Genomic DNA, 144,179 nt, shown 5'->3' on the forward strand with positions numbered 1-144,179 from the left:
GATGACACTAAACTGGGAGGAGTGGTAGATACACTGGAGGGTAATGATAGGATACAGAGGGACCTAGACAAATTAGAGGATTGGGCCAAAAGAAATCTGATGAGGTTCAACAAGGACAAGTACAGAGTCCTGCACTTAGGACGGGAGAATCCCATGCACTGCTACAGACTAGGGACTGAATGGCTAGACAGCAGATCTGCAGAAAAGGATCTAGGGGTTACAGTGGACAAGAAGCTGGATATGAGTCGACAGTGTGCCCTTGTTGCCAAGAAGGCTAACGGCATTTTGGGCTGTATAAGTAGGGGCATTGCCAGCAGATTGAGGGACGTGATCATTCCCCTCTATTCGACATTGGTGAGGCCTCATCTGGAGTACTGCGTCCAGTTTTGGGCCCCACACTACAAGAAGGATGTGGAAAAATTGGAAAGAGTCCAGCAGAAAGCAACAAAAATTATTAGGGGGCTGGAGCACATAACTTCTGAGGAGAGGCTGAGGGAACTGGGATTATTTAGTCTGCAGAAGAGAAGAATGAGGGGGGATTTGATAGCTGCTTTCAGCTACCTGAAAGGGGGTTCCAAAGAGGATGGATCTAGACTGTTCTCAGTGGTAGCAGATGACAGAACAAGGAGTAATGGTCTCAAGCTGCCGTGGTGGAGGTTTAGGTTGGATATTAGGAAAAACTTTTTCACTAGGAGGGTGGTGAAGCACTGGAATGGGTTACCTAGGGAGGTGGTGGAATCTCCTTCCTTAGAGGTTTTTAAGGCCTGGCTTGATAAAGCCCTGGCTGGGATGATTTAGTTGGGGATTAGTCCTGCTTTGAGCAGGGGGTTGGACTAGATGACCTCCTGAGGTCCCTTCCAACCCTGATATTCTATGATCCATCTCCTACTTCAATCAACTCTCCCTCAATTGTTGTCTCTCTCACACACACAATTCAATATCCCGTCTCAATTTATTTTACTCAAATGCTGATGAATTTCATCAAGCTGCTTCTTGAATGGTAAATCCACCCGGGATCTGACCAGAGATTGCATTTAAAAAGAAAAATAATTGAGAAAAAAGAAGGTTTAATGAATTAGCTAATGAAATTTGGGGACTTACTGAAAAGCTATGGAGAAATAGGGACAAGTCAAAAAATTACAATGGAGATTGCAATCTTAAAAAAAAAGGATCTGGACTGTTATTGTCTACCCTCCTGTTAAGGCTAATTTCTGTACCTAGTAAATTAATGGAACAAATATAAAAAGAAACAAATCTTTAAGTACGGAGAGAAGAACTGAACCTTGAGCAATAGGCAACATGAGTTTGAAAACAAAGGGAATGCAGGAGCTGCAATATAGCTAGATATTGTTAGAGGTTTCTGTACAGTGATACACAAAATCTTCTTGAATTAATTAGGATTGGCTTGGATATGATCATTGCCATATGGATTGAAAACTGCCTATGAACAAAGGGTAACAATAAGTACTGAATTCTAAGATGGTCTCTAATAAAATGCGGCAGGCCTCAATACTAGGCACAGGTTCATTTAACATATTTAATTATTAGTGATCTGGAAGTTTATATATATTCAGAGTTGGTACTAAATTGGGAGGTGCAGTAATGTACTACTAAAGTATTAAGAAGATGAACCCTCAACAATTTTCCATCTCTGCTGGCAATATATGCAACATTCCCAGGGTGAAATTTGAAATTCTGTCCTCCCAACGAAAAATATCCATCATTCCCATTCTCCACCCCATTTCTTCACTCAAAAAACAACCCAGCAGTTCCATAGTGTGGCCCTCCCAAATCCATCACTCCTTCTACTTGCACCCTCTTGTCCATTACCTCTATACTCCAATGCTTTCCCCTACTATATTCTCACTGAGGCTTTTCTAAATAGCTCTCTCTCTGTGGCAGCAGTTCCTCACAGCAGCAGTGGTAGCAGGTGGGTGGCTTATGGCCTATGCTGGTGGCAGTGGTAGCAAATAAGTAATTTGGGCTGCTTATTTGGGGCATGAGTCCCTTTTGATTCCTGAAGTGGAATCAACAGCTGGCATGGGGGAGTGGGTCTCTGTTAGCTGGCATGGGTGCAGCAGAATGGGAGCCAGCCTCTACTGTCTAATGAGTGACACAATAGGGCTCCAGGCTCACTCCCCTCTTGGGTCTTCAGACTCCAGGTGCAGAGGTGGGCAGCAGTGGCTACTGGATTTTCATTCAGGGCATCAGCAGATTTGGCCCTATCTCCGCTCTTCATTTTTCTCAAGCACTGCTGGAGCAGCTGTGGATTGAGAGAGGAGGATACACAAGGACTGTGTGAACCTGGAGGCACTGGTGGGGACATATGAGAACTGTTTGCAGCAACTGTTGTGGTTATAGCAATAGTTGGTGCACTTAAAGAGGGCTGAAAATTTTAACAAACCAAATCTCACCCTAGAATTTTTGGGCAGCTTGCAAAACCAAAATGTAACCACAATCTACCCACAGTTATCACACTGTTACAGGAAGGATTCAAGTACCATGATGACGGGTGCCACATGGAACCTAGACAGAAGGCTAGACATATATTTTGGGGTTCTTAATTATTTCCTTTTCTCTTATAGTCACTATGGTAAACCCATTAAAATCCCTGTGCAGAGGGGTGCGTGATTGCGTATACAGTCTCAGCCTGTAGTTACGGTAACAATATAATGCCCTTTCTGAGTCAGGAGTGGTAAAAACATGATGCAGCAGAGCCAGAGAGAGCGAGTGAGAGCACATGTGCTAATACTGAGCATAGTCCTCAAAAGCGCAATATCCACTTTACCATCTGGGTGCAATTTTAGAGAAGATTAATACCTTATTAATGCTTAATTGTTAATGATTATTTATTAAATATGTTTGTACATTACCCAGCACCATGACTGGGTAGGGAAACCTTGGTCCACCCACTACACCAGTTTCCAGCCCAGGGACCTTATCATCATCAGCCAAGGTCTGCTCAGTCTCAGCCTTTGTGGTTGTCTCTCTGAGCTTCTTTCCAGTTTTCGTTCCCCAGGCTGTCTTCCCCACCACTCCTCTGGATAAACCCCTTCTTTCAGGGACAAGATCCTGGACTTTTGCTCCCCCCCCCAGGTGTCCTCCTATCCACCTGTCTATGCCCAGAACACAACTGTAGTCTCTCTTCCTTCAGTCCCTCTCTGGTGGCAACTTCCTGGCTTTATACAAGCCTAGCCTGCTCCTGCCCAGCTGGGCTTCATCTTCAATTAGTGCTTCTCAATCAAGCCTGACTCTTCCCCCAGGTGTGGCCTATAAGGTTAATTGGTCCCTTCTGAGCCACCTTATCTCCTTCAGGGCTGGTGCAGGGTGAACAACCCATCACATGACTTGCATCTGAAGAAGTGAGGTTCTTACCCACGAAAGTTTATGCTCCCAATACTTCTGTTAGTCTTAAAGGTACCACAGGACCCTCTGTTGCTTTTTACAGATTCAGACTAACACGGCTACCCCTCTGATACTTAACCCATCACAGTAAGGCTTTTGATACTCTCACATGACCTTCTCTTAAGCAAATTAGGGAAATATAGCTTAGATGAACTTACAATAAGATGGGTGCACAACTATTTTTAAAACTGTACCCATACAGTAATCAGTGGTTCATAGTCAAGCTGGAAGAGCATATCAAGTGGGGTCCCACAGAGATCTGTCCTGGGTCCCATTCCATTCAATATCTTCATAAATGATTTGAACAGCATAGAGATTACACTTATAAAATTTGTGGACGATACCAAGCTGGGAGGGGTTGAAAGCACTTTGAAGGATAGGATTAGAATTCAAAATGATCTTGACAAATGGCAGACAGGGTCTGAAATAAATAGGATGAAATTCAATAAGGACAAATGCAAAGTACAACACTTAGGAAAGAATAATCATTTGCACAAACACAAAATGGGAAATGACTACCACAAAGAAATACTGTGGAAAAGGATCTGGGGACTACAGTGGATCACAACCTAAATATGAGTCAACAACATAATATTGTTACAAAAAAGCACATATCATTCTTGGCTGTATTAGGAGGAGTATTGCAAGCAAGACATGAGAGGTAATTTTTCTACTCTATTCTGCATTGATTAGGCCTCAGCTGGAATACGGTGTCCAGTTCTGGGCACCACACTTTGGGAAAGATGTCAACAAATTGGAGAAAATCCAGAGGAGAGCAACAAAAATGATTAAAGGGCTAGAAAACATGACCTATGAGGGAAGGTTGAAAAAATTGGGTTTGTTTAGTCCGCAGAACAGAAGACTGAGGGGGGACATCATAATCTACAAGTACATACAAAGCTGTTATAAAGAGAAGGGTGATAAATTATTCTCCTTATCCACTAAGGACAGAACAAGAACTAATGGGCTTAAACCATTGGGGGGGGAGGGATAGCTCAGTGGTTTGAGCATTGGCCTGCTAAACCCAGGGTTGTGAGTTCAATCCTTGCAGGGGCCACTTGGGGATCAGGGGCAAAATCAGTAGTTGGTCCTGCTCATGAAGGCAGGGGGCTGGACTCAATGACCTTTCAAGGTCCCTTCCAGTTCTAGGAGATGGGATATCTCCATTAATTTATTATTTATTTATTTATTTAAACTGCAACAAGGGAGATTTAGGTTAGACATTAGGAAAAACTTCTTAACTCTAAGGGTAGTTAATCACTGGAACAAATTACCTAGGGAGATTGTGTAATCACTGGATGCTTTTAAAAACAAATTAGACAAACACCTGTCATGGAAAATCAAGATAATACTTGGTCCCGCCTCAGTGCAGGGGACTGGACAAAATGACCTATGAGGTCCCTTCCAGTCCTACATTTCTATGATTTCTATGATTCTATAAGGCCAACTATAAGATCATCTCACTGAAGCTAATGTTCCAGACCTTGCACAATCTGGATTCAGGCCAGGACATCAGAACTGAAAACTGTTTTATTGGCACATAGGAATGGTCTCCTCCTATCAATGGATAGCTAACAGATATCCATTCTCATCCTCCTGGACATCTTTGCAGTGTTAAATATTCTTCACAATGAGATACCTCTGTCTCGCCTGAGAGAATTGGCAGGAGTCCAAAGTAATGGTTGGAGTCCTTCCTGGAGAGAGGCACCCAATGAGCAATGACAGGAAACTGAACCTCTACCACTGGATCCCTCACATGTGGGGTTCCACAAGGATCAATTCTCTCTCCAGTCCTTTTCAGCATCTACATGCAACCACTGGATGAACCGATCAGACAACATGGACTCAAGTGCCAGCAATACACAGATGACACACAGCTCTACCTAGCCTTCACCACATACAACCACACCACTACTGCCATGATGGCCCAGTGCTAGGATCAGCTCAGCTCATGGATGAAAAGTGGCTAGTTGAAGTTGAAACCAGGTCAAGCAGAGGTAATGCAAGTGGACAGAACAAAATATTTGGAGGAGTTTGTACCCATTGTACAGTCTCCTTTGATTGAAGGTTGAAGTTCAGTCCATAGTCTAAGAGTCTTGGATTCCCTGCTGACATGGAGCTCTCACATTGCAACAGCTTCAAGGAATACTTTCTACAGCTCTGATTGGCTAGAAGATTCCTTCCAACTCCATCTCATCCTGGTGAACAAAGACCTGGCCTCAGTTACTGATGCCTTTGTCACCTTGTATCTGTATACATGAATGCAATATACATGGGCATGAAACCTTCAGCACTTAGGAAATTCCAACTAATACAAAATGCTGCAATGCATCACCTCACAACACAGGCTATGTGAGCACATCACACCTGTTCCTCCACTTTCTACACTGGCTTCCCACAGAATTTCTAATCAAGTTCAAGATCTCGGTCCTTAACTTCAAAGCATTCCATGACCTGGGGCCAGGATATCAAAAAGATCATCTAAAGCTCCAGGACAAAGACCATGGTTGAAAACTTCACTTCTCTGGCACAATGGAACTCCTTCACCACCTTTCACTCCAAGTGCAAGGCACATTTCTGTTACCTTGTTTTCTCCAATATAAATGCAGGTAGATTTAGTAAAAAAATAAAACCCTACCAAAACAGGCCACTCCACTCCATATGCTTATCCCTCTGGGGACAAGGATGAGAGAACTAACAACACATAACAGATGTGTTGTCATGTTGCTTAATGCACTACTGGAGGGTGCTCATACACTGTAGTGATGAGCATAGTATAAAAACCTGTATACAGCAGAAGCCCTAGCACTGGAGAAAAAGCCATCCTACTATATTTCAATGAATGACAGTTGTTTTTAGACCATTTTCTGAGAATTCCATTGTGAGCCCTTGAGGCTGTTTTTTGCTAAAAATAAAACTTTTAGGCATAGAGAATAGAGAAAGCAGCTTTTGTTCTCCTTCCCACTAAACTAGGGAGCAGAAACATTTTCTTCCCCTTGCAGTATGTTGCTGATCAGCTTTAATCACATTTGAAGGTGCTGCTGTGATTAGACATATATACCCAGAGACTATAATTTGGAGTGCCATAAAACACAGCTAGCTTGCCATCTCACCATAAGGATCACATTGCTTCAGTACAAGTGCTGACCATGCTAGTCTGTAACATCTTCATTGCTGTTACACTAGGAAAATTCAAATGTGTAGTGGACCTTTACGTTGTTATACACACACTGTAGAAAATGAAGGGAGGCAAAGCAAGACATAGCTTCTGATTCTCTCCTGGAATCAGGTATAGTTGAATTGGTGCATGCCAAGGGAGTCATGAAAAAATAGGGTTCCACCCTAGTCAGAATTTGGCTGCAGTGAAAAGAATCTTGTGGCTGAGAGAACAAAGATTAGTTATGCTGTGCGTACTTTCCACATAAGCTATACTAGCACTACCCTCACATGTTCACACACAGTCTGGAGAATATCATCTGTTCATGAGGTGAAATATTTTATATGCTTCTCAGATAGGCAGTAGTTTAAAACAAGCAAAAGAAAGTATTTTTTTCACACAACACACAGTCAACCTGTGGAACTCCTTGCTAGAGGATGTTGTGAAGGCCAAGACTATAACAGGGTTCAAAAAAGAACTAGATAAGTTCATGGAGGATAGGTCCATCAATGGCTATTCGCCAAGATAGGTAGGGATGGTGTCCCTAGCCTCTATTTGCCAGAAGCTGGGAATGGGCAACAGGGGATGGATCACTAGATGGTTACCTGTTTTGTTCATTCCTACCTGTTCTGTTCATACACCTGGCATTGGCCACTGTCGGAAGACAGGATACTGGGCTAGATGGACCTTTATGTCCCAGTATGGTCATTGTTATGTGGCATTTAATGTATTTGCCTCTTTGAATGATGAAGATATATGATGTTAAATGTGGGTTTCGAAATTCAACTTTTCTTTTGAACTAATATAATAGCTTTTTCTTCAGAATTTATAATTACCTCACTAAGGCCCAGTCCTGCAAGGTGCAGAGTGCCCTCAACTCTCATTGGGCCCCTCACATTCCTTTCCTAACCCCAGACTAAACGGTGTGTAATAAAGCAGGTGTAGTGTATTTAGTCTTAAATCATTTTTGCAGGGTAAACTTGACAAACATAGCTCTCTTTCACGCTCCCTCCTTTGTCCCCCCTCCATCCCTTCAGGAAGTGGTGTTTTTAACATTCGTTGCTTTGAATGGATGATAAGAACAGGTCCAAACCACTATCATATGGCTCGACACACATGTATTGCTTAGGGGAAAACTGACGCCAGTGGTCTGGTCTTGAGGAGGTAAATTGGATTACTCTTTTCTTTCTAAAAAGAAAAGTGCCATGGTTGTGATCAGTACACATGACTATCATATGCATATGAAGCCTACGCAATGGCTGTAATAATTCATAACATGATTAAAGGAAGATTTGTTTTAAAAGCAATTTAGGACAACATCACAGGGCTTTTGTGAAAATATGTGGCCTATATCATCAGTGTATTTGCCCAGCAGAAACATGCTTACTGAAATTGCAATACAGGAAAAAAAACCTCAGAGCCCAGACTTCCCTGTGGCTAGAGCAAGGCACTGGGCAGTTTAGTTATCAACAATATCTTTCCTGCTTGCAGGGCTATTATATTATTTAAACTCAATAGAAAAATAAAAATATAAGACACACCTCAGAATCATAGGCTTGTGAAACAGCCTTACAGAGCAGCAATTAAAAACTGTGGGGTACCAAGAGCCACCTGTCAAGCAAACCTATTTGTTTAACTCCCGCTCTCCTAGCTAAGTCCACACAGAAGATACAGGGTTAGTGGCTTTTCTTTTTACTGACCAGTTTGGTGTGGGGTGCTGTTTGCAAAAAATAACTCACCCCTGAGCTGTGACTGGCCAGTACACCCACCACAGATAAATTCAGGCCTGTATGTACAATTGTTAGAACACTATTCCATCTGCAGCTAAGCTGGCTGCATATCCATACAGTGTGCAGCAGAGCCTTCCTTCGCTTCACACTTTGAGCGTTGAGAAAAGCCTGTGCAACATGTACTGCCCACGTGCACCATATTGGGCTAGATTCTCTGCAGAACCAGATAATACTAGATATTAGATATTATGGTCTATGTAATACTTAGTCCTGCCATGAATGCAGGGGACTGGACTAGATGACCTCTCAAGGTCCTTTCCAGTCCCATGATTCTATGATTCAACACTAGGCCCAGGGGAAAAACGGGTAGGGGGTTGTCAGGGAACCAGTTATCACTGCCTGGTTATTGCTGCTGGCACTAGCACAGCAGTTCTCAAACTGTGGGTCAGGACCCCAAAGTGGGTCGCAACCCGTTTTAATGGGGTTGCCAGGACTGGCTTAGACTTGCTGGGGCCTGGGACCAAAGCCAAAGCCTGAGCCCCACCACCCAGGGCCGGAGACAAAGCCTGAAGGCTTCAGGTCTGGGCAGTGGGGTTCAGGTTGCAGGCCCCCTGTCTGGGGCTGAAGCCCTTGGGCTTCAACTTTGGCCTCCCCGAATGGGGTGGTGGGGCTCGAGCTTTGGCTTTGGCCCCTCCAACCTGGGGTGGTTGAGCTCAGGCAGGCTCAGGCTTTGGTCCCCGCTCCTGCGGTCATGTAGTAATTTTTGTTGTCAGAAGGGGGTCGGAGTGCAATGAAGTTTGAGAACCCCTACTCTAGCTCAGTGTGACAGAGAAGCTGCTCTAAATTGTACCACTAACACAGGGGCCTTTATATAGGGTTGCCATGTATCCGGTTTTTGACCGGAATGCTGGTCGAAAAGGGATCCTGGCAGCTCCAGTTGGCACTGCTGCTGGGCCGTTAAAAGTCTGGTTGGCGGTGCAGCAAGGGCACCGGGCTAAGGCAGACTCCCTGCCTGCCCTAGCTCCGCGCGGCTCCCAGAAGCAGCCACCAGGTCTCTGCAGCCCCTAGATGCACGGGCGGCCAGGGAGGCGCTACATGCTGCCCCGGCCCCAAGGGCTGGCTCTGCAGCTCCAATTGGCTGGGAACTGCGACCAATGGGAGCTGCAGGGTCGGTGCCTGTGGTGCGAGGGCAGCGTGCGGAGCCTCCTTGGCTGTCCATGCATCTAGGGGCTGTAGGGACCTACTGGCCATTTCCTGTGAGCTGCAGCAATCGCTGCCAGGATCCTGCACTCTGAACTCCCTCCCGCACACAAACTCCCTCCCTGAGCTTGCACTCCCCCACCCCCCGCCCCAGCCTCCTCCTGCACCCCAACCCCTCATCCCTGACCACAACCCAAAGCCCACACCCCCAGCCAGAGCCCTCACCCCCCCACACATACCCCAACCCCCTGCCTGGAGCCCCCTCCTGCACTCCAAGCCTCTCATCCAGGCCCTACCACAGTGCCCACACCCCCTCCCGCACTCTGAACCACTTAGCTCAGCCTGGAGCCCCCTCCTCCACCCTGAACCCCTGATTTTGGCCCCACCCAGAGCCCATACCCCCAGACCAGAACCCATACCCCTCCACACCCCAGAGCCCACCCCCCCATCCGGAGCTCTCCCGCCCCTCCCGCACCCCAACCCAGTGAAAGTGAGTGAGGGTGGGGGAGAGCGTGCAATGGAGGGAGGGGGGATGGAGTGAGCAGGGGCGGGGCCTCAGAGATGGGGCAGAGGCAGGGGCAGGGCAGGGTTGTTCGGTTTTGTGGGATTAGAAACCCTACCTTGATAGCCTCAGGGCCAAGGAAGGACTGGTGTAGCACAGCTCTGCTCCACCTTGCCCCTTCACACCACTTTCCTCCTCAACATGTCTTCAGCTCAATATTTTCATTTCAGAATGAAAGACGTTGAAATTTTGAATCAGTTCAAGATGTTGACAGTTTAACCCTGAATTGGAAGCATAAGAGTGACCATTTGCAGTTTATTTTTCAGTACCTCCGTGGGCGGGAAGGGTGTGCTGTCCCTAGGCTCCCGACACCCAGGGCTGGCTCCAGGCACAAGTGAAGGAAGCAGGTGCCTGGGGCGGCCCATAGAAAGGGGCGGCCCTCCCTCCGTTATTGGGGCGGCACATCCGGGTCTTTGGCAGCAATTCGGCGGCGGGTCCTTCACTCCCTCTCTTTCTCTTTGGCGGCACTTTGGCAGCAGCTCAATCATTGTTGTTGTTTTTCCTTCGCCGCTTGGGGCAGCAAAAAAGCTGGAGCCGGCCCTGCTGACACCCATACACCCCAAAAATCCACCAAACACCAGCACCCACATAACCAGCATGGAGAGTGGAAGGCTGAGAGGAGAATGTGGCCGCACTCCCTCAGCAGGGCAGCAAATCAAGAGCTAGAACCCTGTGTTCTGTAATATGGGAATATTTCAGACTCCTGGAGAGCTTGGCAGCTATACAGGGAGCCCCACTAGCAGATGGTCAGCAGACCGCCACAGAACATGTAAGATCTGCCCAGAAGCCCTGTGTAATGAAAAGCCCAGCTAAGGAGTTACAAACCGCAATGGTCAATGAGACAAACACCAGCTCGAAATCCAGTACCTCTTCCCAATGACTGATGTGGCAGAGGAACAGTTCAACATCCACAGCCCCATGACACAACTCCTAGTTGAAGCATAAGTGGTGTGCAAAGCCTTTTACAGGTCTTCCACACTGCGGTGAATTTCCCCTAAAACCCACAAGAAGACAGTCAGACATGCAGTGTAACCTACCATAGCCCAAAGTCCCAAGCACGATCATAAACACAGCAGTAGTTTACTCTCTGTGACACACCAGTCAAGTACACCAATCACACACACTATTCCGTATTTATGGGTACACTCATCCAATCATAGAACACCACATGGCAACATGTGATAAAACTCAGCTGCCAATCTACAGTTAGAATGGCAATGTGGGTTGGGGTTTTTTGGGGTTTTTTTGCAACATTTTAAAAAAATCAAAATAAAAACATGAAAAATTATATTGAAATTTTAATTTTAATTTTTGATGAAAAATTGGGAAATTTAGAAATTTAAATATTTACATGATGCATTTCACTTTCTTCACAATTTTTACAATATTTGTCATTCAAAACATTTTGACTAGCTGTAATGTATGTTATAATACATTAATTAGACAACTGGTGAATAATATGCAACACCATAAATCAGAGTGTTGAAGGAGAAGGGAAGAGATAATTTCCATGTAGCACCTTCTACATCCTGATTTGCTGGTCCACTTATTTACCTTAATTACTTCTAAGGTACTGTTAGAATGTTTTTAATGCATAAACATATATAAGTTCCTAATTGCATAGTCACTAGAGCAGCCTGGAGGATGACAATTCTGTTTTGCAGCAACTTTCAGGGTTTCAAAATTTGTTTTAATTTCACCTCAGAACAAAGACAAACCCTTTTGCATGTTTTCATGAAAATGGAATTGTGCTGAAATGTCTATTTTTGTATTTGAAGGTGCATTGGTGGGGTTATTCCATAGCCTGGTGGTTGGGGCTCTACCCTGCAACTTAGATGATCCCACTTCAAGTCTCAGTCAGCAAAGTTTTTCATCTGGGATCATTCTGAGTAAAGATTTGAACACAACACTTCTACCTTCTAAGCCAGTACCTAAACTGTCAGGCTATAGAGTCTGAGCTCCTCTTGTATTCCTTTCCCTCGCCCCCCCAAAATGAAAACTTAGTTGAAACTGATCTGTCACCACAAAATATGTTGGTTTTGATAGTCACACAATAAAACACATTTATCTGAGCTGAGAGAATAATTCACAGTGAATAATTTATTTGAGTAAATTACAGTATACTCCCATTTATCGGAAACCCTATTTTGTGAACCTCTGCATTATCCAAACTCCCGATTATCCAGCTCAAATCCGTACCCTTGGGAGTATACTGTAGTCTCTTTTTTCTGCTTTTGGATTCTCTGCAACTAGATCATGTATCTCCACAGACGTATTTGTTATTCATATTTGTTCCATGAGCATCTTTGCAAGGGTATGTCTACAATGCAAAAATATCCTGTGGCAGCTAGTCTCAGAGCCTGGGTCAACTGATTCAGGCTTGCGGAACTCACGAGAAGGGGCTAAAAATAGCTCACACTGAGGGGGTAGGTTTTAAAGCCTGGGGTCCCCCTGAGCCCAAATGTCTACCCTGTTATTTTGAGCTCCATAGTATGAATCCTGCAAGCCCGAGTCAGTTGACTTGGGCTCTGAGACTCACTGCTAGTTTTCCCCCCTCCCATATAGAAGTACTCTAACTGTTTTACTGAATGGCTTGATTTTGAATATTCAAAATATGAGCTGTGTTAGATCGCATGATGTTTCTATTCCATAACTGGCAGAGCCTGCAAGCATCTCCAGCATGAAAATCTACATGTGCAAACTTAAAATGTGAATTCTGCCAACACTAATGCATAGAAGTCTGAAATTTGCTTTCCATAAACACTCATTCCAGTAGCATTTGTTCACATGCACACGTCAGCTAAGAGAACACAAAAAAAGGGGCACGAGCAAAGGAAAAGTACATTCATTTAAAAATATGACTGAATATTCAAAGAAATTGTTTGCTCAGCTCTATTATTTATGAATGGCCCATCAGGTAATTAATGCAGTTTAATTGTCATCTAAACTTTCATGTACTTGAATAACAAAAGGAACTAAGTTGAAGAAGCAGCTATTAATTCATGCTAGTTGGCAAGTCCCAGGGTTCTTCTAGTTACTATGAATAGTGCCATCTGGGGAATTTCCGGCCCCCGGGCTCTGCAGAGGCAGCAATGACAAGAACCGGAGCCTCCACGATCTGTTGCTGTAGGCAGCCCACTGCTCTGAAAGCTTTCTTATGCACTGGAGACACAGTAGGCCTGGATATCATCCCCACAACTGGAGGCGGGAGAAGTTGGTTGGCTCCACAAAAGGTCAGCAGAATGGGTGTACAAGAACATGAGGCCCTAGTCCCTCCTGCTATTTGTTGGAAGGGGGGAAAAGGAGTTCAGGAGCGTCCCAGACTGACAATAGGATTGAATGATAGTTGCATTCACAGTAAGAGCTGAGTAGTTGGAGTCCAGCTATCATCTGAATATTAGGACCTCTGAATATGAATAGTACTTAAACCTGGCTATCTGCTCAGAAGTCTACCTCGGTCTATACATAGATTCTGTTGCTGATATGGGCCCTTCAGCAGTTCTTCTTAGCGTATGCACTACGTGCCTCAGGTGCCACATGGCCAGGATTCATCACCAAATTTGAGCCACTCGTTGGATCATTTGCTTCCCTGGGTGGGGTCAGGTACTGAGGGGGAGTGTGACATGATTGCTGATCCATACCCCCGCCCCCTGTCCTTTCAGCAGTTACTTTGTGTGCAACTTATTTTATGTTAGAAAAAGCTTTATAGTTCACATTGAAAAAAACTATTGTGCTTTGCTTTATTCAAGCCAGGAAATTGAGCACTCTGGCTAAAGCCTTGCCTACACTCCCTCCCTGGCAAAATGGGTGGGATGCCATCCCACTGAAGTAATCACATGCCCAAAGAATTATATTGTCAAAAAAAGAGTATCTATAGAACACTTTTAGTGGAGAGCAGCTGGGCCCCTGCATTCACTTGGCAGCCCAGCAACTTCGCTGAGGGTGCGTGTAGGAGCATGGGTCAGGCACTGAGTCTCCATTGTTACATGTGCTGTGGGGTATTTGTCCCCTTCCATGACTGTTGCTTTAACAACATCGTGAATTTCAAAGCGCACATCGATTTGAATGTAAAATGGAAACTTTACAGAGTTGTTTCATAGTTAGGCAACTCAGAATCCACTGGTTGATGACTGTTTCTGCATTCCTGAGCAAAGCTCTATCCCCACAATATTTGCAGGAAGCGAACACAACAGGGATACAAGCGCACAAAGTAGAGTTGATTAAAAAAACCTAAAATTGGGGACAAATTTTAGCTCTGCTCTGAATTTGATTTATTAATAGTACTTTTATGGGAAGAAAACCAACTAAACCCCCAAACAGTTATATTTACATCTGGTAATTCATGTTTTCGGTAGGTCTAACTTTGCCTTTAGATGTCCCAAGGGGCTGCCCACCAGCTGGGAATGGACAGAGCTCAGCTCACTTTGATCACCACTTCCACAACAACCCTTCTTGCCCCAACAAACTTCTGTGTCGGGTGCAGGATGTAATATAGGAGGTGCCTATGCAGACTCCCCAAAGCCAGAGGAATCCTCCGCTGGGGAGATGCATCTGGCTTCCAGTCCCCGTGTACACTTGGGCAGCACAAATGGAATGAACAAGCTAGAAAAAGGGTTCGTCTCCTACTGTTAATTTAATGTGAAATTCTCTTTGAACACAATAGGAGAGCCCTGCTGCAGATCAATAGGAGAGTCCTGCTGCAGAGCGAGGGTATATAGCTCTTAAATCTTTTTGAGTTGTGTATTATTACAGGGGTGTCCCCTTCAGATAAGTTCGATATGCTTTCAAGATGGTCTGACACCTAACAAGTGAAAGTATCTGGCCTTAGCTAGTGTCACTGCCATGAAGTTCTGGAATAACCAATTCAAATAAGTGAAGGCTGATAATCTGTTTGTCAGTGGTATTCCAAGTGGCTAAAGATAGGTATTTTAATAGAGTTAAACCTGTACAAAAGAACAAACTTACTAGGCAACCTCCCTTCATAGGAGGCCATCCCAAAATATCACCATACGCCCCAATTACAATCCTTCTTCTTCTTCAATAGGTGGCCACCTCTGATAAACAACCCTAGACAGGTCATCTGAGACAGCTTGTTGTGCAGCTCACAAAACCATACATGTGCAGCCATTCCTTGCTGCTGCCAAGTCTCAAATAGATACATCACTAGGAACATTTGGGTTTTTATTTGTTTGTTTGTTTCCTTTCTGCATCTGGGTTAAATGTTGTTGTAGTCTACATGCTACGAAGACTTTTACTATATATATACTATACACAGAGAGAGAGAGAGAGAGAGGGAGGAAATTACATGCTGTATCTGCATCTTAGCAATGTGAGAGTAAGGTGAATTTAATCAATTAACAGAGCCCCATACACTATTGCAGCTATTGTTAATATTCAAATAATTGCACATTCAAGCAACCAGGTCTGTTTGGCTCACCCTGCTGTCTCTACAGACCATGAGAGCCCTCGATCAAGATCAGGACAGAGACAGAAAATTCAGTCACTGGATGATAGTCTCTGCTAACTGATTAAATCAGCTCTAACGTTTGGCTGGCAGATAATAGTTACCATTAAAATAGTGCTCTATTGATGAAAAAGTTTAAGAAATTTGGAAGATATCTGCACTAAATATTTCTGATAACTTAGCTTTTGGTTACAAGCTTTATACAATTGTGGACTTACATCTAAAGAATGATAGGAAACTGAGGGCCAACTGCAACCATTGATATACTGAAAGATTTTCTCGAAACCACAGTAGAGCTGCAGAGTAGATTTTCACAGCAGTGCTACTATTTCCAGATTTTAAAGTTAGGTGATTTGAAATCTATTAAATTTCTTAATTTCTTTCTTGAGACAACTGTGGATGCTTTTGCTCATTTAACAACTATATCATTGTCCAAGGAGGGGGAAATTTGCTACACTCTCAATGGAAGAGGAGCAAAATTTTGCTCTAGCCTAGTTTCATCATATCAAATAGCAAAACTACAATGTCTGGGGGCGGGGGGAAACTGCTCCATATAACTTCACTATTACCATTTGTTTGATCTTGTGGCAAGGTTATATTCTGTAGCGCGATTAAGAACATTCATTCCTGATTAGTACTGTATGACCTGGTGTCTTGGTCAGGAGCATTCCATGACCATTAGCTGCAAAGGTCTAAATTTACTAAGGGCCCATATTTTATAGTGGGGAGAAAAATGAAGCCATAACTTGAAAACTTGAGAGAATGTAGGAATCATCAGTGCTGAGACAGTTTTTCCCTCCCAGTTGTTTAGCCTGCCCTTAGCTACTAGTCCTCAGCTTTCATGCCTTCTGTCTCCATTACAGGCCCTATTCCCCTTCACCAGTGTCTTTTTAAGGCCAGCATAATTTATTGATTTCTTTTCTTGCCCTAAAATCTACACTTGGCTGATAGATCTTGCAAGCAGATTGGTCTTGTTTTGTCTGATTAATATAAAATAGTACTCTGTTAATGGTGCTAGTTGGTTGCATCAGTGGTTTCTTAGGGATACTAGTGCTGGCTGATTTTTAGTATTCAGGACACCTGGACTAACTGAACTGCCTTTATCCCTGAATTTTGGATATTTCCCCTCCTACCAAGAGCTCCCTATAAAACTCAGAGGTCATTTCCAGCTACGCTTGGTCATCGGTACTCGTTCTTCATCAGTCCCCACCCTTTCACTAGAGAGTGCTCACGGCCTTTACTATCACCCTGGTCAATACTAAATTGTCTCTCCCTTCTGTGATTGGGTTGGAGGTCATATGGCTGGTGGTATGGATGCACATGTAGAATATTGCTCAGTGCCTCCATACACACTGCAACACTTTCAAGGTCTTTCATTCTTGTTACCTTCCATGCAAGCTATAGTCATTTTGTTCTCTCTTTAATTGGCAGGGGAGAAGGCTGAAGGATCAGTCCTAGTGTTCAATAGCAGACTGGTATTTTCCATGTTTCCAGCCAAATTAATGTTACAAGTGAGATTCCCAAAGTTTGGTCACATGGTGGTGACTCTTCCTCCTTATTTCCAGTTGCATTAAATGATAGATAAAAACCGCATTAAACACTTTCCTAATATCACTTTCCACGTAAGCAATTGCTATAGCTGACACAGGAAAGTTATTCAATCACCAGTGGGAAGGGAATTCGTTCATGTGATCGTGGATAGTAGGGGAGGTGGTAAATGCTGAAGTCTCCAGAATATGAACATAATCTGGCTGATTTTCTACATTGGACAAAGAGCCTTGACACAATAGTCTAGGCTCTTTTTCAAAAATACAAATTAATGATACATTAAGCCCAGAAATACGTGAATTACCTCTGCAACATAATTAGAGCTGCACTGTAATTTATAAATATTGTACATTGATCTGATTATTGGGATGTTTACTGCATAAATTGGTTGGTTTACTTTAGTAGTAGGGTTGGTAGGAAAAACAACCCAGAAGGGAAGCAATGGCTCAGGATCAGACACCCCTTGGTAATCACTTAAGTGTTAAGAGGCAATGCCTGAACTATTAGCTTTACAAATTCTACATCTTGAATCCAACAATATTCTATCTCCTGGCTGGATTCAAGATCACTCCCAGAGAAGTAAAGGTATGAGGCCTGGCACCTGTGGGGATGCACTCAAGAGACCAGATGGGTCACAGAGTTGCAGCTGGTTCTATAACCATGACTAAGGTTAAGATTTCATCGTGGGTATTTTTAGTAAAAAAGTCAGGGACAGGTCACAGGCAATAAACAAAATTTCACAGAAGCCCATGACTTGTCCCTGACTTTTACTAAAAATACCCAGGTGGGAAGGGACTAACAGTCCGAACCCTGGTGCCAAGGGCTACCTCTGGCAGCTGCTCCAGTCCCAGCCGCTGCTCCAGCGGCCTTGAGGACTAACTCACCCCCAGCCACTGCTCCAGCTGTGGGGGCTGCTTCAGCTCCGGCCACTGTTCCAGCTGACAAGGTCCTGCTCTAGTCCTGGCTGCTGACCCAGCCCTGGTGGTTGACCCAGCCCCAGCTACTGCTCTGGCCACTGGGGACTGACCCAGCTCTGGCCGCTGCTCCAGGTCCAGCCGCTGCTCATCATCAGGGCTGCTCTGGCCCCAGATACTGCTCCAACCGTTGGGGATTGACCCAGCCCTGGGGACTGACCAAGCTCTGGCCGCAGCTCCAGCTACCAGGGCTGCTACAGTTCCAATTATTCCCCATGAACGAGAACTTCTTAGAGGGACAAGTGGCGTTCAGCCACCCGAGATTGAGCAATAACAGGTCTGTGATGCCCTTAGATGTCTGGGGCTGCACGCGCGCTACACTGACTGGCTCAGCGTGTGTCTACCCTACGCCGACAGGTGCGGGTAACCCGTTGAACCCCATTCGTGATGGGGATCGGGGATTGCAATTATTCCCCATGAACGAGAACTTCTTAGAGGGACAAGTGGCGTTCAGCCACCCGAGATTGAGCAATAACAGGTCTGTGATGCCCTTAGATGTCCGGGGCTGCACGCGCGCTACACTGACTGGCTCAGCGTGTGTCTACAGTTCCAGAGACTGACCCAGCCCCCAGGATTGACCCAGCCCCAGCTGTTGGGGTCTGACCCAACTCTGGGGACTGACCCAGACCCAGCCCTAGCCGCTGTTCTAGCCCAGGCTCCTATGGCCAGGGCTGAAGCCGAAGAAGTCACTGAGATCGTTAAAGTTACGGAATCTGTGATTTCAGTGAAAAAAAATCATATTCTGAACCATGACAGCCTGCACTAACCCGTGTTGAACATGCATCACAGTTACAAGTTACAACTTGTTTTCCATCCCAGACCCCACAAAACATATTTTCTCCACTTCCTGGCTCATTATAACAGACAGCCCATTATGCATAATTCTGTAACATTAATAATACCACTGATCAGTGAGGTAACAAAATGATGAATCATAATGATTTCACTAAAATATGAAATGGAAGTAAATTAAAACTTATTTCTATATCACATGTCCCCCAACACTTTGGTTTAAGGGATCATTCAGCTCATAAATACCTTGCTAAATTGGGGCCTAAGCATGTGCTTAAATGGTACTACTCACAGCAGCATACTTCTAAACTTATTGCAACATTTTGACATTTTATCTCAACTTTAAATTACTCAGACCAATAAAATATGTATTGTGGACCAATTCTTTAGCAGCAAAATACTTCCACTCATGGATACCAAAACAACCCTGCGTGCACAGATTCTTAAAGTTTTTCACATGCTGATCTAATCTATTTATACGTATAGAGGTCTCCAGAGAAGCATCAATAGATTGTTAGTGTCATAGTACACATTTTCAAAAATATTTCAGAATTCCAAACTTTGCCTCTGCAGATTCAGATACTATGGTTTTGCATCCACCCAAGACTTTATTAAGATTTATAACTAAAAGAAATATTACATTTTAAGATATTACACATCAGTAGCATAGGAATGTGTATTTACATTTTTATTTGAACTCTTTAGAACTGCAATTCTACAACTGGACAACATATCCAAAAGTGTTTCATAAACTTTCAAACACATACATTATTTATACATATGGTTTTTGCATTTCTCTCTCTCTATATATATAAAAATATTTTTGTGACTCAAGGACTGAGACTAGTCAAAATGACATTATTGCTACATTTCCATATTTACAACAAAAATGCGTAAAACCATTTAAAACATCAAGTCACTGCAAAATAAGTTTCAAAAAACCCAAATTACAAAAATATAAATTTAAAGAATATTTGAGACCAAAAATTCTTTCAGCTAAGTGCCCGCAAAGTACCGAGACACCTACAATTATACCAACTAGACTGTCTACAATAGCTCTGAAAGCCAGCACACTACAAAAGAATTTTCATAGCATTGAATCAATAATGCTCAACAACAAGTATGATATGCATAAGTGTGCCCCCAAACAACTGGCTAACTTTAGAAAGGTGCAACAGCATAGATAGGTCCAGTGCAAATGGCTATTTTAAGATTGGTTAACAAATTTCTAAAACTATATACCAAATACATGGTTGTATAAAATAAAGTATGAAAACGTGTGGTATTAAAATTATAATACCAGTGTGTGCATTTACAGCTATCTTGTTTTGGGCAGTTAGTTACACATAAAAAGTAAATGTAAACTCAAAACAACGAGACTGACTGGTATGTTGAGTATAAATAACAGAGTGCTTAAGTGCAGGCGCATTGTAAATAAATAGGTACTTAAGTAGTACTGCCTCCTACATGCTTCTTTCAATGTTTTTGCTGATTTATACTTGACAGGAATATAGGAAGAGACGAACTAGCAGTATTCGTGCTGGAAAAAATGGTTGTTTCGGACACTTAAGCAGAGTCTTGGGCTCAGAGCTAGTATTTTTAAAAAACATATTGTAACCCAACATCTACATATCTGTAAAATAAGGCTGAAGCTATATTTTGTGTTCTGCTACATTAAGATCCAATGTTTCCCAATTAATAATCTTTTCCTCTTATTAATTTTACCATCATATAATATTCAGCTGGAAAGAGAAAGGGACTGAGAACAAAGCCTTTCCAAGTTACGGTACGTGGGCCCATCTGTGGGAAATTTACACTTGTGTATGAACACAAGGGGCCCTCTGGAAAAAAGAATTCTTTGACTGTGCTCTTTTTTTAAAATAAGGTGAAAAATTAACTGCCTGTCCTTAAGGTATGTGGATCCTACTATAAACATCTCCTCTGTACCCAGATCAAACTACTACAGCTATGGAAAGAGATTATTCTCTTACACATTTTTTGTCCATTTTTAAGATACAAATATTAGCCAAGCATGTACTTCTTCCCTTCCACCCTGCAACACCACCCTCTTTGCTTGGAATGAAAACTGTGTGAAACATGGGCTGGAACATGAGTAAAGCTAAGATTATGTCACGGCGGTCACAGAAGTAATGGATTCTGTGTCTTCCAGAGACCTTCGTGACATTTCCCTTCAGCCCTGGGGTGAGCAGGGCTGGAGATGTCAGCCAGCTGGGCCCCTGGAACTCTAAACCACAGCTCTCAGTTTCTGTGGGTGGTGAGGGCCCCTGCAACTCTCAGCAGCTGCTGGTGTCAGGAATTCCCAGAGCTCCAAGCCTCTGACCCTGGAGCGCCGAGTCACTGTGGGAGGCAGAAGGACCCTGGAGCTCTGAGCCACTGTGGGCGCCAAGGGGCCCCAGAGCTGTCAGCTGAAGCAGTGGGTGCTGGACCCCGCTTTCCCCAACCTGAAGCAGGGCTTGGGCTCTCATCCCCCTGTCACCCCATTTTGTCAGAGTTATTCTGAATAAAAGTCAGGGACAGGTCATGGGCTTCTGTGAATTTGCACATGACCTGTTCCTGACTTTTACCAAAAATACCCATGACAGAATCTTAAACTTAGACATGATGGAAGGGGAGAGAAGTTCCACAATGCTCTCCTTCCCCAGGTGTCTGGAAAGCCCTCCCTAATTGCAGAGTCCTTCAGTGGTCTAGGGGATGCACAGGCTGAGGTGTTTGGGGGGTTGGGGGAGGAGATGTTATTCTGCTCACTCCCACCCCTCTCCATGTCCACATGGTACCCTCTTCTCATGGCATCCAATTTAGAACACCTGCTTGTGACATTGGTAGGGTTTTAGACTTGGCCACTTGCAAGCAGCTATTTGTATGTGTGTATGTATTTATTTATTTCAGAAATGTAGCAAAAAATCCCCAACAACCAAGCAATCAGAAAATGACTATTAGCTTTCCAGGCACAGATCTAGAGATGGACTGTTTAATAGTTGGTTTGGTTTGTATTCATCTAGCTCCAGATCCAGGTTTAAGATTTAGATTTTTGTTTATATGACTCCCTACTGCAAAAACATACAATATAGCAAAGTATATACAGCTTCAGTCAACACTGCAACAATGGCTGTGGTGGATGGACTAAGTTTACGTGTAATGGTGCGTGGTAAAGGACAGTATTATAGCAATGTTCAGACTACCTTGGTAGTGAGTAAAGTAAGACAAATCATTAATGTCTACTCTCTCTCGTCCCCTGCAGAATAAGAGTGCCTAATCCATCTGGGCTGCCTATTTTCCAGATGTCCCTCTCCTCTTTCAAGCATCTTCGCGTACCAGAAGGGGCTGAGTAGATGATGCGCTGCTGCCCACAGAATTAATCCTCACTGAGTGATCTGCAGCATTTCCTTGATGGGGTGAAAAGTTTGAGTAAGCCTGGAGAAGACAGACACTATTGTCAATATTTCACTGAATGCCTCCTTCATACAAGCAGAATACACCGTTGCTATTAGCTGCTCTGTTTTACAATGTGCCCTGATAACAGCTATCCAGGTAATTGGTTTCCTTGGGAAATTAAAGTACATCCTGATATAGAATTTAAGAGTGCCTGGATTTAATTGTTCTCTAAAATGGATCAGAACTTGAAACTCAGTTATTAAAAAAAGAGACAGAAGATTTTGTAAGATAATTTTAAACAGAAATCTTTGAAATCTTTTAATCTGAATCTTTGAAAATCCCTCCAATAATTTCATACTTTTCCTCACATTTTTGCTTTTGTTTCAGTAACCCTTGTAGTTTGCCAAAAACATGTTAAAGGAAGCAACTGAACCCCAGCAGTTTTCAGTTTCCTCATTTCTCAACATATCAGGGAGCCACTCATGTTTGTGTCAAAGCACGGCACCTAGAATTTCCAAAGAACCTTTATTTTTAACCCAGAAGCAAGTTCGAACCCATATATGGCCAGATGATCCTTAGGTGCAGATCTGTAAATCATTCCCCACAGGGCAGAATCCGTGTCTCTGAAATGGCATAATTCCTTCTTTAAGCCCTTTTGTCCACCTATCCATCCACAAAGTTCTTAGTAAGAGAACTGAGGACAGCAAGATGCTAGTTTGTCAACACTTACATTCCAGGTGACAGGCACCAGGGCCCAGATTTTTAAAGCTCTGTAGGTGTTGCTTCACTCAGCACTGCAACACCTAATTGATTTAGGAGCCTAAATCTCATTTTCAAAAGTGACGTAGGCACTTAGGAGCCTACATCTCACTGATAAAATAAAAGAGCAGACAGATCAAAAAGTAAAGAAAGGCCAAATCCAGAAAGTGTATCACTTAGCTGTTCAAACAAAAGAAAAGGTACATTCCTGACTGATACATCCACAATTATGAGATTCCATATAAATAGATTAGTCTGTGTTTTAAGATATGAAGAAATCAAGAGCTATGATCATAGTTTATTATAACATCTACAGTGCCACAGCACGTACATTTTCAAAAACATGCAAAACATCAAAAACATACTCTAACTTGTGTTCATTTCATTTTATGCAGACACACAGTTTTCAAAAGTTAGTATGAGCATACCATTTGTGAGGGAATGGCACAGTGAAGAGCTAGGGGTAAGTCTGAAAATCATCCTAACAGGCAAAATTTATAGTGCAAAAGTACATAAATAAAAAGGCCACTAAACTTTTTGCTCTCTTTTTAGAGTCTGATTTAAATCACACAGATTTTTGAGAAATTTAATATTAAAGATTGAAGATCCATATGGAAGCTCATACTTACATGGTTTGCATTATCTGAAAGCTGCTGCTCAATTAGCTGTACAATTTGCTTAAATGTTGGTCTCTGTAAAGGATCAGCGTCCCAGCAACTCTTCATTATCTCATACCTGCAAATATAGTAAATTAAATATTATTGACTGGAAATTTCAGCAAGAAATAATTTCTGTATTATAACTCCATTATTATTTGTATGGGCTAAAATAGATTGAAGTTATACAGTGTAACAATAGCAACTTATCCCCAAATTTCAAAACACAGCGAAGTAAAACTGTTTAAACAAATTTTATAAGAGTAGAAATAGTAGCACTAGCCCAACTGACTATGGGTACTAAGGAACCAATACTGCTGAGATTCTGTGGGCAGAACTCCCTTTGACAGTAATGGAAGTTCTGCGTAAGGAGTTGCTACAGCATGATAGCTATCTATTTAAAGATAATGGGTCTGATATTGACAATTTGAAAAAAATACTAAACTGGGAATGGCTAGTAAAAAAGATGGTTGGACCATCTTATTCCAATCAGGAAGTAGAACACAAGTACAGGAATTGCACAAGTTGGTGCAATTTAACCAGTTTACATCAACTGAAACTGTTTAGTATGCTCTGTGTATTATCTTTATTTGTGTAACTTAGAATATCTTTCATGACAGAGCCATTAGACCATAAAAGGATCACAGTATGCAGGTGTTATACAATTAAAGCTAGTTCAACTGTGGAAAATTTGAAGGAAAAAAAAGGCAATGTTATAAGGTACATTTAGCCCATATCTGGAAGTTTTACTTTCTTTGTTTAAAAAATTATTGGCTGATTAGTAGTGATAGCTTGCCTCTTACATTTCAACTGGTGCGCATTCTGGACTAAACATTCTGTATCCTTCCTTAATCATTTTATAAAACTTAGAGTCCACAGGCATTCCAGGGTAGGGGCTGCTTCCTGTGGATACAACATTTAATTGATCAATGCCATTTTAAAATCAGAAATAAACTCTGGGTGAAATACAAAGTACACATTCAATCAGTAAATATCTTACCTAAAGAAAACAGTTCCCAAAGCAATATTCCATAAGACCAGACATCACTCTCGAAAGTATAAACACAGTTGAAAATACTTTCAGGTGCCATCCACTTTACAGGAAGCCGAGCCTTTGCAGGGGTTGGGGATGAAGGTGAAAACAAAAATTAGACAAGCAGGTTAGAAAATTTAATAATATCAAATGTACATTTATATAATGGTTACCTATCTTTTTATATATTATTACTGAAGTGGAATTCTCTCTGCAAGTCAGAGTGCAGTGATGCCATACAGTTACTGATCCATCACTGTACAGGCTTTCTACATTTATACCGTTCCTTGCACTCTGATTAGTTTAAGTGTCTGATTTGCATAACTGTTATATAGTTGTTTTTCTAAACAGTGTGTGACTCCCTGTATCTGATTTAAAATGGATGATAGCCAATCAGAATACAAGGATTTGTATGAACATGGCATGGTTGTTTAAAATAATCAGACTCTGAATATGCATATCTCTTTATTTGGATTGGCTATTATGCTTACACTGCTCTGATGCACTCCAGTTTTTCAAGCAGACAACCAAGGTAGCTGCTTTAGCTTCTAATACACACACACGCACCCTCAAAAATGCAAACTGCTAAAAAGGAAATGGTTAAAAAAGTGTTTAAAACCTCTTGATTCATTTCCTTTCTTCCTTCTCATTCCTTCGACCTTTCCGCTGTCCCCAGAATGTTTGTATTGCAATGGGAGAATCCCAGCCCTTTCCTTCTAACTCAATGTTGAAACAATGTATACCAAAATATATTATAGCTACTCTGTCTAGAAGAGCCTTGATGTCCTGTAGGGAAGGGAAGCAGGAAGTAGGGAAAGGACTTAAGAGGAAGAGAGGAAAATGAGAAGGGAAAGGAAAGGTTAATATCTTTCCATCAACTGCCTAGAGCTATGGGTGATGATAAGAACATGTGGTTGGAGTAGATGAGCAATTTGAGTTACTGATGGTTTATTAAATGAAATATATAGCTGCAATAGTTAGATATTGGAATAATTTTTGGCTGAGTTAGAACAACCAGATACTCATGCAGCTACTTGCAGCAGAAGTGGCTGCCACTATTGTTCAGAGCATTAATGCTCCTAGCCTTAGCTGGGTTTCAGATCAGGCCAGACACAATTAGAGGAGCCCCTCCCACAGCAGCCCCAGTTTCTCTTCTTCCCTAGCAGCTGCTGCCTATCCTTCTCTAACCTTCTCAGACTAAGAAAAATCCTATTGTCAAGCAGCTCAGGGCAACCTAAAGCACAGTCTAGACAAGTGAAATGTAATTAGTTACTGCCCACCTCACAAGCTGCTGGCCTGCACTTAAAAATCCTTGATGCACAAGTGATCAAGCAGATCCTGACTCGAGGTTGAAAATTAAATCTTGCCTCTCACTTCAGTTTCTTTGTAAATGTCACTGAGCAGCACTCAGTAGATATTTTACCAACCCAGCCTGGCTGCTTTGCTGAATTCCTCCTCTGACTTCAATTGTACCCTATACTGAATTTTGGGAACAGCACACATGGCTGGGGCAGATCTCCAAAACCATCTGACAAATGCAGTCTTCTTCACTTAAGCCTTAAATGGTCACATTCTGGTTACCTCAGAGACTGCCTCTCCCTGTGGGACATCACAGCAGTTGAGAGTATCGAAGGCACCTAAGCGGTCACCCATTGGGTTTCTTTGGGAGGAACAGGCAATTACAGTGAGAGGGACTGTGGAATTCTCTACCCTTGTCAGCTTGCCAGAGCTTGAATTTTTGTATCTTCAGCTTATGCTACCAGGCCCACTTGTTCTCCTGGGCTTTTCTTGTGAGGAGCAATGAATTTATAGCTAGTGAATGGTGGTAGATTTCTGGTTGTGGAGCAGTCAGGAAGAATTTGAAGGGTTCATTTTGTTGAACACAGGTCCTAATTTTTTTTAATAAACTGAACAAATATAAATGGTTGCTTTTGGAGATCACTGGGAAAGTCACATGTATTTGAAGTGACATAAATAGATATATATTGGTATGACTATAAAACATAATGGAAAAGCCATGGACACAACATTTGATATCCAGACTTTCTTTGGACAAATCATGTTAAAGAAAGTTCTTAGCACGCTTCTGTAGTTTATTCCCATATGTGTCAGATTTTCACCAAGGACCCATTAACAGCTCTGGCAGTTAAGAATGGACTTAAAGTGGGCATAAATGCAATTTGCATTCACTTTAAGATTTGGCGAAAAAGGATCTTAGTGTAATTGGGAACAGTCTGGATTGGAGTATTCAGACTTTTCTTTTTTGGTCCAAAATGTCACATCTCACACCAGTCCATATTTATCTGGGATAGAGAAATTGGATCTACAACTGCAAGTGTCAGATTATGTCTGTTACATATACAAATTAAAGTCAGTTTCATTGCTAACCTCAGAATATGGAACCAGTGAAAACCAATCCTATTTCTGCTTCCCACTTTGTCCTACTTAATAAATATCTCACATTTAGACTATAATTTCTGTTATCTGCATATTTATAACAAAGCAAACACCATAAAACCTGATTTTTAGAACATTTTTGTTCAAATACTTATTTTAATAATTAGCCAAACAAAAACAGCACCACTAATTTTAAGGATTTAAAAATAACTAAATTTTAGAAAAAGATTTCTTTGGCAATTAAAACAATTTAGGATGCTTCCTAGTCAAGTACTTACATTTCCTTTGACCACATAATTTGAGTCATTCTTTATATCTCTAGCAAGGCCAAAGTCACAAATTTTTGTTATTCGACCATGAGTGAGAAGAATGTTTCTTGCCGCCAGATCCCTATGAATGCACTAAAGTAATAAAACAAACACAGGGAAATATTTTTTGTTAGTATCTTCAGTATTTTTCACTGCTGATGCAGAATTGCTGACTGTGTATGTTTTTTCTTGAATATACATGTATTTAACTAAACATAATATATAGTGCAAACTGAAAGTCCAAGTGTTTGAGTTTAAAAAGCTTACTTGGCTATCAAGCTTTATAGCACGATAATGTTACTGAAACATACAGGAGGCAGTGCATATACTGCTGCCTATAGTTAAGGTGGCCTAAGCATTTCCATTAGGAAGGATCATTTTCTGTTCCTTATAACTTTCTCAGAGTTTTACACTTTCAGCTGAAGTTCAGTGTGCTTGCTCTGAGCCAGAAAGAATTTTTTTCTGAAAGTTTCATCAAAAATGATTGGGCTATTTTCTAACACAGTCAGAGTGGGAAAAATGCAATTTGTTTCTAGGGAAAAAAATGATAGTTTTTTTAAAAAACAATTTTCATGACCCAGGGGAAGGTCATGGAAACTAGAAATTAGGCAAAAATATAGGGTCAAAAATTCAAAAGCACTTATATTACTTAGGAACCTAATTCTCATTTTCAAAAGAGACAGGCTTTCACTAAGACTTAGGCTCCTAAGTGTCTATGTCAATTTTGAAAATTGGTCTTAGGCACTTTTGAAAATGTGATATATACTATGTCATAGATATGCCCTTCATTGGTCCTGTGAAAATCAGACAGGATTTGGGCAAATTAAAATATTGTTTATAATGTACTCTGTGCATGGGCACTGCCTTATGTTAAATAACAAAACAAATTATCTTCCAGTGACAAGCATATCTGTGCATAAGTAATGGAGATATAGGAGGGTGCAACTGGAAGGGTTTGGCAGGAGTCATGCCTCTTTCCATATGTACCTCCACCAGTCGTGTGGAAGAAGGCAGGACGCCTCCTCTATGCTATGCGCAGGTGTGTGCAGAAGGATTTAAGAGCTGGAAGAAGCAGAGTCCTGCTTCCTTAAAAGTTCTGTCTTCTTCCATACAATACAGAAAGGAATGCATGGAATGCATTAAAGGTTCCAGTCTCATTGACTGTATGTACTGAGCAGTACACAGCTGTCTAGCAAATAGATGAACAGAGTGAAATTTCTTTATTTTTCTCTTTTAAAAAAATGTAGGAAATTTCATACTAAAAGCTACTTAAAAATAACATTAAGATTGCAAAATGAAGCAATCAAAAGTCAGGAACTGACAATTTACGGTTGCATGAGCAACCTTACCTTGCCCTCTTGGATGCACGCATTATGAAACTATCTTCAATTACATGCTGCTGTACTATTTTTTCCCATGGAACTCCTGCCTTATTCACACCCCAGTGCAGCAAAGTGTTTAAGCATGTGTGTAACTTCAAGCATGTGAGTAGCCCCATTAATGCAGTAAAGTGATGTAATGGTCTGGGGTTCAAAGCATCCCTCCCTCATTCCTACAGAATTGGTATGGTCCACTGGCCAAGAAAGAATGGTCTTGTGGTTAAAGCACTGTGCTCTGATTGGAGAAAGCAGAATTTTATCCTTGCCTCTCCACAGGCTCATTCTCATGCCTAAAGCTCTGCACTGTAAAACTGGTATATTACTACTTCCCAATTATTACTCAGTGATAAGTGTAGCAGAAAAGCCTATAAAGAAAGAAAACATATTCCTCATTCATTGCAAGGTTCGGGATGGTGCACAATGAATGGTTCAGGGAGCCACTCTATGAGGAGGATAAAAAAAATAATGAACAGCTACTTTTTTTACTCAGCATTGTCCATCCTGCGTACTGAATGAGGCAGGGGTCCAATGGAAAAGTATTAAAAGTTACATCCTAACGTGTTCATACAAAGGGGTGGAGTTAAGGCTGATTCAGATTGCAAAGTGAAGCAATGTGCTTTTAGGGTGGGATGTTCAAAAATACTACTCAACATTCTACACTTCTACTGAAGTTTTATCACTGACTTCAACAGGAGCTGAATTAGACCAACATTTATACTTTTGAATATCCCACACTTAATGTAGTGTTGTTTGTGGGGTAGGGGGTTTAAAATTACATATATTTGTTTTTACAGTGGATTCAAAGTATACTATACAACATAATGTCCCTAGATTTTGTTACTTTTTTCATATTAATTGCCAAATTGTAGGGACATTATTAATAGTTCTAAATTTCTGATATTCCATAATTTTTCCTATGAAACCTTTAGAAAGCACAGAGCAAACTGAGTGTGTCCAAATGAAAACAATTTGTGGGTCTCTATGTTGATTTTAACGTTCTTAAAAAAATTACAAAGATGCTTCAGTAGGAAACAAAAAGTATCCCATATGTTAAACCAAAACCATGAAAATACCCATCCTGTAATGATGCACTTGTTTAAGAAGGTGTTCCATGGTTCAAAAGTATCAGATTGACCAGGGTTTAATTCTGAACATAAATACATTTTGTGCATAAACCTCTGTTCAGCTATCTTCTAATGCTCTTCAGTTTGTAAACTGTTCACGGATGTCACAGAGAATAAGCCATATAAAACATTCACGATTTGACTCTCTTTTTGGAGGGATCTCCTTCTTTGAAGATCAGATTCATTCACAAATTCTATCTAGTTTCCACACTATAAAAGTCCCTGAAAAATTAAGTCTTCAGGTCTCGTGCGGGATCAGATGGCACCAAAAACCAGATGGAACTTTTATTAGACTGGCTGCGTCCTCCAGGAGACAAAGGCTATAGACCAGGGGTGGCCAAACTTACTGTCCCTCTGAGCCGAACTACGACAATCTTCAGAAGTTCGAGAGCCAGGCAGGCCAGTTGGAGCGGGGCTTCTTCCCTGCAGTGGGGTGGTGGGGCTAGGGGCTTCTGCCCTGCGGGGAGGGGGGTCTCAGGGAGTCAGCCCCAGGGGGCATGCCTGCTGGGGCTCAGGGCTTCAGCCCCACAGGACATGCCTCCTGGGGATTCAGCCCCACTCCTGCTGAAGCCCTGATCTCCAGCAGGTACACTCTGCAGGGCTGAAGCCCCAACCCCCCGCTCCCTGCTGAGCGGAAGCCCCTAGTCCCATCACCCCATTGCAGGGCAGAAGCCCTGAACTCCCCCCCAGTCTGGTAGGTGGAGAATAGGGGGGCTCCATGAGCCACACTTTAATTGTAAAAGAGCTGCAGTTTGGCAACCCCTGCTATAGACTAAAATCCTCAACCCCAACTGTAGGACATGGGAAGTAGCAACAGAAAAGGACCTGCTGCTCCTGCTTTCTCCATACACACATAGTCAGTGGAGTTTGTGGATATGGTGCATACACCCTTACAGCTCCTCAGGCCTATTCCTCCCTTCACACTTCCAGGCACAGAGCCATAGCATTGCTCTGTTCCATGCACTGAAGGAGCTCTCCAATTCCCAGTGCCCTCAGCAGTGGAAATGTAACAATTCTGCTGCCTTTTGAGCATTGTACTCCCAGAGGTAGCCTAGAGGTTTTTCTTTATGCGAGTAAAGTCCAGGGAAAATTCATTCTGAGCAGACTAGCACTTTTCAGTGCAAAATTCTAGGCTGGTAAAATCCAGGACTAGAGTTACACAAAGGAATAGACTAGTCAAGTCTTCACGGTACAGCAGAACCCTGTTAATTTGCAGTGTTTGTTTAAAAGATTACTGAGCAGGTGAAATAGTCATATTTTAAAATGTCAATATGTGAAGAAAACCTGTCACTCAAATTCACAACTTACATTTTTGGAGGCAAGGAAGCTCATGCCCTTTGCCACCTGATAAGAAAAACTCAGTAGAACTTCAACATCCAGAGCCAATTCGTCATCTTCTAATATGGCAATGGTAACATCTCGATCCATATATGATCCTAAGCAACACAAATGCAAACACTTTATAAATGGACTAAGTATGATTGCCTGGAAACGTATTTGGCTTATATTTATCAGAATGTGGTGCTGAATAAATAAGGAAACTCAATCCATACTGTGACGGATTAGACCGTGAGGTATAAAAGAGTATATCAGCCTTAGGATGAGTATGTCTCTGTTCCCTGGGTAGCCAAACAAAGGCTCCTCCAGGACAATCAAGTCACCTGATGCCAATTAAACCAGTTAAGGTCATTAGGCTAACGCAGGCACCTGACACCAATTAACCGGCAAAGGGTCAGTTAAGGCTGTTAGGCTAATGGAGACAGCTGGAACTAATCAAGGTCCTACTCATACTGCTTAAAAGCTCTCCTTCCAGTTCCCTCAAGGAAGCCCAGGTGAAAGGAACTGGAGGAGAGGAAGTGTTGCTGAATCCTGAAGTAAGGGTGAAGCTAGGAAAAGCGGATAATGGGGGAAGTGGCCCAGGAATTCAAAGCAGCTCTGGTGGTGAAAGGGAAGCTGTCAACAGCTGCTACCATTAAAGCTCCTGGGCTGGAACCCAGAGTAAAGGGGGGGGCCAGGTTCCCCCTTCCCCCCATGCTCTACAGAGATCCCCTTGAGAGGGGAAGCAGACCTTGGTCCAGGCAGGAGGCCGAACTGCACCTACTGAGCTCTAAGAAGCAACAGAGACTGTGGGTATTCCACCTTCCCACCTTCCATACTGGCCTGTGATGAAAGTAGCTCAATAAGCTGTGACCTTTGCCACTACACTGAGAAAGGGAGGTCACACTGAGGGCCTTAGTGAGCTTCTGAGGCCACTGAATCCACCTGGAAGCACGGGACCCACCAATACAGGCTTGGAGCTTTGCCAAAATACATAGAATCATAGGACTGGAAGGGACCTCAAGAGGTCTGATAGTCCAGAGCCCTGCCTTGAGTGCAGGGGACTGGACTATCAAAGTATTATCTGACCATCCCTGACAGGTGTTTGTCAAACCTGCTCTTAAAAATCTCCAATGAGGGAGAGTCCATAATCTCCCTAGGCAATTTATTCCAGTGCTTAACTATCCTGACAGCTTGGAAGTTTTTCCTAATGTCCAACCTAAACCACCCATTGCTCCTTGTCCTATCCTCAGAGGTTAAAGAGAACAATTTGTCTTCCTCCTCTTTGTAATGACCTTTTATGTACTTGAAAATTGTTATGTCCCCCCTCAGTCTTCTCTTCTCCTGACTAAACAAATCTAATTTTTTCAATTATCCCTCACAGGTCATGTTTTCTAGACCTTTAATCATGTTTGTTTGCTCTTCTCTGGACTTTCTCCAATTTGTCCGCATCTTTCCTGAAATGTGGTGCCCAGAACTGGACACAACTGGACTCCAGTTGAGGTCTAATCAGCATGCAGTAAAATGGAAGAATTACTTCTCATGTCTTACTTACAACACTCCTGTTAATACACCCCAGAATGATGTTTTGTTTGTTTGTTTTTTTTGCAACAGTGTTATACTGTTGATTCATATTTAGCTTGTGATCCACTATGATAGCCAAAACCCTTTCTGCAGTACTTCTTCCTAGGCAGTCATTTCCCATTTGTATGTGTCAACTGATTGTTCCTTCCCAAGTGGAGTACTTTGCATTTGTCCTTATTGAATTTCATCCTATTTACGTCAGACCATTTCTCCAGTTTTTCCAGATCATTTTGAATTTTAAGCCTATCCTCCAAAGCACTTACGACCCCTCCCAGCTTGGTGTCATCCACAAACTTTATAAGTGTACTCTCTATGCCATTATCTAAATCATTGATGAAAATATTGAACAGAATCAGACCCAGAACTGATCCCTGTGGGAAACCCACTTGGTTTGCCCTTCCAGCTTGACTATGAACCACTGATGACTACTCTCTGGGAATGGTTTTCCAACCAGTTATTCACACATCCTTATAGTAGCTCCATCTAGGTTGCATTTCCCTAGTTTGTTTGTAAGAAGGTCATGCGAGACAGCATCAAAAGCCTTACTAAAGTCAAGATATACCACATCTACTGCTTCTGCCCATCCCCAAGGCTTGTTATCCTGTCAAAGAACACTATTAGGTTGGTTTGACATGGTTAGTCCTTGACAAATCCATGCTGTTACTTATCACCTTATTCTTCTTCTAGGCATTTGCAAGTTGATTGCTTAATTATTTGCTCCATTATCTTTCCAGGTACTGAGGTTATGCTGACTGGTCTGTAGCTCCCCAGGTTGTCCTTATTCCCCTTTTTATAAATTGGCACTACATTTGCCCTTTTCCAGTCCTCTGGAATCTCTCTAGTCTTCCATGACTTTTCAAAGATAATCGCTAATGACTTAGATATCTCCTTTGTCAGCTCCTTGAGTGTTCTAGGACATATTCCATCAGGCCCTGGTGACTTGAAGACATCTAACTTGTTTAAGTAATTTTTAAGTTGTTGTTTCCCTATTTTAGCTGCTGATCCTACCTCATTTTCATTGACATTTACTGTGTTAGATGTCCAATTGCTACTAAACTTTTTTGATGAAAACTGAAACGAAGTCATTTAGCACTTCTGCCATTTCCACATTTTCTGTTATTTCCCCCTCCCCGCATTGAGTAAAAGGCCTACCATGTCCTTGATTTTCCTCTTGCTTTTAATAATAACATCCATTACCAAAATGGTAGAATAATCATCTCAATGTTTTCACAATATACAGACACATGAAGCCTTTTTAACTGAGTTTATTCTTTTTTTTAATCCTTGTCACATTGAATTAGGGTTTTAATTGGACACATCTATCAGCAAAGATCATTTTAAAATTGAAAAGAAATCAGAAGCCCTCTTTGTACTATAGGATGTGGGTTAGATTTCTGGATAAGTACTTACCTGTCCTCCCTGATCTTCTTTTATCTGCTTTTGGTGGAACAACATAAGAGACTCCTGGTTTCATGTCCATGTATTCATTGATGACATCACTGTGTGGATAATTTAGCATAAAAACATTAAGAACAAATTTGAATCTAAAATTTTATAAACGATTAACACTGGAAAAAAATAAGGTTTGTGAGTGTTAATTATTTTTAAAAAGAAAACAAAAATACTATACAGAGTGATGAGATTTGACAAAATAGGCTATAAGGATGTGCATTATAGAATAAATAATGGTCTGATCTCAAAGTTTGGAGTTTAGCTCAGATAAGCACCCAAAAAATTGGTGTTTATAATTCTTAATAGTTAAGGTTTAGTCTGGAAAAGAAATGGCTAGATATTTCTGATGTCATTCTAATGTTTCCTTCTATTCAGGACAGCTTCTATCAATATATTTGGTAATTCAAGTTTCAGTTGAAATTCAGAAGATAAAACTGGGGAGAAAAGTTAACTGAACATCAGAATTTCCAAAAAGGTTCATGTTTGCTTGCAGAAATCAGGATAAGTTAGAGGGAATTTGATTTAAAAAAATATACAGGTTTTCCCATCCCTATGCATATTCAAATGTATGGACTCTAATTACATAGTTTATAAATATATACCTAGGGATTTACAATGCTGAATATTTTTCCATTTAGTATCTTTTTGAACTGTATGGACACAAATTCACTTTACCTTGCTCATATACAGCACCTTTTATCCAAGAATATCTAATCACTTTGCAAACATTACGCTTGGTCTCACAACAAACCAAACATTTTACCCCTCCACTGACGCGCAGAGCCCTCTGGGATGTTATGCAGCTGCAGTTCAACAACACACAACAATACTCAAATTGGTAAAGACTCTACAGTCTACAGTCCCCATCCAACCTTTTACAAAAAAGTTCTATGTGAAACTCAAATAATGAGATTCTCAGCTTTATATCATATTTGAAAGATGGCACCTCCGGCAGGAGTCATAACCTCATGGTGGGATTCAAATGGAAACACCAGAATCACTTCCTTAAACACACAGGTGGTATCTTCAGTGTTGTCTGTCCATGTACTGATCTAACATGACCATTCTTCTCTTGAAGGTGTTACAGCACAATGGTGATGTGGCAGATACATCCTTAACACCAAAGGGACATAACTTCCTACTGTAGCAAAGTGCTTTAGCTCCTACTAAGAGCTCTATTGGATTCTTTTTAATTTCAGTTTGCTAAAGTAGAGTAATGGGCTCAATGCTGCAAAGTACAGACTGAAATATAGAGAGGGTCCTTTATTGCTATACAAGTGAAGGTTTGGTAAATGACATCTTCAGTACTTTAAAGAAAAGAGAGAATTAGAAAAACCTTTGCACAGATGGGCTGTATCTTAAATTGAATTAATAATATACAAGCGGATGAACACTAGGGGAAAAAAGAGTGCAAGAACAATGGTTGGGGAAATCCTAACTCCAAAATGGTGGCACAGGGTCTTTTGTGACAAGATCTTGTGTAATTTAATGCAATACTGAAAGGCATTATTTTTGTTGTAAAAAGCTATTTGCGAATGCAGGAACTCATGGTAACAGAGTGCTATAACACAACAACATTGGCCGTATCGTCATTTACGTTGCAAACTGATTGCTGCCAATCATTAGCAGTAATGATAACTAAAAATAAAGATGGACATTTTTGATCCAAGGAATGGCACTGGACTCAATCATAGAAAAGCCATTGAATCAGTAAAAGTAGAAGTGCATGACATAATTTGAACTATAATCTTAAACAAGCCACAAACAACTTACTTGTAAAAATCAAATCATCTTTTTAAATTGATTTTTTTTAAATAAATTTATGCAATCTTTAGAAAACACTACACAAAAGTCCTCTTGTGATTTCTTTTCACTAGATCAGCTTTGATTTACCCTCCCTCTGAACTTTTTGGCTATGCCTTTATGTGTTGACAGATTATTCTTACCATGCAGGCTCTTTTTGATGCAGAAGGTTCTCGTAAACTGCTGTTTCTGCATATTCGTCATGCTTTGGGCAAATAAATGAATCGCGTTTCCTTCTCAGAAAATTCAAAAGATCACCATAGCAGCAATATTCCGTGATGACCAGAGTGGGGCCTACAGATGCAGAGGGAGTTTAAAAGGCCGGTATAAGCTTTGCTTTCAGAGTCAAAAATCTTATACAAAAATATTATTCAACTAAACACACAAAATGTCCTATTTGAAGTCACACTACACAGCATTGTCTAGACATGAAAAGTCATAGTGAAGTTACAGCAGCAGTTTCCTCATTCATGGACTAGTTACTATTGTGCAATTAAAGCTATGTCATTCCCAATTAATTTTTCCCCATCAATAGTATCACATTGTATAAAAATTAAACAAATAAGTCTTTTTTTCCCCTCTTCATGTGATAATGTTTCTGGCCAGACACATCTGTATGATTTTGCTCACTTCCTGAAGGAAGTTATTTGTTCCAAACATTAAAGTAAGGCTTCAAACATTAATCCTTTTGATTCACTTCTGTTGACAGTAGAGCTTCAAGCTCTTTCTTTCAGCTCTGTTTTTAAATAATGTAGGGTGTTATACTCTGCAGTATAATGGGAAAAATCATTCACATAGAACAGTCTGCTGAGACAGAAAACTAAGTTACACTAGATCTTAGAATATTAAAATGAAATTTAAAAGGGGAATTAAGTCACCTACAGTACAGATGTTTATAGATCATATGTATGTTTTCTAAATGAATGACTGCAACGACAGCACTTGAATATGTAATAATGCTGCCCATTATTTCATTTGTAGGATCATTCTGTACCAATACCTCCTCAGAGCTTTTCTTTAGTTTAATAATTATGGCTTTCATAAGAGCAAATACTATAGTTAAGATTACATCAGGATTATTACAAACCCTATATTTTCATAAGTTTATATTTTATAAAATTCTCTTTTCTGTCTGAAATAGTCCATGCATTGATTCAGGCCCTAGAATTTGCTTTGTGGCTCATTTGAACCAAATCCCTTCAGTCATTTTTCTGTATTATGCAAAGGTGAAAGGGTGGAATGTTTTGCATAAAGCTAAAACTCTGAATTTTTCCAAGATTTTTTTCCTTTGAAAAGTAAAATGGAGAAATTAAAAAGTGCAAATGTTTATGTTAGCATAACATGCAGGTTACAAATTTAAATGCCCTAAAGTTAAGAAATCACTCTATATAAGCTTCAATTATTTGTTGGATTTTGTTGTGTGTGCATGTTAACGTTATTGTTTATGTTCTTAAATAGATAAAACCAAAACGTCCAGGATGTGCAATGTAAACAAAGTTACTTCCTTTGAGAACTTTACATTTTTCATTTTTTGACTGATAAGTATTTAGAATTAATAACCCTAATATTCCAATAATGTTTGTTGCAGTTTAAATGGATTATCTGAGGACTGTACAAGATAATAAACATACCAGTTCTACAGTAGATAGTAATGAATAACTCAGTTCAGACACTAATAACCCATAAAACCATAGAATCATAGAAATGTAGGGCTGAAAAGGACCTCAGGAAGTCATCAAGTCCAGCCCCCTGCTCTGTGGCTGGACCAAGAAAACCTAGACCATCCTTGACAGGTGGTTTGTCCAACTTGTTCTTAAAAGCCTCCAATGATGGGGACTCCACAATCTCCCTTGGAAGCCGATTTTAGAACTTAACTACCCTTATAGTCAAAAAAAGTTCTTGCTCATATCTAACCTGAATCTCCCTCGGCGCACATTAAGCCCGTTATTTTTTATTTTACCTTCAGTGGACATAGAGAACAATTGATTCCCCAGTCTCTTTATAGCAGACCTTAACATATTTAAAGGCTGTATCAGGTTCCCACTCCCTCCCCCCAGTTTTTTTCCCCTCAAAAATAATCATGCCCTTTTAACATCTGTTCTCATTTTTGGAAGCTGATGTTGCGGATGACAAACATAGACAGTCCATTTTGTGAACTCTTAAGAGGAAGCGGTTTTATGTGCCAATCCGATGGAGTCCAGAAATGGACTATGCTTGGTCATGTCCGCAAAAAACTAATCTTCATTTCTAGCCAGAATTACCCTGTTTGGGGGGGGGGGGGGGGGGAGGGGGAGTTGTGTGTGGATTTTTTAATATGGTCTCAAGTCTAGAAGAAAGGCCTTACATGAAAAGGTTAAACATTTCATCATGACTAAGCAATTCAAGATTTGTAGGGAATAGGTTTCTACTTCTACAATAAGGCAATTACAAAAATCCAATAATCTCATAACTTTACCTCCAATAGTGCAGGCTCCAAGTAGATTCACGATATTAATGTGGTTACCAAGGTAACTCAAAACTTTGAGTTCAGACATTAAGGCTTCTCTCTCTGTTAAATGGGCACTAGCTGGAATGAAAAACATGTCGTTCAGCAAATTCAGTATACAATAGAAAGTTAGGAAAAAAGAATATTGTACATAGTAGAAACTTACGTTTGAGCATTTTTACTGCTACTGTCATTGCAGCATCAGATTTAAACAGACCATATGCAGTAGCCTCCACAACTTTCCCAAAAGCTCCAGCACCAAGAGTTTTACCTAAAAATTGCCAGACAACTTTTAATGGGTGTAACAAAATTTTACCTATCAGTGGTTCTTTTTGCTTTATATTAAAAAAAATCAGTAGTAGATTATTGGATCAATTTAAGCCTATTTATTCGTCTCAAAGAAAATGGAAGAAGTTTAAGACAGGAAACTTCTTCCTCAAACTGCATGCAAAAGTAGCAGTTGTCATTATTATATACTTTACTATGCAATATACTATTGATAGCAAATGCTATGTTTTCATGACAAGGTCTCATATTACAGGGATTGGAAATTTCACATTGGAGATGAAGTTAAATAAACCTAAACTAACCAAAACTCAATCGGTTTCTAGGAAACTCCCATTTCTGATCATAAGGAAGTTGTGTTGGGTCTATATAAACATAGTTGTTTCCATTTATTTCTTCAACGACTTTCCACTGAACTTCATATTTAGGTTTCTAGGGGGAAAAAAAGAAAAAAAGGCCATTTTACTGCTAAAACTTCAACAAGAAGAACTAAGATGAATGTGTGCATCTGATTTTACCTGTAGATATTTGTACACAAGAATCATTACTACGATGCACATCAGTCCTGCTGCTACTCCAAACCCTATCAGTAAAGGAGTGAAGAGGGTGTGGGTACTCATATGTTCTAGAAAGAGACAGAAAGTTCTGTTTAAATTTGAACAAGAAACCCAACATGTAAAGGATCATTAAATGTCAAATCTTTATCCCCCTAATTGTTTTTCTTCCTCAGGGAATATTCTCTTTGTTTCTGCTGGAGCCCAGATGATTTTCCCTTTTTCCCCTCCCCTCACCCCAAGGCTGAATGGACAGAACTGTAAGAAGATGTTGCCTGATGGCACCTTGAGACATGTACCCTGGAAACTGTGCAGTTTAGTTCATTTCTTCAGCACTCCCAGTCCCATCAAACTAGGAAGCATAAAACTAAGACCAATTAAACTCAGGGTTTCTGCATGGTAGCACACAGTTCTATCACTAGCCCATTAAGACAGCTCTCGCCAATTATTTTTAGCTTTAAAAACAGGATTCATGTCAAATTAGTTAAAGAAAAAGTTTGTTAACTGAACTTTTCTCAAAGTCCCAATTTTTTAGCTTATCCAATGATTAATATGCTCTTTACAACATAGTCTTGGAAGCAGAGAATTGGACAGTAGCATGATCTTGTAAAGATCAATATGCCTCAAATCTGATCCATTTTTGTTTGTATATTATATATGGCATATAGTATAGAAAAAGAACTCCACAGAAACCTTAGTTTTTGCAAAAAAGAAACAACAAAGAACAACATACAGGTTGCAACTGATAAGTATTTTGGCATTTCAACTTTTACATTTCTGCAATTTCTTTTATGCTGCTATGGAGGCCAAAACTCACTAGCACCCTCTAACCAGTGTGTTTGCAGTCTGTTGTTGTTGTTGTTGTTAATTATTTTTATTATTGTGGCACCTAGAGGCTCCAACCAAGCTCAGGGCCCCATTGTATTACAGTTTAAATAAACAGGACAGACAAAGGTGTGAGAGGGAACTTTATTGAGCAGGTCAGTGGCAGAAACAGTTTTCCTGACTCCCAGGCTGGTGCTCTGGCCACTAGACCATACTACATATATAATGGAAGAAAATGGAAGCTAACACATTTCAGTTTTAAACATCTACTAGGTTATAACAGTCAAACATTTAAGAAGTATGATAGGAAATGCAGCTTAATATATTACTGTACCACTGTACCAAAGAAGCTACAAATACACAGGCAATGTATTTAAAATATGGGTCTTATTGTAATTATTTGTGATGCACAGAGCTAAAACATCCCATCATCTTAATTACATTTTATACATTTCTATATGTCATTTTGGCCACTACCTTTAACAGCAAAGTTGAAAAAAGCAGTACTTCTGGCAACATCATTGGAAGCCTCACATGATATAGTGCCATTGTTTTTGAACGTGCTGGCATCAATGGTACTTTCAACCACTATCCTTCCAAATGATGGAAAGGATGAATTTCTAGAATAGATCTTCACATCCACAGGAGATATAGCTGGTGAATTGAAACACCTGGGAGAAACATTGTTGACAATTATCCCTTTATGGATAAATACTTGGAGTAAATTCTTCATTATTTCAACTTTCTTCTAAGATAAAGTTCGATATTTACAGCCTCAGCTGGTGCGAATTGACACAACTCCATTGAAGGATTGAGCTGAAGAACTTGCTTTTTATACTCTACTTATCAGATCTGAAGTATATTTTTCCCTCTGTGTGCAGAATTATACATGTAAATCCTCCATGACACTTAACCGATACCTACACAATGTGGCTCTCTGTTCTACTCTACTGGCTACTCCACAGATAGAGGTTTATGAATCTGCTGCAGCCTTTGAGCTATGGAACCTGGCTCTTTAGCTCAGGCTATTAGATCCATAGGTCCTGGTTTCAACTCCCACTGTTAACTTATTCAGAGACATTGTGTTTATAATGAGATAAAAATATATCCGTGGCCAGCCTAGTACAGCACCATATGTATCAAAGAACAAAATACCCAGCACTGCCTCACAAGCTGTTCTTTCTAAGAGCTACCCTATGAATTGGTCAAAGAAGTATGTTTACTCTTTTTTGACCAGTCAATTGTATAGTTAAAATTTGACATCTTTACTATATAAAAGCAAGCATGCTAATTTTAGCAATATTACCAGTAACAAGTTATAAAACAATACAGATTTTCCTTAAGAAGACTAAAAAACCAGACTATTTTAGGCATAAGAAAAATGATTCCAATGAGATATATGTGACTTGTTAGTACTATGTCTCTGATAGAAGAAGTGAGGAGCATTTTACAATGTGTTTCACAAATATTCTACCTCAATCTTCTTAGAGACCTGATAATTTAGCAATTTATTTTCATAATAACTCCAGACACATTTAACATGTGATCTACTGTGTATACATGGAAAATCATTATACTGTGTCCTGGAAAATTGTGTTATTACATGATAACTCCAAAAGATAATAGCCATATATAGAAACTCTTCTGTAATTGTCATTCTGTGAAGGTACACAAATAGGGCCAAATTCACTCCCGGGTAAAAAGGTGTGAAGCCTTTGTAGTCAGTTGGCTTACCGCAGAACTCAATTTGGCCTTTAATGTCTACTCAGTAAAATACACTGAGTATCCTCCCTTCAAGGAACAAAACGAAACAAAAAAACACCAAACAAACAGCACAAACCTAAAACAATCAAGACTATGCTTACAGAAATAATGCAACATTTGAACAGGTATTTGACTATCTTCTTTCAACATCTTATTGCTTGAATTTTAAATCAGGTGTGTCAGGTCACTTTTAAGGTACATTCTGGAAATTACTCACCTCTGCTCAGTTCCTGGACAAAAACGCCAATCTATTGTAGGGGCAGGGAAGCCAGCTGCCACACACTGGAGCATGCCATTGCTAAGTCTGTCTGAGGTGAGAATCTCTGGTTTTGCTGCAATAAAATAAGTGAATACTCATGCTTTCGGTGAATAAATAATTTGCATTCTGATTTATTACTAATTCTGGTCCTAATCGTGTCAGCATTTATGGATTTGACTTCCATTGGACTACTCACTTCCATAAAGTTGTGTGTGTGCATGAGCGTTTGCAGGACCAGGGCCTATATGACCACATCTTTCCTACAGTATCATTTTTAACATTGCCTACCTATGAAAATATATTCAATTTAATATTATTATTCTGACAGTCTTGACTAGATTTTCCAAAGACGGTAAAAGTAAACCAATGCAAAATACTTGATCTGTGCAAGAATTTAAAATGACACAATCACAGCTGACAAGAGTTTAATCTACCAGAAAAAAAAGAAGTCCATATTTTGGAACAATTTATAAAGTTCCAATTTCTCTGCTGGCTGATCCCCCTAACATGCATTAACACATTTTTTTTCATGATTGTGAATGTACTGTATCTATCACACCACACTTCTGTTACATCTGCCTTTTATGTAAAACAACACCATTACACATCCAGGAAAGATACTACAATGAAATGACTAGAGAGTTGGGATTTGCTGTGTTTTTAAAACACCCTGCAAATTCTCTAGATCATAGTTGATAGAGAGCAAGATTGTTGTAAGAAGCTACCCAGCAAATTAAATATCAAAGGCACTGTCCAAATGAGTTTGAGCAGTGCACAATAAAATATAGATGTACACCTCTACCCCGATATAACGTGACCCGATATAACACGAATTCGGATATAATGCAGTAAAGCAGTGCTCCGGGGGGGCGGGGCTGCGCACTCCGGTGGATCAAAGCAAGTTCAATATAACATGGTTTCACCTATAACGCAGTAAGATTTTTTGGCTCCCGAAGACAGTGTTATATCGAGGTAAAGGTGTATATTTACAAATACATTGTCATTGGTAGTTCAGGCTTGGATTTTTACAGGAGCAAAAATTGTTTTTAAGAGATTGCACATGTAGGAAATAAAACTAATATTTGGATGAATGCATTAGATTCCTAAAAAGTAAGTCACAGTTGATTCATTACTTTACAAAACATTGTATTGAGCTGCTGCCTTTCCTCAAGACACTATATTTTGTTTTAGTATATCAAGAAATAACAACATTGCTGTATTTATTTAAAAAATTGTTATCTGAGCACAAGAAGAGAACTAATAAAGCAGAATTTCCACATAGTGATCCAGTTTCTGAGAACTTTTGGAAGAACAGGCAATAACAGAGTATAACAATAACAGAGTTTTGACAACTTTTCTAAAACACTCTGTGAGGATTCATTTAATAGAGGATTTGGATAGTTCTAATAAACGCAGAAGTCACATTTACCACCATATGTATCTTAGCTTCCTTTCAACTAACTGTAAACGACACTAATGGAAGATTCAATCTGCTGTAATCTCCAAGGACGTTGAGTGATTCATAGATGCCATTAAAAGATCTTTTTAATGCATTATTTTTCATAGACACATAAGACCAAATTCTCATGTGCTGTAAATTGATGAAGCTGTATTGACTTTAGTGAAGCTAGTATGTACATTTACACCAGCTGAGATCCATATACTGTAATTTGTTTGTGGATATGAATTTCATTGTCCATTTTACTTCCTAATTAAACTTGATGCAATAAAATGCATTCAAATCCTCAATCGTATCCTCATCTACTAGTGAGCCATGTTTCAGGAACTGAAAGCTCCTTCACCTCTAAATTTGCATGTAATGTTTGATTCAAAGCATCAAACAATTAACCTTGTTGCAATATGCTGGGTTCTATTTGCAACATTTAGTGTAGGACATAGTGATCATGCACATCTTGGACAATGGGGGATTTCATGGATGATATCTAACTTTTTTTTAAGGCCCAATTCCAAGACAGTCACATTCAGAATTTTTTTAACTTAACTAAATCTGATATTCACTGACTGATGACTGCTTTCAAACTCAAACATGACCCTTTAGAAATATATACTGTACACACTGGGCAATATACCATCCAGCACAGATTATTGCTAGAAAAAGCTGGAAAAATTAATGGTCAAACTGAACTTAAGAGGAAATTGAACATTAGATATTTCAATAATATCATGTTGGGTGAAGCCTGAATCTAAACCTTTCTGGCTTTGGGTGAAGGAAACAAAAATAAAAAATATGCAGGTCCACTGTTCAGTAAAAGCCAAGTACAACGACATGCAAGCCAGTACCTAAAAGTTATACACTATGAGATGCTGGGCCTGAATCTGATTTTGGTTACAGGAGCATAAAAAGACGGTTACCCTTTTGTAACTACTGTTCTTTGAGATGTGTTGTTCATGTCCATTCCATTGTAGGTGTGTGTGCTTGCCAGTGATATCTGTAGGGGACAAGCTCTGGCACCCTCTGGATTGGCGTGAGTATGCACCGGTATGAGGGGCGCAACCAGCTCCCACCTCCCTGAGTTCCTTCTTGCCAGAACTCCGACAGAGGGGAAAGAGGGTGGGTCATGGAATGGACATGAGCAATACATCTTGAAGAACAACAGTTACGAAAAGGTAACCATCTTTTCTTCTTTGAGTGCTTGCTCATGTCCATTCCATTGTAGGTGTAGTCAGGGCCGGCTTTAGGCCGATTCAACCAATTTCCCTGAATTGGGCCCCGTGCCCAAGCTCCGGTATGGCGTACTGGCAAGAGCCTGCGAGAGTAGGTCCGGGCAACTGGGAAGTGGCCACAGGACTGGCACAGCCAGTCCATGAGCATGCCAAACCAATGCTGGCAAGGCCATGGTAGGGCAATCATAATGACTCATGCCTTATCCCTCTTGATTTTTGAGAGGGTTTTGCTGATGAGGGGAATTGGCGGGAAGGCATACATCAGGTCCCCTGACCATGACAGGAGAAAGGCATTGGAAAGCGAGCCTTGGCCAAGGCCTTAGAGAGAGCAGAACTGATCACACTTTCTGTTCTCTCTGGTGGCAAACAGGTCCACTCGGGGAACTCCCCACTTCTGGAAGAGCACTCTGACGACCTCAGGGTGGAGGGACCACTCATGATGAGAGAATATGGACCTGCTGAGGCGATCTGCCAGCGTGCTCTGGACGCCAGGGAGGTGCGAGGTTTCCAGGTGGATTGCATGCTGAATGTAGAAGTCCCAAAGACGGAGGGTCTCCTGGCAAAGAGCCGATGAATGTGCTCCCTCTTGCCTGTTGACATAGAACATGGGAGGCCATGTTATCCGTCAATATCTGCACCACCCGACAGGACAGTTGGGAAAGGAAGACACCGCAGGCCAGAGAGATGACCCTGAGTTCCCTGATGTTTATATGTAACGCAAGCTCCTCTCGAGACCATAACCCTCAGTGTACTGAGATGTGCTCCCCATCCGAGATCGGATGCATCCGAAATCAAGGAGACCATGGGTCGCGGGCTCTCGAACAGCACACCTTCCAACATCAACATTGGGTCGGACCACCTCTGCAGAGAGATAAGTACCCTCAGAGGGATTGTGATGACTTTATCTAAGTGATGTCTGGCTGGGGAGTAGACCAATGTCACCCACAGTGGGAGGGGACACAGCCTGAGTCTCGCATGGCAGACAACATACGTGCATGCTGTCATGTGACCCAATAGTCTGAGACAGACCCGGGCTGTGGTGTGTGGATGTGAGGTGATGCTGGTAATCAGATCTGACATTGCCTTGAACCTGGCCTCTGGCAGAAATGTTCTGGCTTGGGTAGAGTTGAGAACCGCTCCGATAAACTCTATCTGTTGGACCAGGATTAACATTGATTTTTGTTCATTTAGCAGCAGGCCGAGAGCTTGACAAAGTGGCTCACAACGTCTCAACGCTGCGCTGGACCATGATCCTAGAGCGGCCCTGGATGAGACAGTTGTCGAGGTACAGGTAAATCTGGATACTCCGATGTCTGAGGTAGGCCGCCACCACCAACATGCATTTCATAAACACCCTTGGAGTCGTTGCTAGGCCAAAAAGGAGCACTGTGAATTGGTAGTGGGCGGTCCCAACTACGAAACGTAGGAACCATCTGTGACTGTGGAATGTCGATATGTGAAAGTAAGCGTCCTTCAGATCAAGGGTGGCGTTCCAGTCTCCCAGATCCAGGGAAGGAATGATGGAGGCCAAGGAGAACATGCAGAACTTCAACTTCTTGAGGTACTTGTTGAGGATCCGTAGGTCGAGGACGGGGCATAGACCCCCGTTGGCTTTTGGGATTTAAAAATAGTGGGAGTAAAACCCTTTCTCTCTCAAATGCAGCGGGACTTCCTCCACAACTCCCACCCGCAGAAGGCCCTGCACCTCCTGAGTGAGCGGATGCTCATGAGAAGGGTCCCTGAAGAGAGACATGGAGGATGGTGGGAGGAGGGGATAGAAATAAATTGGAGGGTATATCCCCCTGCTACTGTGCTGAGGACCCACCGGTCTGATGTTATAGAGGCCCAGGCAGGGATGAAGGGGGACAGGTGGTTGGAAAATAACAGGGGAGCAGGATCCAGGACACAGGCTGGAAGGTCGTTCCCAAGCGCACACTCAAAATGCCTGATTGTTACCCGGTTGGTTACGAGTGGAGCTTGAGTGAGCAGAGAATGCCAGCTGATGGCCTTGCCGGCGCTTATAGCTCTTGCCCTCATTGTGGAAGGGCTCCGACAGAGGTTGGCTCCTGAACCTGTGGGGCTGTTGCGGCTTAAACCGCTTCCTTGCTGGCCCCAGCATGTACAGCCCAGGGAGCGCAAGGTAGCCCTCAAGTCTTTCAGGCCATGCAATTTACTGTCCATTTGCTCAGAAAACAGTGCCAGGCCATCGAATGGTAGGTCCTGGATGGATTGTTGAACCTCCGTCAATAGGCCCAACAACTGCAACCAGGATGCCTGCCTCATTGAAATGGCCAAAGCCGTGGTCTGGGCCACAGAGTCTGCTGCATCTGAGGCCGCTTGGAGGGCTGCCCTGGCCACTGCCCTGGTCTCATCGAGGATAGCCAGGAATTCTTTCCTGGGTTCCTCTGGCAGTGAATCTGAGAACTTGGCCATGAACTGCCAAATATTAAAACCATAACGGCCAAGCAAGGCCTGATGGTTGGCCACTATCAGCTGGAGGCTGGACGTAGAATAAATTTTTCTACCAAAGAGATTGAGCCTCTTTGCCTCCTTGTTCTTAGGCGTTGATCCCGGCTAGCCATCTGTCACGCTCATTGGCTGCCGACACAACCAATGAGCTTGGGGCAGGGTGGGTATAAAGCAACAGAGGGTCCTGTGGCACCTTTGAGACTAACAGAAGTACTGGGAGCATAAGCTTTCGTGGGTAAGAACCTCACTTCTTCAGATGCAAGACTTGCATCTGAAGAAGTGAGGTTCTTACCCACGAAAGCTTATGCTCCCAGTACTTCTGTTAGTCTCAAAGGTGCCACAGGACCCTCTGTTGCTTTTTACAGATTCAGACTAACACGGCTACCCCTCTGATACTTGACACCATGCAAGGTGGGTATAAAGATACTCATACTCCTTAGCAGAGACGTAGTATTTTCTTTTTGCCTGCTTGGAGATGGGGGGCAGTGAGGAGAGTGACTGCCACAGGGCCTTAGTAATTTTCACCACTCCCTCGTGCACTGGCAATGCCACCCTGGGAGGGGGCTGCTGCACTCAGCACATCAACCAGAGAGTCCGAGGGCTCCGCCAGTTCCTCGGCTTCCAGCCCTAGATTTGAGGCAACCCTCTTCAAGAGCTCCTGGTGGGCCCTGGCATTGTCCTTGGGAACCAAGTGAGAGGGTCCTACTATCGCCTCACAGGGCAAAGATGATGAGGGGGCAGGTACAGGCGGGTCTGCCAATTCTGCCACTTCTGCTATGGGAGCCTCGGCCGAGGCTGGCTGGCTCTGAGGAGCCTGCTCTGATTCCACGTCTGAGTCAGGGGGTGGGAGGGAGACTGTTGCCGATCGTCTGTCAGATGCCTCCGAGTCTGACATATGCCCCTGCAATGAATGGGAAAATCCCCAGTGGTTCCAGAGTTGCCAGGGGGCAGACCACTGGCTTTGGGGCCGTGCTGCCACTGGTGGCCCAGCGAGGAATGTCGATGCCCCTGATGGGTAGCTCTGGCCTGCGGGCAGGGTCTAATCCTCGCTGTCCGAGCCCGAGGAAGAAGAGACTTGTCTGCGGGACTAGGACAGTACCGAGGCTGCCTGCCTACCCTGATTCTGTCGGCTCTGGCTGCAGACCTCCATTGAGGACCTGAATGGAAGCAATGGCTCTTGGTGTCGTCAGCGACCAGTGGCAGCGTTTGGTGGATCGGCAATGGTACCCTGGCGATCGATGCCTTATACTTAGCGAGCGATGCCGCCTCATAGATCAGGAGCGGGAATAGGAGTGAGAAGACTGACGTGTTGGAGACTGTTGACGCGCCCAAGGTGAACTGTATTGGTGATCCAGCAACTGGTGACGGGTCTCCGGGGACCGGCGTCTCAACCTTCCGGAACGGTGCCGTGAGCTGGGAGAGCAGCTCAGGTGCTCCCAGCACCGGGGATCTGGGGACTGGTGTTGTGCCTCTGTGGGTCTGCACCAGCTCGCTGGCAATCTACACCTAGAGCCCAAAGAATGCTGCCTAGAGTCCGGGGACCGACGCTGGGAACTCTGGCAGGCAAGCCAACCCACATCCAGGGGGCTGGTGGCGCTGTTCAGGCGCACGCTGATGGGGCACCTCCTGCAGCAAGGAGTGGTGCTGCACTGATGGGGATCGTTGGAAGGGTCCCAAGACAGGTTTACCCCTCGAATGGGGCACTTCTGTGGGTGGCACTGGCAGGGACAGTATGTCCTTAGTGGCCTGAAAAGCCTCTGGCGTGAATGACACCGCCAGGTGCCGAATGCCTCTACCACTTCCTGGGGTGGTGGGCAGGTCTGAAAGCGGGCTCAACAGCTCAATGGGAAATGGAGCCTGGTCAACATCTGGTAGGGAAGAGCTGCCTCGCGTGGGTCTTAGCTCTCCTCCAGCTCTCTCCTTCCCTTTACGGGACGTAGGAGAACTTTCTTTGCTTTTTAGCCAGTACTGGGGATGGAGATCAGTGCTGGTGTGAGGCCAGTGCCAGCGGTGTGCTCCTTTTTGGTCCGTGGTCTGAAGCTCTTGCCAATGCGACACTTGTTGCTAACGTGGGTTCCCCCTAAACACTTCAGACAGCTTCTATGGGGATTACTGACTGGCATGGGTTTCTTGCAACAGTCACAAGGTTTGAAGCCCGGAGACCGGGGCATGCCCCATCCCTAGGTTAAGTCCTGTTCGGGACTAGCAAACTATTACTAACTCTACACTAAGGGAACTAGACAGCTATCAAAGTTTTTAACAACTATATGCAAAAAGTTCACAACTAGGCACAGTTGAGAGAAATAAGCTTGTTGAGGCAAGGAGACGTTCCAGCACCATCACTGGCGGTAAGAAGGAACTGAAGGAGGGGGGAGCCGCCGGCGCCCCTTATACTGGTGCGTACGTGCGCCACTCCAGAGGGCGCCAGAGCTGGCCCGTACGGATACCACTGAGGAAAAAACTTCTGGCACTGGTGCATGTGGCAAGCACACACACCTACAATGGAATGGATATGAGCAAGCACTTCAAAGAAGACTCTAGAGTAACTCCATTTAACATAATGGAATAACAAGTGAGATCAGAACCAGGATCCCTGTATAATAATAAATAATAAAAATAATAATAATATCTAGCTACATGCTTATAACACACTGGTGTTAGTTGGGTCTCCCCTCCAGAGAATCCTCATGAGAAGAGATGACTGGACCTAAAAACCAGATATCAGTCCCAGACTCTATAAGCAGTTTGTTTTTTTCTGGGCTAGTCTCTTCCACTGCTATTCAGTTCCCTCTAGCTTCCTCTTATTTAATGCAGTAAGGAGCCTCATCAGTTGTCAAATGAATGTAGAGTAAATAGACTCAAATGTGGACTAGCTTTGGCAAGTGTGGACACAGAGTTTCTCATTAAGTTATCCTATTCTGAGAAATATTTTATTATGGTTAGTTTTATGACTTCCAATATCTAATTATCCTTAATTTAAAATCAGATAGGATTTTAATGATTATATGTTGCTTACTGCTTTGGCTATAACATGTTAATTATTTAACGTTTCATTAAATTGTTCTGCATACTTGCATATTCCCTTCAATAATCAGTCATTAAATGCTTTAAATCTCTAATTTCATTAAGTTTATTAACTGTTTTTCAGCTCTTATTGATGTTGATTCCAAACATAGTAAAGAGGAACTAAAGATGCCACTACTATTTATAACTCGACAGTCTAGCCATTAACACTGTTCATTTAATTACTTTTATTACCAATTTCTTTTTCCTTCATCATTAACAGAGAAAAATAAATATCTAAAAGTAACACTTCTATTGCCATTGTCTATCACTGTAGTCACTGGAAGAGGATTTTCTTCCTACAGCTCCAGTTTCTGGATTTGAATTAGTCTCTTTAAAATATCATGGTGACTTCCCACACACTCCCTATATTTTCAGTAGGGCTTTCTGATATCTGGGAAACTGTTGAATCTAGCATCATGTGATTTGTAACATCATGGTGGTAACCTGATTAGTTCCCACCTGTAGCATCATCCTGAACTGCATATAATACTTTGTTGATTGTCATGAAACCTTTATTTAAGTTAGAAAAAGTCTTCACTAATTTCTAGCTGGACTTTAGTTGCTAGTCTGAAGATTTCTATCATTTCTTAATTGTTATTCCCTTCAGCATGCTGTTTGTCAATTTATATTTTTATCTTTGGCTCTTTATTTCAAAGCTCCCTCCTTCTTAAATTAATTTATGTCGTGCATACTGTGACCCAAAGCCTTTATTTAGCAATTCTGTATTATTTGAGCTTAACATATCCTCCTGCCAAACTTATTTTAATCCAGTGCAGATAGTTTTGCACAGGGCTTTCATATCTTTTGACAAATGATTCAAAATGGAAACTTTTTTTTTAAATAAAATAAACAGATTCTCCTCCTGATTATGAATCCAGTTTTTTCATGTTTAATTAGTATCTGCTGCCAAAGTCAGATGCACAAACATTAGAAGCTATATCCTGACAATTTAAGCACAACTCTGTGACTTCAATGAGAGTTCTGCAAACAGAACGAGACCAGGATCTGGCCCTCAGCCATTATAAAGCACTGGAATGACAGTTAATTATCTATTTATTAATCAAACTACTTTAAATATAGGTTTATGTAATGATTTTGTTTGTCTTTCATATTGAGAAGAAATGAACAATTTATATACTCTCTAAAAATAAAACTAAAATTTAAAAAGACATGTCTGAACAAAGAAGCTAAAATGCATGGGAAAAAAACAGTCAGAAAACATTGGCAGGCCAAATTTACCGGAAAGCTTGTAAAATATGAAAGACCAATAGAAATTACTTTATTTTATTTATTTAAAATTCCAAAGAAAACTTTTTTTAAGCAAATAAAAAATTTGCAATCCATGCACTGTTGCAACGTTTCCTGTGAGGTGATGCGTGCCTCCTTTGAGGTGGCTAAAAACCCTCAACTCTCATTAACTGTTGAAACAAAAAGGAAGGAGACTTGAATACTGGTGGCTGTAAACACAAGCAGCTCCAGACAAACTCAGTTAGAAGGCATTTATTTTATCTGATGCCACAGCTGTAGAAGTGACCATGACAGCAGCCACTAAGTAATACTCAGCCAAATAGTTCCTAACCTGCTACCAATTACTGAACTGCTTTGTTAACCTGGAGTGCCTACATTCAGTCTCAGAACCCTGGAGCACTTGCTGTGAAGAACTGACAGGCTACTTCTGGCAGACAGATATGACATCCCAAATCGGAGAGATCCCATCAGGTTCACAGGAACTGATGGCCACGTACATAACTCACAATTCCTTTAGTTCCCAAGTGGCATAATTGGTAATGTGCTATGATATTGTGAATGGTGATACTGTGTGAAACTCAAATGTTAACACCCAGCAACACATGGGAGCAATTCAGTAATCAGTGCTGAACATTTAATACAATTATTGTATCCTAAAGAAATAGTCTTGACTAAAACTGTAATACATCTCTAGAGAGCAATATTTTGTAATTAAAACAAATAAATAGGATAGGATTTGATGTAAATTTACATTTCTATATTATGGATAATGCTCTCACATTTTTTAACATGTTAATACTACCAAGTTATTCCTTTTGCCATTCAGCTTGCAGTGTCTCTCCTGTTTTCCTTAGCTTCCTCCATTTTGCTTGTGATCCTCTATTGCTTTGATTTTTGTTAAATTTGGTCTTGCTACGTGCCATTTTTTGCTTGCTTAGACCATGAAATTCTTACAGGATGGCTTAATTAGGAAGGCCAGAGCTTACTAATGGTTTCATTTCCTACACTGCACTTTTGTCTTGAAGAATGCTGTTTTGCATCTAAACTAACACTCTGGAATTTTTATATAACTTTTGCTTGGGAATGACAACATACACACCTCTAAAGTTATGTCGGCCTTTTTGAAAACACACCATCTACATTATTTTGCAGATGTAACGAGACTGCCAAGATGCTACCATGGACGTCAATGGGTGCAATCCCCTTGTCAAGATTTCAACATTGGCATGTAGTTCAAACAATGTATGCAATTAATACGCTAAATTGGATTCTTATCTGCATTTTTTGTTAGGCTATGGAGGCTAGAGTATCATACACCACCCTTAATTATCGGCGGGGTATGGGACATAGTTGTTTTCTGAGGCCAAGTTTCCAGGTTCTACAGATTTTTTTCCCACATATAAACTCACCAGATCAGTATTTTAAAATTGTTCAACACTTACCCCCCAGAATTCACCTCCTATGATCATTAGCGAGGTGTATTCCATAGAATTTAAGATCAGGAATGACATAAAATGTATCTGCATAAGTACTCTGTTCTTTTATATCTTCATATTTATATAGTTTTGCAGACTGTACTTTGTATTAAACATTGTCTCCTACGCTGAACCACACTGTGACACCTTGTACATGCGTTTAATTTGGTAAAATACGTCTGTGATAATAAAAGATTTCAGACTGTTCATTTTACTTACTGTTCACATAGACATTAAATGTTAGAGAGGACTTGGCATCAGAATTGGATACAAAAAATGTGTAAATGCCTCCTTCTGTTCCTTTTAATCGGGTAAGGTGAAGTTCACTCCTGTATCTGCAAAGACAGGGAAATTAAATATTACCACATTTGTTACTCACCAAGTGCATGGAAGGCCAGTTGCTTAGTGATGAAGTAAATTTAAAGATATTCTGAATGTAAATATTCAGACTGTTTATGTCACAGTTTATGCTGAAACCCACATTTTATTATATTTAAAGCTCTCTTAGGGCTAAATCTTGCCCTTGCCTATACAGGGAAAAAAGTGGGGAAAGAGCCCGAAAGGTTTTGCATAAGCAGCAATATGCACACTATGAGGGTTTAGAAGGTATCCAGCCATGGTCCACAAGAGTGTGCTAGCAGATATACTCAGCTGGCACAACACAGTGACCACAGAGAGGGCATGATTATGCACAAACAGATGAGCATCTATGCCATCATCCACAGTAAAACAGCACCAGGAGCAGCAAGAATTGTTCTCCCATACCACAAAGTTGAAAACAAGCACCTCATGGCATAATAAGCAAGCATCCTGCCCTGTGACAGGAGGATTTCTTTGGCATTTCTCTTTCCCCAGTCCTTTTGGGATTGGGGGCAAGGGAATAATTTCTTTTGCATCTCCCCACCCTCATCTTCTGTTGGAAGATTCCAGGAGCTGTCTCAAATTAAATCAGTCATGCTTATAATTACTCATATTACCTGTTATTGCCCACAGTCTTGAATTTGACATAGTGATCAGATGAATTGTGTAATGTTTCATTCATATACAACCACACTTCTTCTTCTGGTCTTGGATACGCCTCATACTCAACTATTAAATTTAGATTTTCCCCAGCATTTACATCTACTGTTGTATTCTTCGTAGTAGACACATTGACAAATCCTTTATCTGATTGCCATAATAAGAAAAAAAATCAATTTTAAAGGCAATTTTTACCCAATACTTCAATATTCTATTACACTATTTACTAATACCAGGTCAGTGGTCCAACATCGAGCTGTGAGACAGGAAACCTTATCTAGGAAGTATACTCTGAACTCTCACCTGCTACAACCAAGACCACTAGCTACATATGGGAATGAAGCTTTGGCTGCAAAAGAGAGCAACAACCAAACAACTTACAGCAGCCATGGTTGGCAAACCTACAGTTGCTTTAGCAGAAGTAATTTAATCTGGTAATAAATTGAAATATCCTGACCATGCTCTTGGATAAATTGAGTACATGCTTAAATTTTACTCACATACTTAAATGTTTCCATAATTGAAGCCCTTGACTGTTTGCTGGAAAAGAAATGTTGACAACAAACGCAAGATAAATTGATTGTTTGTGACAATATACCTTGAGTTTTTGCTACCGTGTACTTAATGTTTCACTGTCGTATCATTCTTAATTACAAGTGAAACTATCAAAAACTGTAATTAATGACATATGCACTAAGTTCACAGGTCTGGATACCAATCCTTCTAAACGAAGGCATTTCTGTTCATCTACTATTGTGTCTTAAACTTTATTTGGGACATATCGTTTATCACCATTAATTTATCTCCTAAAATATCATGTAGTGCAATATATTTACTGAAATGATTTTCTTTTAGTTAATAAGCTCATCAGCTTTAATACTACCCTCTTTAAAAGACAAATTTTCAATTCCATATTTATTCATATGTGCATTGTCAGTTTCAGATCACTTGGCAGAAAGTGGTTTACTGCTTGTTCCTGATCCACAATAGCTATCATTTAAGTTAGACCAAAAGTTAGAATTTGGGGCCCCCATGCTTCCAAATTGCTCTGCCTGGTTGGACCCATGTACTAAGGCCATAATAAAGTCAGTGGGACTCTGTGAAAGCAGAAGTCTGACAGTGCAGAGCCATGGAAATTTCAAAATAGGAACACAGGAGCTGTTGTACTAGATCAAGCCTGTGGTCCATCTAGTCCAGTATCGTGTCTCTGATAGTGGTCAGAATACTTCAGAGGAATATGTAAGAAGCCCAACAGCAAGCAGGTATGATACAACCTGCTCCCTCCTAGTTAGAAATGTGTTTAAACCCCAAAACATGAGGTTTTTATCTCATTGCAAACTCTTGTTTTGCATTAACTCTGAATATATTTGTTGTTCATTCAATACATCTTGGAACCTTATTAAGTTCAAGACTGTATCTGAGACATTTCAAATAAAATTCAATGATTAAACTGCCAATACCCAAAACAGAATTTTAGTAATTGCTTGTATTTTACAGAAATCAACCTGTTTTCAAAAATATATATATCAGTAGATTCATCAACATAGCTATTATTTCTTCCAAGCCTTTTGGTTAATGTCAAAAGGTGTGTTAATTTAGTGTCTGATACAATCTCAAAGATCTCTCAGTTTCCTCCCCCTATATTTCACTTCTTTGATCCTAGAAGTTGGAACAGTAAAGAAAAGCAATAACCTATTTTGTCAATTAACAGTAAAAGAGTCCAGAACAGATTGTTTAGTTTATTGTAGGTGAAACTCAAGGAAACAAAAAAATATTGTTTTGAAAATGAAAAATTCCAGCTTTTAACTGATTAAGGACTTAATTTTTTTATTAAGCATAACATATAAGTATTTTTTCCTTGTAAAAATATTTTTGTTTTATAGTACTATGCTCATTGCATTTAATAAAGCAAGTATGCACAGAGCAACAGTTTTTTTCTCCCGTATTTCACAAAACTATTCTGAATGAACCAATTCAGCAAACTCATTTGCATTTGGAGTATTTATAATAGGCTCTGTATTGAACAGTCCCTTATATGCCCTTATAATAAACTTTCTTATTTCCCCAACCCTTGCTCTTTGTAAAAGATTCTATCCTTTAATACTTAACATTGCTTCAGTACTCATTAGCTTACTTTATATAACAATTTAGTTTCATGTATAGCAACAGAGCAAAACATACATCAAAATTATAGGCCAGATCTTCAACCGGTGTGAATAGGTGTAACTGCATTAAAGCCAAGGGAGCTGTGCTGATTTACACCAGCTCAGAATCTGATTCAAACACTTATCTTATTTCTGCTTTCCTTGAGTTACTAGGGAGAACCATGCAAACAGTTTTGCAATGGTATTTGTGAAAGAAAACTGTTTTAAAAGGGGGAAAAAAAGATGACAACAGAGTAACCACTACATCAAGAAATATTGAGGTTTCACAGATAGATTATTTTTTTTCCAATTTCTACATTCACGGAAGCAGAGGAACCGAAAATCTTTTAGCTAGTAACTTGGAATTATTCAAAATTCTCTTACTAACTACATCAATATGCTCCTTTATCAATTTAGCAAATTAGCACTTAACTGTGATTTTAATATTTTAAAAGTACGGCTCGTCATACAAATTAATACAGGGCATTTGGAATCTAAATAGTCTTCTCAGCACAGCCTGTTACTAAAAAGGGTAGAGTAAGAAGATCTGCTTGCTCTTAAAGGGTGTGATCCAAAGCCCATTGAAGTCAACGGATGGGAGTCTTTCTACTGATTTCAGTGAGCTTTGAATCAAGACCATGTATTTTATGCTATAATGCTGTACAGAAAATAAATAAATAAATGGTACTTGTAATTTTATAAAAATTCTCCCAATTATTCTTTTAAACAGAGTTCAGAGTGTGGCTTCTCCTACATAAAACATATTAACACACCAATGGATGTAACAGAAAATCAATTTCCTATACATGGAATATGGGTATTGAAGACCTGTTTTATATTTGCTCTGCCAGCACTATAGAGCATGGGAATAATGTAAGACAAATTTGTGTGGGACTGGTAATAACTCTGCACATTATCAAGATGGGCTGAGGCAAGACCCTCAGCAGGAGGTAAGATTCCAGAAGATGGTTCCATACAAAGATGGGTGAGTAGATGAAGAAAGGGAAGTTTTGTGCTTCATTAAGACTGAAATAGTTTTAAAATTAAACCAGTTAAGAGCACACAAACCAGAGAGATGCAAACATTGTTGAGGTTGCTCTTCTATGCAAGATCACATTTGATTGACAAAGAGTAGGTTACAGTCATTAAAGAAGTGATACACTCTAAAGCTTTAATCTTTCTTTTTCAACATATCACCAGTCTGCAATACCTTTTTAATAATAAGCTCTACTCTTCCATATTGCAGAGGATGTTTACTTTGCATTTTCTCTTTCCAGCTCTTAGAAATGTTGTATTTCTTTAAGAATTATTTACCTAGTACGTTCAAGGTTATTGTGACATTGGATGATCCAAAAGAGTTTCTTGCTTGGCATGTGAATGCTCCAGAATCATTAACTCCCACTGAACGGATGCTCAATGTTAATTTCCTTTCATATTCATAATCACCGATATTCTTGCTTTTGCTTTTAACAGTCTGTCGGAAAAAAACAATTAACATCTAAAATACTGTGTATGCAGCAGCCTTCCTAGATAAATTAAAAATAGAAGTAATTATAACTTCTCTACATTAATATTCATAACTTTAAACCGGAATAATAAGCCTTCGTGACAAACCTGTCACTGGAACCTCTCCATAAAAAACAACTACATGATCAATTCTCTGTGAAAAATAATGCTCTTCCCAAAGCTGTATTCTCTTTCCCATGTTCTTTATTGCCTCTCCTCCTCAAATCCCACGCCTACACCCTTAGTCTGTTGGGTTTCACTGGGCTAGCTCTCTCTAAATGAGAGCCCCATTTTATTGGATGCTGAGCACCCTCAACTCCAAATGGTTTCAATGGGAGCTATAGGCACACGGCACCTTGCAATTAGATTTTATTAATAGTCCTCAGGCAGGGAATCTAGTTTGTTCACATGTCTGAAGAGTACCAGACCATTAGAAATGGGCCAAAACCACAAAGTTCAAATCCAAATTTCCCCAAATATTGGTGTTTGTGTCAGTGGGCCAAGGCCAGTTCACTGGAGGTAATTTTCCAGCACCAAGAAAGATTCAGGTTCTGCAGAAAGCAAACTTCCATTCATATTAAAAATAACGTTTCTAGTCCTTCTGTGTGGAGACTAGATGAGACCTTGGCATTGAATTTCACTTTGCTGTTGCTTGGAAGTTGAAGCTAGCACAGAATGTGGCTGTTGGGCTGGCGGTTGGTGCATCAAACAGCATGTAAAAAAACATTACCCCAAGAGTTGCTCTGGCTCTCAGCAAAGTTCCAGGTAGAGTTTAAGGTGCTAATTTTAAACTGCCAAGTCCTCCTAGAGCTTGAGAAGAGGCACCACTTCTCTCTTGGGTCTTTCTATCACAGCTGAGTTCAGCAGTGGTGATCAGCAAGGAGTTCTCTCAACACACTCAACAGGGAGCTGCCAGTAGGCTGCTCGGTGAGGGGTCCTCAGCTTTGGAATACATTTCCCTCTTTGATCTGCAAGCATCTGGATTTATTAACCTTCTGGGCAAACTGGAAAGCCATTTTTTCCCCTCAAACACTTAATATGTTGGAGGTTGTGTCTAGGGGGTACGGTCTGGGAGCTGAAGAAAGATTTTAGATGGGATCTCATGATATGGTTGGGTAGTAAGTGCTTTTAGTTTTTTGTGTCAATCTACTATTAAATTGGAATGACTTGTCATTTGAAATTAGATCAAAGCATAGTGTTGAAATATTTGTTTAGATGTTCTAATGAAAATGTTTTCATTTGGAGAGGTGTTAGAGATTTCCAGGTGTTTTATCCATTTAACACAGTTATGACTTTTGGCCTCTTTATCATTAATATTTTATATGTTAAGTTTTATATGGAAGTGGTTGTTTAGAACAGATCTTCTACTGATTTTTCAAAAGCAGCAACAGCTACTATTAGTGATCAGGGAAGCAGTGAATATTTTTTACTTTGACCTATTCAGGCCAATATGCAATTCTGCCTCTATTTAAACTCATTAATGTTATGTATTCTAGCCATTCCAATACAAAATTTAATTTGACATTCAATATTTAAATGATTGCTTCCCCTGATATTTACTAAACAAGACTGAAAGGTCAAACTTATTTGGTCAAAAATATTTTTCTTGTAGATTTTTCTTCATAAAGATGTAAACCAATATAGCATGAAAAAATGTGGTCGAGAAAAGATCCTGACCTTACTGCAATCAAACAAGAAAATAAAAGTGCTCAAATGCAAGATTTATAGTTAACCTTGGCAAAGAACCAAAAGCCCCATCTGCAAGTACCATACTGCCTACATGTTATTTAGGCTTTAACTCTTGAAGCTGTGAGCTGGGATTTCCCAATAGATATGCACTTAGTGATAGAAACTCTGCCAGCATCAATGGATTAGTTAGGAATGGCATAGAGAACCCGAGAGAATCAGTATCCAGGTCATATTTGCCTGAGGCTGTATGATTTATCTATCATTACAATATCACAGAAGCTATTTTTCTATACACACATGAACGGCAAATTATGTATTCCAGCCACTACCATTAACAGTAAAAGACCTGCCAATTAACATGGGATTGTATGCTGCAGGAGTAGTAGTATGTCTTATTACCAACAACAACCAGTTTGGGAACTTCAGGTACTTTTATAAACTATGGCCAAACTCTTCAATGCTGCTGAGATCTTGCCGCTCCCGTTGAGATCAATGGAATTTGTGGGTGCTCAGTAGTTCTGTATTTAGGTACACCAATATAGGCAGGCTGATCTTCAGATTTAAGAGCCTAACATCAGGCACCCAGATTTGAAAACACAAGGTATGTGGAAGCTGCTCTTCCCCCGGGTTGTGATCAATGATGCAAGTAGCCCACAGAGAAAAGCAGGAGTGTGCCTGGTGCCCCCTCTTTGGCATGCATGGTGTTGTAAGGACAAGTCCCAGTACTGCCCTAAGTAAGGAATGGAGGTAAACTGAAATGGGCCAAATGTTACTTACTTGAGATAAACATGTACATATCTTCGCAGAAGTTTTATTTTCAAAGATTACTGACATAAATGCCTTTCTAAGGTCCTGTTGTTTTTTAGACTGTGTTTTAAAACTTAAATGATCTTACCGTGTTATTTTGAGGAATCCAATTAGCTTTTAACGAACTATCTACATCTCTTATTGTGCATGTAACTTCAAATTCTTCCCCTTCTTTGAGAAGCTGGCTGGGTTTGGATAAGGTGATAACAGGGAGGGCTTTGTGAACTGGAAAACAATTTATAAGTGCATTATTTTTCATTACATTCAGAGCTTCCAAGAGAGATAAAAATCAACAAGTCATTAACCTTCCAACAAAATTCAGACCTCTTAGAGGCATTCAAATCTCTGCAATATATTAGAGTAGTGTTTTCATGCTAAGTATATTTCGATTTTGTCCCCTTTTAAACTATACTTAAAGTTAGGAAACACTTAGATCTACTCAAGTCACATGGATAAATGTGGACAGTATTTAACTATCAATCAGGTAACTCATTCTATGACAATGATGAACCTGCTGAAGTCTACAACTAAAACCAGTTAGAATTAGGTCATTAAGGAATTGCATCTTGAAATTAAATGCAATTTCTTAAATATAAAATGTCTAAGTGAATTTAGTGCTCTTGAAAAAAAGTCTAACTGAATGCCCTAAAAGCTGAAAGATCTCCACTTAGCCAAAGGACAGGAACTGCATAGGGAATGACAGTGCTTGATTTTACCACACCACCCAGACAATGGGCCTTAACTCTGCCTGAGATGGATGATAAGGGGAGAATGTAGGTCTTCATCAAGACTGACAAGGTTGCCAAATGAGATGGCTTTGGTGATGTGTTACTGACTTAGTAGGCTAGATACACAGCTGTTTTAAGTTGGTGTAGTTGTGCTGAACTCAATCAAGTAATGACAATTTACACTATCTGAGCATTGAGTACCTATGTATTTATCTGTAATATCTAAAGCTTTTCAATGTTCTCCTTTTCATTTTTTCTTTTGTTGCTTCAACATTTTCCCCCAATCCTTCCTTTAAATTGTTTCTTGTACTATAGTATAATAAATAATAATAATAATAGAATCATAGAAATATAGGGGTGGAAGGGACCATGAGAAGTCATCTAATCCAACCCTCTGTGCAGCTGCAGACCCAAGTATACCTAGACTGTCCCTGACAGGAGTTTGTCCAGCCTGTTCTTAAATATCTCTAATGTGAGGGGTTCCATAGTGTACTTTACAAGCCTATTCCAAAGATTAACTATCCTTATAGTTAGAAAATTTTCCAGTTAACTCACCTACCTTCAGAGGACATGGAGAACAATTGATCACCATCTTCTTTATAACAGCCCTTAACATATTTTGAAAACTGTTATCAGGTCCCAGCTCAGTCTTTATAATATAATATAATATAATATAATATAATATAATATAATATAATATAATATAATATAATATAATATTAGGGAGGGGTCTTTTCTCAAGACTAAATATGCCATTTTTAAACCTTTCCTGATAGGTCAGGTTTTCTAAATCTTTGATCATTGTTGTTGCTCTACTCTGGACTCTCTCCAATTTGTCCACAGGGCCGGCGCTAGGCACCAGCAAAACAAGCTGGTGCTTGGGGCGGCACATTTTTAGGGGCGGCATTCTGGCACGGGCCATGCCGCCCCTAAAAATGTGCTCCGGACGCCCTAACTCACCTCCGCTGCTGCCGCTCGCGCGCTGCTGCTCGCCCTCCCTCCCAGGCTCTCAAACCTGGGAGGGAGGGGGAGATCCTGAGCGGCCGTGGCGCGCGAAACAGCTGATTCGCGCGCCGCGGCCGCTCAGGATCTCCCCCTCCCTCCCGGGTTTGAGAGCCTGGGAGGGAGGGGGAGACCCCGAGTGGCTGCGGCGCGTGAAACAACTGATTCACGCACCACGGCCGCTCGGGATCTCCCCCTCCCTCCCAGGTCTGAGAGCCTGAGAGGGAGGGGGAAACCCCGAGTGGCCGCGGTGCACGCGCTGCTTCTCCCTCTCCCTCCCTCCCTCCCTCCTAGGCTTGAGAGCCTGGGGGAAGGAGGCAGGGCTGGGGATTTGGGGAAGGGGTGGAGTTGAGGTGGGGCTGCGGGTGGGGTAAGAAAAAAACGGGGGGGGGGGGGGGAGCGGCCAAAATTGTTTTCGCTTGGGGCGGCAAAAATCCTAGAGCCGGCCCTGTTTGTCCACATCTTTCTTAAAGTGTGGCACCCAGAACTGGACACAATATACAGCTGAGGCCTCAACAATGCCAAGTAGAGTGGGACGATTGCCTTCTGTGGCTTACATATGATACGCCTGTTAATATGCCCCAGAATGATATTAGCCTTTTTTGCAACTACATCACATTTTTGACTCATATTTCTGGGTGCTTATAAACTGATTGTTTAATAATCTGTTCCAGTATGTTTCCAGTTATCAAACTCTAAAATTCCCGGGTCCTTTTTGTTCCCCTTTTGAAAGGTAGGTAGTATGTTTGACCTTCTCCAGTCCTCTGGGACCTTACCAATCCTACATTCCAAGATTGCTTCAGCTAGTTCTTTAAGAACACTACGGTGAATTTCACCAGATCCTGCCAACTTGAATACTAATCTAAATATTCTTTCACCTGTTCTTTCCTGATTTTGGTTTGTTTTTCTTCCCCCTTATTGCTAATATAATACCTAGCTCTTATATAGAACTTTTCATATTTGACTCTTGTGCCAGTGGAATTGAACTCTCCCCTTCTGGACTACAAGTGGTGAAAACAGCAGTCTGATACGAGGAGCTCTGGATTTTATTCCTGGTTCTACCACACCTTTGGAGAGTGAACTTGGGCAAGCTATTTAAACCTTAAAAAGATGTGCACCTCAATCGTTAATATATTTTAGGCGCTTTCATTAATTAGGCTTATACTTCCTTCTCTCCAAACTGATTTACAACAATTTGCTAACATACAATGTCATTAGAAGGTTAAATAAAAGATCTGTCTAAAAGGGCTTAAAATTCAAGAGGCAGATAAGAGGTAAAGAATAACAAATGGCAGCTTTACCAGTGATGTCCCATTCAAAATTAGAGGACAAGATTTTTATACCTACCTTTTTTCACCCATGAAGAAAATAAGATTGTTCCATTCCCTCCTTCCCCTACCACACAGCTTCTCTCTCTCTCTCTCTCTCACACACACACAAACACACACACACACACACACACACCTTACTTCAGTTGTGAGAAACTGTATTTGTTAGCTTACTACATTTTGTTAAACAGAATGTATTATCAGTTCTTCCAATTTCAATTATACAGATAACAGTAAGGTGATGAGGTGTCCTAGTTTTCTGGTTTAACAGGACAGACCTGTCCAAATCTATTGAATACTATAAGTTTTAACAAAGCAAATGAATTAAAAAGCCAGCATCGAAGACGAGTGTCAGCACTGGAGCAGGGATCAGAAAAGCTTGGGTCCCCAAATTTCTTTTAGAATCCACAGAAGTACCCAAAATCAGCAGGGATTTTGCCAGACCTTTCTAAGATCCCCACTGTCAACCTTTATGTGACACCTCTTCTCTTGTCCCTTCAAACACAAACACACACACACCACTCTACCAAATTCCAGATCTGGAACAAGCTCCGAAATCCCTGCAACCTATCCACCCAGCTACCAAAACCTCAAACAGGCACCTGTTTATGACTATATTTTAAAATGTATTCTGTTTTATTATATGAAAAAAATCTAGTAATCCTAAACTTGCATTATTAAATCAAATCTTTCTATGAAAAACAGTGATAAGTTCAAGATCCATTAGTCGTTTCTTAGGAGAGTATTCGCAGCAGTGTTCATCAATCTGTTTTGTTCAGATGAATGCCCATATGCATGCAGAGGGGGAAAATGTGCATTTACCTGGCCTTACAATCAGGTATTTATTTTCTGAAATTGTCTCAACTCCATTTTGTTTTGCCGAGCATTGGTAGCACCCTTTAAATGATCTTTGTACATGTCTGATAGTGATTCCTTTCTGGGGATTGGAAATAAGCGTCAAATTCTCGGGGAATGGTTTGCCACCACATAATTTCAAGGTGAAATGTGAAACGTCTGGATCTGTCACTGGACACACCACAAGAGCATCACTGTCCTCATTTACGTAGATGAAAGGGTCAGAGTCAGTAAGGAAAAGGATCTGTGGATCTGTAAAGAAGACAAATATGTTAAAAAGTCAGGAATTGTACAAGTTAAGGTTCCAAAAAAACAAACTCTGTCAGATTGCACAAAGAATACATTAAATTTTACATTTTACTAATATACTATGTCAATTCAAGTTTACTAAGTTAATGTTGCTAATAGAATTTTAGAAAACTTCCATATTTTCTGACTGCACTATGCTAAGGTGCAATAGTTTTAAAACTCCATCACTTGAGAGTTTTGTGAAAGAAAAAATTCTTATTTTTTCTTTTATCTTTAAAGAGAGGAAATTATTGTTTCCTTCTTATCTAACTCAAAAAATGCCAGAATAGATTTTGCTCAGACTATTAAAAAAATCACCTCTGAGCTGAGACCAGGTTTATTGAGTTTCATGCCCAGAAGGAGAATTTCTGAGAAATGTATGAGCAAGTGAAAGTTGAACTGCAACCTCAATTATAATTTTCACTTCTAAAAGAGACAATCTAAATGAACACATATTGCTACCAGAGGAAATACCAAAGTTCTCTCTCCCTGAAAATACTGGTTACATAAGCATCTGGTTAATCCATAGTATTGAAAAATTATGATGTAATTATTCTGTATGACTGCTTACAATTTTTCATGTCAGTCAATCTACAGTACAGTAATATCTAATGTATTAAGTATTTTATAACCAAAGTCCATGCTAGCTGCTAATTTTAAAATACTAATAATTTGTCCAACAAGATTGAAAATAAAAAAATTAAGAGATTTTACAATGACTGTCAAAGTTTATTTATGCCCCCATCTTCCATACCACTGCCCCGGGCTATAGTTCACATTGAAGGAGTAGAATTAGAACAAGTTTTGCTCCTTTTATTTAAGTTGGTCTTCATGTAACTTTTACATCCACTATCCTGAAATCACTACAGGGACTTAAGAACTAGCACCAGAAAATAGAGACCCACAATGAGGATAGAAAGAAGAAAACAAGAGCATAGCATATTGTTTAACCAAAACAAGAATAAATAGCACATTTTAAGCTTGTTTTACTTATACTGTATACTTTAAAGATCTGTAGCCTAGAGAACTTTGCAGTGAGAGATGGAGTCAGCTGAGGAAAGAACATCTAATCCGAATCATTCTGTGGAAGGATAAAGTGACATTGAGCCCACTGGCCTAGTTGCAATATGAAGACATAGCATTAACTGTGCTTCTTTTCAAGTGGCAGAAACTCCCTCCACTCCCCCCCCAAAAAATTGAACGCAAAAGCAGCTCAGGGCAAGACCCTTACTGTAGGCTTACTGTCCTGCAGCAAGAGTTTAATGGGTTCCAAATAAGATGGTAGCATACACAGAAGCACTGAATCCCTCCAAAACCAGAAGACAATCTGAATGAACTCATGAATAATCCATGCTGGCAAAGGCTTAAGCAATTAGTTTCCTCCTAGTCAACTTCATCCAGGATGGGTTCAGGTGCAGGAGGGTTCCCTAGGAAAAAGAGGTCCTTGGATGTGTGAACTAACAGCTGGTTCACAGACAGCTGGAATTGGTGTCAAAGCCAGGGTGGAAGTGAGCAGAATTACCCAGGCTTGATCCTGTACAATCTTCCTAGATCTTTCTGGAAATGGGGAAGGAAAGATGGGATGGCATAAATCAATTTGTCTAAGGGAATGAAGACACCTGAAAGGATTACACATATACTTTCCTCACACCCCCACCTCACCCCACCAACATGTTGGGCAGTACTCCTGCTCCTCCAACACAAAATGAGTTGCTTATAATTGTATTCACCCAGCTTGCCTTTTATATAAAAGTGTCTGAGATGATTGTCCTCCATTTTATTTACTAGGAAGGGGTTAATAATTGCCTTCATCTAGACAATGGAGTTGTAAGTTCCCTGCTACCACATGTTTAAATAGGTGGTCATTGTCCTGTTGTCTATTAACACTGCATGATTTCTGATCAAGGAATAAAGAGTGTGTGTGTCATGATTGACCCAAGCTCTGAAAGACTGATGATTAGACTATATTACTCTTTGCCTTTGAAGGCTGGCATAGCAGCTATAGAAATCCTGATGGTGAAATTGTGATGTCGATATCCACCATTGTAGCAAACAGAGGACATTTTTTGGAGACATAACCATATTGTTCCTATTCTCCTATGCATCCTAACTGTGTAAAAGGAAAGCCGGATAGTGTTTCATGTAGAGTTGAATGCTCTGTACTGTCCTTATGTCTGCGTAGGACATCATCAAGCCCAGGATTTGAAGGGCATGCCACACAACACTGCAGGAACATGGCATGCCTTGAAAAAATATTTGTTTTACCTCCAGAAGCCTATTTGTCCCAGTGAGATAGGAATTTGACAAAGTGGTTAACCAAGTCTTGTGTGAGGGTCAGAAAGCTTCTCTTATAATTCATTGCAAAACCATGTTCATTTGACAGCACTAGTTTGCTATCTTCCATTCTGAGGTGAAGAGTATCCCGCTAGTAGGTCATTCTTGTAATGGGAAATATTGGTTATGATGACTACCATGAGGTTTAAGAAAATCTGTGTGATAGATAAAGCTCTAATGTGTCCGTCACATACTGGTATTGGCACGTCTGACTTCATTTGTCATGATCCATGAGAAACAAAAGTATGACTTGCTCTGAGGAAGAAACAAGAGAAATGTCCCCAGTGCTAGAGAGCATCTGAATGGCCTCCAAGGCTTCCAGGTTACTGGATGGATAAGATGATAGGGAGAAAGCTGGTACCGAACTAGAGAGGCAGCAAAGTCCAGCACTACCACTGAGCTCTTGGTCTCAGACAGCTGATGTGGTTTGAAGGCAGATTGTAAATGGGTGGGTGGGTGGGTGGGATGAAGAATACATCTGTTCATACACAGGTCATAAGGTCTAAAGGAACCCAACATAGTATGTTCTCACTGAAAGTCTGCATGCATTTCACGGGAAGAGGGGTTCCAGAGTTTTAGGTTAGCTTTTTGGTCAGGTCACCTGGATGGTTAGACCTTGTCCTGGCATTGTGAAGTGAAGAAGAGGAAGAAATTTATCCATGATAGAAGGATGGCTGTTCTGAGGACTTCATAGCTTTGCATTTCTTCAGAAACGCCACAGGACCACATAGACTACCTTTGAAAATGTTCCATCTGGAGAAAATCCCCTGCCAGGCTGTGCTGGCTCCTCTGTCCTTATGGAGCAGTTCCAGAAGGATTAGCAGGTCACTAAGCAACTTCCCTCATCTCTCACAGGGACTACTGGCTAGAGGTGGAGAAAGAGAAACACTAGTTGCAACAGAAAAGGCCACGCAAAAAACAAACAAACAAAAAAACCCACCCCACCAACAGGAAAAGAGGGCAGCCTGAGCCACATGGGCTCAGGCAAGAGAATGGGTTGCCCTGGAAATCAGCTGAGCCAACCCCCCTTGAGGCGTAAGTTGGCAAAGTTGGCTGAGAGCCAATGAGGCTATCTGTCAGAATCCAACAGGTCACAGAAGGGAGGAAAACCGGAGGAAAAGACAGAGGAGGGTAAAAGGCAATAGCAGTTCAAGAAAAAGTATCACTCTTGTACACATTTCTGCAGGTACCCACTACAGAAAGGTGTACAAGAGTTAGTCAGAGCTGCCTGCACTAAAACGGAGGCTGCATGCAAGAGGATTCTTTGTTACCCACTGGCTTTTACAAAGGAGTGTTTAGGTACTAACATTTGTAACAAACTGCCTCAGTAAGTCAGAGGGTGGGGTCAAACCTTTAGTGATTATAGACTAGTGGATGTAAAGAATAATAATTTTTAAAATTCTACAAAGAATAAAATTAAGGAAGAAATAAGGGAACAATCCACCCAAATGATTTTAGTTCATTTTTTAAAATGGTATCCAAATTCTCCTTCCAGAAGCCAAGTTTTTGCACATAACAATGAAGATTTATATGGAAACGCTACCAAAAGCTTTCTGTGACTACAATGACCCTAGCAAGCATAGTCTAATGTAAATTCCTAACTTCTCCTTGTACGTGTTACACCATTTCTCATCCCCTGGTGTTGCTGAACATTGCTAAAATATGTTGTGTAATTTTAAATATATTAAGTTCCTGCTAGGACTATTTATTATTAATAATTATTATTTTTATTTGGGCTCAAGTCTTTTCTTTACCTGATCTTACCAGACAATCCAATTACAAATAGTTTTGATTCTTAATGTGCTGATACACTACAGTCATAGACTTTAAGGCCAGAAAGGACCATCGTCCGACCTCCTGCACATGCCAGGCCACAGAACCTTACCCATCCACTCCTGTAATAGACCCATAACTCCGGCTGAGTTACTGCAGTCCTCAAATCATGATTTACAGACTGTAGTAACTCAGAGAACCTACCCATCTAGCGTCTCATCTCTTGCCATGGATTCCTCATGAATTTGGAATACAAAGTAAACAGCTTTACTACAGTTTCCGAGTATTCATACGCAAAGGGACACACCAGATACCTGACTCCAATTATGTGCTTTGGAAGGGAAGAGGGGAAAAAGTATACATACAAATTTACCTTTAACAAAAACATAAATGGAGGTGTTCAAACTCTCTTTGTTTTTGCATATGTATCTGCCTGTATCTTTGGCTGATGCATTTTTTATGTTCCACTCCTTATTCCTGAAATGTCTTGGCTTTCCTGAAGGGTCTGAGTTCTGAAAATCCCAAGTCACTGGACCATCATCATTGCATCTCAGTCTTACTTCTTGTCCGCTATTCACAACTAAGGAAGATTTTTCTGGAGTAATAGAAGGTATTGTGCCACCTGGAAGAGAGACAAAAATGACGTATATATTGCTATATTTATTTGTCATGTTTTAACAAATGAAAATATTTACCTGAACCTTTAAGAATAATTTTAGATTTTGTGCCTTCAAAAATACAAAGTATTACACTTAATTAATTCTACAAGTTTCTGTAGACAGCTCATAACTAAAGACCGCGGCCCATATGCACAGAGCTTACAGCCACTGCAGATGGAAACTGGGTTAAATAGTTGTGACGAAGTGGGACTGTTTTTAATGTTCCCCCTAATACTGTGTGGGTGCCTCAGTTTCCCCTGTGTATTTCTTAAGCCTCTAGGTGGTGGGATAAAGGCCAGTGTGCATAAATCACCGACCCTCTGTCTCCTAACAACAAATGGCCAGGACCCTTCCCCCCTTGCAAGGAAATAGGTAAAGGTGAACAAAGAGATCGGGTGACCTCCTGGCCTGGGAAAGAGACAAAGCCCAGAGGAGGAGGGGCTGGAGGGGGTTTTCAGTTTGGAGTTGGCTGGGGACTAGGAGTGAGGGCAGATGGGGGTGTCGGGCTCGCTGGGCCCCAGAATGGACCCGGTGGAGGGGTCCCGTTCGCTGGACTGACAAGCCCTGTTTTAGACTGTGTTCCTGTCATCTAATAAACCTCTGTTTTACTGGCTGGCTAAGAGTCACGTCTAACTGCGAAGTGGGGATGCGTGCAGGGCCCACTGGCTTCCCCAGGACCCTGCCTGGACGGACTCGCTGTGGGAAGCGCACGGCGGGGCATATGCTAAATGCTCCCAGGAGAGACCCAGGAAGTGAAGCCGTGTGAGCTTCTTGCCCTGAACACAGTCTGCTCCATGGGAGAGGAGGCTCCCAAAGTCCTGACTGGCTTTGTGGGGAGCAGTTCCAGAGCATCACCTGGGGACTCCGTGACAATAGTCTGGAAAGTGTTCCAGCTAAAACAGTTTATGTCATGATTTGGCTTGTCAATGGGCACAGAGCAAACAATTTTAACATGAAACTACATTTGTAAACTTGATTCTACCATGATTTGGTTTCAAGAGCCAACAGATGACCGCTGATTGTATTTTTAATTGTGTGATGTCGAGTTCTAAACTCTCTTTGCCCAATATTTATTATTGTTTTAGCTGCTTTACAATAGGAACTGCAACCACATCTATTGTGTTAGTGGATTAATTATATGAATATATATGGCTTCAGTGTAAAGTTTACAAGACATTTATTTTCTTTGATGAAATACTAATTTGTAACCTCCTACAGAAGTACTCAATATTATGCAGGTATTCCTACACCTCCTGTTGCAACATTAGAGGAACTGTTTTCTTCCAGTAGAGCTAGCCCCCTCAAGTCACAAAAGTATCATCTCTTTCACTGCACATACCCTGGTCTACCCTGATTGCAGCTTTAAAAAAGATTCTGAGAAAGTATTGCTATGCAAACTATTATCCCCCAAATGTAAAACATTTTCCCACCCAAAAACCAACCAAGAGCCTATTAAGGCCTACTTGTCTAAAATGTATTTAAATAAGCCAAATAGTTTTTTTTGCTGAGCTAGCATACCCCATGTTTTAGCCTAAAGAAATTCAAAATTAATCTAGAAAATGGGAGTTCCTATGGGGAATGAAGACAAACTCTTACTAATGTTGTCCTGTCTGAACCACACATATCATATTAAATTTATGCAAATTATGCTGAGGTCTTGTGACAGCAATCTATGCCTATCCTGACACCCTTAAGAATATGTATTTAGTCAGGTCAATGACCATCTGTTTATCACATGATAACTGTCCATACATTAAATACATTAAAATACATTAAAAAAAATTCAGCCAGACTTGATGACCAATAGGCACATATACTGGTAGAAATATACTGCAGTTGGCGATACAACTTCCATTCGTTTTCTTTCAAAAACACACACTGTTCTGATGTGGTGAATTTTCCTACAAATAGGGACAATGCCACAAGTTCAATCAAAACACGCTATAATTAGTTTGGACCCGATTATATTCCAGCCTTAATTCATTTATTTCTCAGCTTTAGTGGCTCTTAAGGGTATATAAATGGATTAAGATTAAGTCAGATAAATGCTCCTGTTACTGAGAAATCCAAAGACAATGAAAGAGTATAAGGGAAAGAATGAAGGTCAGAACTCCTTCAGATTTTAACTACTTTGTTTGCAGGCTGGATTTCTGGACTGAGATCTCTCTGTCACTGCTAATTAAAGGCATTTATCACTGCTCAACTAGAAAGATAAACCTTTTCCTAACATTACTGGAAATATTCCATATGAAGATCTTCAACCCATACATACAGAAACAGCAGAATCTGTATGAAGTATCCTAAAATATAATCATGTCCACTTCCAGCAAAGAGGCAGACAACATCGCTACACAGCCATACTCCATGTTCATGGCTCTGCCAAACTTAGTCTGCTTTGACCCACTGAATGCATATAATATTTCAAGTCAGGAGTTCAAAGTCTACTATGTTTACAGTAGGCCCCATCTTCCAAGCTGCCGAACACACTCAGCTTCCAGCAGGTACTGAGACACAGGACCTGTCCCAATGTTTACAGCAAAGCCTGTATGTCCAGTGTAGCAATGTAAGCTTCATGTGCTGAGATTGGGGGGAAGGAAAGGAGCAGTGGGAACAAACATACCATCCTCACCCACAACTATTTCACATTTGGGGACAATATATACCTTCAAGTCAGCGGCACTGCTATGGGTACCCGCATGGCCCCACAATATGCCAACATTTTTATGGCTGACTTAGAACAACGCTTCCTTAGCTCTCGTCCCCTAACGCCCCTACTCTACTTGCGCTACATTGATGACATCTTCATCATCTGGACCCATGGAAAAGAAGCCCTTGAGGAATTTCACCATGATTTCAATAATTTCCATCCCACCATCAACCTCAGCCTAGATCAATCCACACAAGCGGTCCATTTCCTGGACACTACTGTGCTAATAAGCGATGGTCACATCAATACCACCCTATACCGGAAACCTACTGACCGCTACACTTACCTACATGCCTCCAGCTTCCATCCAGGACACACCACACGATCCATTGTCTACAGCCAAGCTCTAAGATATAACCGCATTTGCTCCAATCCCTCGGATAGAGACAAGCACCTACAAGATCTCTATCAAGCATTCTTAAAACTACAATACCCACCTGCTGAAGTGAAAAAACAGATTGACAGAGCCAGACGAGTACCCAGAAGTCACCTCCTACAAGACAGGCCCAACAAAGAAAATAACAGAACACCACTAGCTGTCACCTTCAGCCCCCAACTAAAACCTCTCCAGCGCATCATCAGAGATCTACAACCTATCCTGAAAGATGATCCTTTACTCTCACAGATCTTGGGAGACAGACCTGTCCTCGCTTACAGACAACCCCCCAACCTAAAGCAAATACTCACCAGCAACCACACATCACTGAAAAAAACCACTAACCCAGGAACCTATCCTTGTAACAAACCCCGATGCCAACTCTGTCCACATATCTATTCAAGTGACATCATCATAGGACCTAATCACATCAGCCATACCATCAGGGGCTCGTTCACCTGCACATCTACCAATGTGATATATGCCATCATGTGCCAGCAATGCCCCTCTGCCATGTACATTGGCCAAACCGGACAGTCTCTACGCAAAAGAATTAATGGACACAAATCTGACATCAGGAATCAAAATACTCAAAAAGCAGTGGGAGAACACTTTAACCTGTCTGGTCATTCAGTGACAGACCTGCGGGTGGCTATATTACAACAGAAAAACTTCAAAAACAGACTCCAAAGAGAGACTGCAAAGCTAGAATTGATATGCAAACTAGACACAATCAACTCCGGTTTGAATAAGGACTGGGAATGGCTGAGCCATTACAAACATTGACTCTATCTCCCCTTGTAAGTACTCTCACACTTCTTATCACACTGTCTGTACTCGGCTAGCTTGATTATCACTTCAAAAGTTTTTTTTTTTCTCTTAATTAATTGGCCTCTCAGAGTTGGTAAGACAACTCCCACCTGTTTATGCTCTCTGTATGTGTGTATATATATCTCCTCATTATATGTTCCATTCTATATGCATCCGAAGAAGTGGGCTGTAGTCCACGAAAGCTTATGCTCTAATAAATTTGTTAGTCTCTAAGGTGCCACAAGTACTCCTGTTCTTCTTTTTGCGGATACAGACTAACACGGCTGTTACTCTGAAACATACCATAGCATTTAGAAAGCAAAATCCATGACTTATGAATGCTCCAGTAAAAATCTACATTTCGGGGTATTGATACAAAAAATGCAGAACAATTATTTCTAAGCCACATAGAATAATAGGCTCCTGCCCCAAACTTTTAACAACCTAAATTAAACTTAATGTACCGAGCGATCAAACTAAGGATCTGATCCAAACTAAGGATTAGTACATCTGTACATTAGTACATCTGATTAGTACATCAAACTAAGGATCTGATCCAAAGCTCATTGAAATCAATGGAAAGACATTGCACGTGTGTCTGCTAGGGAAGGGAGTTGGGGAGTTGGAGAATGAGGGTTACAAAAGTGAAAGACAACAAGATATGCTTTGTATTACGCATCTAAATATCTCTGATCTTTAAAAAAGAAGACTAATTAACTTAAAGTAGTATGGTTTATAGGTAGTAAGTGGGATGAAGACTGTGTGTGTATATGTCTCTGGGAAGAGTGATCAAGTGATGGAAGCCTGAAGATTTTTTTCAACAGCTTCTGATCCCCCTAATCCCAAACAGATTGTATACACCTTTTTAACATCAGAAACAGGACTATGCCTACAATTGGTTTTGAACAGAGCTGGGGCACATGCAGGAGCAAACTACAGATACATGAAGTTAGTGTTCCATAGCTAAACAGTCACTTTCACCCACCCCTATTGCCTTAGTTTATCAAAGCTTGTTTAATTATTAAAATGCTGGGATCAACTGTGAGCAATTGGAAAAAAGAACTGAAGTACCCTGGAAAAAGCTTCGTAAGCCACAAAGTTGGGGGATGGGGTATATGGCAATAGTGACTTCTGCAACAGAAGGGAGAGCTGGAAAATAGGGCTGAAGGAATTAGAGAATGATACTGCTTTAGATAATACTGATGAAGAGAGAAATAACCATCACAAGTCAAAGTGGAGGGATCCTACAAAGATCAGGAGATGTAAAAAACAAAACAGCTTTGCTTCTGGAGTGTGTAACAGTGGAAAAATCTTAAGTGAGGAATCTTGGATTCTTGTTAGCTTCAAGCCATTTGAGCTTTAGTGCTTGTGTAATAGGGAAAGGCACTGACAGGTGGAAATTTACATCATGTTCGTAAGCACCTTTGTGTTGCCCCAAGCTATCAAGCACATAAAAGAGATTGCATTGCAGTTGAAGAATGAGACTAGGGCCTTGTCTACACTTACTGGGGGTTCAATGCATGGTGATCGATGCATTGGTGGTCGATTTAGCGGGAAGACCCACTAAATCGACCGCATATTGCTCTCACATTGACTCCTGTATGTCACCAGAACGAGAAGTGTGAGGGGAGTTGATGGGAGAGCATCTCCAGTCGACATGGCGTAGCGTAGACCTCACAGTAAGTGGATCTAAGTACGTCAACTTCAGCAACATGAATAACGTAGCTGAAGTTGAGTAACTTAAATCGATCTCCCTCTGTAGTGTAGACAAGACTTAGGAGTCAGGAGATCTGGGTTCTACTCCTAGCTCTGACATGGGCTTCCTGTGCAACCTGGGCCCAATCACTTAAACTTTCTGTGCCTCAGTTTCCCCCTTGCCATACAATTATCAAATATTAATGGAATCGGGAGTTTATAGCAGGTCTGCCATGCACAAAAGTGACCAGGGTACACTTTCAGAAGTGAGTCTTAGAAAATCTGTATGAGAAGATTCTTACACATTAAAGATAGATCAGCCAAAAACCCCATCAGGAATATAACTTAGTTGAGCTTTACAGTAGAACCAATATCATGTGAAAGACATTAACTGAAATGTAAATACAAACTTCAATATACAGATTCCTAACATTCTAATTTTCTTACAATTGTTATATTTTAGTTCAAAAGACATGTGGCTGGCGAGACGAAGGAAGTTGGGAGACTAAAGGAGTTTGCCAGCAGATGGAGAAAAGGAGGTAGGATGTTGGTTCCCCCCTCCGCCCCCTTAACTTGCAAGTACTCTACAATGAAGAACTCGCATTGGGAGGAAAATGGCATGTTGCCAACATCACTACTAACTCTTCCTCTGCCTGCTCCTGAGGGGGCCCCCCTCCAGCCAGGGCATACTGACCCTGGAGGCTTCTACCCAGGCCCTGGTCTTGACTTTCTGGGAATGAGGCCTGCACATCCCCGCCAACAAAAGCAAGGCAAGGAGATCACCTCAGTGAGAGAGGTGTCTGTTGGTGGAGTCCCTCAGGAAGCAGGCAAGAGAGCTGCAAAAGGAGGTAGCTTGTTTGAATATCACCTGGGAGCACAAGGATTTCATCAGCAGGATGCACAGAGGATGTTAGCTAACTACAGGTAACTACAGCGGCACAAGAGGAAGGAGAACCAGCTGCTCTATGAGGAGGAAACTGGCTTCTGGCCACTTGGGGAGTAGACAGTGCTCCACCCCCACCCAGGTTCCCCATCCATCATGGTCAAGAACCAGTAGAATATATTGGAAACAGGCAGAGAGGGGCAGATCCCAATGTCTGAAGAGGAGGAGCCACCAGCCGCAAGACTGAAACACTGAATGGCCACTGCACCAAGAGGAAGAGGCACAGAGTGCTGGTGGGCAAGGACTCCCTTCTGAGGGGAATGGAGGCATCCATTTGCTGACCTGACAAAGTCCTGGGAGGTGTGCTACCTGCCTGAAGCCCACATCCAAGCCATTACAGAAAGGTTCTTGAGGCTCATCTGTCCCTCTGACCACTACTCCATGCTGCTCATCCCAGTGGGCACTAATGATACTACCAGGTATGACCCTGAGTAGATCAGCAGTGACTACAGGGCTCTGGGAACAAGGGTGAAGGAGTTGGGGGTTAAAGTGGTGTTCTTGTCCATCCTCCCAGTTGAGGATAAGGGCCCAGGCAGGGACACATTTATTCCAGAGATGAATGCCTGATTGTGCAGATGGTGTTATTGGAAGGGCTTTCAATTCCTTGACCATGGGATGCTGTTTTCGAGAAGAAGGATTGGGAAGAGATGCAGGGATGCTATTTAGAGGGGACATGGGGGGAGCCTTCTGCCTCTCCTCTGCTCCCCCACCCCGGAGTTTTGACACATGTCCTAGCCCCACTGTGGAATGTGAGTTCTCCAGAGAAGAGGTGCTGCTCCCAGCTTGTGCCCCTGGGGCAAGGAGTCAGTGTTTTGTTTACAAACAGAGGCAGGGTGATTAAGATAAGAAAGGGCTGGAAATTAAAAGTTAAATGAGTCTTTAAAAAGGAATCCCTCTGCGGGGAAAGGGGGGGCTGTTGAAGGGGACTCTGAAGAACTACCTGTTTCAGAAGATGGAGGAAGCAACCAGGGAGGCAGCCATTTTAGGGTATGTCTACACTGCAAACAAACAAACAAAACAAAACCCTAGCAGCAAATCTCAGAGTCCAGGTCAACAGACTCAGGATCGCGCTATCGGTCTAAAAATAGCCATGCAGACATTTGGGCTCGGTCCAGAGCCTGGGCTCCGAGACTTTCCCCCCTCTCTGCTATTATAGTCCCATAGCATAATCCCCAGAAGCCCGTCAGTTGACCTGGACTCTGAAACTCATTGTCATGGGTCATCTTTTTGTCTTCCTTCCTTTCTTTCTTTTTTTTTTTTTTTTTTTTTTTTGCAGTGCAGACATACCCTTAAATTTCATTCTGATAAAGAGGGAAAAATTGGGTGCAAATCTGAAGGTGGAACGCCATTTGGGGGTAAATGATCATGAAATGGTAGATTTAATTGTTCTAAGGAAAGAAAGGAATGAGAATGGTAGTATATGGACAATGGACTTCAAAAAAGCAGAGTTTAACAAACTCAGAGAACTGGTAGGTAAGCTCCCATGGGAAGAAAATCGAAGGGATAAAGGAGCTCAGGAGAGCTGGCAGTTTCTCAAAGACAGAATATTAAAGACATAACTGCAAACTATCCCAATGCAAAGGAAAGAAAGAATAGTAAGAGGCCAATATGACTCCATCAGTAGCTCTTTAATTACCTGAAAATAAAAAAGGAATCCTACAAAAAATGGAATTATGGACAAATTGCTAAGGAGGAGTACAAAAGAATAGTATACGCATGTATGGACAAAAACAGGAAGGCTAAAGCAAAAAATGAGTTACACCTAACAAGAGACATAAAATGCAAGAAGATGATCTTTAAATATTTTAGGAACAGGAGACATATGAAGGAAAGTGTAGGTCCTTTACTTAGCGGGGAAGGACAGCTAATAACTGATGACATCAAGAAGGCTGAGATATTTAATGCCTATTTTGCTTTTGTCTTCACTCAAAAGTGACCAGATACTCAACACAATTAATATTAACAAAGTATTCAAATTGGCAAAGCCTGATGAAATTCATCCTAAGGAACTAGCAGAAGGAATCTTGGAACTGTGAGCAATTATTTTTGCGACCTCATGGAGGACAGGTGAGGTCCCAGAGTATTGGAGAAAATTAGTATTTATCTTTAAAAATGGGGAAAAAAGATGACCCAGGGAATTACTGACTAGTCAGCCTAACTTCAATACCTGGAAAGATACTGAATAAAATTATTAATCAACTTGTAAGTACCAAAAGGAAAAAATTTTTATAAGCAATAGCCAACATGGATTTGTCAAGAACAAATCATGCCAAATCAACCTAATTTCCTTCTTTGAAAGGGTTACTGGCCCAGTGGATAGGGAGGAAGTAGTAGATATGATATATCTTGATTTTAGTAAGGCTTTTGACACAGCCCCATATGACATTTTCATAAGCAAACTAGGGAAATTACCATATGGTGGGTACACAACTGATTGAAAGACCGTACTCAAAGAGTAATTATCACTGGTTTGCTGTCAAACTGAGGATGTATCTAGTGAACACTCACAGGAGTCTGATACTATTCGATATTTCCACTAATTACTTGGATAATGAAGTAGAGAGAGTATGCTTATAAAATCTGCGGATGACACCAAGCTGGGAGGAATTGCAAGCTCATAGGAGGACAGTATTAGGATTCAAAACAACCTCGACAAATTGGAGAATTGGTCTGAAATTGACAAGATGAAATTCAATAAAGAAAAGTTCAAAGTACTACTCTATGGAAGGAAAAATCAAATGCACAACTACAAAATGGGGAATAACTGGCTAGGCAGTAGTACTGTTGAAAAGGATCTGGGGTTATAGTGGATCACAAATTGAACATGATTAAATTGTGAAAAAGGCTAATATTCTTGGGTTTATTAACAATAGTGTTATATGCAAGACATGGGAGGTAACTGTCCTTCTCTACTGGGCATGGGTGAGGCCAATTCTGTGCACCACACTTTAAGAAAGATGTGGAAAAATTGGAGAGACTCCAAAGAAGAGCAACAAAAATGATAAAAGGTTTAGAAAACCTGATGTATAAAGAAAGGTTTGAAAAACTAGGAATATTTAGTCTTGAGAAAAAAAGACTGAGTAGGAACTTGATAACACTCTTCAAATATGTAAAGGGCTGTTATAAAGAGGACTGAAAGCCAGACAAGAAATAATGGACTTAATCTGCAGCAAGGAAGACCTGGGTTAGATATTAGGAAAATCTTTCTTAATATAAGGATAGTTACGCACTGGAATAGGATTCCAAGAGAGAATGTGGAATCCCCATCATTGCAGGTATTTAAGAACAGGTTGAAAGAACACCTCTCATTGATGGTCTCCTTGGTCCTGTCTCAGCACAGGGGTCTGGACTTGATGACTTCTCCAGGTCCCTTCCAGCCCTACATTTCTACATTCTTTGCCGCGACAGCGCTTTAACTTTGCCACTGTAGACTAGCCCCAACTTAAGTTGCTAGTGTAGACCAAGCCTTAGAAGGCAAGATTGAAAACTCAACCTTTTCATTGCTGTCACCAAACACATGTTGCAGAAGCTGCACAAATCAGACTAATCTTTCTACAGAACGAAGTATTTGTTGTACAACATATTTAACAAAGTTAATATATGTTGATCATGCTTATTCCAAATAATGGTGCTCCTGAGCTACTTCTTTAATAGTTGTATTGAAGTTTTGAATTCTTGAATGCTCATGGTCACTAAGGGAAGGCCAACAGGATAAGATTAACATAGGTACTGATGTTTATGAAACTTGGGCTTGGAGTATGTCTACACTACCCACAATACAGCACGCCCATGGCTGCGCTGTGACGTGGGCAGTGCAGACACACTTTATCGCCGGGGGAGAGCTCTCCCGGCAATAAAAAAACCCCACCCCGAACGAGCGGTAGTAGTTTTATCGCCAGGAGTGTGGCTCCCAGTGATAAAGCGTTGTCTATACTGGCGCTTTTCAGCACTAAAACTTTTGTCGCTCAGGGGGGTGTTTTTTCACACCCCTGAACGACAAAAGTTTTTTCACTCAAAGTGGCAGTGTAGACACAGCCAGAGTCTTCAACAATCTCTGTCTTTTAACATTAACTTCCTTATCTTTTAAACCTAACACACTGAATAGGAACACAATGAAAGGCGCTGATGGTGACAAGAATTAAGGTATTACTGGTAAAACCCCCAACCGAGTGCTCCAATGAGGTGGCTGGGCCCTGTTGGAAAGCAGTGGCTGCGTAGCAAGCCAGAAACTACAGAGAAGCTGGATGCAGAGCAGAATCCCAGTAACTGCATGCAGAGCTTCCATGGGGGGGAACAGGCTGTGACTGCCAGACGTTACATCTGAGTGCAGGTCTGTGCAAGACTTATGAGGGAGCGGAGCAGCAGCAACTGGGTAGGGAGCCAGTGCGTAGGGTCCTCAGTGAGAGACATTAAATGAGCCTGGCCTGGAAACCTGCAAGTTCTGGTTTGCTTGTATAGAGACTGGACTGGAGAGGGCACCCCAGGCCTGAAGAGTCTTAACTCTCAATTAGACTGCCTAGAATGCCTACCTGCTGAAGTACCTGCATTGCTTCTCTTGAGTTGCAGTACACCTAGTATGCTACTGGGGTATGGTATACTCCAGCATTGAGCAGTCTCAATAATTACAATAGCAACAAAGCATTCTAGGTACACACAGTAGTCTTATGCAACAATGAATGGAGATTTTGTGGTAGCAATCTTTCAATGATGCTGTGTTAAACAGAATTAATCCTGATGCACAACTGGACTAAATCTGGTTATAAAGAATGTCTGAACTTAAAACAATTTAAATGGTTAATTCTTACTAAAATGTACAACAGTACAGATCTGTAGTGAATATAAACATGCATTCACCCAAATAAAATATTTGCTTGCAGTAACACATGTAAAATTTGATATTTTACATGTCCTCTAGAATGACATTACCTTCTAATGTATTGTTTTCTTTTTACTCTAGTTTTCTAAATTGCTAATCAACTAATTGCTCCAATAGTTATTTTTTTGCAGCCATTATACATTTAAATAAACAAAATACAAAATAATTAAGACAGAACAATTAAAATGGATTGAAAAGCATGCTAATGGACAAAATTAGTTTATTCAAATTCTGTTTTTCATTCATCACAACATTTGCTGGTCAATTTGCTTAATGGATTTTCAATCTCCTCTTACTCTTTTTTGGTGACATTTACTTTAAAAAGTACATTATCTTTTCATTCGGTTTCCATTTTAAAAGAATGTTTCTTGTAATGAGCACAAGCTCGAAATGTTGCTTTCTGGATTTTTGTGTAAAGGTAGTTTCAACAAAGGCAAGTGAAAAAACTTGGAGCATGTAGTTTTTTCCCCTCGGATTGCAATTGGAATCAATGGTTATTTGGAAAAAGCTCAATTAAGGAAGGAAACGTAGGATTTTTGGCAATGTGAATGATTATTATTTCAAGCCGTGGCAGCAACTTTATCAAATGGTAGCAATTTCATTAAAGGAGCACTGGTAGTCATCTATGCAGTGCCCTCAAAGGGGAAAAGGATACCAATAACGGTATAATTATATTACTCCTACATTGGACCACATTAAATACCACATTAGAGGACCAAAGCTTTTTACTATCGCTACATATTTTATTTTGTATTAATTTTTTCAACAAAATTACAGCAATGAATAAGCCACACTATATATTATATGCTTTATGCTTTTAGGTTCAGTTTTCATTTAGTGAAAAAATTGACACAAGAAAGACCCAGACACAGACTCATGACATTAGTGTATATTGATTACAAAATGTTGTTTTAGTCATGACCTATCTTAGGCCTTGGCTACATTGGCGCTGTACAGCGCTGCAACTTGCTGCGCTCAGGGGTGTGAAAATGCCCCCCCCCCGAGCGCAGCGAGTGCAGCGCTGCACAGCGCCAGTGTAATCAGCGCCTGCAGCCCTGCACACTCGCTCGCAGCGCTGCAAACTACTCCCCTCGGAGAGGTGGAGTACTTACAGCGCTGCGAGAGCTGTATGTACTCCACTCCGCGGCAGCGCTGTGAATTCCCAAGTGTACCCAAGGCCTAAGATACTCACATGGCTCCATTACCACATTATGAAAGACATCACACTTGCATATAATGCATCTATATGACACCAAGTTTTTGTTTGTTTCCGCATTTAATTGCCCATGTCAACAAATTTTCTTCATTGCATCTGTGTTTGAAAATTTTTATATAGTTCTGAATACTCTTTATATATATTTCCATTTTCTAAATATTCATAAACTTTGCTAATATTTGGGATGTCGCTACCCATTTCTTGGTGTTCACTCTAAGACTCTCTGTTACTCTAAGACTAAACTCTTCTACCAACTTGTGTATACATATTTTTAAGAGGGGCATCTCTTTGTACTTAGGTCTATAGAAATGCCTTTGTACATATTGCTCTAGTATATATGTTTTATGATTTGTGGCCAGGAAACACTATGTAGGGCAGAATAGCTGCTGGTTGGCAGCATCTCCGGAATTTATACCATGGTTAGCAAAACCTGCTTCATGTAGTCGTTCTAGAATTCTGTAAAATCTGTGTAAAATTTCGTTTTGGAAGTGTCATACAGATAGTGAGTCAGATGCATTTCTGACAATCTGTCATATTTCTTCCTAGTCTACTTTTGACAAGGAAATATAACTAAACCTCACATTTTAACTTTTATCTCGGATGTCAGCATATATTACAAATAAGTCATTTATATATATTGCGTGCAAGGTTGTCTTTACTTTCCTAATATATTAACACAATCCTCTAAGAGATTTATTTTTCAATGCACAGTTTAATTGCTTATGCAGAGTTGATTGTAGGTAGTTGCCCATAGAAAGTGCCATGTGATAGAAGCAGGTGATATGTTTTGCACAAGACATGGCAGGAATCTAATTAGTCAGTATTTATTGCTTGTTTATTTTTACATCTACTTGTCCATTCGCTTATAAACACACCTACCTTTGTGCTATCTAGCTAGAGGTATTTTCATCTTTGGCAAAATTAAAGAGGCAGTGAAACAGATTCTGACCTCCACTTACTCCAGTGTAGCTTCATTTATTCAAAGGAGTTACTATGGATTTACACTGGTGTAAACACTTCCAAATCTGGCCCTTGTATTCAAAAAGCAAATGACTGCAATGTAGCCAAACACGAATGCAAATAAATTTTAGACAGTCTTTGAAGAGATCTCTTTGTGAGAGAGTCACCATTTATATTTGCTTAATGTCACGTAGTCAAAGGCTGTGCTTTTTTTGTAACCAACAGTTTGTTTCATTAGTTCATGGCTCAATCCCAATTTTACCACACATCTGCAAGCCCCCTCGAGCTCGTAGTCTACACAGTGTATATATTGTGTACTACACTTCCCTAGTCCAGCTCTGCATACAATCTGGGATCCTACGGACATCCCATACAGGCCATCTCCACCATGGCCCCACCGCCTGCTTGGAATGGCAGTAATAGAAGAGGCCACGAGATCTGTCTGCTGTAAAGGTGGGGCCAGAGGACCCACTGTTGCTCCTCTTCAGGGAGGCTGAGACCTCCCTCCTCTTCTCCGGCACACTGCTCTGTCCTTAGGGAGGCTGTAGTCCAACCCAGAAAGAGGAAGACTGTAGCCTCACTCATCCAGCAAAGGATCCTGTGTCAGGTGTATACATCTGCCATCTCAGTCAAGAGCCCTACTGGGTTGGTAGCAGGAGCCTCCCGACTACACACACGGTCCTCTGTTAAGCAAGGTTTTGAAGTGGTGGCAGCACACTCTACTTCTGGACTACAGGCTACCTGGGTCATTCCTCTTGCTCGGGCCAGTGCTCCTTGTCTTCAAGCAGGAGGGATGGGTTTTGGTCTAGGAGGAGGGAAACTTCAAGTTTCCCAGTACTTCAGAAGAGTCATGGATATGCACAAGGCGGGCTTCCTGCCACAATTGCAATTTGAATTAATACAATTGGTCCAGTGTAAGTGGCATCCCATATTGGCATCTTGCATGGATGGAGTGTGCTTTATGGGTGGCACTTGAAAGTGTCCAGCTATTTTTATTCCCTCAATTTGTCCTCTTTTTACTGCACTGTAATACACTCTTTCAATATAATATTAACATAGCTGTGAAGATATCAGAATTAAAGAACAAATTAGCAATGCATTGTACAATACCTGGAAATTAGAAGTGTTATGGAATAGGAAGCCTTGAGATTCTGTGCTACAAATAAATAAATAAATAAATAAAATAAAAAAGCCTACCACCCTATGGGGAAGAAACATTAATTTTGCTGAAGTTAATGTGACATTTCTAAGTTACAAAATTATGCTTTTCCAACCATCAAAAGAATGCTTCTATTCCACATCTGTGTTGCCTTGCTAGCCAGCTTCCTGGGTTTAACAACAGTTTTGTCCTTCCTATCCAACTCCCTTTAAGCCAAATAGTCATACTGCAAGTAGTCAAAATGCAGTGGTGCCTACTCTCCGAATATTTATGAGTCTTGCGATATTTGGATTTAAAAAAAAAACAGCCCCACCTCCTGGAGTCATGTGAATGTGAGTTTTGGCTTTCATTACGAAAATTTGCAAGTTTCTAGCTTTCAGAGGAAAACTTGAAAATATTACTAATGGCACCCTAGAAGCTCAGAAACCAGAAAAATAGAAAACTCAAAATGCATTATTTGGAAAAAAAAGTGATTTATAAGGGAATATCATGATTTGGGTTGTAAATATGATTTTTGAATGTTTAAGGTTGGCAATATGCAAAACAACATTTGTTTCTGAGTGTTTTACACTTAATTTGGAGCTTTTTCCCTTACAACTCCTTAGTTTTCTGAATGACAGGAGATTACTAGTGACGTTCCTCTTTAAAGCCATCCAGCTCAGGTTCTTCAACTCAGCATTTGTATCAGGCCGTTCACTTGTTAACAGTCCACTATATGCCATGAGGAATACACCAGTTCACCATATGTGGAACATTGCCAGTTTGAGACTACTACCGACAGAAAACAGAAGGAAATGTTGGTCAAAAAACACCTTTGTCATCTCTCTGCCCAACCATTATAACTCATTTATCATGCTTCCAATAAGCACTAATATGGAAAGTAACAGCCTATCTGATTCAAATCTAAATTCTCAAATTTCACTTACAAAGCTCTCAAAAACAAACACAAGTCAGCTTTATCTTCGTAAGCTTGTGCATCATCAACCTATGTTCCCTTCACCACTCATATCTATCACTACAGTTATCCCATTTATCTACTGAAGTTTTCCCAGTATCAAGTATTTAGTAGTTCTATTTCATGATTCTGTACTCAGCTGTTGGCTGAGATTTCAAATGCTAATCACTTGATGTTTTCAAATGCAAAACTACAGAAATGTGTGGTTGATTATGTTATTAAATAGTGCTTAATTTTAGTTAAGTTGCCCTCAGGTGATTTGTGAAGAGCAGTACAGAGTTATTTATTGTGTATCTGCATTAGAAAAGATCAAAAACAAAACATTTATTGGGTAACCTACTTTTTGGAGTAATCCATCAAAATATCAAAGAATAAATCCACTAAGAGATTAACATTTACTGTACCTTCTAATTATTGTAACCCTGAAAATATGTCACATTCACTCTTCAAATACAGATGTTTACACTACTCTTTTATCCTTTTATGAAAAACTGCAGCAATCTTAGCCAGTGAGCAAACAATACATTTCAATTTCCGGTGTCAGATCCCAAGCCAATGAGACGACTCATGTGTAAAGTTAAACACATGCATGACTGTTTGCAGAATTGGCTTTTAATAGCAGTTAGGTGCCTAAGTGCCCTTTTGAACACCCTTCCAGTCTCTTAAAATTCATAAATAAAACAAAATACCCCAACAGTAAAAATAGCAAAGCAAGAGAGTTGTTTTAATCAGTTTTCTAACTAGTTCTGTGCATTCTCGTCAGAGTTTGATTTTAAATAATGAGCAAAAGCTTTGGAATGAGAGAAAGGTTTAAATAGAAGACTGGGTTTTCACCTTCAGCTGCAATTCAGCTTTTGCCATAAACTGAACAATAATCTGAACACTGAGGAACAGAACAACAATTTTGGGAAGTGGGGGAATCAGGTAGAACACTAATCGGGGGACCAGATGTCCCGATTTTATAGGGACAGTCCCGATTTTTCTGTCTTTTTCTTATATAGGCTCCTATTACCTCCCACCCCCGTCCCAATTTTTCACATTTGTTATCTGGTCACCCTAAATACTAATGAGCAAAAACAAGGCAAAGAGCTATACATAAAATGAAAAATTGTGCCACACTGAAGACTACTTAAAGTAAAAATTATTTTCAGGATATTAGAACTCATTTCCTCTTGTCCTTTTTTAAACAGCTGAAAGAGACTTGAGGAAGTGAGTCAAAATCCTGGAAGATGTTTGTACTACACTAAAAAGAAAAACATCTGTAAAATAACGTGTGCATATATACATTGAGAAAGATAATGTGCAATGGCTTCATCTCTCATGCATTTACCTTCATCAGTGAAGAGTGCAGGACAGCCCAAAAGTGGTTTAACCTTGAGCAACTACTGTCTCTCCTTACCAGACCAATATCATAATAGACCTTCTGTCATGTATTGTATATAAATATGTTGTTGAGTCTCTTTGATGCTTTGAAGTTCTGGTTTTTTCCCAGATTTCTTACTTTAAGATTTTTTCAGATTATTTACTGAAAACTCAGGGTGCAAAGAAACTTTTCTTCAAAATATAAATACATAGCATTTTATGTTTAGTCTAACTGAATGATAGATTTGTTACAAAATATTTAAAATATTTTGAATCTACAAAGAGTTATACAGTAATTACAACAAATGTATACATTGTATTAAATTCAACAATAGAATATACAGAATAGAGAGGCAGCATTAGGCCACAGAAGAGAACTGGAAGTCAAGCTAGGTTGAAATTCTTCCGTTTGATGGGGCTAGGATTTCATTCCTAGAAGTCTATTCCAGACTTTGCCCTGGCTTACTGTTCAACGTAGGTCAAGTCACAACCTTTCTGCCTCAGTTTCTCCATCTGTAAAACTGAGTAATACTTATACCTCTGATCTACATATGTGCAGGAAATATTGTTGAAACAATACAATTTATAAGAAGTTACTGAAGCAAAATGAAAAGTATGGGAAGATTCACCATAGCCTAATTGTGTTAAGAGTTGGAATAATTTATGTCAATAATAGTGGCACTGTGTTAGAAAAATAGCACACAGAAATGTCACCAATTTGTATCAATAGTATTTAAATTAGATTTGAATATAAATCCTGCTTCTTCCCAAACCCTGCACATTTTCTGTTACACAGCAATGAGTAAATCCTAGAGGAATCAAATGTAGTCACATGATCACAGCAGTTTCCCAGTGACTCTGGCAGGAAAAAAGTACAGTATTGCACAATCCTTGACATTTCCATTCTGCTCCTGGCAGCGCTTCAGGCAATGATATGTGCAGGAGACGCATACCTATACTCACTGCTGTGAGGAAGGGAGGAAAACGCAAACAGAATTGCTGGGAGATGGGGGTAAAACAAACACAGAAATGGAGAGTTGGGGAATCAAATGGGTTGAGGGGCCAAACAAATAGCTTAGCAACAGTCTATGTGAATTTTTAGCAAGCTCAGTCTCTCTCCCCCGGGGCTGGAAGGCGTTGGGAACATAATGGAGATGGACACGCATCCTTCCAGGCAGACGGCACACTTTATATTATTGTTTAGTTGTCTGAATAAGAGTGTTGATGGGCTCTGAAAGGAACCATGCCAAAACATAGCAGCAGAGTGAACGGGATGAGAAGATTTCCAGGGAGTGTGGGAGGAATAACAAAAAAGGGCTAGATCCACAAAGGGATTTTTGGCACCTAGCTGCCACTTCAGGTGCCAAAATGTAGATCCTCAAACACCCTGCTCACGTCTGCCGGCATCTAAAGTCCCTAGGTGCCTAAATTTTCTCTGGTAAAGTCCCCTCAGCACCTACAAAAATCGGCCAGTGACAGTGTGCACTGTGCAGTCACCTCAGGTGGATGCCTAACTCATGCCTAAGCCTCAGTGCGATCCTGAAGCTGGCCCTGCTCACCTTACCTGTGGGGAAAACCTGTGGACACTGTCAGAAGCTGTTTTACATGATCAGGCCTCACACAAAACAGTGGAGGTGGTGATAGTTCCAGGCCTGTTTATAACTTTTAGCCCAGTGGTCAGGGCAGTCATCCACAATGTGGGAGACCTGGTTCAATTTCCCACCCAACCTGATATGGAGAAAGGACTAGAATTGGAGTCATCCCCTCCCAGGAGAGGCCCTCACTACTGGGCTGTGGAGTATTCTGGGGCTGGTCTCTCTCATTCTCTCCTGTTGAAACTGTTCCGCTGCATATAAATAATTAATTAAATATGCACAGAAGCAGAAGGCCTGGAACCTGGGTCTCTCACATGGTGATTACAATAACCACTGGGCTATAGACTCATTCTCACTCTTTTCCACAGCTCTGTGGTTAGGGCACTCTCTTGGGAGCAGAAGACGCAAGTTCAAGTCTCTACTCTACAGCAGGCAGAGGGGTGAATTGAGCCTAGGTCTTCCACATTCTGGGTGACTGCCCTAACCACAGGGCTAAAAGTTATAAGGCAAGGTGCCACCACCTCCTCAATATTTTTAAAGAGAAAGTTTAGGTGCCTAATTTCAGGAGAGTGTTCATAGCTGTGAATCCTGAGCAGAGGGAGGCACTTCCCACCTGCCAAGACAGAAGCGCCCGAAGGATAGGGCTTATAAACCCCCTCTCTCCTGGGCATTTCCTATTGGTTAGTGTAGGTGGTACCCTGTTAAGCTTGCTGACTTTTGTGGATTCCATTCTTAGATGCTTAACTCTGTGTCATGCGTTGTACAGGGTGCCTAACTCAGGGATGTGAATTCTACTGGGCACCTAAACAGAAGGTGTTGCAGTGTTGAGTCCAAGTCCCCGCAGGGGAAGCCTGAAGATTCTAAAAGAACATCCCACAAAAAGAGTGTATGAACTAAAAAAAAAAAATAAGCCAAGGGGAGAAGGTGGCAATAAACTGAGATGCAGAAAGGACAGGGAAAGAGCACAAGGACAGGGAAAGAGCACAAAATACCAGCAGTGAAGCGAGGGGGCTGAAGACATGAATGGCTTAATTTCACAGGAGAAACCATATTAAAGTTTAGTTTTGTACCAACTCATTCTCTTTTTGCAAAAGTGAGGGAGAGGCAGGGGAGGAGAGAAACTCTTGACTATCTGACAAAGAAATTAAGTGCGATATAAAACACAGACACACACATACACACCCCCCCCACACACACACATATAAACAGACACTTACCCAAAGACAAACATTTTTACTATAGTGAGTCTTACATACTATTCACTTCTCATCCCATTCTAATTCATTAATTCTCATTCACAATTGACTTCTCATCAATATTAGTAAATTCATCTAAGGTGCCATTCAAAGCAAATAATTCCAGAAAATGTGTCTGAATCTAATCAAGTAAGTAATCAAGAGAAAGAAATAACCTCCCCTGCACCTTCTACTCCTTGACACAAGAGCCTTGATTTGGTGACCTTCAGGACATGTTGCAAGGCTGACCTGTTTTCCCAGGCTTTTCCTGAGGAAAGGAAAGGCTGACTTGAAGGTCAGGGACAACCAGAAGACAGTCTGGGATCAGAAATGGTATCTGGAGGTTAGTAGACATCAGGGGAAGTTAAATATAATAATCTTGTATATGCTTACAAGAAGTTTGGAGAGTAACCTCTTGTGGGAGGGGTTGTTTGTTGTTGGTTTTGTGGCCCTTTTGACCCATGTAATTTCTGAACAGAACTAGAGCACTGAACTGGTATTTTATAAATGTAAATAAATATGGGCTAGAAACTTAGGCGAGGCCATGCTCAGCTTCACCACACCTAACTTTTAAGTCCCTAGAAAATCATTGGGACTCAAAGCCTGAGTTTGGCACCCATGCACCCTATACAATGAATGGGGAGAGACAGGCATCTTAGAATGCAATTCACAAAAGCCAGCATGCCAGGTGATGCCTTGCCTAAACTAGCCAATGGGAGATACCAAGCTAATGGTTTATACTAAGCCTAGCCTTCTCAGAGACAGGCACCTGTCTGGGCTGCTCCGGCCACTTGGGATTCTCAGTCTTGGTCTACACTTAGGGTGACCAGACAGCAAATGTGAAAAATCGGGACGGGAGTGGGGGGGTAATAGGAGCCTATATAAGAAAAAGACCCCAAAATCGGGACTGTCCCTATAAAATCGGGACATCTGGTCACCCTATCTACACTACAAATTTGTGTCAATATAACTATGTCGCTCAGGGGTGTGGCTTCTCCTGTCAACATAGCTACCACACCTATGCCGATGGGAGAAGCTTCACTAAGGCCTGGTCTACACTGGGGGGGAATCAATCTAAGTTACGCAACTTCAGCTACGGAAGTCGACGTACTTAGATCTACTGACTGCAGTGTCTTCACTGTGGTGAGTCAACTGCTGATGCTCTCCTGTCGACTCCACTTGCACCTCTCGCTCCAGTGGAGTACCGGAGTCGACGGGAGAGCGCTTGGCGGTTAACTTATCGTGTCTAGACTAGACACGATAAATCGACCTCGCTGGATCGATCGCAGCCCGCCGATCCGGTGGGTAGTATAGACAATCCCTAAGTGGCACAGCTGCACCGGTGCAGCTGCAGCGCTGTAAGTGTAGACAAGCCCTCAGCTGCACACCTATGCCATTTTTTGCAAGAAGCTGGGGGAAAGAGGGAAGAAGGGCAGGAGGAGGACAACCTCCCTCATAATAACTTTTAGCCCAGTGTTTAGGGTACTCACCTGGGATGTGGGAGACCCCTGGTGGTTCACATTCCCCATAGGAAGGGATCTGCTACTTCAAGTGAATGCCCTAACCACTGAGCTATGGGAGACTCTGATATGGGGCTCCCTCACTCGGTCCTGTTGAAGTTGTTCCACTGTGGCTAAATAATTACAAAATTAAATGGAGGAAGGAGACGGCCGCTCCCAATGTGCTAACCACCAGGCTACAGAGTCTCTCTCTGTCTCTTTTTCTCTCTCTCTTGGCTGTTCCACTGTGGATAAATTAAAGAACCATTGGGCCAGAAAGAGTTATTTGCAAGACCCCACTTTCAAGAATTGAGAGAGCAAGTTCAACCACCTTTCATTTTCATGCTTCCCTCCAGCCCTTAGCTTCAAATAAGACAAGGGAGGGAGGAATCAATTGTTTTAAGTTGTCAGGTTTCCAATTCTGATTTCAACAGTGAGCTGAATTCATCCCTGGTGCAACTCCTTTAAATCATTAGTGTTATCCAAGGGATGATTTTAGGACACTGAGAACATTTGATGGTTTCTCCCCTACACATCTTTTATTAAATATTTTGATGGGGGAAATCCTGAATTTGTCAGCTTGATATATCAGTTACTGTACTGACAGATTGTCATCGGTAGCTTGAGTTGGGTTTGACATTGCCTGACCTATACAATCTAAATCCGGATGATGGCAACTGCTCAGGTTTCACACATATGCTAGTTGAGACTGATTCTGCCACCTTTTTCATGTTGAGTACTTTACTTCTACTGCAAGTTGTCCCATTTATTTCAGCAGGACTACCTGCAGAGTCAGGTAAAACTCGGCATAAAGGTGATAGGAATTGCTATGTGCCTGAGTCTGAGTGACCTGTCCAAACAAAAGAGGGCAATAAATTAGAATGACAATGGCATGACAAGCATGCATAGTTGCTGTCCCATCCGTACCATCAACTCAGTTCTCCAGTTCATTAGGCACAGCATGAGTGAAATGACCTAAAAATCCACAAACCAGTGCAAGAACTAGAAAGCCTCCTTTAAAAGAGGGCTTGACAGGTATTCTTACTTGGAAAGAACAGGTGATTAAAAGTTTCTCACAAGACTGACAAAATGCATAAATACGCTGACTGGGAGATGCTCTACTAAATTCAGCAATGTAACAGTGCCCTCAAAATGATCTGTGTAAAATGAATGAAACCAGCGACAACCCTGAAGACTACATTTCACTTACACCTTCACCTCTGCTGCTGAAAGCCGGACTCCTGCTCTTGAAAGTATTTCTCATTACCATTTCTGTTGTTTAACAGCCATCTGACCACAGAGTCATTTTGTACCGATTACCAGACGGTTTACTGCCAAAACAACCCAACCCGGGCAGATGCAAGACCCCTCCCCCACCGACAGATAATAGTTCTCTGAAGAACAAAAAGGTGGATTAACTACTAACACCCCTTCCCTAGATGTGGGAAGCACTTATACCAGGGCGCGTGTAGTGTAGCCTGATTCGCACGCCTGAATAGGAAATATTACCAAAAAATGCAGCTGCCATTTGCTCAGGAGCAGTGATTGTTTCTGCTTCCCTCACAGTAGTCCATTCGGACACTGCAATAGCTATCAAGCTACCACGCTGCCCCTCCAAAACCAATGCAAGCCTGACTTCAGGGAGCACTACAGCAGCATAACGAGACTGGGCATTGGAGGGCGGCAAGGAGAGCTCACGCGTCTCCAAAAATCGCGCTCAAGCTATTCATTGGCAGGACGAGCTATGCAAGGACTTGCCAAAGTTCGTGCAACTGAAACTCAGGTCAGTAGTCAATGCAATGCAACAAATACCCAGCCCCCTGTAGCAGGAGGGACCTCTAAGTAATGCGAGGAACCTGTCCTTTGTGTGAGCCGCTGCTTCTCCTAGTTACAGCGCCAGAGTTTTCACAATAAAGACAGCTGGTGCGGCGAGCTGGTCAATCTTTATCAATGGAATGGGGGTAAAGAAAACCAGACTTTCCTTCCCCGGCAGAGGCATAGGTGCTGGGTTTATGGTCAATGGCTCTCAGTACCATCTCCCCATCCTCCCACCCCACTACACAAATTGTTCAAGCACCCCTAGGCAGAGGAGCAGAAATAAGTGTTTGCAATTCTCCACGAACGCCTCCACGCACCCCGGCACTGCACTGCTACCAGCCCTACCTGTCCCAGCGCTGCTCTGGAAGCTGAGGTGCAAGAGCTTTGCTAGCCTCTCACCGGCGACTGCACAGCCCAAGTACCAGCGGGAGAAGCTGGATGAGTGCTGCCCCTTCCCTCCCCTCACTCGCTTCTGGGAGCAGCGCACCGTCTCCCCCTGCACACGAAGCGAGCTGTGCAGCGCGGACCCCCCAGCAGCGGCTAGACCACGCGGCACAGTCCCACCTGTTGGAAAGCTCAGCAGCAGCACAGCGCCCGCCAGCTCCCAGGCCAGGTAGGAGCTTTTCATGCTGCCACTGCGCCTTGCCTGCGCTGCGCTGCGCTCCTCGCTCCCAGCACTGCCACCAGCCTCCCGCGCGCACTGACACCTCACTAGTGCGGGAGGGAGGGAGCCGGGAGCGCAGAGCCTCCCCCATCCCCAACCTGCTCCTCCTCCAGCCACGCCTCTGCCCTGCCCCCCCCCCCCCCCCTCCTCCCGGATCCCAGTCCCGGGCGGCTCAGGCAAGCCCTGCCCGGTGCTCTCTCGGGCTTCTTGGCTGGGGGCCTTCAGTGCCTCCGAGCCTCACCCGGTTCCAGGGCCGTTCCCTCCCTTTCAGCTGATGCCCAGGCGGGCCAGAAACTCTGCGGTGGGCGGGGGGATGGCTCCGTGTGTCAGCGAGAGGGGCACCAAAATTAACGGGAATTTGACTTCATACGCTAGAGAAGGGGGGACAGTATCCCGGGAGCCCGCCTAATGCACGCGGCGGGGACGCTACAGCTGGGCCACATGGAGAAGCGACCAGCCAGCAGTTTGGTCATAGATTTAAGCTCCAGCACTCATAGTGAACTGAGGGCGATGGGGATGGGGTATATTAATAGGTAGGATTGGCGTCAATCCTGCGTGTAGCCTCCGTGGGACTTCTCTACACCAGCGTTAGCCTGCAGGGAGCGCTGGGCAGGATTGGGCCCTAGCGAGAGAGCTCCTTCCTTAATAAAAAGAGCTACAGCTAAACAAAATCACTTTCCTTTAAGCAAGAACCTGTCATACTATGGGATCAAGTATCTCTGCCACAGTGAAAACAAGGGGGAAAGTCTTTACAGAAACGAATATAAATATACATACATATATATGTAATTATTTTTATAAAATACAAAAATGTATGCTGCCTAATATATATATACAAACATAGGCATAAGTGTTTAACAGCACTAAAATTCCACTCAGCTTGCCCCCCCCCCAAAAGAAGTATCATAGAGCAGTTGACACTAGACAATCAAGATAAAGCCCTACTAATAGGCACTCACATGCAGAAAGAACTTTTATACACTATTAGACATCTTGAGAGAGAAAAGACACACTTGGGGAGAGTTAAAGAAAACTGTCAAAAAGCTGTAAACCCCCCTCTCCCTCCAAAAAAACCCGTTGTTTATTGTGCATCTGGATGTAGAGGGAGATAGGACAACTTTTAACAGGGAAAGTGCAACCAGAATCAATGTGGACTTTTTAAATTTCAAGTGTGTCAGTAAAAATCAGAAAAGTTATTGAAAGTAAGTTATTCATTTTCTTTTTTTTCCCCAAACTGTCAGATTTTTCCAAGGTTAACAGCATTGTCCCATATGGTTAGTCATTAGATCAAAGTCTTGTCTTGTATGTTTAAGATGGCTGTCTCAATTTCTCTGTTTTCATTTTAGACAGCTAGTCTCTATCGCTGGGCAGATCCTGCCTTTGCCTGCAAAGGAGAATACATTTTTTAAATCAAATAGCATTCTTTAAAATCACATTTCTCACTAGGAGTCAGCTTCAAAATTAATTTCGGAGCGGAGGGGGATTTTAATAGCCAAACTTTTTAAAATTTCAGTACAAGTCTATTGACTGTTACTGAGGTAGAGGGTATCTCAGACGCCCTTTATATCTAATTTATAAAATGCTTATTCAAGCCCATTGTCCCTATGATCTTAAATCAGTATTGCCATTTTAGTCCTTAAAGAGTTTTCCAGCATCAGATGTCAAAAGCATAGACACAATCTTCACTAGATCTTTAAAAACTATATCCTATTCTTAAAGATATGTCTTGCATTATCACATCCATGGTACCCTATTATAAAAATTGTCCCATCAGTAGAAGCTTAAGCAGAAAATAAAGGTTCTAAACTTTCACTCTATGCATCCGAAGAAGTGAGGTTTTTACTCACGAAAGCTTATGCCCAAATAAATCTGTTAGTCTTTAAGGTGCCACCAGACTCCTTGTTGTTTTTGTAGATACAGACTAACACGGCTACCCCCTGATACTAAACTTCTTGATAAAACCTTTGTGAGTTTATAGTCAGCAATCTATATGAAGAAAAGAGATAAGCCCTTACAAACTGCAGGGTACTGTGTTTTTCCCCTTTGCTACCTGTCAGCATAGAAATCCTGTGGAAGGCTATAGTAATAAGTTTCAGTCAGTAAAGGTACTGTAACCCAGTGCGGTGAATTTGTTTGAAAAAATTTGCAAAAAAGTTATTCTTGCCCAAAGTTTTTTCACTCCTGAGGATGGTCTGTATAGCAAAAGATCAAAATGGCTTAACATAACAAGAAAATATACAGAAACAACCCATTTTAGTTACAACTCAGTCCTGTGACCAGTGAGCACAGAACTTTGCCTTCACAAAAGCATTCTGCCTCTCATAGGTGTATTTTTATATCATTTACTCAGTGTCTGATTGGGCCTTCAAACTCCAGCTCTGCTACTTCATTCCATTCTGTATCAGGTCTGAACAAGGAATTAACTCCTTGCTTGCTGGAAACCAAGTCAGGCCTTTACATACTGTGACAGGTTCTGTTACAGGTCGTGAAAAATCCTTCTGGGATTTCTTCCAGACCAAATGCTTGGTATATCTAAAAATCTAAATAAGTTATTAGAAAGAGGTTGTCAAGTTTTTTCCTTCTGAGGTGATTAGATCCACATGAGACTGAGTGAACTCCTGGAGGTTTTTCGCCTTCTTCCGCAGCATGGGGCGGGGTTCGCTAGCTGGAGGATTCTCTGCGACTTGAAGTCTTTAAATCACAGGATTTGGGGACTTCAACAGCTGAGTTAAGGGAAAGGGGGTGGGTCAGCTTTTGTGGCCTGCATCATGCGGGAGGTCAGACTAGATGATCATAATGGTCCCTTCTGACCTTAAAGTCTATGAGTCTATGAGTCTAATATTTTCCTTAAATTACCTTTTTTGGGAATTAATTACTTTGGTAAATTACTAAAGGGGATATTTCTATCTGCATATAAACTGCAATAAAAATAATAAAATCCTTGATTGATCTGATGTACATCAAAAGAGTGAGTAAGGGAATAGAGCGTTTGCTTCTTGGCTATACTCTTCCTGCTTGTAGCCTCCTGAGCTGAAAAGCTAAAAGCCTACGTTTGCTTAATACATTTTAATTTAGTCATTTAGTACTTAGTAAAGCTAAAGATGTGCCAATAAAGAGCCATCAGTGTTTGTATAGTCCCATTTTGTTTATTTAATGGAGATTTGTCAGTTCCTCTTATCTGTCAAACAACCGGGATCAGGTTACAGAGTTAACCACACCTCTGATTCCTCTTGGTCTCACAGAGCACATCTCCTCTAGGACCTAGGTCTCAAACTTTCATGTGACTCCTATTCTCAGACTACATCTTTGTTGTAGTTCCTGTGCATCAACCATGATTACTTCAGCAGATCTGATTTATATCCAGATCTTACAATTCTGTTCCCTCCGGGAGCAATGATAGTAGTAACCAGTGACCATACAGCCTTCTTAAATCAAAGTATTTTCTCTGAAATGCTAATGTTCTAATAAAGAGTCCAGACTGTACATACGTCTGACTTACCAGGTGACTCTAACTTCCTACAGATTTGTCCTCAGGACCTCTCACTGTAGCAACCTGTCTCCCTGTCAGAGCTCACTAACAACTTCCCGATCAGCCGCTGGCAATTGATCCCTTTCACAGAAATCAAGTCATGCTTAACTGATTATAGCCCTAGGCTGCTGAAACAGTTTGTGTAATGGGGGTGTGGAGAGCCATTGAACCAAACTGTAACCCAGTATATAACAGAAACCACTTCAAGCTGCCACACCCCCAGCACCTATGTATAGCCCTTTGCTCCAGTAACTCACAGCCTTGGCAAAAGAAAGTTTGCCATTTGCTGGAGACAGAAAGTAGGATCCTCAAAGCTAACAGCTTTCCCCATTGTCTTTCAAATGTGTGCCTGGATGATCTTAGCTGGAATCATAGGCCTTGTCTACACTATCAAGTTTTGTCGACAAAAACTACCAATTGTCGACAAAATAACGAATGCGTACACACCGCAATGCGACTTTTGTCAGGAAAAATGCCCAGTTTTGGCAACAAAATACAACTGCCCTGAAGAGAGACATACATCTTTTTCCTCTACATTTTTCTTTACAAAGTGCCAGTGTAGACACCACGCTTGATTTCATCACTTTAATTGGCATTCAGGAGGTGTCCCACAATGCCCATTGTGACCATTCTGGTCAGCAGTTTGAATTCCACTGCCCTGCAGCCAGGTAAACAACCATCCATCCCTCCCCCCTAGAAGCCCTGGGAATTTTTGAAATTCCATTTCCTGCTGGATCGGCATGGAGAGGTCTCATAGAATCTTTCCAGGAGGCCATGGCGGGTTATCAAAGCAAACGCTCTCCCACTTAGACCACTGCAGAGCTGTTGGATCTGATCAGTATATGAGGAGAGGAGGCTGTGCAGTCACAGCTGCACTTGAGCAGTAGGAATTGGGATACCTACGGACACATTTCTCAAGGCTTGTGCGAAAGGGACTATGATCGGCATACGCTGCAATGCAGAGTGAAGATAAAGGAGCTGAGGCAGGCATACCATAAGGCAAGGAAGCTAACCATCACTCCACTGCTTCACCTAAGACCTGCAGGTTCTATAAGGAGCTGGATGCTATCCTCGGTGGTAACCCCACCTCCACCGCCAAGAGCCTCGTGGATACTTCGGCAGGCCTGGAGGCGGCAGAAAGAGGACCTAACCTGGAGGATGAAGTTATTGATGAAGAGGTGGAGTTAGACAACGGTGTGGAACTCCCGAAGGGGTTGCCCGATGGGGAAGGCAGCCAGGAACTGCTCTCCATTCCAGAGGTGTCTAGCCAGTCTCAGCAGTTGCTCTCTGGTGAGCAAGAAGCAGGAGAGGAGATGCCTGGTAAGTGGCTGTGGCTTGTCAAGTGTGGAGATGTGGGTTCAGGATATAGAAATGTGGAAGGCTGGCTGTGTTTCTGTGAGCTGGACATTTCCCTGTGTAGCTAATTGGTACGGCAGAACAGGATGTTGATGCACACTGAGATCTCACGGGAATTCTCCAGAGAGATGTCCAGGAAAGTTTCCTGGAGGTACTCGGTAATCCTTTGCCGAAGGTTCCATGGCAGAGCAGCTTTGTTCCTTCCCCCCATTGTAGGAAACTTTCCTTCGCCATACAGCAATCACTTGTACGGGGACCAAAGAGGCACATAGGCAAGCAGCATAGAGAGCAGGGTGGAAGCCACAAGCATGGAGTAGATGTACACTCGTTTCCCAGCTTATCCTTAGCAGTGAGATATCTGCTAGAATGACCCCCGCCTGTGGAAAAGTGTGGCAGAATTTTAGAATTTTTTCCCTAGTCAGCTGCACCAGGACCCTTGCAGAGTGTATGCTCTTTTCCCATGTGGAGTGCCTCCCTCCCAACCCACCCCAACACTCACCAGGTTTGGGTGTTTGCAGAGATGTGTGCCTGCCAAGGGTCAGTGCGAAAGTGATTGTTATGTTGCAAAAGGGGTATTTAACTGAAATGTTTCAATGCAGTGCGTACATTTAACAATCCTGCTTCTGTGCATTGTCCCTTGTGCTTCAGCAGATGTGGCCTTCAGGAACACCCCACACACCGACTGAGTGTCTCCACCAGATAAGAAAGCGCCCAAGACACACCAAAGAAGACATGTTCCAGGAGGTTCTGCAGTGCTCCAATGCAGAGAAAAGGGAACGCAAGGAGTGCTAGGAAGCCAAACGGCAGGACAGAAAAGAGAATCAGGAGTTTGTTAAGGACGCAACTGAGTGGATCATTAAAGTAACGGAGGAGTAAACACAGATGCTGAAGTCCTTAATAATGCTGAAGATTGAGCAGATCCGTGCCTGCCCTCCCCTGCAGCACATTCAGAACTCTTTTCCATGTCTGTCCCCCAAACTCCACTCATACATTCATTTCCACTTTCCAGGGCTTCTCGGTTTCCCCTTCACTCCACCTCCTCACGCAACTTTCACAATGATAGATGGACTTACATACAGCTGTGAAAGTCTGCCCTTCCCTGGTTCCTCCTGTCACACCAAGCATCTTTGTGTGTTTATGCGTGCTGTTTCTTGTGCAATAAAAGCAAAGTTTTTGAATGGTAACTCATCTTTATTTGTTTCCTACAAATTGAGATTGCAGGCACTACCAATACATGCACAGGTATTTTAATCATTTGCTTACTGGAATGTAAAGCCCCAAATGTCACCATTGCTTCCTAGGAAAACTACATGTAATGTAACATTGAAGCACCAATCACAGAGATATACATTACTGGTTCTCATTTTCAAAGTGTTGCCTCAAAGCCTCCCTGATTCGAATTGCCCCCCTCTGGGCTCCTCTAATAGCCCTGGTATCTCGCTGCTCAAAATCAGCAGCCAAACAGTCTGCCTCAACGCTCCACCCCTGAGCAAACCTTTCACCCTTTGCTTCACAGAGATTATGCAACGTACATCACGCGGATATGACCATGGGAGTATTGTCCTCATTAAGGTCTAACCTGCCATAAAGGCATCGCCAGTGCACCTTTAATCTGCCAAAGGCACATTCAACTGTCATCTGACACCTACTCAGCCTGTTGTTGAACCGCTCCTTACTGTTGTCCAGGTGTCTCATGTAAGGTTTCATAAGCAACGGTTGTAGTACGCCGGGTCTCCCAGGATCGCTATGGGCATTTCAACATCCCCCACTGTAATCTTCTGATTTGGAAAAAAAGTCCCCACTTGTAGCTTTCTGTACAGGCTGCTGTTCCTGAAGATGGTGCGTCATGCACCTTCCCGGACCACCCCGCACTGATGTCAGTGAAATGCCCATGGTGATCCCATGTTTAGTCAATTGCAAGACTGGGCCCCAATGTCTCTGCCCCAGATTAGACAAGGAGTGGCTTTCTTTGAGATATATTGGACACTTTCACCATCCCTCCCGCATATCCTTGGCACATGGTGGGTTTCTGGGACTCCTGCAAGCTCATCATTCCTGGGTGCTACAGGGGGTCCCTCTGCAAGAGATTTTGGGTGCCAGTGGAGGGTGTGGTCCTGGGAGTCGTGCAGACTCCTCGTGGTCACTTGGCGGGAAAGGGAGGTGCTCCACCTCAACAGCACCCTGAGCGGCAGCCAGAGGAGAAGGAGATGGCAGCTGTTCACAGAGAGGAGCAATGGTCATGGCAGCAGACAGTCCCTGAAGTTGTTCGGCCACCTGTTCTAGCAGTCTCTCCATTAGGGAATGCTCCTGTTCACTATGGTGTGCCGCCTGCTCTATGAACCAATTCATCAGTATCTCTTGCTGCTGAATGCCCGATCCTCCTGTGCCCTGAGGAGCTCAAACTACTCCTGGTTCTCTCTGTCCATGCCAATGAGCAGCTCCTCCAAGGTCTTTCTCTGTCTGCCTCTGCTGTCTCTAAAGTGCTACTCCTGACCTTCTGGCAGAATGTTTTCCCTCTCACCAGTGGAAGGTCCTTCCAAATCTAAGACAAGGGTGGCATTATGTTTTTTTTCCCTTTGGAAGTAACCAAGAAATTCCCCTACATAACATATCTTTGCTGTGGAAGGCCACAATATTGTTACTTTTCAGCATTCCAGGAATGTGACTGTTAGTCTAGCTTTGGTTCTCAGAAAACTTTTGCAGCCATGGGGAAGAAGCAGAAGCTACTAATCGTAAGATATATACAATAATGTTTTCTTTTAATTAAAATTGTCATAGCATATCAATGGGAAGGTGACAGTTCCTTCCAGGGGCTATATTACCTGTTTGCAGATTTCTTCGTTTAAAGGCCAACATTTGGAGACCACAGCAGTTTTCAAGGTATCAGAATGGAAAAGAGAGATGGCTTTCCAGTCCTTTGGAGGAAATCTGGTAATCTATGCCAGAGAGATGTTTCTGCTAGTGGTCACCCCTCTACATATTGCTGAATGGAGGGTTTTGGTCAGCTATGAAGGAGGACCAAGCAGATTTCCACTGCTGTTGAATCTCAACACCCACTATGCCAGAAATTTGCTAAAATATGCTTGCAGGACAGAGACAATTTGAAGACTTATTGACTCTATTCTCAGCTAGCATATGGAGTTTCCGTGCAAAGGGAGATGCGAACCTCAAAAACTGTCCACCCTACCCACCACCCTCTGGCATTACCAGAAAATCCTGCCCCTGTGCCTGCCTATCAATAGTGAAATGGACAGGGAAAGAAGTCACACCACGACTTTATTTTGTTCCCTGAAGTTTCAGATCGTCAAGACCCTGGCCTCTCTGCAGCAAAGGAACACCACATTGTTTATCCAACTGCCAGAGCGGCTCCTTCTTCCACCTGTTTCCAGCATTGTGTGCAGTATGGCTAGGTGCAGGCAGAGGACAGATAGCTGGGACAGGGAGGGTAAAAACTTTGTAATCTTCCAAGGGAGAAAGGACTGGTGGGACTAGCTTTTCCTCAGACAAAACAAAGTGTCCTCTTCCTTTGACCACCTGAACCTCCCCCAGCTCCGCTTTGTATGTGGATGGTAAAATTGTGGGGAGAGGGAGAAGCACTGCAACTGTTTAATCTTCCAAGGGACAAAAGACAGTTGGTACTAAATTTAAACAAACTACTGTAAGTTTTCTACAACTGTCCCATTCCTAACCAGCACCTTTCTAAACCCACACACTCCCTTCCCCCAGTCCACAGGACCCTAGGGCCATCGCTGCCTGCATGCTGGCCGAGAATTGCACAGATACAGTGTCACAATTGTTCATTAATCATCTGTTTTATAGCTTCTGTCAAATGCATAATAGTGGTTCGTTAGAAATCAATAAAATCATTGATTTATAACCAGGTCTTACTCAGGGTTCATGTAAGGTTGAAGCAGAGTGGGGGCTGGGCTTAAAATCAGGAATGTAGCACCAGAATGAGAGGTGATATTGGCAGGGGTCTGTTGTAACTTACCAGCCTTGGGTTCTGGTTCCTGCCATGGCTCAGGGTAGTCCATGAGCTCATCAGGTGGAGCTTCCTCAATCGGCTCCTACATGTAGAGGTGCAGGATCACATGCTCCTTGTCCTCCAGGCAGGGCCGGCTCCACAATTTTTGTCGCCCCAAGCAACAACAAAAAAAGGTGCTCGGACTGCTGCCCAAACTGCCGAAGCAAAAAAAAAGGGTGCTCGGACTGTGCGGCCCAAGAATGGACGGAATGCCGCCCCTTGGCATGGGCCGCCCCAGGCACGTGCTTCCTCCGCTGGTGCCTGGAACCGGCATCCTCCACGGTCCCTGCTGCCTCCTAACCCAAGTCCTCATCAGGATCCCATTGGACAATGAGGCCAGCAGGAATGAGGAGGGGGTCATGACTCACAAGCCACTTCAGGATCTGTACTGGGAGCCTATTACAGCACTGGGTCCTGTTCATCATAGAAGGGGCATGTACAATGAGCCACCCTGGCGCGACTGTTGGAATCTTTTTCCCTCCTGTGCTTGATGTGTTCCCAGCACTGGGCCAGAATCTGCTCCAGCCTCTGTGAAATTTCCTAGTACACATGTAAGTTCCTGCTGCTCTGGGAGAAGTCATGGAGGATGGTGTATTCTGATCACACACAAATCAGCATCAGGGAGTGGTCAGTGGGCCAAGGGGCTGTTCTCTGAGCAGAATCCATGTTCACCTGTATTGATCAAAAAAGTGCAGTGGAAAGCTGTTCTGAGATGGTCAGCACAGCTCGCTGCTACCTGTGACAAGGAGGGATAAGGACCTTTATAGAATGTGCCAGGATCAGACAGAAAAGGGCAGGAAGGAGGACAATTGAAATTTGAGACCTGGTACATGCCCTTTACCCCACACTGCACATTGGCACAGGTTTGGGACCATACCACAGCCCAAGGCGTGTACTTACTTATCCCCCTCGAGCATGCTAGTTTACTCACCTTCAGACACTTGCATGTGGGATTTAGATGTGGCCAATAGGGAGATTATGGCACAACCATGGGAATTGACATGTGCAGTTGCCAGTGTAGATATAGCCCTACTGTAATCAACAACCCCAGCAATTGGGTATTTTTAGGAAGCCTCCCATCTCTTGACTACAACTACCTTGCTTAGTTTATGCTAAGAGACTGGCATGTAATCTAGTAAAATACAGACTGTGTCTGTGTACTTTGCAAACTTGCTAGACAATGCTTGCAGACATTGAGTGTTCCATACCAGTAAGTGACTAAGTAGCTCTATCAAGATCTATTTGCTTCTCATACTTAACAAGCTCTATCCAGTGTGTATGGGAAACTTTTCAGATCCTTGAACCAGATTCTGTGGTCTACAGAGCTTACATATTCTACAGGCATACATCAGAATTTGTCATTTCCTTTGACCAAAGAGTAAGGCCATGCCTACACTAGAGACCTTACAGCAGCACAGCTGAATCGATGCAGTTGCGCTGGTGTAAGATCTCCTGTGTAGCACCATAGGCACAGACTCCATGGTTAGAAGGTGCTTAGCACCCAATGGTGGCCAGCTCCTCTCTTCCCCCCAGCCCTCCCACCTACCAGTAGCCCCGCTGATCAACTCCTCCCCCGCCCTCCCAGGGCCTCCCATCTGCCGCGATCAGCTGTTCCTCAGCGTGCAGGAGGTGCTGATGGGAGGAGGAGTCAGGGCCGGCTCCAGGCACCAGTCCAGCAAGCAGGTGCTTGGGGCGGCCAAGGAGAAGGAGCGGCACGTCGGGCTGTTCGGCGGCAATTCGGAGGCGGGTCCCTCTCGGAGGGAAGCACCTGCCACGGAATTACCGCTGAAGAAGAAAGCGGTGCGGTGGAGCTGCTGCCGGAGTGCCGCCAATCGCAATTGCAATCGCGGCTTTTTTTTTCTTTCTTTTTTTCTACCACTTGGGGCAGCAAAAACCCTGGAGCCGGTCCTGGGAGGAGCGGGAATGGGGCCCACGCAGGGGAGGGGGTTGAACTGGGCAGGAAGAGGTGGGGTGGGGGTGGGGTTTGGAGGAAGGGGTGGAGTAGGAGTGGGGTCTGGGGCAGGGGTTGAACACCTCTGGGGAAAGGAGGAAGCTGGTGCCTGTTGTAGCCGCTGTATGCTGACAGGAAAGAGAAATAATTAAACCACCCCCAATGAGTGGTGGTACCTGTGTCAGCAGGAGACTGTCTCCCGCCGACATAGCACTGTCCACACCAGCGCTTCTGTCTGTAACTTATGTCACTCAGGGATGTTTTTTTAACACAACATAAGTTATACTAACAAAAGTGCTAATGTAGACATAGCCTAAGATAAGTTGTGCCTCCTCATTGGGAGGCATACTAGAGTGGAAAGGGGATACAGGGAGTTTTCTTCTTAGCCCATATGTACAAAGGCTTCCAGGGGATCTAGAGCTACCAAAGCACTGATAACCACAAGTGGGAATTTATTTTTGTGGATGTAGTTTCTCCAAAATAGCTACTTTGGAAGGAGTATGGGCCTGTCATGCAAATGTAGCAAGGGACTATTGCCATCATGTTCTCCCCAGGAAGCATTAAATATTTCAAAGGCATAATTCCTCCAGGTCTCTAGTAAGCAAACTATAACTGTAGTACAATGCAGTCCAGCAATGCCCCCAACACTTCCCATACACCTTCTATCCTAGGAGCGGGGCACAGGAAATATTACATTGCAAGAGATGGGGTGTTAGCTCTAGAAAACAAAATTCCAATTTGGAAACTAATTTCATTCCGCAAACTTGAAACAAATGCCCAGGGGATATTCCTAGAGGGCTGTTACTCCTACTTTCAGTCCCTCTTTTCGCTGTTGAAGTGATGTAAACAGGCATAAGTGTAACAGAGAATTATGCCGAATGAGTTTGGACTGGAAGGACTGCACAAGCTTTCCTGAACAAGTTATCTATATTCATTAACACATTCTCAATTAAAAAGTTTTCTGAAAAGACCACCATGCACATTACACCTTCTGCACTGCAGACAACTTGAATTCACATGCTAGTCAGTCTTGGTCCTTTTTGCACTATGCAATTCACTTTCCTAACAGTACCTAGTGAACAGTAAACAGGGTTTTTCTCTTGTTTCAATGAAGATGAGACAGACATAGTGAGATACACTTCAGTTATAAAAGGAAACATTTTTATGGGGTGACTTCTTGTTAATCAACTTACTGCTAATGAATTACACTAAAATGTTTTACTGTTCTTATTTTTACTGATAACCTATAAACATTTACAGTACAAGAAAAGATTTAGATGTTCAAAATAAAGTTACAGAGTGGTAGCCGAGTTAGTCTGTATCAGCAAAAACAACGAGGAGTCCTTGTGGCACCTTAGAGACTAACACATTTATTTGGGCATAAGCTTTCATGGGCTAGAATCCGAACCCATGAAAGCTTATGCCCAAATAAATTTGTTAAAATAAAGTTAGTATTTTTGGACTATGACATCAGTTTCTATGGCATTTCAGTCTATTTTAACTACAATTAAAAGCACTTTTTAAAAAGAACGGTGTCTAATTTCTGTGCTAAATCAAACCAGACAGCAGTGGAAATTTTTACTTAAAACGGGAATATCATTAAGTGAGTATAAGGCAGAATTGTAAGACACAACACGGCAAACAAACAAACAAAAACACACATTACTACAAAGTTATGGTTGAGAATTTAACCACGCAGAAGTCGGGAAATTCAAAGTTATACTTCCCTGGGTAACTACTGCTTGGCCTACTTCCATATAAGTACCACTAAGTATGTTGTTATAATGCAGAGGCTTTTAAATATATATTTTATATAAAATATGCAAGGCAAATAAATTATAACTGCTATGAGAACCACAATTTTGAAATACCTGATATCAATGAGATTAAATTTTCAACACACATTTTACATAGAGTTTAATCAGATTCAAAAAAAGAAGAGAGTGCAGAGGAAAAAAATCAAGATCAAAATGCTCATCCTCTGCAAAAGTATTATGTTCAACATAATGCCAAGGATTTGGAAAGACATGTTAGGGCTTGAATTCCTCCACTATGTGGTATCAAGGAAATTGTTATGTATAACCCAAAGGGAAGACTGTGCCATGACAGCATCTGGCACCTGATCCAAGGTGGTGAAATTAGAGCGAAGTGAGGGAGTTCAGCAAATCCCAAGAGGCACTTTGCAGAGTTGGGCTCCAGGAGTACTTGGAGCTCTTTAATTTGGATTTACAGGATAGAGACTACACTCAGAATTTTGATTTATGATGTCTGGAGATGGATACTGATCAGATGCCCACATCGATATTGGTTCCTTAGAGATATCAGCTGTTTTTGATACCATCAAGCCTGAATAATTTGCAAACCTTCACAGGGGTAGATGCAACCACTCTTGCATTACTCCATCCTCTTTCTTCAGCAGGTATCTTCTGGGGGTGGCCTTTAAAAAGTCACTGCTGTCCGGAAGCTCTCCTCATACCAGCCCAGTATCAACACCAGCAGGGCAACAAAGAGAGTGCTGCAGTGCCTTTCAATACTTCCCTAACTCTCATTGGACTGCTACTGATTTGTCTGGGAACTCTGGGACCCAGTGGCTCCATCATCCCTGTGTGCCTCTTCACCTCCAGGAGCAGCCAGTCTTTCTTGGTGTGAGCACTGACCAGTCCTTTTTCTCACAGAATAGTCCTTACACTGACCCTAGCAGAGTGGGAGGCACTCACTGCCTCTAGCCTCCCCTGTAATGTCATCAACTTTCTCACCCAGTTTATCTGATCTCAGACCCTTATATCACCCTTGGTTTGGCCTAATCAATTGCCCTAACAGCTGTGATGCCTCCATTTATTTTGATTTTTCTTGTCTTCACCCTTCTCCCTCCTCTTCCCCTCCCCTTCTCCCCATCTAACCTCCCTTCCAGCCACATGCCTCATCTCCTGTCACGTTCCTTTACTGAACTGATTTCCATTCCCCTTCTGGGGATGTCCTGTAAGCTATAAGCTTAACCAATTATGAGTATTGAGTTGAATTTGATGAGCCAAAGATGAGGATAAATACATTCTGCAGTCCAAGAAAACATATCTTTGCTTGCTTCTAAAAACTGTATAGCCATACTTATCAGTTAACTGGGCCAACCAAGACAAAATATCTTACCTCCTCATCAACATAAACCTTCAAAAGCTACTTCAAAAGAGTTACTTATATCTTCTTCAATCATTTTAAATGCAGGGCATTCAGTAGATAGACGATTCTTATTTTGTTTGACATTTTTTCTATTCATCGAGTAAAGATGAATAGTCTTAATTTCTGTTTACTATCTTTGGTTTCTTTCTTCTTTGGGAGGGAAGCGGGTTTCAGGGAAGCTGGCTTCTATATTCCAGTATAAATAATGATTTCATAATTATTTCTGATCTAACTCTTTCAAGATTTCATGTGATTCTGTCACATTGAGGAAGTGAAAGAACAGGAATAAGTTTGTGAATAGATTTGGATACCCCCAGGCCTCAGAGTGGAGAAAATCTAGGTCTACACAGTCATTTTCTGAGATGAAGATTTCAGCCACATAAGCGTCTGGAGCACTCATTAATAACAAGGAGCATTCTTTCATAGGATCTGTCTCTGGAAGAGACACTTTGTGCCCTGTTCTGGGAAGAAGACAGTAGCAAACACTAGTGGTGACTATTAAACCAAGGGGATTAGAAACAGCAGCAATAATAACATTAATTAAGAGAAGTAGAATCTTAATTTGTTTAACGTGGTAAAGCTAGCTGAGTGGAAAACAAAAGGATTTGATTTGATTGATATCTGCAAGACAAATAGACAAGCTAAGAGGGCTAAACATAAATATATTTCCCTGCGCTACCAGATGTATAATTCCATGGAAACAAACACCGAGACATAAATTTCAAAATGCTAGAGGGCATTTCTAACTTATCAGCATAAAAAAGAAGAAAAGTAAGTATAAATGTCACAGAAGCAATAACTCAAATATAAAGAGCACGCATTGTGTTTAAATCTTATGGATAATGGGCTAAGGATTATGTTGCACACTAATAAATAACAGTGCACATTTTAAAGTGGCAATGTGTTAATCATGCCACAGGAACCAAAAATATTAAATAGTTTTAGGTTTAAATGATAGTCTAACTAGTATATTCTTCTGTTGAGTCATATGTGGTGTAATTCCCACTCATGTTAAAAAGACACTGTCAAATTAAAAATAACTTTCTCAATTTTTTATTAATCATAAGTAATATCTAAGGCTCCAATCCTTCAAGTGAATCTGGGTAGGCAGAACCCCTGCACCTTGGCAGAATCCCCATGACTACATGGGGTAGGCCTAGGTCTACTCCAATTAAATAGATTAAAGAAAACATTATTTTTTACCCAGTATTTTTCTAGTTTGCATACTTTGACAGCACTATTTTATTCTTATCACTCTCTAATCAGTCAGTTTTCCTGGTTGCTTGTCTGGGTTTTTCCCACCAACACAGGGAGATAAAAATATTATAAAAATAAAAGGAAAATAGAATTGTTTAATCTTCCAAATATGATGAGAACTTGTGAGAAAATATAGTACTTGAAACTCATTTATAGACATGGTATAGAAGTGGTAAAATCATCAACAGTTATGGGTATTATTTGGGAGGAATAGGTCATCCAGGATCTCCCCTTATTTTTCACTCTACTTCCACACCCTCAAAGGCCACACTTTATGGAGACTTTCCCAACTAGGGAAGAGATCTAGATGGAGCTCCTTCCAGAGGCAGTCAGTCCTTCTCCAAACTTCGACCCAAGTAAGTCGCTAGGGAATGATACAAAGTGCAGTGCAGCCTCCACTGAGAATCCTGGCCCAAATCTTCAAAGGTGTGGGAGTTAGGCACCTACGTACCTTTGAGGATCTGACTCCCAGTCTTTCCTGACCTGGGAATAGGGTTGCCAGGCCTCCAGGATTGTCCTGGAGCCTCCAGGAATTAAAGACTAATCTTTAATTAAAGATTATGTCATATAATGAAACCACTGGGAATACATCCAACCAAAATTGGCAACCCTACCTGGGAAGCAAGGGATCAAACTCAAAGCCAAAGCTCTGATAAGCCTATGTATAAGTATTTTGTTCAACACACTCCCAATACCTGAAAACAATTGGGTTAGATATTGAATTCCTCCCTTGTCTTGTGTACTAAGCTGGGCACTGAACTCCCAATTCAAAATGTACAGGATCAGAACGGGCAATGGAAGCTCTTCAGTGTGACAGTTATCTAATCTTAGACATTGCCTACCGTATTGGGAATCAACTATATTATAATTTATTATCTTTACCCACTGCTGTAAACTGGCTCTGGGTGCCCATCTTGTGTGTCAATTTGCCTACACTTCACTGGTCTATATTTGTGCACCAAGCTTTCCAAGGCATGCTTATATGTCAGTTCCCACAGAACTCTTCTGAATTAAAATAATAATGTTTTTAATCAAAGGAAGGTATTTGTGGAGGAACGGGGAAAGAGATGGGGATAAGTGAAATTTCTCTAAAGTTCAAATAGACAAGTGCAACAATTAGACTGTAGTAGCACTTTCCTAAAAGCAGGCACCATGTGCTGTAACTTGATGCAAATAATTGTTCCAGCAGCAGTTATGTCTTCAAGCAATTCCTGAACCTTCACAATACAGATTTTCAGATATATTTGTTTATGGCTGTGGCTTACTGAATAATACAAACAATATAGCAGTATAACAAGCATGAAGCAGGACAAGAAAAATATGATTAATATCAGGATCCAAAATCTAATTTGTATATTATATGTCCTCAAGTCACCCTTTGCCTCTAAGTTACACATTTGAAATCAGGAAGACATAGCCCAATTTTCATTACCTTTGGCTGCTCAGCAGTGTATTTTATATCTAATATAAAATGCTTGCAAATGTTTCATTCATATAATACACTGCTGAGAATCCAAATATATATAGATTTTCTTTGGTAGAATCACCAAATTAGTGGTTGAAGAGAACGCAGTAGATGTAATACAGATTTAAATAGTACATTTGATATGGTGCCTCACAAAGTCTTAACTCTCAAAATTAATTCAAATTAGCTTGGATGTAAAAATTGCCATGCAAACTGAAAACTGAAGGCACTAAGCATAACCAATCTATCTTGTTTGCAGTGTTGTCGTAGCTGTGTTGGTCCCAGGATGTTAAAGAGACAAGGTGGGAGAGGTGATATCTTTTATTGGATCAACTTCTGTTGGTGAAAGAGAGAAACTTTCGAGCTACACAGAGATCTTCTTCAAGTCTGGGAAAGGTACTCAGAGAGTCACAGTTAAATACAAGTTTCAGAGTAGCAGCCGTGTTAGTCTGTATCCGCAAAAAGAACAGGAGTACTTGTGGCACCTTAGAGACTAACAAATTTATTAGAGCATAAGCTTATGCTCTAATAAATTTGTTAGTCTCTAAGGTGCCACAAGTACTCCTGTTCTTTTTAATTAAATACAAGTTGTAACACATTATTTAGCATAATTAGTTAACACTATTCTAAGGACAATTGAAGTAGAAGTGGCCCGTTAACACCCCTGTAGTCATTGGGCAAAACATGAGGGGTTAGTGGCTGACAGATTGTTGTAATAAACCATAAATCTGGTATCTTTGTTAAGACTATGTTTTTTAGTGTCTAGCAAAATTATGAATTTAAGCTTTCAGGCTCATGTTTTGAAGGTGTTGTGCAGGTTTCCTTTGACAATGAAGACTGAGAGGAGAGGTCAAATATAGAGTGATCGTTTTGTGAAAAGAGTTCACCCACAGGTGATATGGTCTTTTTGTCTTATTTTTCTGTGTGAGTTCATTCAAGAGCATGGTGATTATCTGGTTTGAGTTGAGGGGTCCTGACAGTCTTAAGTGTGTTAAGATACATGTCCCAGACTTTCTCCTTGGAGCATATTATATGGTATCTGAGGGCCTGGCTGTAGATAACGGATTTCTTGGTGTGTTTGGGGCAGTTACTGGATCTGTGAAGGTTATTGTGGTGTTCTGTGGGATTCTAGTATATAGTTCTCTGTAGGGTTCTATTATTGAAGCTCATCATGGTGCCCAGGAAGTTAATGCTGGTGCAGGAGTGGTCTAGAGAGAATTTGATGGATGGATGGGTGGTGGTTGTTGAAGTTGTGGTGGAAATCTGTAGGGAATTTAGGTTGTCTGTCCACAGGATGAAAGTATCATTGGTGTATCTCAGGTATATCATTGCTTTCATGGTGCATTTGTTCAGAAATTCTTCCTCAAGGTGACCCATGAAGAGGTTGCCATACCGGGGACCCTCCTACTACCTGTGGCTGTTCCCATGGTTTGGACAAAGTATTTCTTGTTGAATGTAAAATTGTTAGGAGTGAGGATGAAAGGGATTAGTTTAGGGTAAATATCTGAATGTTGTCCATTGTCCTGTAGATATCTGAGGCAGATACCCATTCTGTTATTGTGAGGGATGTTGGGGTATAGGCAGGTGACACCTATGTTGGCAAGGATGGTGTTCTGAAGGAAGTTGTTAATGTTGTGGAGTTTCTGGAGGAAGTTGGTCGTTTGGGTGGTGAGTGGTTAGAGGATGGTTTCTCTGAGTCCGATATTCCTTTAGTAAGAGTGCCAGGCCAGATATAATGGGCCTGCCTGGGTTCCCTTGTTCATGTATCTTGGGAAGCATGTAGAAGGTCCCTGGGGTGGGTTCATAGGGGATGAGGATTGCAGAGGTTCTCCTGGAGTTGTTTGGGGAAGGATTTAACGATATCCTTAAATTCCTGATGTGGGGTCTTCTTTGAGTTCTTTACAGTAGGTGTTGTCAGAAAGTTGTCGGTTGACCTCGTGGACATAGTCATCATGGTTGAGAATTACAATGTTGCCCCCTTTGTCTACTGGTTTGATCACTGTCTGGTGACTGGATTTCAGGGACCATATAGCTGTCCTCTCAGCAGTAGAGAGATTGTGGTGGATGTGATGTTTGTTAAGGATTTCATAGTCATTTTTTTCCTGAAGCAATCAATGTAACAATCAAGTGTATGGTTTTGTCCACTGTGGGGTGTCCAGTCAGATTATTTTTTTTCTTATGACTGCCTGTCCTACACATTCCTGTCATAATATATGGTGTACCTTATCCCGTGCACTTAATGCCCCAATAACAACTATGTGAGTGAAATCAAACAATCACTATACTCTCAGATGAACTCACACGAAAAATGACAAAAGACAAAAACACCATATCACCCCATGGCGAACACTTTTCACAATACAATCACTCCATATTTGACTTCTCAGTCCTCATTTTCAAAGGTACCCTGCACAACACCTTCAAAAGATGAGCCTGGAAGCTTAAATTCATAACTTTGCTAGATACTAAAAATCATGATCTTAATAAAGATACTGGATTTATGGCTTATTACAACAATCTGTAACACACTCCCCCTCTCACCCCCCCTTTTTGTCTTATGCCTGCAGGAGTATTAACGAGGCTCTTCACCTTGAATGGTCCCTTAGGATATGTGTTAACTACTTAAGCTAAACAATCTGTTCCACTTTATATTTAACTGTGACACTCTGAGTATCTTTCCCAGACCAGAAGAGCTCTGTGTAGCTTGAAAGCTTGTCTTATTCACCAACAGAAGCTAATAAAAGATATTACCTCACCCACCTTGACTCTCTAATAACTCATCTATAGATTACAACACTTACCTGATCATAGCCAAATACCTTTCCCCTCCCATGTGAAAAATCAAAACAGATAATTCTCAACTCAAATTGTAATCCTATATGGACACAAGAACTGAAGGCTTCCAAAAAGTTTTGGAATCTTTACTTAGACTTTATATGAACAATCTAATAACTTCTACACAGTATAGTTCCCTATGCTGATGAATCCCAGCTCAGCTAAATTAATCTCTGCATGATCTCCCTGGAAAGCTAAATTCACTATCATTCAGTTACTTGGAACACCTTCAGTTTTATGATAGAAACACAATTTAACTCCATTCACTCTGACCTGTTGTCATTCCCATTTCTTACTACCCCATTCATTCTGCTAAATTATTCTATGTGAATTGAATATTATTTTATGTTAAATATGAATTGATAACAAAATGTTACAGACTAGGGCCAATAAGTTAAATAATGGGTGCCTAACATTAGGCTCCTATGTCCCAATCTAGGTACCTAAATAAGTGAACCTAATTTTCAAAGTTGCTTACTACCCAGCAATTATCTCTGAAGTACATTAAAGATACTTTTAAAATAAAATTAGTATTAATCATTATTTTATTCTATTATAAGGTGTTTTCTCCATCTGTAGATTCTATGATTCTGTAAAGCAACCAGTTTATTATGGATCAAAAGTGGGATGGATTTTTGTTTTAAAATAAAGTTTAAAAGGGACAATGCCTGGCTTTTAAATGCCTGAAGCACTAAGCCATCCATGTGCTGTAATTTGAACAAAATGAGCCATTGTGTTATTCTCAACACTTCAAGCTCAGCACAGGTTGTCCTGGTTTCAGAGTAGCAGCCGTGTTAGTCTGTATCCGCAAAATTGATATGCCCAGTGCATGGTAAGGGACAGGTTATTTTTAAACAAAACAACAATAGGTGTGTTTATAACTTGCAGTAAAGAGGTTTTAGCCTGACACAAACACATGTGATCTCCTTGCTTTTTGTTTATTCAAGGGAGGTGAGAAAACAAATAGACATTCATTTCCTCCCATACTAATCAGGCAGACAATTGGTGCTAAAATCAGCCCAGGAAGAAGAGCTGAAAGAGCGGCTTTCTTCAAGTGAACAATGTTTCTAACTTTTCATTGTTGTATGCAATAGATCCTCAGATCAAGAGATTCCCTGGAGGACTTTTAGCCACCTCTGCTCTCAAACATTCACCAGCTCTTCACCAAACAGTATTGTTTGGAAATTTAGAGAAGGAGGGGGTTAAAGCTTCAGTCACCAGCAAAAATTCTGCCAGTTCTACCATCTGCAGTGGCCTAGCAATAGGCAGAGAACCTCAAGGTTGGGTCTGCACTTTGGGTGTATATGCACTGAGTGAGAAAACCCTTTTCAAAACACCTGCATGAAATGCTTGGTTGTATTGCTGTTCCTTGCAAGACTTGTAGGTAATGCTATTTTTGACAGAACCATTCTAGCATGTCCACACACTACATTTCTTAATATCATAGTAGTACCAGTGCATTCTGTGACTTCCAAAGCAGCCATTTTTACAATGGGGGTTGAATAATATCCAGTGTGGTTGGGTCAATCTAGTGAAGTTTTCTCGGAGTTTTCTGTAAGCGTCCTAAAATTCCTAGGCCTATTCATCATTGCTACTATCACCAGCCCAGACAGTGTCATGGAACAGCAATGCCTATTGTTTACTTGGCAGATAGTTTCATAGGCATGGGAGAGTTGTGTAACTCTGGCAAAAGTAGGGGGTGGAATGCAGTAGGAGATTTAAGATCATGAGATTGCTGTCATTGGACAGTCAGTCCATTGTAAAGCCTGACATCAGTGCTTGTTTTATGTGCATTCTGGCCTTGAGCCTTACCAAACTGGAGCAATAGTTATGGATCAACACAGTTTTGCTCAGATGTGGGATTATGGGAGATTGGAATAAGAGTTAGTGGTTGAAGAATTTAGAATAATTCAGGCTCCGTTGTTCTCTAACCCTATAAAAACAGAGCCTGTTCTGTATGTTACTTAAAACCATAGGTAATCAATTGAAGCACTTTTGTGTATGGTCTTGAGGTGCATTTAAATTGATTGCTGGGTAACAAACATTACCTGACATGGTAAATTTGGCTAGTATATATAAGATTTCCTGCACCCCAGAAACTCACTGTGACTCACTGTCTTCAAATAAATTAGTTTTACAACCTCCAAAAGTTTTCTCTACCCTTGGAAATTTACTCACTGCTGACAACAGCTGTCAGCGATGGGTGGTGCTGAATCTGTGCTGAAAAAATGGATAACTTTATGTCTACACATGCAGCTAAGCCATTTTCAGCACAGATTCAGCTCTTCCCATTGCTGATACCTCTTCAGTAATGTGTAAATTTTCCTCAGCTTAGACCAGGGGAGGGCAAACTACAGCCTGAAGGCCGGATCCAGCCCATCAGGGCTTTCAATCTGGCCCGCGGGATTGGCAGCCCCGTGGTGCAGCAGGGCTAAGGCAGGCTCCCTGCCTGCCCTGGCCCTGTGCCGCTCCTGGAAGAGGCCGGCACCACATCCCTGCAGCCCCTAGGAGTGGGGGGTGGGGGGCAGAGGGCGCCGTGCACTGCCCTCGCCTGCAGGCACCACCCCCGCAGCTCCCATTGGCCAGGAATGGGGAACCACAGCCAATGGGACCTTCAAGGGTGGTATCCGCAGGTGAGGGCAGTGCACGGCAGAGCCACGTGCCCCACCCTACCCCCAGGAGCCACTGCCAGACATGCTGACCACTTCCGGGAGCAGCGCGGGACCAGGGCAGGCAGGGAGCCTGCCTTAACCCCACTGTGCGCCACTGCCACCCCGGAACCGCTTGAGGTAAGCGGTGCTGGGCTGGAGCCCACACCCCGAACCTCTTCTGCACTTTGCACCCCAACCCCCTGCCTTGAGACCCCTGCCACACCCTTCCTGCACCCCAACCCGCTGTCCTGAGCCCCCTTCCACACTCCACACCCCCTCCTGCACCCCAACCCCTTGCCCTGAGCCCCCAAACCCCTTCCCTGAGCCCCCTTCTGCACCCAGTACCCCTCCTGCACCCCAACCCCCTGCCCTGACTTAGACAAAGCTGAAGAGATTTATCCAAAGAGGTTCAGTTTATCCGCACTTACATCTCCCCAAGCAATTAGGCTATGTCTACACTACAGCCTACGTCAGCATAACTTATGTTACTCAGGGTTGTGATCCCCCTGCCCCCCAAGCGACACAAGTTACACCAACATAAGCATTTGTGTGCACAGAGCTTCTCCCGCCGACAAAGTTTCTGCCATTCATGGAGGTGGGTTTTTTATGTCAATGGGAGAGCTCTCTCCCATCGGCATAGAGCAGACGCGTTGCAGCAGCACAGCTGCAGCACAGTACATGTAGACTTGGTCTTAGCTAATAGAGACCTAATTTGAATAACTATTTTATAGTTTGTTTAAAAACAACCTTCCCATTTTTTTAAAGTTCGAATTAAAAAAAAACATTTCACACTAGAATGCCATTTAATCTCCTCTGTTCTTATTCTGTCTAGGGCCTGTCCACTTGAGAAAAAGATCCAGAATGCAGTTATTCATCCTTACCTGCCATTCAGATCATACCACTTCTGTTGTTGAATCCTTTCAATGTCACCTCTCCCGCTACCAAAATCATATTTAGGATTCTCACCCACTCTGTCAGGGCTCTGCACAAACTCACCTGCATGTCTGCCCTTCTCCAGGTATGTTGGACCACTTTGGTCCATCGGCATTGTCACAGTTTCACCACTCCATTTGCTTCTGTCTCTCATTCTTGTCCTCCTGCTTTCTTCCATGCTGTCCCTCTGTCCCTGGGATTGAGCTCCTTTTCTTAATACATGAAGTACCCTTCCTTGAAAATTCCTCCTAAAAAAAATTTCTTTGACAAAGTCCTCAAAAATTAACCCATCTGAATGTTATGCCACCACCAGGCCAATCAAAACAAGTTGAAGTTATCTGCACCCGCTATGCTCGAAGCATACTTTTTGTCTGATCTTTATCTGACTGTTAGGTTTCATAGAGTCATAGATTTTAAAGTCCATAATGAACATACTAGTATTATCTGGTCTGAGCTTCTGTACAATTTCAATTCATAGATTTTCCCTCAGTGATTCCTGTGTCAAGCCCATTACTCCAGGTTGTGTTAGAATATATCTTTTAGAAAGAAATCCAATCTTGTTTTAAAGACATTGAATGATGGAGAATGTACCATATCCCTTGGTAAATTATGCCAGTGTTTAGTACTCTGACTGTTAAAAATGTATGCCTTATTTCAGATTAAATTTGTCAAGATTCAGTTTCCAGCAACAGGATCTACTGATGCCTGTATTATACTAAGCCATCCTCTATCATCTGAAATCTTCTCCCTATGTGGGTATTTGCAGATCATGATCAAGTCACTTCTTAGTTTTCTTTTCAATAAAACAATTAGATGGAACTCCTTAAATCTCTCACCATAAGGCATGTTTTCCAGTCCTCTAATCATTCTTGTGACTCTTATCTGAATCCTTGCCAAGTTTTTTAAACATTCTTTTTGAAGTTTGGACATCAGATCTGGACACAGTATTCCAGTAATAGTCTCACCAATACTGCATACAAAAGTAATACCACCATCCGATTCCTACTCAATAGTCTCCTGTTTATGCATCCAAAGTTCACATTTACCTTTTGGTTGTACATTTCTCAGGGCAGACGTCATGGCTAACATTTTTGGACTTGGCTATAATTAGACAAATCCATATTAAAGTGGACTGATTTTCAGTGGTGCTGATCATTCACAATCCCATTAAAGGGGAAGTCAGATGTATGCTCGGCACCTCTGAGAGGGCAGGCCACCCTTACACTACTGAGATCCCTGAATATGGATTTTGGTGCCTTATTTCAGGCTCTAGATTTGAAAATGTTGGGCTAAGTTTTATTTGGGTCTTGTACAGTGCTGGATTTACTTTCAGTGCTTAATAATAGCAACAATAATCAATAGCATATACCTTTGAAGTCTATACAATATGATTTAAATCAAAATCATACATAAGATGAAAAAAATGGCATGGGCACTAGGGTACTTTATTAATGTTGCGTTTAGAGCTGGCCAGAATCAAGAGTTCTGTTTTGCAAAAAATTTAGGATTTGAAATTTGATTTTGTTCTGCATTGAACCTTTTGAAATTTCAAAAGACCTTTCAAAAATGTTCATGAAAAACAGAGAGCAATCCCTACCAGTATAGCTAATAGACTGCTGGTTAGAGCACTCTCCTGGTGTGTGGGAAACCCCGCTTCAAATCTTTGCTCTGCTTCTATCCCATATCCAACATGAATGCCTAGAGTCAGTGTGACGTTATTGACATAAACTGGGACCATATAGATCATTGTTGCAACCAAGGTCCTGTAGTGGCACCCAAATCTTGTATAAAGGGGGTCAAATGGGGTGTCTAGGACAAGGTTATGGTTTACTGGTTATGATTATGCTGTCTATATGTATGTATCAGTTTTGTAGTCGAAGTTATGAATATTGGCTCTGTACTGTCTGTATGGCAAACTTATGCTATGCTTCTGGGTGACATCCCAGACAAGCTGAGTTTAGCTCTGCCTAGCCTGCTTGATGGCCCATTAAGGACCATCAGCTATACAATGGACCCATTGAGAGAAGGCAGATACGCCTTGTACCTCAGCAAAGTATGCAGGGACTGGCCCACGTGACTCCAGACTCCATTTTTGCTGTAATTTTCCACAGTAAGAACAAAGAGGTGATCTTACACCTGGAAAAGACTATATACGGCTGATGCCTGATCTCCATCTGGTCTTCAATCCTGCTTCTTACCTCTGGAGGAACTTTGCTACAAGCTGAAGCTTTGAACAAAGGACTGAGGACCCATCCCAGCGGGGGATGTATTCCAGAGACTTGATTTGAACCTGCAGTTTATTCCATCGCTGCTGCAAGCCTGAACCAAGAACTTTGCCATTACTGTATGTAATTGATTCCATTTAACCAATTCTAACTCTCATCTCTATCTTTTTCCTTTTATGAATAAACCTTTAGATTTTAGATTCTAAAGGATTGGCAACAGCGTGATTTGTGGGTAAGATCTGATTTGTATATTGACCTGGGTCTGGGGCTTGGTCCTTTGGGATCAGGAGAACCTTTTTCTTTTACTGGGGTAGTGGTTTTCATAACCATTTGTCCCCATAACGAGTGGTACTGGTGGTAATACTGGGAAACTGGAGTATCTAAGGAGATTGCTTGTGAGACTTGCAGTTAGCCAGTGGGGTGAGACTGAAGTCCTCTTAGTCTGGCTGGTTTGGTTTGCCTTAGAGGTGGAAAAAACCCCAGCCTTGGGCTGTAACTGCCCTATTTGAGCAATTTGTCCTGAGTTGGCACTCTCAGTTGGGTTCCGCCAGAACCGCATTGTCACAGTGGCATAGTCGTGCTTGGATCCACAGAACCAGGTCAATTAAGCTTTGGGTCAGAACCCCACGCTATCCAAATTTGAATTTTGGGATTGAGAGTTTTGTTGGTTAAAGAGCTGCTGCAATGGCTGAGCAAAGAGCATATGAGGGACTTGGCAAAAAAGCCCTGGAAAATTTGTGTTCAGAAAAGAGGATATGCTTTAGAAAGAAAGCTACAAAGGAAGAACTGAGAAATCTGTTAATAGCCAGTGATCAGGGGGCAGGAGCACAGCCCTTACCTGAGGCTGCAGAAGATGCAGAAAAAATTAGGATGCAAAGGGTGACAAGTCAACTGCAATTTGAGCATGAACAGAAGCTAGCAGATCTTCGATTGCTGGAGAAGCGAAAAATAGCAGAGTTAGAAAGAGAGAGAGAGAAAGAGGCTGCTGAGAGAGAGAAAGAGGCTGCTGAGAGAGAGAAAGAAGCTGATCAAAGAAAGAAGGAGGCTGATGAGAGAGAAGAGAGAGCTCGTAAGGGACGTCTAGAGCTGCTCGTTGCTGAACAGGAGACAGCCAGACTTCAGCTCCAAGTAATGGAAGAGCGGAGAAAGTCATCCCCACCTGGTACTCCACTTCCCCCCCACCATGAGAAAAACTGGGAAAGGATGTGTCCCATTTACAATGATACTGAGGATATAGAGGAGTTTTTGTCTACCTTTGAACGCCTCTGCAATCTGTACCAGATCCCTGAGGGTCAGCGAATGCCTGTCCTGCTGACCAGACTGACTGGAAAAGCCAGGGAGGTGTTTAATGACTTGGGGGAACAAGAAGCCTTAAATTATGAGCGGTTTAAGGATTCTGTGTTAAGGCGGTTCAAGGTTACTCCTGAATCTTACAGAGTTAAGTTTAGAGAGTTTAAAATGTCTAAGGATTGTACTTTTGTAGAATGTGCTCATAAGCTGATGGGTTTTGTTAAAAAGTGGGTTATGGGAGCCAAGGTTCATGGGAGTTTTGAAAAACTGCTGGATTTAATAACTTTGGAACAGTTCTTAGACATTGTGCCGGACAATGTGAGAGCAGCTGTGTGTGACAGGGACCCTGAGTCAGTCCTACGGGCAGCAGAGATTGCGGATGCCCATACCCAAAACAGGGCTCGAGAAGGGTGTAAAACCCCGGGGAAAACTGATCACCATTCTCCCCAGTTCAAGAGGAGGGAAGGATTTAAAAATAAACCTGACTCTTCTAAAGGAGTTCAAGGGGGTCCGGGGGGTAGGAACTCACATCCCAGGACGGAACAGGTTACATGCTATCACTGTGGTATGCTGGGCCACATGAGACCAGACTGCCCGACACTGAAGGGCGGCCCAAAAACAGCAACCCCAAATGCCACGGCCAATGCTAACCCTGTTGTTGTAAACTCACAGGCAAGCCACACAGAGCCCAGCATTGGTGCCCTGTGTGCAAATGCTGTTTCTGTGGTCTCGGAAGAATTTGACCTTAAAACTCACATTAGAGCTAAATATGGGGGAAATAATGCAGAGTTTATTAGCAGTGCAGAAGTTAATGGAGTGAGGTGTATGGCATGGAGGGACACCGCAGCAGATATTACTCTGGTTAAAGCAAGTCTTGTCAGGAAGGAAGATTATTTGCCAGGTGAAGATGTAACTGTTGTAGCCTTATCTAAGTATTTTGTCAGGGTGCCTTTGGCTAAAATCCACCTGAAATGGAAGGGATTGGAGGGCACCATGGTTGTGGGAGTAAAAGACATAATCCCTAAGGATATTATGATTGGAAATGATATTAAAGCTATGGTCAGTCAAGTTAATACAAACCAGGCACAAGAGAGGATTGATCCTAAGGTTGTGCCTATGGAGGGTTTCTCCAAAAGTTTGTCTTTGGGAAGTAGCTGTTTGGCTGTGAATGAAGTTTCTGAATATCTATCTAATGTCTCAGAAGTAAATCTGGAATTAGATCAAGCAAAGGGAGAGGAGAACAAGGAGATTTTGGATGAGCCTAGGCAGTCTTGTGAGCTGATGGCTTTATCTAGTCAGCAGTTTGGGAAGGCAAGGAGAGTGGAAGATGAGTGTCCCTATACCTTATCTGTTTCCTGTGCGAAGAATAGTGACAGTGAAGGAAATGTGCCTGTGTCTGTCAGGGGTATTGACTTGCCTATGGAGGAAGCTACCCCAATCTCCAAGCAGTTGTCTGTGAACAGCCCGGTGTGCTGGGACAAGGGAAATGAAATCCCAAATTATATGTCTAGTAAAGGAAAATGCGTCTCCAACTCTTTTTTGTCTGTGGAGCAGACAGAAGGTGCCTTTCGGCCTGTGATGGTTGAGAGTAATTTAGTTGACTCAGAGTTGGTTCTGGATTCAACTAAAGCCCAGGAAGGGAATAGTCCTAAGTTTGCATCTGCTGGGGAGAATGGCACCGTAACTAGGTTGCATCCAGTTAGTGTCTTAGCAAAATCCCAGAGACCAGACAATTCTGATGCTTGTATTGGGCCTGTTGCTCATGTGTGGTTGGAGAAGGGTGTAACAACTCTGTCTGATCAGGGTGATACCCTAGCCAGGGCACAAGGGGAGCAGAAAGGTAATTTGGTTGTGTTACCTACGGACAGTTTAACAACTTGTAGCAAAAAGGAAAAAACTCCTAAGCTGGTGTGTGGCAAAGAGAAGGGAAGTATTTCTAACCTTTTATCTAGGAAGTCTATGGGTTCACCTGAAAGGGGATTGTGTAGAGATCTGCCTGATGGGCCAGAGGTGATCCTGAATGTAAGTAAGACCCAGACAGAGTCTGTTGTTGCTCAGGAAAGTGTGCCTTTAGAGCAAGCCCTAGGTGAAGAGGGTAAGGGCAGAATTTCTGTGAGGGGTGAATTGCTGCTTAGAAAAGCTCCTGGAAAAAGGAATCCTCATGGTACTCGGTGCAAGCAGTTCCCTGCAACTGAAGGGTGTGAGAGTGATTTAATCAAGGAAGTTTCAGTTCCTAGCAGCCAAAAATTGTCTGTTGTGAATGGATCCTCTGACTTTCCTTTTAAAAGATCCAGTGTGGGTAGCTTTGAGAAGGTCTCAGAGGAAGTAAAAGTTGTTAAGGAATTGAGGCATCCCTATAACCGAATGGCTGTGTGGGGCCAACTTGTTGGGGAGACAATGGTGTTGGAACAGGAATGTCTCCTTTCTGATTCTTTAAATGAGCAGTTTGTGCTTCAGGGTTTGAGTACAGATTTGGTTACTGATGTGTCAGAGCAGAGCAGTTTTATGGCTAAATGCTTGAGGATGCGGGGGAGAGCAAGCAAACTCTCACCCGCAGACTCTTTGGATTTGTGTGGTATCTCTTTAAGACAGAGTCCAGCCTTGGAGATAATAGCAGTTACGAATATGAAAACTGGTGAACTGGCTCTGGTCTGGGGTAGTGCAAATTACTTGCCTGGCTGGGAAAGGAAGGACTTGCTAATAGCTGTTAGCACAGAGGGCCCACCCCATCAGCCAGTGAATTCTGTTAAGCAAGAGAAATCGGGGTTTGATCCTGCAGGACAAGGAGGAAAGAGAAAACTGAATTTTGCAAAGGGAAGCCACAGGTTAACCCTAAAATGCCCAAACTCCAATGGTATTGAGCCAAAGGTGTGGCATGACAAACATGACTGTAGATGGACACTTGCAATGAACTTGTTGTTATTGCTAAATTTTGTAATTAACAATGTGCCTAATCTTTTGGAGAATCCCTTGGACATGTTAAAAGGAATACATGAAAACACACGTTGTGTTAAAAGGCCTTGTTACACTGGGGTTTCACAGGTAATGCCTATAAACAATATGGGAACTTTTCACAGGGGAAAAGACATTCCAGACCTAATGTGCTGTATGAAAAGGAAGACTGAGGCACACTACCATATTGCTTTCATGGCTAAATGCCAAGATTCCTGGGCTATGAAGAACATTAATATCTGCATTTATTCGATGTTAATTGGGTTCCAAACATTTGCCGAGCTTGTATGGATAAAGTAGCAGTTTTCTTTAGCTCTTGGCAAGATCACATGGCACATACAGGAACCATGCTGCCAGAGCAGATCCAATCCACTATTGTTCTAACTAAGTGTTACCTTGAGTTTGTAAAGAGGTTCAATCATGTGGTTGAACATGATTTTGATAAACCATTTCTGTTATACACTGGTACGGCTTCTAACCCAATACTAGCTGTAGTGAGACAGAACCCAGGATGGGGAGCTCTTGGGATGCAGTCAGTGATGTTTGTGTCATCCCTTCCTGCATCAATTTTGCGTTGGGGGTGTGACGTTATTGACATAAACTGGGACCATATAGATCATTGTTGCAACCAAGGTCCTGTAGTGGCACCCAAATCTTGTATAAAGGGGGTCAAATGGGGTGTCTAGGACAAGGTTATGGTTTACTGGTTATGATTATGCTGTCTATATGTATGTATCAGTTTTGTAGTCAAAGTTATGAATATTGGCTCTGTACTGTCTGTATGGCAAACTTATGCTATGCTTCTGGGTGACATCCCAGACAAGCTGAGTTTAGCTCTGCCTAGCCTGCTTGATGGCCCATTAAGGTCCATCAGCTATACAATGGACCCATTGAGAGAAGGCAGATACGCCTTGTACCTCAGCAAAGTATGCAGGGACTGGCCCACGTGACTCCAGTCTCCATTTTTGCTGTAATTTTCCACAGTAAGAACAAAGAGGTGATCTTACACCTGGAAAAGACTATATAAGGCTGATGCCTGATCTCCATCTGGTCTTCAATCCTGCTTCTTACCTCTGGAGGAACTTTGCTACAAGCTGAAGCTTTGAACAAAGGACTGAGGACCCATCCCAGCGGGGGATGTATTCCAGAGACTTGATTTGAACCTGCAGTTTATTCCATCGCTGCTGCAAGCCTGAACCAAGAACTTTGCCATTACTGTATGTAATTGATTCCATTTAACCAATTCTAACTCTCATCTCTATCTTTTTCCTTTTATGAATAAACCTTTAGATTTTAGATTCTAAAGGATTGGCAACAGCGTGATTTGTGGGTAAGATCTGATTTGTATATTGACCTGGGTCTGGGGCTTGGTCCTTTGGGATCAGGAGAACCTTTTTCTTTTACTGGGGTAGTGGTTTTCATAACCATTTGTCCCCATAACGAGTGGTACTGGTGGTAATACTGGGAAACTGGAGTATCTAAGGAGATTGCTTGTGAGACTTGCAGTTAGCCAGTGGGGTGAGACTGAAGTCCTCTTAGTCTGGCTGGTTTGGTTTGCCTTAGAGGTGGAAAAAACCCCAGCCTTGGGCTGTAACTGCCCTATTTGAGCAATTTGTCCTGAGTTGGCACTCTCAGTTGGGTTCCGCCAGAACCGCATTGTCACAGTCAGTCAGTGTCTTGTTCTCTCACAGGCAGTGAATGTTCATTCATTTATACAGTGTGGACCAGTTCCAACAGAAGAGATTACTCTGACTCAGGCAGAGCAGGGACTTGAAACTGGCTCTTGCTTATCCCATGTGAGTGCCCTGACCACTGGGCTATTCTGGAATCAGTCTCTTACGCTTTCTGACCAGAAATCCTATCTTGGACCTGACAATCTTCCCAATAAAAGCTGCATAGAAACCAATACATTTCTGCAGAAGGTATTGATTACCACGAATCAAAGACATTAGTTGAAAAATTCCCGACCAGCTCTAGTTGTTTCGTTTCAAAGGATGAAGTATATGGTAGGACCTGCATGCTGGTAATTTTTTAAATCAAAGGTCTTATTTATAACTTAAAATTAACTACATTTTTCTAAGCAATGCATAGCACCCAGTACAAAGGGGATGGGAGGAGACCATATGAAAATGGAATGTCATCAACAGTGTACTACATTCGTAAATGACTTCCCCATGCCCCTGAGCCCTATTATTTTTTCTCATCACAATCTATGGCATTAACAAAGTGAGTTCTGTCCAACATAATGCCTAAAGGCAGATGCCAGAGATGTTAAGCTGTCCTTATTAACAAGTTAACAACTTCTTGCTTGATACTTGGAAAAAAACTTAGATAACGTTTACACTGCTAGAGGTAGTGTAAACTTTTACTGAAGCGAGGGAAGTAAAGAGAGTGAGAGGACTATTATGGCATGTTGGAGAAGATAGTATCTCCAGAGGTGAGAATCGAAAGAATATCCAGGCCTAAGAGTATCAGAGAGAACTGTAAACCGTAAGGCACTTCCCTCAAATCTACAGCTGGTTGAAAAAACAGAAAAGAAAGAGACTGTTTATTCCATTTTTCATTGTAATTTAAAAACATTTTAAAATTTCCAACTAGCTCCACTCAAAACGTTTTTTGTTTGTTTGTTTGTTTGTTTTTTGCATCTGTGCCAGAGGAGCCTAGGCCAAGGACCCATTAATTGCACGTCAGAGATCTTTGCTTCTGGATTTCAGATAGAGCTGGCTGGAACATGGAAATCCCTTCCCACAAAAAGTTGTGGTTTTGGAAGGAAAAAATTGTTCCAAATCAGGACAAAAAGTCAAACACAATTTTTTTCTTGGGACCAGTTTTCAAGAAATACTGTTTCAGGGGATATTTTTGGTTTCCTGGCTGCCCACCTGGGCACAGAGTGAAATTGATAAGAGCCTTCCAGCCTGGCTGCTATGGAGGCAGAGAGGCAGGGGATTTGGTTCTCCCAGGTCCAGCAGCCAGAGAACCCAGCTTTTCAGCTTCTCCACCTCTCTCCCATCTCTAGGGCCAGAGAGAGTGCTCAGCCTCTCCACAGCTAGGGTGGGGAAGCTGATTAGCTGGTCTCTCTGCCTGTCCAGCCCCTGGAGTTGAGGGAAAGGCAGGAAGGCTAAGTGCCAGGAAGATAGAGAATCAGAGTGCTCTGTCTTGGCAGCCCACTTGGAAGAGATTTGCCTACCAGGCAGGCAAGGGCAACCCGTGAGCCATCATTGTGATTTTCCATGCAGAAAATCAGAAATTTGGGGGGAAATTGAAATTTTCCTATAGAAAATTTTTATTTCACAAAAAGTGCATTTTCTGTTGGAAAATTCATTCTGACAGAAAATTCCCAACCAGCTCCCATTTAGTTTCACTTTTTGAGCCTTAAATAAAATGTGTTCTGTCTCCCAAGCTCTGTGAGAGTGAGGGATCATCCTTCAGGATAGGTTGTAGACCTTGGGAGACAAGCCAGTCCTCGCTTACAGACAGCCCCGCAACCTGAAGCAAATACTCACCAGCAACCACACATCTCACAACAAAAACATTAACCCAGGAACCTATCCTTGCAACAAAGCCTGTTGCCAACTCTGTCCACATATCTATTCATGGGACACCATCATAGGACCTAATCACATCAGCCACACCAAACGGGGCTCGTTCACCTGCACATCTACCAATGTGATATGTGCCAGCAATGCCCCTCTGCCATGGACATTGGTCAAACCGGACAGTCTCTACACAAAACAATAAATGGACACAAATCAGAAGTCAAGTATTATAACATTCAAAAAGCAGTCAGAGAGCACTTCAACCTCCCTGGACACTCAATTACAGACCTAAAGGGAGCACTGTCCAGCCTTCAGCAATAATATCATTTCTCATGCATCTAAGCATGTATTTCGCAGGACTGGTTCCTGAAAGAGTAAATGTTATAGGTGTCATCCACAGGCAGTCAAGCTCAGGAAAAAAGGTTGTGGTCTTCCAAGGTCCACCCAAGTGAGTTGCCAAAGTAAATCACTGCTCAGAGTAGACTGCACAGATGTTACTATGATTGCACTTCCCTCTGAACTCAATTGGGCACTTGACGAGGGGATGGGGTCGGGGGAGAAATAGTGGAACTTTCTCAAATATCATCCCGTCCTGGTACTAAATTAAAACATTATTCAGAGTAAGTTGTGCAACTCTGATTCTCCCCCATCTCTCTGAAGACTTATTTATACAGAGTAATAAACTGGCATAACAATACAGATAGAATTATATCAGTATAACTCCCCTGTGGACACTCTTATTCCAGAATAAGGGCAGTTCTACGCTACCAACTTTTGCCAGCATAGCTATGTTGGTCAGGGGTATGATGGTACGGTATGATCCCTGACCAGCATAGCTGGAATAAACTATGGCAGCAAAAGTGCAGTTTTGCTGGTATAAACTGTGGCCACACTTAGGGCTTGGCTACACTTGCAAGTTAGAGTGCATTAAAGCAGCCCCGGGCACCCTAACTCCTGATGTATCCACACTGGCAAGGCATGTAGAACGCCCAGGCTCCGTGGCTGGAGCGCCCCTGGTAATCCACCTCCACGAGAAGCATAAAGCTTGCTACGCCTCCGCTGGAGCTCCGCAGCGCCAGTGTGGACGCCCTGGTCTATTAATGCACTCTGATCGACCTCCAGAAGTGTCCCACAATGCCTGTTCTAGCCACTCTGGTCATGACTTTGAACTCTCCTGCCCTCAGGTGACCAACCGTCAGACCCACCCTTTAAATTCTCTGGGAATTTTGAAATTCCCCTTCCTGTTTGCTTAGCCAGGCATGGAGTGCTCTCAGCACATCTTTCCAGGTGACTATGCCTCCATGCACCAGGCAATCCCCAGTATGGAGCAATGGCAAGGTTACAGAACGCCACTAGCCGTCACCTTCAGCTTCCAACTAAAACCCGTCCAGCGCATCATCAAGGATCTGCAACCTATCCTGAAGGACAATCCCTCACTCTCACAGAGCTTGGGAAACAGGCCAGTCCTCACTTACAGACAGCCCCCCAACCTGAAGCAAATACTCACCAGCAACAACACACACACAACAAAAACACTAACCCAGGAACCTATCCTTGCAGCAAACCCCATTCCCAACTCTATCCACATAGCTATTCAAGGGACACTATTATAGGACCTAATCACATCAGCCACACCATCCGGGGCTCATTCACCTGCACATCTACCAATGTGATATATGCCATCATGTGCCAGCAATGCCCCTTTGCCATGTACATTGACCAAACCGGACAGTCTCTACGCAAAAGAATAAATGGACACAAATCAGACGTCAAGAATTATAACATTCCATAAGCAGTCGGAGAACACTTCAACCTCCCTGGACGCTCAGTTGCAGACTTAAAAGTGGCAATTCTTCAACAAAAAAACTTCAAAAACAGACTCCAACGAGAAACTGCAGAACTGGAATTAATTTGCAAACTGGACACCATCAAATTAGGCCTGAATAAAGACTGGGAGTGGACGGGTCATTACACAAATTAAAAACTATTTCCCCATGCTAATTTTTCCTCCTACTGTTACTCACACCTTCTTGTCAACTGTTTGAAATGGGCCACCCTGATTACCACTACAAACGTGATTTTCCTCCTGCTGCTAATAGCCCACCTTAATTGAATTGTCTCATTAGAATTGGTAAGGCAAACCCCATCTTTTCATGTACTCTGTATATATATCTTCCTATTGTATTTTCCACTCCATGCATCTGATGAAGTGGGTTTATCCCACGAAAGCTTATGCCCAAATAAATTTGTTAGTCTCTAAGGTGCCACAAGTACTCCTTGTTGTTTTCACTACCAGAATACAATGTCTAGTTCCGCTGTCCACAATTCAAGAAGGATGTTGATAAATTGGAGACAGTTCAAAGAAAAGCCAGGAGAGTGATTAAAGGACTGGAAAATAGGCCTTACAGTGATAGACTCAAAGGAGCTCAATCTATTTATCTTAACAAAGAGAAGGTTAACGGGTGACTAGATCACAATCTATAAGTACCTATTCAGAGAGCAGAAATTATCTAATAGAGGGCTCTTCAATAAAATCGCCAAAGATGCAATGGTAAAAGTTGAAGCTAGACAAATTTAGACTAGAAATAAGGTGCAAATTTCTAATAGTGAGGATAATTAACCCTTGGTAAGTTCCAGTAGCTATGGTGAATTCTCCATCTCTGGGAATTTTTAAATCCAGATTGGATGTTTTTTCTAAAAGATATCCTCTAGTTCAAACAGGAATTAATTCACAGAAGTCCTATGACCTATATTATACAGGTCAGACTAGATCAGTGGTTCTCAACCAGGAGTCCATGTACCCTTGGGGCCCAGGCCGGATTAAGACCTTTAGAGGCCCTAAGCACTAAAAAGATAATGGTGCCCCCTCATATGTAATTCAAAATAAAAACCATACTATACCGTAAAATAAAATTTTATTTTTCGAAATGACACAAAACTTACATGTATGCTGAAATTAAAATAGCTTCTTTCTAGATTTTCTGATTGCAAAATTCTGGATAAGTTCATCGAAGCTGACTCGACAAAGCATGTCCGCTTCCATACACAATAGGGAAAGTGAATCAAGTCTGTCCTGTCACATTGTTGTTTTCTGAGGGTTTTTTATTCTTTTCAGCTGAGAAAAAGAGCATTCTGCGGAGCAGTTAGTAATCATCAATGTTAGAAAAATACGTAGTGCAATCTCTACAATAACGGATAATACACATTTTATTCCGTCTTTCAATATTGTGTCATGAAGATCAATGTGACTGAATTTCATTTTTCCTGTTTCATTAAACTTTGCACACATATAACAGTGGAACTGCTGTACTTCTCCACAGAGATTCATGTTCAAGTCAACAGGGTATGAGTCAACTAGCTTTTGGGAACCTTGTGAATATTGTTCATCAGATATGTCCATATTGTTTAGAAAAGAAAATCTACTTGATACTTCTTTGTACACTTCACCTCTCCTTTTCATATGAGCGTCAAGTGTATCAATTATAGCGTAGTAAGTAGATACGCGGAATTTGTCTCTAGGATTCAATGCTGTTTCTGTTGCACTGCTATCATTTGCTTGTTTTTTCCCGATTCACTTGCAGGACTGGGCTTCTTTGTAGTTAGTATCAGGCAAGATATCTTTTGATATGTCTTCAAATCTTTCGAAATTATTTCTCAAAGTGTGTAAGTGGTCTGCTAATGATTGACAGAGGTCTGCACATGTTTTCAAATCCAATTCTTTTTCTTGGAGATCTTGACTTGTTTGGTAAAAGTGTTGTAAAATTTCATTCCACATGGTCAACAAGAATACAAACTCTAGTTCTTGCATCTTGTTTGCAATGTTTTCTGCCTCTCGTATAGTTTCTCCCTTTTGTGATTGGTCTTCAGCTATACTTTCTAATGCATCGACAATCTTAGTAGGACTTCAGAATTGTACTTGTTGCCACTGCATGTGCCTCCCAGCGAGTATTAGAAAGATATTTCAACACACAATCATTGCCCAAATATGTTTTAAGAACTGCCCATCGGTGTGTTGAGGCAGAGAAAAATGTATAAAGTAACTGGACTGTTGAGAAAAACCTTACTGCCACCGGACAACAATCAACAGCACTGCGGCCAACAAGATTGAGAGAGTGTGCAGCACATGGTATGAATATGGCATATTTGTTCTGTTCTAAAAGCTTCTTCTACATTCCTTGATAATGCCCTGACATGTTGGCAGTGTTGTCATAAGATTGACCTCTGCACTTCGAGAAATCTATTTTGCAAACTTGGCACAGATAATGCAGTACTTGATTTGCCATTTCTTCACCAGTGTGGCTTTTCAAATTGAGGAATGTTATAAATCGTTCAACTGGTTTTCCATCTGTGGGAGACACATATCTTAGTACAATACTCAATTGATCAATATGTGAAAGATCAGGTGTAGAGTCGACAGATAAACTGAAGTACCCAGCAGTACTTATTTCATCCACAATAACTGAATGAACTTTGTCACTCATTAGACCAATGAGTTCATCACATATTGTCTTGGATAAGTATGATGGGTTACCTTTGTCAGCATTCCCATATTTTGAGATATGGCCTGCTAAAAATGGGTCAAACTGAGCCACAAGCTCCAACAATCCCAAGAAATTTCCATTCTGCAATGATCCAAATGTGTCATTTGATCTCCGGAAAGGCAGACCACGTTCAGCTAATGTTTGAATAACAGCTATAACACGCTGCAAGACATGTTGCCAGTATTCACGCAATTTGTCCTTTAATTTGTTCTTCCAATTTTTGTGTCAATCCAAAGCCCTGTCTTTGATTTAAATATGTCAACATTGAATCTCTGTGAGTAGTGCTATTTTCATGTTGTTCAATTAAAACAGTAGTCTGCCAGTCACTAAATCCATCTGCAGCAAATTGGGATGTTGAAGGTTTATATGCAAAAAGTTTGCAAACAAAATAGTACACAGAACTTGTTGAAGGTGAATACAGTAGCCATTCTCGAGTGTATTTCTCACCATTCGTTTTCATGCTGAAAAATATTTTTTGTGGACAATATCTTGTTTGTTTGCAATTGGTAAAAGTCCAACGTGATTTCTCAAATGGCCCAGTGTGGTGTTGACAGTCATTTGGTCCACAATCTATCCAGTAAGCGACATCATTGGTACTGAAATCAACCCACATACCAGGATCTTTTCTCCTATTATTTACAGCATGAGCAGGTTCAGTCTCTGACACATGCACACCTTCTAGAACAATGTCTGTTTTACCACCAGGGGTAGGATGATCAGTTACAGTCTCTGATTTCCTCGCATTATTTCGATCTACGTTAGTAGGACGCCCCCCTGGTTTAGGTGGGGATAAGTAATAAAAAGAGAACAGAAAAATGGTGGAAGAGTGTGTAGTGGAGTGTAAGGAAGTCTAACAAAGTTTTGATTTTTCCCATGATGACTACTTCGATGCTTTTTTTGAAAGATCAAATATCAATTTTTTTCCAAAAAAAAAAATCTAATTTTTTTTGGTGCCCCCTGCTTGCTAGTGCCCTAAGCACATGCTTAGTCTGCCTATTGGGTAATCCAGCCCTGCTTGCGGGTATGCAGAGGTCTTCCAGTAGGGTACATCAACTCATCTACATATTTGCCTACTATTAGAACAGGCTACATAAAAAGCCATAGCAAAGTCAGCACAAACTAAAATTTCATACAGACAATGACTTGTTTATACTGCTCTATATACTAAGTACAATATTTATATTCCAATTGATTTATTTTATAATGATATAGTAAAAATGATAAAGTAAGCAATTTTTCAGTAATAGTGTGTTGTGACACTTTCGTATTTTTATGTCCAATTTTGTAAGCAAATAGTTTTTAACTGAGTTGAAACTTGGGGCACAGGCGCCAACTCCACCCACACACACACCCCTCTCCAGTGCCTCCTGTCTGCTGGCGGCCCCACCGATCAACTCCTCCCCCTCCCTCCCAGCGCCTCCCGCCTGCAGCAGATCAGCTGTTTTGTGGCATGCAGGAAGTGCAGGGATAGGGCACGCTCAGAGGAGGGGGCAGAACTGGGCGTGAAGAGGCGGGGTGGGGGCAGAAAGAAGTGGGATGAGGTGGGGACTTGGGGGAAGGGGTAGGGGCAGAGCCTGAGGCAGAGCGGGAGTGAGAAGAGGTGGGACAGGGGTGGGGGCTTGGAGGAAGTGGCCGGATGGGGCCAGGAGCGGGAAGTGGAACACCCACAGGCCCGGAGGAAGCTGGCACCTATGACTTGGGGTACGCAAGACAAATCAAACTCCTGAAAAGGGTACAGTAGTCTGGAAAGGTTGAGAGCCACTGGTTTAATGTGTATAATATGTGTGTGTTTAACATGCCCCTTCAAAAGTGGTCAAATTTAAATTCCTGCACATGCTCCTGTTCTGAACCAGCCCATGACTTTAGCAAATGCTAAAGAAATAGTTTTTTGTTCTGGGCTGGTGTTTAGCAATGAGGGCCAGAATGATTTGTCCTAGGTTTATTACTACATCAGTTCAATTGTTCATATAGCATGAAGGCCAGGGCCAGATTCACCAGTAAGTTCAAACTGTTTTGCACCACTCTGGAAACACAAAGCAGGTGTAAACCTGGCTCACTTGGCCAGTGAATCTAACTGAGATTCATTTTCAGATTAAAATATTGCACATTTGTTTAAAAATTCACATATATTTAGTGGAACATTTATTTAAAATAAGGGGGGGGGGATACATTACAGTATTCTTTTAACAGAAAATATACAAAAATGTGAAGAAATGGGATATTTAGACCAAAAATGTTTTTTAAATGAAATGCCCAAGGGTATGTTCACATTTAAACTGCTACAGTAGCACAGGGGCAAAGCTGCAGCCGCGCCACTGTAGTGCTTCCGTGTAGACACTACCTATACCGATGGCAGGGGTTCTCCCATGGGTGTAAGTAATCCACCTCCCTGAGATGCAGTAACTAAATTGATGGAAGAATTTTCCATCAACCTGCACTGTCTACACCAGGGTTAGGTTGGCATAGATGTGGATTTTTCACACCCCTGCGAGACGTAGCTATGCCGATGTAAGCTTCCAGTGCAGACCAGTCCTTTATCACTTTGGAGTCTGCATCTCATGAAAATGTGTGACTTAGATTACAAAATGATTGAGGCCACAGTTATGAGAGATATTTGGGTGGTGTTGTGCTCAGTTTTGTGCCACACTTAGGAGCTTGACTGTCAATGGAATTCAGACTCCTAATTGCCTAAATCCTTTTTGAAAATGAGATTTAAGCTTCTTAATCAGTTAGGTGTTGCAACACTGAGCACAGCAGCACCTAAATATCTTTAAAAATTTGGCACTTTTAAAAAAAAATGTTGCCCCAAGACTCACACTTATACGTTTGTAAAATATAAGAAACAATAGTCTCCATGTTGCTCTCCTGAGATTAGTTCATATGAAAGCGATTTTGCAAACATTAGGCAGAGATTGATGATAGCAGGATGCTGATGGCTTCAGGTGTTACTTAGTAGCTCAAGTTGTGCAAATATAGTCACACTGCATCAAAAGATAAATGAAGGGCAGTAACAGGTAGGTACAGTGATAAGCCTGGTCAGCCGGTGGTATTATGTTCCAAAAGAAATACATCATATTTGTGCGTTACAAATCAGTGATCTGCACCAGCTAATTGAAAACTGTAAATACATTAAAATTGTCATTTGATACTGAATCTGATTGCTAAATTGGATTAAAAGCTTGTGTTCCAAATGGGAAGCTACTGTCTGTCCGACTTATTAAGGCTTAAATCCACCCCTGGAGCAGTCAGGGCCCTTAGTTGCAGGAAGTCTACCAGGGAGAGGTTGTGGTGGCACAGCGGTTGCAACTTCTCCTCTACCCACAGACATGCAGGGGACCAATACAGTCCAAAAGGTCAGTGATGTTGGCAAAGGATTGGGGAGCATGACCATGGGAACTTTTGATGAGACTTACAGCTTGTCTACCCAGACCCACTCAGGAAAGTTAATCCAAGTTACCTAAAGATGAGAGTTTAAAACAGATTAGTTAAACATGGCTAGGCTGGTGGCCCTTTTAAGCATAGACTAGCCTTAGGCTCCCAACTCATTTAGGTGTTTTTGCAAATTTTATGCTATGTAGATTTACAGAGAATTTAGATCTGGTGAAAATAGCATCTCGGCCTTTATATTGAGCTTTCCTACAGTAGGCTGTATCACAATTCCACAGTTACTTTTTAAAGATATATAATGCTTTCGTTAACATTGTTGAAAATGCAGAAACTCTGTCACTGGTATTTAGGAAAACATTTTCAATGATCCGTAATGTGCAGAATTACAAAAGGTATTTAGGCCCTAACGACACAGATAGGTGCCTAGTGGGATTTTCAGAAGTGCTTAAGTGAGTTAAATGCCTAACTCCTAGAGCTTATGCTCTAATAAATTTGTTAGTCTCTAAGGTGCCACAAGTCCTCCTGTTCTTCTTTTTGCGGATACAGACTAACACGGCTGCTACTCTGTAACTCCTATTGGCTTTCAACAGGAGTTAGGTGCTTAACCCTAACTCAGCCTAAGGGCTGTCTGGTTTCCTTTGAATCTGCATTTTCCAATGGAAAACTGGACTAGTGGAAAATTTTCAACCAGTTCTAATTATGACTTTTCTTGACTGCTGATTCCACCATGCACTTCCAAAGGCAGGAGTTTTTGCCATCCATATTGAAACTGAATAAGCTGAGTTTCCAGTCAAGTTATGCATCCTGTATGAAGACAAATCCTGTATTTTCTGGGCCAAACCATTCCTCCCCCCCGCAAATCCTGAAATAATCTGCTGAGAAAAAAAAATAAAGGAGAAAAGGATTAGATGTTTAAAGGAGAGCAACAACAAACTAGAGGATAAACACTGAATCCCAGTCCATACAGCATTTTGTACAACAGTCTTGCTTACTGCCCTCATAAACAGCAGTAGGTCTTAAGGGTGGGATTTTTGAAGTACCTAAGGGTGCTAGGTAGGGCTGGTCAAAAATTTTCTGTCTAAACCTTTTGTCGGTGGAACACTGGGTTTTCAATTAAGCAAAATTTTTGACGGAAAGTGTCTGCTTTTCACAGATTTTGAAAGTTTTCAGCAAAAATTGTTTAGTGTTTGACTGAAAAAGGTTGGTTGTTTTTGTGTGTGTGGTTTTTTGGTCATGTTTTTCAACAAAAAGTCAAAAACTTCTGCTAAAAATTTTGGTTGAAAATGAAAAAGATTTCATTTTAATTGAAATCTTCTACGAGGGAAAAAAATTCCAGCCAGCTCTAGAATTAGGCTTTCATCTCCCATTGAAAGTTAAAGCATATTTTTCTCTGCATTTTGGGTTAAGTAATAAAATCTATCTGCAAATTGTATAATCTAGACTGATGTTATTATTGATCCCTATACTGTAGTCAACTTGTTCCTCTCACAAAAATAGAGAAACAGACAGTTCTGATTCACCAGCTGCCAAACAAGCATAAGAACATAAGCATACCTTTGAAAATCATACTGCAGAAATGTCTTCGTGCCTCTCTTTGTTAGTGGAAGTTACATAACCATTTCACTTATCATTCCATTATTTAATTTTGTGCATATTTTTGTTGTGCAACATTTAAAAAAAAACACACCAAAAGTAAGGCCTGATCCTGCCGTTATGTATGCACATACTTAAAATTAAGCATTCAAGTATCCCTATTAACCAAGTTAAGCATGTGCACATATCTTTTCTGGAAAATGACCTAAATTAAAAAGGAAATACAGAAGCTTTTCCCCTAACCACTGCAGCGCAACTGCAATGGAGCACATTTATGGAGAATATTGAAGAGAAGAAGAGAAATGTGTGAATTACATTCAGAGTTAAATAGAAAATCAATAAATATAATGGATGTGGGAGATTCTACTTCCATTTCCTGAAGCAAGGGAGGGGTCAGACTTTAAATTTATATATTTTTAAAACTGGAGGGCAGATATGAAGCACGTGCTTCCCATGTGATTTAATGAACTAAACTCAAGATGAATACTGGTTATTCACGTTTCAGAAATATTTATCCTCCCCATTAGCATTTGTTTTACATCTATCCACACCCCTAATTAATTTGATACAATCTAGAAATAAATGATCTGTAGAAATCCCTGAGAATTTTCAAAATGAAGATTGCTCTAATATTACAGTCACCTATTTTGTCTTACCTGAGAAATATGCAATGAAAATTCAGAAAGGAAAACAATAGTAAAGGCACAAAGTTGGTATATCTGCTTCTGGGAAATTGCTATGTGATAAGATTAAAAGTATTTTCTAAATTGACATTTTTAAATATTAATATTTAAATAATTAATATTTTCTGGAGACTTTGTGGACTGAAACACGGACAATTTTTGTTCTAAGTACCAAAAGAGTAAATTCAGAGTGACTACACTGACAGCAGTTGAAATAATCTGGATTGGAGCAGGATGAACTACAAAAAATATATCGCAAAAAGAAGAACAGGAGTACTTGTGGCACCTTAGAGACTAACAAATTTATTAGAGCATAAGCTTTCGTGGACTACAGCCCACTTCTTCGTGGGCTGTAGTCCACGAAAGCTTATGCTCTAATAAATTTGTTAGTCTCTAAGGTGCCACAAGTACTCCTGTTCTTCTTTTTGCGGATACAGACTAACACGGCTGTTACTCTGAAAAAATATACCGCTGCTATTTGGACTAGCTTACAAATTGTGGTGTTAGTTGTGAATGTTTAGAGCTGCCATTAGGGGACATAGAACAAGGAGGCAAGAGTGTGAAAACAGGAAATATAGTAGTAAAATCAGTCTTGCATTCACTTGCCCAAGGTGTGCTGGGTCTCTAAGCTGTACACAAGCAAATTTACTTTAACCAATGATCTTTTATCTTTTGTGTTCACTTTTCACAGCAATTCAGGTGTTTGAGTTTATTTGCCACAAATAATCATTACAAGTGCATGTGACTGAAATTTAAAAGTATCCACAGAAAATAATTTTAAATTCACATTCATGAGTATTTGCACTCCTCCAGTCAGAGAATTTAGATACCATTTCACAACTAAACAGTTCACAGCTACACACAGTTTGAATTGTGGATACCTTGATTACAAGGTATATGCAGCAAACTATTCATAATGATCAATCTATCAAAAAGAAATGTATTAAATCCTCTAACAAATATATTTCAAAATTTTTCTGGAAACCCTCCAGGCTCCCATTTTCATTTACTTTTACATCAACTTAGATTCTCCTTTTCAGTCAGGTGATGTACATGATGGTATTAATAGTAATTAGAGTGGGAACCACTATGGATAGACTCCTTCTCAGCATTGCACAATGCACATTCACAGTGTGAAATCCTGGCTCTGCTGAGGTCAATGGGAATTTTACCATTGGGATAGAGCTAGACAGAAAATTATTAAACGTTTTTTTTTGTTGTCAAAAATGACAGTTAATCAAAAACAAAACAAAAACAAAACAGGGATGGTTTCAACAAATCTCCGAACCAGAAAATTTTTTGAAAAATAAAGTTTCAAAATTGTCAAAAGGTTTGATTTTGATATTTTTTAAATAAAAAGTTGTTTTGCCAGTTTGAAGGAACATTTGGTTCAGAAATTTAAGCTAATTAGACTCCCAAAAAAGGGCTAAGAAAAGGAAAAGGCTGAATTTAAGGTGGGTCCCGCAGATCAGTGCCTCCCCCCACCTCCCAGCTGTTTCGCGGCACCTAGAGGCACTGGGTGGGAAGGGGGAGGAGCCTGCTTGGGGGAGGGGGCGGAACTGAGTGCGGAAGGGGCAGGGAAGGGATGGGGGTGAGAAGGGATGGGGGTGAGGCGGGGTGGGAGTGGGGCCTTGGGGAAGGGGTGGCATGGGGGCGGGGCCTGGGCAGAGCCGGGAGAGAGCACCCCCCAGCAGATTAGAAACTCAATGCCTCTGAGGCCAGCAGGGCCGGCTTTAGGCCGATTCGCCCGATTCCCAGGAATTGGGCCCCGCGCAGTCTCCCCGGCTGCATTTGTCTTTGGGGCCCTGCTCCCCTGGCCAGAGAGCCGGCCTGCGGCCGGAGCGGGGCAAGCCCCGTGGCCCCGCTCTCCCGGCTGGAGCTCCGGACGGAGCACAGCACCCCGTGGCCCCGCAACCCCACTGGAGCTCCGGCAGAGCGCGGCCAGCCCCGCATCCCCGCGACCCCGGCCGGAGCGCTGGCTGGAGCGCCGCAGCCCCGCAGTTTCACGACCCCAGCCGGAGCGTGGCAGTCCTGCAGCCCCGCGACCCCGGCCAGAGTGCAGCAGCCCCACTCTCCCAGCTGGACCGCAGCAGCTCCATGACCCCGGCCGGAGCGCGGCTGCCCCGCAACGCCGCCACCCCAGCCGGACCTCTGGCCGGAGCGCGGCAAGCCCCCAGCCGGTAATCGGAAGTGCAGCCTCAGGAATCGGGCCCCGCACTTGGTAAAGCCGGCCCTGATGGCCAGGGCTTCCACATGCCCGCCTGGCTGCCTTTGCTGCCGCCGGTACCACCCTGCATGCGCCTAGGAGCCCTGTGACCCACCCGGGTGATTTAAAAGGGTCCAGGGATCTGGGGTCTTTCAAATTACCCTGGCCCCTGTGCAACTGCCCCTTTGCCCCCCTCTGTCGGTGGGCCTGGCTGGACCCAAGATGTCACTGATATGCTGTTCTTTGTTTGGCAGGTTATTTGGGGGTATATAATTCTTTTGGTTACATTTCTTCTCTTGCCTCTACTTTCTTTCTCTTTCTGCATCCTGTCAGCACAAGATGATGCAATGTTGTTTCACCACATAGTGTTGAGACTCATGACAATAGCCACAAAAGCTAACGAGCTCCCTCTCCTACTTTGATTTATTTTAACTGCCGGAATAGAGCCACTGAATATCAAAGCATTCAGCTCAGCTTTCCAACACACGAAAGAATTATTAGCTGTGAGAGCCACGGTTTACATGCTGAATGGTCATGAGATTATGGCTAGCCACTCAAATAATTTGTACAGGAGTAAGCACGTGACAATGAGTTGATGTCATCAATAAGACTATACAGCTGGCACAATATATGTAGAGGTCCAACTTAGGAGTGGAGTAGAAATGCTATCACAGAACTCTGCTGCCTGTCCCACTACATCAGACAGTCAGGATGATATTACATTAGGGAAGGAGTCTTATTTGGTAGGTAACAGGGTTGGAAGCTGTAGCACTAGGACTAGGGCACAAATTTGTATAGATATTTAAGTGTTGTGCCTCTCAGTGTTTCAGTTATGAGTTTAAGTTCCAGGCTTGTCTTTTAAAGGTATTGTGCAGGTTTCCTTTGAGGATGAGGACTGAGAGGTCAGATAGCTTTCCTGAACCCCATCTTCTGGCCTTCCAACAACCCGCCAACTTCTCTAACCTCATCGTCAGAAGCAAGCTCCCCACAGACTAGGACATACCAACTCAAAATGCCACCTGCCCCTGCCAGAGCAACAAATGCAAAATCCTGTAGACATACCTCCAGGCTACAATGATCAATACCCACCACAACACACCTTTCAAGATCCATGGAATCTCATCCAGTGCACTAAATAACCCAGTAACAACTATGTGGGTGAACAAGACAGTCACTACACTCTCAAATGAACTTAGAAAAATGATAAAAAACAAAAGCATCATATCACCCAAGGGTGAACACTTCACAAAATTATCACTCCATATCTGACTTCTCAGTCCTCATCCTCAAAAGAAGCCTGCACCAGCCTCTACAACTCTGTACATGTCGTCAAGCCCTCATGGACTTAAAGACACTGGATTTATGGCTCACTACAAAAATCTGTAAGTCACTAGCCATCCATTGTCCTATAATAGTAGAGGTGTTAACTGCCCATTTTGCCTTGAATGTGAACTCATTACAAGTGTTCCACCTTGTAATTAGCTGTGATACTCTGAGGCCTAGTCTTCACTTACCGGCTGGTCCGGCGGCACGCCATCGATGTTCTGTGATCGATTTATCGCGTCTGGTTAAGACGCGATAAATCGATCCCGGATCGATCCCGGAAATGCTCACAGTCGGCGCCGGTACTCCAGCTCGCCGAGAGGAGTACGCGGCGTCGACGGGGGGAGACTTCCGGCCGCGTCTGGACCGCGGTAAGTCCGGACTAAGGTACTTCGAATTCAGCTACGTTATTAACGTAGCTGAATTTGCGTACCTTAGTCCGAAGTCCGGACTAAGTGGGGACCAGCCCTCAGTTCCTTTGTCTCTAAGATGCCACAAGTACTCCTCATTCTTTTTGCTTATACAGACTAACAGGGCCACCACTCTGAAACCTTTCCCAGACCTGAAGAAGAAGTCTGTGTAAGCTTGTCTCTTTCACCAATAGAAGTTAGTCCAATAAAAGATATTAAAAGTTATAACCTCATCCATCTTCTCTCTAATAGCATGGGACCAAGAAGGCTACAACAGTTTTACTGTAAATTTTACTGAGGAAATACAATGTTAAACCCTGTTATGTCCATTGTGCTTTTAATATGTATTGGAAGAATGAAGGATTATAAAACCAGCAATTATAATATTCTTTTGAGGTTTGCAATCAACAGACAAGGAGGTGGAAATTAATCAGAGATTTATTTACTAAGGAATGTAAATTCATTTGCCTAGTTTGTATCCATGAAGTATCTTGATTGACCATTGTATTACAATGTGTAACATAGTGATAACCACACATCAAGAATTCTGGGGCATACAAATATAAAAAAAAGGAGGGAAAAGATCTATTTATCTTAGGACTTTCTATGATATCAGTCATTGTAATATATAATGGCCAGATTTTTAAAGGTATTTAGACATCTAAAAATGCAGATAGGTGTCTGGGCACGTTTGAAAATCCCACTGGGTGCCTATCTGTATCTTTAGCTGCCTAAATAACCTTTAAAAATCTGGCCCAAGGGTTTTTAAAAATGGGTCTATAGTGAGGCCACCATTGTTTATGCAGGACAGATGCCCAAGCAATATATGTGGCAATAATATCTCCAATATAGACTGTGTTATGGAGGCAACACAGAATTTTATCACGACCTGTTCATCCTAAACAAAATTACTGAAACCAAAATGAAATTTTTAAGGATGAGGATCCCAGCTGAGATGAGGCACGTATCCATTCACCAACAACATTCTGCCAGCACAAAGCTCTATATTGGGGGTCGACAACCTTTCAGAAGTGGTGTGCCGAGTCTTCATTTATTCACTCTAATTTACAGTTTTGCATGTCAATAATACATTTTAACATTTTTAGAAGGTCTCTTTCTATAAGTCTATAATATATAACTAAACTATTGTTGTATGTAAAGTAAATAAGGTTTTTAAAATGTTTAAGAAGCTTCATTTAAAATTAGATTAAAATGCAGAGCCCCCGGACCGGTGGCCAGGACCCAGGCAATGTGAGTGCCACTGAAAATCAGCTCTCATGCCGCCTTTGGCATGCATGCCATAGGTTGCCTACCCCTGCTCTATATGATAATTCCAATCCCACAGAAGCAATGTTTCCTTTGTGACCAAAACAATAGAAGCAAATGATTGTTAGTATATTGGTTATAGCTCATGCACCTAAGGCCTTGGCTACACTTGGCAATTCACAGCGCTGCCACGGCAGCGCAGTGAAGCGTGAGTGTAGTCGCGCCGCCAGCGCTGCAAGAGCTCTCTCGCAGTGCTGTAAGTTCTCCACCTCTCCGAGGGGAGTAGCTTGCAGCGCTGCGAGCGAGCGTGCAGCGCTGCAGGCACTGATTATACTGGCGCTTTACAGCGCTGCACTCGCTGCGCTCGGGGGGGGAGCGTTTTCACACCCCTGAGCGCAGCAAGTTGCAGCGCTGTAGAGCGCCAGTGTAGCCAAGGCCTAAATCATGTGTAGCAGAGGAAAGTTCAAAATGACTTATGCTTTAGTTCAGACTGCAACAAAAAGAGTAATAAAATGACCATGAGGAGTTACTGTATAATGATAGATCAGTATTTAAATGTTATTATTAAAACATCATTGGTGAATAGATTGTTGAAAACTTTACTGTGACTGAAACTTCAAAAATCCTGGCCATGTCTAAATATTTGTTTTACTTTTAAAAAGTAGTCATTGATGAATGTGATCTATTCTGCCTCAATAACTGATTTATCAGCAAACCAATTAGAGAATTCTTATTTTGTTAAAACAACAGACATATCCCTTCCCTTCCATTAGCCTAAAATGGTGTAAAATAGCACAATGGCCTTTAGCCTCTTAGTGTTATAGGATTTAAAAATATATATATATCTAGTCAATGAAATTTCAGAGCCTAAATGGTGATTGCACAACTCCACTGTACAACTGACCAACTAACAAAACAACCAGCTTACTGTGGGTTATAATCGATATACTTTTTGACTGCAATGCAAGGTAAGACTATGGCAGTTTTTAATGTCAATGACTCATTAAATAACACCAAACTAGCACATATAGCTGTTATCTTCACTCTGTAACTCCTCGAATGAACATCCTCACAACTTGAAGGACACATTATTGTCACGGAATGGCAAAATATACTACATCTGGGAACTATTTAGACTTCTCGTGACCATAGAAAGGACAAACTGGAACAAATTAACTCCACAGTAAAATCAACACAGTTGCATTCAGAGATGAATTTGGCTTATTATATACAGATCTGCAGTCAGTGCTTAAGTAATATTACTGTAGTGCAATGAATGAATAAAGGCCACTGATCATAATTACCGTATTTTCCGGCGTATAAGACGACTGGGCGTATAAGACGACCCCCAACTTTTCCAGTTAAAATATAGAGTTTGGGATATACTCGCCGTATAAGACTACCCCTCTTCCAACGCACACCAAAAAAAAATTAAAAAAACATCAGATTTGATTTCAATATGGTAATTTTAATTCAAATGCTTATGACATGCAGGTACTTAGCAGGAAAACTGTCACTTATAAACATAATGCTGTTTGTCATCAAACATGTAAACATAAAACAGTGCAAGTGGATTAAACTTTTCCTAATTCACTCTAAAGCTGAAAGGAAGGATAAGACAATAAACCCATGGGAGCTGCCATGCTGTTTGTTTTCTAAGCTGTCAACCAAACTGGAACTGATGATGATAGGAGGAAGATAACAAACAAGAGAGAGAGAGCAAGTGCTGGGCAAGTCCCTGGCGAGTTAGCAACGCCCATCATAACTGCAAGCTACGGTATTTTTACAGGTTTTGCTGGCGTGACAGTTTCCCTTTAAAAGCCTTCAAAATCCTCCTGTTCGTCATCTGATATCATAAGTACATCAATGACATCTTGTGATACATTTGTAAGGCAGTCATCGTATGGATCGAATTCCGTATCAGATGGTGTGGTCTCAGCTTCGGCTTCCTCTTCATCTTGCCACAAGTAGTCGTCCTCCATACCATCTAATGAATTTGATATGCCACACTTCTTGAAAGACTTGATTACTGTTTCTGCATCAATATCATTCCAGGCTTTTATGACAAACTTGCACAAAACATCCAATTGTGGAGCACGCATGTTTCCTCCTTTTGTGAATGACTTTTCGCCGCTAACCATCCATTCATTCCACTGTTCTTGAATGCGATCTTTAAATGGCTTGTTTAGGCACACATCCAGTGGCTGTACCAACGATGTCAATCCTGCAGGAATAACTGCCGCATCTGTGTTTAGTCTTGCAAGCATTTGCTTGGTGCTGGGAGTTAAATGAGCCCTGAATATATCCCACACCAGTAGACTACATTTTTGAATAAGTCCACCTGGTCGCCTGCTCCATACATTATCAAGCCATAGCTTTACTCCTTCTTCATCCATCCAGCCTTTTTCATTCACATGTACAAAACAACCAACAGGGA

The 144,179-nt window shown here is 41.8% G+C and overlaps 1 protein-coding gene across 1 annotated transcript; it reads right to left on the minus strand.

The window, feature by feature from the left end:
• Window positions 1–19,420: 19,420 nt before the first annotated feature.
• On the minus strand, window positions 19,421–93,222 carry KIT (KIT proto-oncogene, receptor tyrosine kinase). Its single transcript, XM_008163787.4, has 21 exons — window positions 93,056–93,222; window positions 69,000–69,248; window positions 64,199–64,483; window positions 60,407–60,543; window positions 57,631–57,790; window positions 54,130–54,319; window positions 53,372–53,487; window positions 42,168–42,282; window positions 40,664–40,857; window positions 39,326–39,432; window positions 39,113–39,239; window positions 38,689–38,793; window positions 38,493–38,603; window positions 36,181–36,331; window positions 34,193–34,281; window positions 31,190–31,317; window positions 27,349–27,471; window positions 24,641–24,752; window positions 24,444–24,543; window positions 23,614–23,719; window positions 19,421–22,264 (listed from the first exon to the last, which is right to left on the minus strand). Exons 1-21 carry the CDS (start codon window positions 93,117–93,119, stop codon window positions 22,148–22,150), a joined length of 2,886 nt encoding a protein of 961 aa, XP_008162009.2. The 5' UTR covers window positions 93,120–93,222; the 3' UTR covers window positions 19,421–22,147.
• Between the last annotated feature and the right edge of the window lie 50,957 nt (window positions 93,223–144,179).

Source organism: Chrysemys picta, chromosome 5 (genome assembly GCF_011386835.1).
Source record: "Chrysemys picta bellii isolate R12L10 chromosome 5, ASM1138683v2, whole genome shotgun sequence".
NCBI lineage: Eukaryota > Metazoa > Chordata > Testudines > Emydidae > Chrysemys > Chrysemys picta.

Excerpts from the sequence above, each read along its gene's own strand:
- KIT (XM_008163787.4), bottom strand. The coding sequence starts at position 93,119 with ATGAAAAGCTCCTACCTGGCCTGGGAGCTGGCGGGCGCTGTGCTGCTG. Across the intron at positions 54,320-57,630 it reads AATAACCTTGAACGTACTAG|ATAAAGGATTTGTCAATGTG; the intron begins GTAAATAATTCT and ends TATGGCAATCAG. Across the intron at positions 42,283-53,371 it reads ATTTAATGTCTATGTGAACA|CAAAACCAGAGATTCTCACC; the intron begins GTAAGTAAAATG and ends ATTTTATTGCAG.